The 144,179-nt window shown below is 39.8% G+C and overlaps 1 protein-coding gene across 2 annotated transcripts; it reads left to right on the top strand.

Moving 5' to 3' along the window:
• The first annotated feature begins 28,083 nt into the window (after positions 1-28,083).
• nmur3 (neuromedin U receptor 3) lies at positions 28,084-130,127 on the top strand. Of its 2 annotated transcripts, none has more exons than XM_039754938.1 (3): positions 28,084-28,356; positions 102,102-103,210; positions 129,151-130,127. In XM_039754938.1, the coding sequence occupies exons 2-3, from the start codon at positions 102,232-102,234 to the stop codon at positions 129,540-129,542; spliced, it is 1,371 nt and encodes a 456-aa protein (XP_039610872.1). In that variant the 5' UTR covers positions 28,084-28,356; positions 102,102-102,231; the 3' UTR covers positions 129,543-130,127. The 2 variants fall into 2 exon arrangements, with proteins under 2 accessions (XP_039610872.1, XP_039610873.1); XM_039754939.1 differs by lacking the exon at positions 28,084-28,356 and adding an exon at positions 97,789-97,872.
• Positions 130,128-144,179: the final 14,052 nt, after the last annotated feature.

Raw genomic sequence — 144,179 nt, 5'->3', positions numbered from 1 at the left:
GTGGTGGCACAGATCGTCGCCACAGAAAACTGGAAAAAACCTAAGGAGATTTCATTTCATTTTGTTTTTGTTTATATATATATATTATTGTATTTTAAATGTGACAACCCAGGGCGCGTTCCTAGTTTACCACACTAGTAAATTGTTTGGTTGTTTAATAATAAAACTAACAGCATTTCATTTGAGAACATGGTCCTTTTATTATTGTAATAACACCTTTTTTGATCATTTCAGAATGAGCTATAAAGATGAGTTCTATAAAGCTGGTTGGCCTGACAGCATTCAAAAGCCAGCTGAGCTACACAGGACTAAATGTATCAAAACATGGCAAGTAATTGTCTGCCAAAATTATCATGCTCTAAGCTGACAGTAGTTGAGTTGAGATAGTTTAGGTCAGCAGTGTATGTAACAGTAAAATGAGACCAACTGTTAATCATTTCGTAATGATGGCTCTACTTCAAAGCCATCACTCACAGCAGGATAAAAATGGATATACTGTATGTACAACTGCCACTATTTTATAAAAATCTTGAAGAATATTTTTAGAACAGCACAGAGCAAATTGAGTAGGAATCTGTCCACCAAACATGCGTCAGAATGGCTTTATTGACTCTAGAAATGGCCCAGGGTAAGCAGGTATCACTTTCGGATTTTAGTGTCCCGTAATTGATAAACCTGTTGTGACTCATTTTAAAGACAAATAAGAGGCTCAGCAGGTGAGCTGCTTATTACGAAAGCTATATGGCAGATGCATTATTGACCAGTTGGCTGTGAAGTTGTGTTGCTTCAATTCACTTTGGAAAAATGAGACTCTGGCAGACTGCGAGGACAAAAAAAATAGGTGATTCATTTGGAAGAAGATCCAGCCACTGGGTTTTAGAGTAAGTATTGAAAATGAATAAAAAATCTATTACTATTGTCTTAGAGGAAAGCAAAAAATTGGTGTGACCCGACATTTGATAGACATATGTGCGCCGATTAAAACGCGCTGTCAAAATCGCCCCGACAAAATCGCAAAAGTTTCATTAAATATGAATTACTAGTTTAAAGCATATATAATAATGTTTATTTTAGAAGTCAATATTATGAGAAGCGGCATGCCATCAGCACGGCATGCAGATAGTCCTTAAGATCACGCCCTGCATATGTAGGAAGAATTGCAGCAAGGGCGTCCCACTCTCTTGGCCTCTCTCGCGATTTTGTCGGCGCGCATTTGTCGAAAACCATTTAGCGGGTTTGGCGGTGCTCATTTGTCCGTCGCGGTTTTGTTGGGGCGCATATGTCTATCGCGCTTTTGTCGGTGAACCAAAACTGGTATTATCCAGTATGTACTGTGAGTAAATATTTTGTACATACTCTTTACCAAATAGCCATATATTTTAATTAAATTTTTAAATAAAAAGTAATATTTAAGGAGAAGCTGTACAAGATATTCTTCTGGGCACATTTGCGATTTGCCAGATCAGATAAAGCAGATGTCAAATTATCCAACTTCCAGTTGTTGGGCATGTCAGGCTTGCCAACTGTAGTTGCCAATCTCATCACCAGACCATATTAATTTAAACAACCAAAAATTGTTGTGCATGTCATGTGCCAACATTCCAGCGCTTTCTTGTGACAGTCAATAACATGTTGCTTGATGGAGCCGGTGTTGTACGAAGGGTAAAAGGTATTTTTTCATTCTGTTATGGTAAGTAAAGCACGAGACCTCAGTCAGATGACCACCTCCTCTGTTTCGTTACTCCACATCAATGCATCTATGCATTGTATAGTATTTCATTAGCTATCAGCTCTCCTTCACACAGAGCCTGCTCCTATAAATAAAAACATAATCATACCTGTTTGCTTTTGTCGAAGCGAGTCACGTGTGAGTCACTGTGCATGTGACATTACATGACTGGCTGCATGACAGCACACCACTGACTGCCTCTGAGTAACTAAGATCATGTAAATAAAGGCTACGACTGAAAATCGCTGTCAAAGTCTCATAATGTGAAATGATCGTAAGGCTTCTACATGCAGTTGTTCATCCCCTCACTGAAATAACAAAGCAGGAACTGACTGGAAGATGCTGGACTGGGGAGTTGAGGGCTTTGCGTCATAACTGATTGTACAAGAGTGCTTGGATATGATCCACACCCCCAATGAGTGTGAAGCTGCTACCTGTGACATCAGAAGCATCGATTTATTTGGACGGGTAGAATTTATGAGCCTCCAGAAAGATGACATATGTTAGAAACATGAGCACCCACTTTACTTGCATGAAGGCAGCCTGGGGAAAGAGGGGGCCGAGATCAAAGGAGATGTGCAGGTCTGTGCTGAATAGCAGCTGGACTGATGGTGGGTGGCTGAGTCTTGCCTAAACAGAACTGGTATGAACCGGGGCATCCCTGCACTATGACATTCCATTGATCCTAGACGACCATCAAGGAAGCCAGGACAACATCAGTTTAGGCCAACAAAGAGGCAAAATGTCTTTCTGCTGCTCCATTGATGAAAACCTGGTGGAGTTCAGATTTTGGCTTTATGTGTTATTTTCGATTATTTTATTTATGTTAATGTTATTTTTGTTAATTGTTTGCTTTATTCTTTGTTTTTGATTTTGTCTCTAAGCCTTTATTATGTGCCTTGTGTTTTGTGAGAGGTTCCCCAAGAGGTGGGACCACTTGCCCATCTCTACCAAGGACTGTCCTCAGGCCTATAACTATTCCCAAACTTCCTGGTGGCTCATTTGAATATGCTAGGGAGCTGGTGAGTGTTTGTCCTTATTATGATTACTGCATTTATGACCTTCTGCTCTGTTTTGTCATTGCCATTGGTTACCACATTGGGACTTTATTTGCTATCGGATTACCTAATCGATTCTAATCTATAAGTTAATTTTGCAGTTTCTGCACAATACATGCATCTTTGTTTTTTCATGTTTCTGCTACTGTATGCATCTAAGACCTCCCTTGGTAAGTTTATCTAATCTAATCTAATTTCATCTAATATGGACACAGTGTGTATTCTCTCAATGGTACCCTATGTCTCACACTGACATGTTGATAAACATCTTCACTTTCACTGTGGCTTTTCTTGGTGCTGAGCCATGTTCATCTCTTTCCTCTCTCTCTGGTAACCCTTTCCTGACGGGCAACTCATCCCAGTCAGTTATACTGTACGGTAAGAATAACAATAGTGGCATGGCTTGCAGTGGATAGTGGGTTTAAATCTCAGCCTCAGTATCTGCACATTCTCTTTCTGCTCAGATGTTCTTTTTTTCAATGGTCTCTAATTTTCTAGCCACATGTTTATCTGGTTAACTTTTCACCTTAAACTGACCCCATATGAGTGAATATATCTTGGATTGAATTGGATCCAGCCATGTGCCCAATGAATACAGGTCAAGTTCTGGGATCCTAATACTAAACTGGGTTTAAAATTAATTGACTAGATGGACTTGTATCCCTGCCAAGCCTACAGCATGTCTTACAAAACTAATACCTTGTTCCATTTAATTCCTTAGCAATTCAGCTTCAGTTTTTACTAAAGGCTTCAAAGGGATGCAAGATTATTAAGTACACTCATGTGCTTTAAACTGATGCCACATAACATGACTTCTAGTAGTTGGGGATGTCAAGCTTGACAACTAATATTGCTGATCTTGGCATCAGAGGGTATTAGATTAAATGAGTAAAAATCGCTGGGTAAAATTAAGATGACTCTGTGACGACCTTTCAGCATAGTTTCACATTTCCGAAGAATCACAAGCTTGCCTCTGTGACTACTAGGGGGCATTGCATCACCCCAAACACAACCTTCACAGATACAACTCCTGTTTCAATTAAAGGTACATTATCACACAATACCTTTAGCACAGGCTTCTTCCACAGTTGTACAATCCAGTATGATTTTTTTTTTCTTCTTCTCTTTTTCCTCCACTCCTCCCAGGTGAGCTTTGTCCTCTTCCTCCTGACTCCAACTTGCCTGGGTGAAACAGTGTGGCTCCTTTAATGGAAGACCCAGGAGTACTTCTGGTGCCAGGGCATTACCCACAGGAAGCACAAAATAGGGATCACAGATCCTTGCAGCAGCTGCTAACAGCGCCTACAAATTCCAACAGGGCTGCTCCACAGCAGAGCAGTTCCCAGCATGCCCTGGGATGCTGCCATCTAGAGTGACTGTAGCCATGTCCAGTTATCTACCCCTGTCCTTTTATTGTATTAGAATCCCAGCCAAGTGATGGTCCTTGGTGCATCACAGCCGGGATGCCAACACACTCTTTGTATTGTTGGCATCTTCTGCCAACTTCCTCGAAAGACAGGACTCCTTCTCTCTTTTCTTCATCCTGGCCAGGTACCCATCCCAGAAGAGACCCCAGCCAATAGGTGCTGTCCATCAAACCCCTTTTCTTGACAGCCAATAACATGCTGTCTGACAAAGCTGGTGCTGTACAAATGCTATACAAGTACACCAAGTTCTTTCTTTTTTCCATTCTGTTATGGTATATAAAATACACAACATCAGGAAAACAAGTCTTAGTTCTACGTTCCTTATTCCTTGTAGCAGCATTGTATGCCTTGTACATTTGTTTAAATACTCATTGGCTGTCAGCTTTCTCATATGAAGAGCTCATCCTCAGACTTAAGACAAATCAATATTTGATTTTGTTGAGACGAGTGAAGACTGGTTAGACTGAGTCGTTGGTCATGTCAGATTGCACACCTTGTGCTTATGGAAGTGTGATGTTACTGGCTCTGAGTCTCTAAGATTATGACAACAAATCCTTGGAAAAGTCATATAATATGACATGCCGTTTAATAAAGTGCGCCAATTCACAGAGTGCCCAAAGAATATTCATAATTAGACATTGACTAGAATTATTTGTCATTTGTTACATAGGAGCAGATTATTTGGAAAAGATTATTAAATTGGTCCAGACATCCTTCTTTTTATCCCAAGTGAGTCCAAATACCAAATGGCAGCGTGAAAGGCAGCATACAGTACATCATGGATGGGATACATTTGCCTAGGCGGGAGGCTTCACCAAGAAGTCCCTGTCCAAGGGTAAACTCTACAAGAGCAATAATCCCCCAGGTCACAAGTAGGTACCAACATTATTCCACTAAAACTTTTAGGGTTCCTGCAGAGGCTCATGGGAACTACAGTATTTGCAAGATCTCTGGGAACAGCGCTGACCCAGAAGTGCTTTCAGCTAGATCATCCATAGCAGGGCCTCCACTTCTTCTCTCAGGTGAGCCTGGAGATTAGAGAGGAGCAGAGGCAAGTGTTTGCTGTGTGAGGAGGTAGAGAAGGCTAGTGTACTGAGGAAGATGAAGGCTGTGAGGTGGGAAGAAGCACATCAGTCAGTTAGTTAAGAAGGCCCAGAAGAGTATAACCTTCATTTTTTGATGATCCTTTTGTGTTGTGTTATTCTCCTTTCAGCAGCCATACCACTTGCACTTCATAACAAGTCATCCACCTGAAGCTAAGCATGTTCAGGTTTGGCCAGTACTTGGATGGAAGACCATCTAGGTAAAAGCTTGGGTTGCTGCTGGTAGAGGTATTGATGAGGCAAGCAGGTGATGCTTACCCTGTGGTCAGTGTGTGGACCCCAATGCGCCATTACAGTGGTGGGGAAACCGTGTTGTAAGAATAATGCCGTTCTTCAGCTGAGATGTAAAACTGAGGTCCTGACTCTCTTATGGTTATTAAAGATCCATGGGTATCCTTCGTAAAGAGCAACAAGTATTCCGATGTCCAGGCTAAATTGCCCTTTATGACCTAGTCATTCTGGCCCCCTAATCTTCCCCTATCTCTTACCCTTTTATCACCTAATAGCTAATGTATGGTGAGTATACTGGCTCAAAATGGCTGCTGTTGCATCATCCAGGTGAATGCTGCACATTGGCGGCGGTTGAAGTGGCTCCCCACTAACTATGTAAAGTGCTTTGAGTCATCAGAACAGCGCTATTTAATCAGAAGGAATTATTATTATTAAGATTATGAATATTATTATTATTATTATCAACCCTTGCATATTTCACATTATGTAATTATTAAGTGCTCTTCTTAACTCCTAATTGGACTTGACTGATGTTTTTCTAGGTATGGGGTCTGCTCTTGAGAGTCTGCCCTTTGTAGAAAAAATTAATTAATTGTTGCACAGTATGAACACAGAGTAAATTATACATTGTTGTTTTCTTTTTTGTCATTTTTCACCTGTTTTATGAGCGCCCTTCACTCTTTTGTTATCCCATTGATATTTAAAAGGCAGCACCACTTACCACATCTCTTTAATTACCAAAGGCATGCAGCACGACAAAAAAGGCAATCTCAGTCTGTTTTTTAACTCTTAACTTTTTTTTTTACTTTTTAATTGCTAACTATCAGTTTGAAATAAATACACTTGCAAACAGTGGAAATGCAAACTACCTGTGATGAGATTTAACATAAGTTCCATACAGGAATAAAATAAAAACAAACACTACAAGAGAAAATTTCAAATACTGTATAACAGGCAGCTATATATGCATTTGATATTCTGCCATAAACCATATATTAATTTCCTTGACTTTTTTTCTGTTTTCACATAGTTATAGTACAAAGACAGCAGAAAAGTAATGAAAAGAAAAGAAAAGAATGCATCAAACCATTTCGGAGGCAGCCCATTGCCTTGGTTACACCTTAACAGACTCATTAAACTAATGAGTATGCCTCGTCATGAAGTGCTTGAGCCTCATTGCTTATTAAGAGAACATGCAATGATGCTTGTTTTATTGCAGTGATTCAGACTGAAAACATAAATGTGTTAAAACGTGTAACTTATTCTGAATACTGTTATAATACATTTTTCTTTAATATTTTATGTCACTGTCCTGAACAACACTGTTAAAGTCTCCATTCAAATGTGTATGCTAAGTTTGGCACACAGGGGCTCAGCATTTAGAATTGCCAACCAAGCATAGACTAGATAGCCAAAGACAACTGGAGGATTGTATAGTCAGCTTAAACACAGAACCGTATTTTTGTCCTTTGTCAGTACAGTCCTTGTTGGGATACTGGCATGTAAGCATTATGATATTTCTGTATTTTGTGGAGGAGGAGTTCAACCCCTACCTGCCCTTGTTTGGAGACAGAGAAAATGAAAGACCACCACCCAACTCTGCCAATTCGTGAAGCATTACCTGCATGTTCTATAAAACACTGAAGGGGCATGTTGGCCAAATATCAACTACTAGCCACATTTCTAGTCATATCTCATATATATTGGTGGCCTTATCACTACTGAGCTTTTTAATTAATCCAGTGACCTCAGCCACAGAGATAGACCCAGGCTTTTATTAATTTAGGAATGCTTATCAATGGAGTTTCAGGAATTCCTCAGACTGCTTCTTCCATCTCTCAGTGGTATGTTCTACTGAAGTCAAAGTTTCTCCATTCTTGTTGAGGACAGTTTGGGTGATGTCTTGCCTAGTGAAATGTTTTGCTGAAACCTCTTTGAGAAGTTCCAGTTCCTTTCCCTCCAGAGATGTCACTTTCCACCTTCTATCACCAAGACCAGGTATACTTGAGTACATTTAACTCTCACCTGTCAGCAGCGTTGCCTCTCCTTCACTGTGTACACAACAAGCTCAAATGGAGGCTCCACACAGCTATTTGTAGCACCAATCCACCATTCTAGCCTGACTCCAGGAATTTTCAAAGTGTATACTATGCTATAGAAAATAAATTGAAAATAAATGTAATAAAAAGAATGATTTACCATTTGTCCACTGCAGTTGAATATTAAAGAAGAAAAACAGAAGGATGTAACAGATGTGGTTGACACCCGTGACAGCTGATGAAAATTTCAGTTCTGTACTCATGTTTCATACCAGAGGAAATAAAAAAAAAAGTTACACTTTGCAGGGGGGCCCATGAGTTCAGAGTCTAAATCTCTTAAAATAAATGTACCCAAAACAGCTTAGCGGGACTTGTGTGAGTGACGCACTAGTTAAAACATGTGAAAGAAACACCTTTAAAGGTGCTATGGATTTTTTTATGGCTTCAGTTGAGGAAAGTTAATTGAGACACTCGAGATCACACTCTGACAATGTGCCTTAGTGGGATTTGCAGATTCCTTCTTAGCCATTGGACTTGGCAGACAAAACAAGTCTGAGCGACAGATTCTCGGAAACAGCATGACAAATGACCAGTGGGGTCACTGTGGTGCTGATCATGGGCCATGTGCAATAAACTCATTAACTAGTGTATGAGAAAACATGTGCTTTACTGAGATGGCAGCCTATTGTCTGGCACTATAAAACGTTACTCTAGAGCAGGAGTCACAAAGGCAGTTCAGCACCACAGACATCACAGCTTCTAATGCAGCAGGCTTAGTTGACAAGTGCAATATGGCTGTTTCAAATCCCAAACTGAGGTCCTGCATGGCCTTGCATGGTTTTTTAATCCCATTAAACAAGCTGGACATAATTGTTGTTATATTCATTTTCCACCCCAGCTTTTCCAATTACAAGCTCAAGGTGGACTGGATGGAGATTATTCCAGTATTGGAGCAACAATCTATGGAATCCTATTCCAAAAAAAATAAAAATTACATTATTTCACAATGATATTGCAATTGTAGCCCCCCTCAGCTATTACTGAGGGAGGTGAGCTGAGTTCAGTTTTTGTTTCTTTCAAATAATAAATCTAAATATGACCTTCTTGTTATACTGTTGTTCTCAGCACTATCTTTTAATGAACAAATCTTTGTTAATAATCTAATGAACTAATACTCCAGAAGGAGGAGGAGGAGGTTGGGAGAATGTAATTTATATAACATTACTATGAACCCTCATTGCTAAACCACATTTAATAATACTTTAGCCAATTGCTAAATAGCTATCCCCTTTTTACTTTCTCGTAAATGAAGTATATTGTTATCGTCCATAAATTTGACCTCGAGATTTTGATGAATCTCGATATTTTCTGAAGAGTCTGAAAATACCATTTTTGTAATTATGTCTCTGTGTGTGTGCGTGTGTGTAGGTGTGTGTAGCTATGTAAACATGATAACCTGAGTACACTTTCACTTAGGTCAACCAAATTTTGAATACAAGGTTAAGGACGGCTTCTTTCACCTGCATGGAGAGCTCCTTTAACCGCATGTTGTCTGTTCACAGCAAAATCTTCCACATGCAAGCACCACACCTCAAATCAACTCCAGGCCTTTTATCTGCTTAATTGATAAGACATAACGACGGACTTGAACACACCTGCCCATGAAATAGCCTTTGAGTCAATTGTCCAATTACTTTTGAGCCCCTGGAATGAAGAGATTGTGTTAAAACAACGCTTTAGTTGCCTCACATTTTTAAGCAGTCGTTTTGTTCAACCCACTGAATTAAAGCTGAAAGTCTGCACTTCAACTGCATCTGAGTTGTTTCATTTAAAATTCATTGTGGTAATGTACAGAACCAAAATTAGAAAAAAAGTTGTCTCTGTCCAAATATTTTTGGACCTAACTGTATTAGGTACAAAACGTAGATCTCTATCAACTTTTGATTTCTGCTAACCGGAAGCATTTTTTATTCATGCAGTTGCAGAGTCCGATGTATTCAACTTTACTTTTATAATAATTGTTCAATATATTATTAATTTGATTTGATTTGTTGTTGATGGTTCTTTAATATACATAATATAAAAACATAATCATTGTCTTGCGGTTTACTTCTCAAATATCCATCTCCATATCGGAGTATACGAGAAAGACTAGGGGAGACTGCTTTTTCTTCCGTGACTAAGCCAGTTATTATAAAAAAATATACACACACAAAAGCTCAATTGTTTAGTTTAAATTCATGAACTATTATTTACATATGTACTTCCCACATCACACAGCAAATCATAATTTCAGTAGATTTCAGTTCAACAAAACAATTTTAGTGTTTACAAAACAGTTCTTTCTCTGAAATGCATAAAGAGTTAAACCAGCAAGATCTTACTATTAAAACTAAACCAAAACTAATATGAAGAATAAAAAAACAAAGTCACATAAATGGTACCACATTTTAACACTGCAGGCCCGGTACTTGCTTGTGATTGTGGTGTTACTCTGTGACTAACTCCTTTACTCTAACAGAGCACACGAACATCGCTCATTCCCAGCAGAAGCAAGCCAACACTCGTGACTGTCGTGCCAAATATTAAGTCAGTTGTGAAGATCAGTCAGCTGCAACAACATCCAACAGCGATGAGAATCTCCAATGCCTGCCCACGTCTTCTTTGCTCAGCCTTTCATGGACGGCGCTCCACAGCTCAACGGTCTGGCGTCCCCGACACAGTCTGTCTAACCACCAGCACGTCCACGTATTTTCTCCCACCAGTCAGCTCCATGCTGGAATCAACTCTTTGTTAAATAAACTTCTAATTGAAGTTTACCATTGAAAATAACCAAGTTTTGATTGGCAACAGCTCAAATATAATGATCAAGTCGACAACCTTTCCAATCCTTCCGCCATTTCTTTTTTATGTCTTCCTTTATTTTCTCTCTGACATGTGCCTTACTTTACTACCATCCAAATCCATCTTATTCAAATGGCAGCCCGCAAGCAACATGAGTCCCAGAAGTGACCTCCAAGTGGCCGAGCCTGTGGTCCCACCAGAAATCCAGAGAAAAACTGAGAAAAACATTTTGTAGCCTTCAGAAATTCCTACATAAATTTCTACTTTAGCACAGGCCATGAATGCATCACACTGCATAGCCTAGCAACATTCAACCCACAATGCAGCATGTTGTGGTGTGTCTAGAAGTGGTGTTAGTAATCTACGATACAGTGATTTATTTTTTTTTGTGACAACTGCCGATCCTAATGTGATGTGGGAGACCTTCCGTGACAAGACCCTGAAGGTTGCTGAGGGTTGTGTTGGTGTTACCGGTGTTCCCAGAAGGAGGTGTTTCATCTCGCAGGGCATCCTGGATATCATTGAGAGTAGTCGCAGCGCACGGCTCAATGGCAACTCTGGTCTGTACCCGGAACTGAGAAGGATGGCTGCGAGGGCTCTGAGGGCAGATAAAGAGGCGCTTGTTAGAGGAATCTGTGAGCAAGTTACACACCATCTGTGGTCTAGCGACCCACGTCCTGCTTTCAGAGAAATTGAAGCATTATGCACATCTGAATCTGTTCCTCGGAGAGTCACAGTCAGGGCGGCTGATGGAATGGCCCTTACGGATGACACTACAGTTGTGACCCGCTGGGCTGGCTACTTTGAGCAGTTGTTGAAAGCTGATCCTCCGGCTAGGATGCTGGTTATCTCTGGGTCCACGGTTCTTGAGGCTGATCTTCCAATTAGCTGTGAACCACCCAGGTTCACTGAGATTGCACAGGTGGTGAACCAGCTGAGGAGGGAAAAGGCTGCAGGGATCTGTGGTATCCAGTGTGAACTTCTCCAGGCTGGTGGTAAGGCTGTCCTCCTGGCATTGCAAGCAATCTTTGCTTCCATTTGGTAGACTGACATCATCCCAACTGACTGGAAAATGGGACTTGTCGTCCCTATCTGGAAAGGGAAGGGTGATCGCCTGGATTGCAGCAACTACAGGGGGATAACACTGCTCTTAGTGCCGGGTAAGGTCCTTGCTATGGTCGTGCTCAATAGGATTAGTGATCACTTGCTCACCTACCATCAACCGGAACAGTCTGGTTTTATGCCTAAGAAGTCTACTATCGACCACATCCTGGCACTGAGGGTTCTCATGGAGCGCAAATGCGAATATCGGCAGAGTTTCTTTGCAGCCTTTGTCGATTTTCGCAAAGCGTTTGATTCAGTTGATCGAGCTGCCCTGTGGGACATCCTGAGGGTTCGCGGGATCCTCTTGAGGTTGCTGGATATCATGGCCGGCCTGTACACTGGCACTGTGAGTCAGCGGTGTGATCTTGCTCCTACTCTGTTCAGTGCTTGTATGGACTGGGTGTTGGGTAAGGTCAAGGAGTGTAGCGGCTGTGGGGCATCTGTTGGTGAAGAAAGATTCACAGATCTTGACAATGCTGTGATCTTCACGGAGTCAATGGAGGCTCTGATCAGAACACTTGAGAGACAGAGTGAGGAGTCTGGGCTTGCAAGGGTCCTGGATAAAAACCAAGATCCAGGCCTTTAATGACCTCTTGGGCACGGCCATCAGAAGTTTGTCTGTTTGAGGAGAGAGTGTTGACCTTCTTGAGAGGTTTACTTACCTTTGCAGTGACATTCATGTCTCTGGTGACTTTTCCTGTGAAGTCAGTAGACAGATTGGGAGAGCATGGGGGGTCATGAGGTTGCTGGAAAGGCGTGTGTGGCGCTCACGATATCTATGCAATTGGATGAAGGTCCAAGTCTTTAGAGTCCTGGTGCTTCCTGTCTTGCCATATGGTTGCAAGACATGGACGCAATCTGGTAAACTGAGACGAAGAATGGACTCCTTTGGTACTGTGTCTCTCCAGAAAATCCTTGGGTACCGTTGGTTTGACTTTGTGTCGACTGAGCAGTTGCTCATGGAGTCCCGAATGAGGCACATTACCTGCATTGTGAGGGAGCGTCAGTGGCCATGTGGCGAGTTTGCCCGAGGGTGATCCGGCTTGTAAGATTCTCATTTTTGGGGACCTGAGTGGCTGGACCAGACCAAGGGGTCGCCCACGTAACACCTGGAACACCGGAAGGCGGGACTGGACCACGTGTCTGCCTGGGGGGTTGCAAACCAGGATCCCGAGTTGTTTCACTGTGTAGTGGATGCGGGAATGCACTGTACCAGTGCATGCTCCCCAACTTGACTTGACTTGACTTGATGGTCCGCACAGACACATTGTACCGGCACCTCGGCCGTGACAGCTAGTCGTGGCATCGACTACATATTAAATGATTCAATAATCAATTGTGTGCTGAGTCTTAGTTGTATTCCAGTTTCATCAAGTGAGTGCAAATGCGGGTTTTTTGTAAATTAATCTAATTGTTACTCCAGTTAGAGTTTCATTATTGATAAGCACTGTCTCGTCATACGACTACTTGGCCCTCCACTCACATGCTTCGATCCTGCAGATTCATGGCTGTTACAAGGACAACAATCAGCCATTGACACTCAAAGCAAAGAATGAATTAGAAAGACTGAATTTGATGAAAACATGCAAAAAGTTTGGAATTTGTTTTTAAAACTCAATCATGTTAAGGACTGATTGCTATGTGGGACTACATAACAACTTTTTTGTACAATGTAAAGCTTGTTACTGCAGTGGGCTGGCGCCATGCCCGGGGTTTGTTTTGTGCCTTGCACCCTGTGTTCGCTGGGATTGGCTCCAGCAGACCCCCGTGACCCTGTAGTTAGGATATAGCGGGTTGGATAATGGATGGATGGATGGATAAAGCTTGCTATTAACTGTTAATATTCTGATTTTGGAAATTTTGTGTTTGCAATTTCAAACTATCAAGCACAGTATTACGCAGTACATTACACATACGCAGGTGGTGTAAAGGTAGGAGTGAAGAGGTCATGGGTTTGTGTCCCAGCTCCTCCCTGGGTAGAGTTTGTAAAGTGCTTTGAGTAGTGAGTAAAGTGTTATATCAATGTAATGAGATATTATACTTGACAATTTGTCAATTTCAAATTTTAAACGTTACATTTTTTTCTCCAAATAAACAAAACATGTCGTTCAAGGACTCTCTGCCCCTACATTCCTTCACAGTACCTCAAACTCAATCCAAACACAACTTATGTGTACTGTTTACAAAAAATACATTGCTAATCACACATGTGGTGATTTAAAACGACCCTGTGTTCCCTCATGTGTTGTATTCATGAGTTTTTGTCACTGTTATCCCTTGTTATGTGTTTGTGCATTGTGTGAAATGATCAGACTCAACACATTCAAAAAGGTTTTGGGCAGCCACCGTGTATCATCCTTGGCTGCAATGGGTTTTGAAAATCAGACTGAAGTGTCTTCAATGGAGTCCAAATGCAAATTGAATACAGGTTTTAAAAATGGCGGCTTTAAATGCCAAAACCAGAAGTGACATATTGGAACCGGATGTGACCTTCTTCTGACATCATAACTGGAAGTGACATTCTATTAGGCACCGGAACTGGAAGTGACGTCTTCAAGGATGAGTCAGACAGGTTTTCCCATTTCTGGTCTGTAGAGATAACAGAAGAATGTTTAGTGCACTGTGCCACCCTCTGGTCTGGCATGGAACTACCTTCACTTCACAGCTTCCTCCTACTTGCATGTAAGTGACAACTGATATCTTTGATAGTGTCGATAGTTCTTTTTTATTCTGTGTGAAGCCAGGGTGCGTACAGTCACCCTAACCCCCGACACAGACAGGCAGGACACGATTTTTCCACTCAGCACTCGGTTTATTTACAGTCCAGCACACGATGCTGACAGGGCAAAGCACAACCTAGTCCATTTGCTGCCAGTCCTTTTGTCATTAGATGCTAAACTTTTTGGTTTGAAAATATGGCCCAACTAAATTTGTAATTGAATAACCTTTGTAATATTTTTAGTTAGCCAATAAAAGGTGTCATTTTGCTTGGCTTTTCTCTAATTGAATAACCCTAATCCAACTAAATAAAATAATTTAATATAAATACCAATGTTTACTTTTAAGTTAAAACATTCTAAAAATAATTAAATAACAGTTTAACAACATTCATAATAAAATAATCCATTATCTATACTAATAAAAGGCAAAGCCCTCACTCACTGACTCACTCATCACTAATTCTCCAACTTCCCGTGTAGGTAGAAGGCTAGATATTTGAGATGCTTCTAAGAGGAACTCTTTTAAAATCCCTCTTCAAGGTCAAATTCCATACATGTACATCTTTGAAAACATTCCACAGTCTACCTTCATCGCCCGAAAAGGATCGCCAGTATAATCCCTTTCTAAAATAGGTATAGCCCATTAGTCCCTGGGTTGGCTTCTGCTTTGACTTGGGAACAACTGATGGCTTGCCGCTTATGGCTCATTCGTGTCCGGAGAGCCTACCATCGTTTCTTAGTTGAGTCTTTGGTTCAGTTTGCTACAATAGGCCTAGTAGAAGTGTTTGGTAGTGGAACGCGCAGCAACATTTTATTACTGGTTTAGCCATATCGCTGTCGAGTGGAAGAGATCACAGCACACTTTTTTAATATATTATATTGCAATATTTTGTGTGTCTGTGTGTTATCTTGCAAAAGTTACTGTAAAAAATCCGATGTATGTTAACATTATTTTTATTAAATTCACGTGCAAGTTTATACAGTCCGCACATACCAGTAACAGAGTTTGACGTAACCGGCCCCACTAGGCACCGCACACCCCTAAGGCTGCCTCTGGATGTATGCTATTTACCTGACACTAGATGACTAAACATATTTTCTTAATTCAGAAGTACTACTGACACATAGGCAGTATCCAGAATTCAGCGCACTTGACATCTGTGAGGATATCTGGAAAATTAAAAAAAAGTCAATGATCCTGATGCAAGAAAACGGGGACAACGGCATGCTCTGAATAACAACTATTCCTCCATATATTCCTGATTTCAAAGGCTGTGATAAAAGCACAAGCTGCAAGGTTGCATCAAAGAAGTGACTCTTGGCAGCTGACAGCATTTCCAGTCCATAAATCTTACTTATCCTTTTGAGGGTTGAGCCCTACAGTTCTCAGTGAAGGCCAATTTCTTTTTCACTGGTCTTAAACTCAGATTCTGTTTGTTGTCACAGCAAACTGATGAGCAAACAAACTGTTTTTTAACTGCGCTGTATCTTATGGTTGCTTATCTAAAGAAAGCTGTGGCAAATCTGCCAATGGAATTGACTATGCAATGACTAAATTCAATTTATTTTTTTACATGAAGATATCCACTGAGCCTGAGACGGCATTTAATGTATGTGTCAGTCTGATAGATCCTTGAGGGTTGAATTTATATGAAAGAATTTCCATATGATATTGTCATTATACTTTCTCTCTGTGTCTCTTTCAATTTCTTTCTTCAGTGAGGAGTATTCAGTTTTCTCATGATTGATAAACTTCCTTTCGACAGAGTGTGGCCCATCTCTATCATATTTGGACATTGTGTCAACATGCTTACTTTTAAAAATGTGATCACAACAAATAAAAAAGGTTTATTTTGATATTCCTTGATACAAGTCCTTCTTATATTAAAAGATTACAACAATCTAGACAAGAACAGGCCATTCAGCCCAACAAAGCTCGCCAGTCCTATCCACTTATTTCTTCCAAAAAAACATCAAGTCGAGTTTTGAAAGTTCCTAAAGTTTTACTGTCTACCACACTACTTGGTCACTTATTCCAACTGTCTATTGTTCTTTGTGTAAAGAAAAACTTCCTAATATTTGTGCAAAATTTACCTTTAACAAGTTTCCAACTGTGTCTATGTGTTCTTGATGAACTCATTTTAAAGTCACATTCTTGATCCACTGGACACATTCCCTTTGTAATTTGAAACACTTCAATCATGTCACCACTTAATCTTCTTTTACTTAAACTGTAAAGGCTCAGCTCTTTTAATCTTTCCTCATAATTCAACCCCTGTAGCCCTGGAATCAGCCTAGTTGCTCTTCTCTGGACCTTTTCTAGTGCTGCCATGTCCTTTTTGTGGCCTGGAGACCAAACCTTCACCCAGTACTCCAGATGAGGCCTCACCAGTGTGTTATAAAATTTGAACATAATCTCCTGTGACTTGTACTCCACACATCAAGGCGCTATATAACCTCACATTCTGTTAGCCTTCTTAATGGCTTCTGAACACTGTCAGGAGGTCGATAGCTTAGAGTCCACTATGACACCTAAATCCTTCTCATAAGGTGTACTCTCGATTTTCCGACCGCCCATTGTGTATTTAAACCTAATATTTTTACTTCCTATGTGTAATACTTTACATTTACTGACATTAAATTTCATCTGCCACAAATCTGCTCAAGCCTGTATGCTGTCCAAGTCCTTCTGTAATGATATAACAGATTCCAAATTATCTGCCAATCCACCTATCTTTGTTTCATCTGCAAACGTAACCAGCTTGTTACTTATATTCCTATCTAAATTATTTATATATATTAAAAATAGCAGAGGCCCTAGCACTGACCCCTGTGGAACACTACTTTTAACATCGGCCAATTCTGATGAGGTTCCTCGCACAATCACCCTCTGCTTCCTGTGTCTGAGCCAATTCTGAACCCAACTACACACAACACCCTGAACTCCCACTTCTTTTAGCTTGATGACCAACCCCTCATGTGGCACCTTATTATTATGTGTACGCATCTTTGCATAGTTTCAACTATGTGGGTAAAAGTGGGTGGGCAGTGGCTAGTGGGTAGATGTAGAAGGATGGCTTCTACATCTACCCACTTTCATTCCAGGACACCAACAAGGCCAGCTCTTCTCTCAACAGATTCCAGAAAGATGTTGTTAGAATAAATGGTTTTTCACTGGGTGGGCAGACAACCCTAAAGGCAGGCACCTCTGCCCACCTGTAGCCACACTCCTATCATATAAAGCATTAAACAAAAAAAATATATATATAATTAACAAGACACTATTGTGTGATGCACACTGGTAAAGCTACAGTAAGGAGACCAGGGTTTAAGCCCTGAGTGCCCCCTTTATGGAGTTTGAATGTTCTTCCTCTCTGCGTGTTGGTTGCCTCCCACAGCCCAAGGACAGGTAAGTGAAATGTTGAAGATAAATTGGCCCGTGTGTGAGCTTTCACCCTCTAATGGGCCAGGGATTGTTTCTTGCTTGTTCTCGATGCTTGGTGGGATAAGCTCCAGTGTCTCGTAACCCAGCACTGAATAAGTCCGTTAGGAAAATATATGGATGGAGTCATACTGCATTTGGCTAGGACATGCTTTGCGCCTTTTTCTGGTAGGCTTTGGCTTAGAAAAATTAACTGGAACCCATTTACAATTTATGAAAGGAAAATGGATTTCTAGATAAAGGTTATTATACTCAGAACTGTTGGTAGAAAAGATCTCATGTGCTTTATATAGTAGAATAGCACTTCAGGGGTTCTTAAAAAGAAATCTTCTGGATGATACTATACTAACTTGTGTGGTCATCCAAGGAAATAACAGGTCATGGCGAAAATAAATGTTGGGGCACTGTGGTAAAGGGAGGTCCGCGGCTGTTTAGAATTTTAAATAAGAAATCGCCGTACTCCCAGCTTTGTAGGACGGGGATTGGTAGCATGCTGAGAGCGGTTCCCAGTTGCAATGCGGGAGCGGGCGGCCCTACACTAATTGCACAGGTATGGGATTGTCTATGACCCTAATTGCTAATGCCATGTCCCCATTCTAAAATGGAAATGGAGGAACAAGAAAACTGAACGGAGGTTAAAAGACAGGAGAAGGAGAAAGAGAGAGGAAACAAACCGGTGAATAGAGTGTAAGCAGGTGGACGGGAGTGAAGCCCTAGGAGGAGTAAATGGCCATCGCTTAGGTGGGGACTGTGGGATGCTCCTGAGGAGTGACCATCATGCTCAGGGGTACTTTTGCCAGATGGAGCCTGGATTGGCAGCAGTGGAAGTACAGAGCGCCCACACCGGGTGGAGCCTGGATTGGCAGCAGTTCGGGTGGACCAGGGCTTGGGGTTACCCGCAGACACCTTGGGACACGAGCTGGACGAGAAGGGAGTCTACATTTGCTGATCAACATTTTTTCGGATCCAGGTGCAGATAGGATAAGCCAGAGAGACATCAAGTTAAAAGGAAGGCACCAGAGCTTGTTGGATTTTAAAATGAATTTCCTGCACTGTGTAGTTTTAACCTTGTTTTTAATTGATATTTCTATTTATTAATTTAACTCCCATAAGAACACTTTTTTTTTTATGGACTATTTATTGATAGCTTGGAGCACTGCATTTTTGGAACACTTTGATTTTGAGTTGCTTTTAATTAAAGCACTTGAGCACTTTGCACCTTCCCCTTGCTCCTTGTGGTGTCCTCATTTGTACAACTCTTCCCGGTCATGACTATCAACATTGTCGGGTTCAAGAGGCTCCTCAAATGAAAAGAGGGCGCATGGAGCCGTATCTACAACGTCACAGGCACCAATCTGGCCGACCACGTTTACATCCAAATAAAAATAAAATAAGCACATCAAAATTATAACAAATGACTGCTTCCTTAGATTTTGGGCAATGTGGTCCTATCAGGTAATAGTGGAGCACTGACTAGCCCACTGTTCGCTCATGAAGTGAAGCCTACTTCCGGATGCTTGTGCTTTATGGTGCAGGGATCAGAAGGGGCAGAGTCAGTTGCCTTCACTGGGCGGTTTTTCATTACTGTATGGAAAAAAAAGGACACATAGTTAGAGGCAGCACTTTTGGCCCATAGTGGAACTACATATCTGTGTTGAACTCTGAGGGGGACTCTCTGATGTCCATGCATGACCATTGCTATATAGTGAATACTGGATGTTCATCCACCTTTCCATCCATTATTGAATATGCTTATGGTCTTGCAGGCCGAAACCTGTTTTGGCAACTTTGGGTGCAAGGTAGAAACCAACAAAGGACACACTCACTTACACATCCGCATATGGCTCTTGTACAAAAATGAATATACTTAACTTATACGTCTGTGACAAGTGTAAGGAAAACCTGAGCTCCCAGAAAACTATACATTGTGTGAACTGCATACTGGCAGAATATGAATGATTTGAACTGAGGTTTCATGCTGCATCTCTCCAACGGATGCTCATACCATAAATATAAGGTAATTAACTTATGAAAATATTGCAGTCATGGCTGCAGGGTGATGGAATGGCAGGTGCTACTGCTTGAAGATTACAGGAAGGTTAATTGGATGAGGAGTCCAGTCATCATGTCTGTTTCAGCAGTCTCTTTCTTTTCCTGAATTCAGTTCAGTTTGAATGTGAGTATCAGCTAAGTTTTAAATTCAAGCATGAAAGAATCTCTCAGCAGTCCGGAAATGTCAGACACAGTGTTTGAGATGCATCAATGAAGGATTCTTTTTTTATTTTTAAAAAATGTCATACCTTACTTTTCTTTAGAGTGACTTATATGAAATTCTGTCTAAAGTTATCTAAGGTTGTAATTATATGCTATCTGAACGGATAATGCAAACAGTAGTAAAACATACCTAACCTTGTAAATAGCAGGACCTACTTCTACATTCAACACAAATACCAAGCAAGGGAGAAATAAATGAATAAGTAAATGCTGTGTACTCTCAGAATCCATTTTCTGATCAATAAAAAGAAACAAAGGTTTTATCAAACACATAACACATTATTTTTTACAGTGCTGTTGAAGGAGTAAATTCTTACAAACCACCGACCTATGCACTTTACCTTGCTTATGCAACAGCAAGATGTTCATAAGGAACAAAAAATGTATTTTAAAGCATCCTAAATCACAAAAACATTAGTTTTTAGATTGTAATATGTTAGTACCTACCCTGCGCAGTGGACCAGTCTCACATTGGCTGCACTCAGGTGTGTTATTCATGCTGTCTGCATGTTCTCCCCGTATTTACTCTTAATCTATGGTGAAACATTTTGGACAAAATTAAAGAAATAAAATGAGTAAATTGAAAAAGTACTGTGGAATATCACAATAATTAAGAAATACAAACATGAAAAATATATAATTAAATTTTCGTAATTCTTTATGTATTTTTAAAAATTACATCCGGAAAGAGGAAGGAGGAAAAGGAAACCTGGTGGTGGAATAAGGAAATACAGGAAAGTATACCGAGGAAGAGGATGGCAAAGAAGAAGTGGGATAGTCAGACAGATGCAGAAAGTAGACAAGAGTACAAATAGATAAGGCGCAAGGTGAAGAGAGAGCTGGCAAAGGCTAAAGAAAAGGCATATGATGAGTTGTATGAGTGGTTGGACTCTAAGGAGGAAGAAAAGGACCTGTACTGATTGGCTAGACAAAGGGACCAAGTTGGGAAAGATGTGCAGCAGGTTAGAGTGATAAAGGATGACGATGGAAACATACTCACAAGCGAGGAGAGTGTGTTGAGCAGATGGAAAGAGTACTTTGAGAGGCTGATGAATGAAGAGAACGAGGGAGAGAAGAGGTTGGATGATGTGGAGATAGTGAATTTCGGAAGTGTAATGGATTAGCAAGGAGGAAGTAAGGACAGCTTTGAAGAGGATGAAAAATGGAAAAGCCATTGGTCCAGATGACATACCTATGGAATCATGGAGGTGTTTAGTAGAGATGGCAGTGGAGTTATTAACCAGATTGTTTAATTGAATCTTGGAAAGTGAGAGGATGCCTGAGGAGTGGAAAAGAAGTGTACTGGTGCCGATATTTAAGAATAAGGGGGATGTGCAGGAGTGCAGTAACTACAGGGGAATAACATTAATGAGCCACAGCATGAAGTTATGGGAAAGAGTAGTGGAAGCTAAATTAAGAAGTGAGGTGATGATTAGTGAGCAGCAGTATGGTTTCATGCCAAGAAAGAGCACCACAGATGCAATGTTTTCTCTGAGGGTGTTGATAGAGAAGTTTACAGAAGGACAGAAGAAGTTGCATTGCGTCTTTGTGGACCTGGAGAAAGCATATGACAGGGTGCATCGAGAAGAGCTTTGGTATTGTATGAGGAAGTCGGGAGTGGCAGAGAAGTACGTAAGAGTTGTACAGGATATGTACGAGGGAAGTGTGACCGTGGTGAGGTCTGCGGTAGGAGTGACAGATGCATTCAAGTTGGAGGTGGGATTACATTAGGGATCGGCTCTGAGCCCTTTCTTATTTGCAATGGTGATGGACAGGCTGACTGACGAGATTAGACAAGAGTCCCTGGGGACTATGATGTTTGCTGATGACATTGTGATATGTAGCGATAGTAATGGATCAGGTTGAGGAGACCCTGAAGAGGTGGAGATATACTCTAGAGAGGAGAGGAATGAAGGTCATTAGGAACAAAACAGAATACATGTGTGTAAATGAGAGGGAGGTCAGTGGGATGGTGAGGATACAGGGAGTAGAGTTGGCGAAGGTGGATCAGTTTAAATACTTGGGATCAACAGTACAGAGTAATGGGGATCGTGGAAGAGAGGTGAAGAAGAGAGTGCAGGCAGGGTGGAATGGGTGGAGAAGAGTGTCAGGAGTAATTTGTGACAGACGGGTATCAGCAAGATTGAAAGGGAAGGTCTACAGGATGGTAGTGAGACCAGTTATGTTATATGGGTTGGAGACGGTGGCACTGACCAGAATTTAGGAGACAGAGCTGGAAGTGGCAGAGCTAAAGATGCTAAGATTTGCATTTGGGGTGATGAGGATGGACAGAATTAGAAATAAGTACATTAGAGGGTCAGCTCAAGTTGGATGGTTGGGAGACAAAGTCAGAGAGGCGAGATTGCGTTGGTTTGGACATCAACAACAACATTTATTTATATAGCACATTTTCATACAAACAGTAGCTCAAAGTGCTTTACATATTAAAGAATAGAAAAATAAAAGGCAGAGGGGACATGTGCAGAGGAGAGATGCTGGGTATATTGGGAGGATGCTAAGGATAGAGCTGCCAAGGGAGAGGAAAAGAGGAAGGCCTAAGTGAAGGTTTATAGATGTGGTGAGAGAGGACATGCAGGTGATGGGTTCAACAGAACAAGATGCAAAGGACAGATGATCCGCTGTGGCCCCCTTTACGGGAGCACCTGAGAGAAGAAGAAGATTTCTTCATTTCTTCAATTCAGTGATATTCATAGACGTGTAACATGAAATGAAAGCTGCCACTTTCATCTGTCAAAGGGAGTCATTTTTTGATTGGTGAATTGTTGGTGCAGTTCGCATCAGTACCAGTAGGCAGGTAGTGCAGTGTAGTGGTTAAGGCTTTGGAACTTTGAGGTTGTGGGTTCATATCCCACTACTGATATTCTGTGAACATGAGCAAGTCACTTTACTTGCTGTGCTCCAATTGGAAAACCAAAAGAAATGTAACCAATTATAAGTCTCCATCGATAAAGGTGTCAGCCGAACCAGTAAATGTATCCAGAGATCAGTCCATCAAGGCAATTACCTCTGATTGCCTCATAACTCCCCCTGGAGGTGGTGTGCCCACTGGAGGACAGCTCCATGTTGCTCATTTTGGGCTGAACCAAGCCAGACCCCAAGGTCCAGTCATCAGGCACCACCAACTCGTTCAAGGCCTGGCTCCCTATTTCCCTTTTCCATGTCATTGGTAACACTTTTCATAAACAGTTGAACTGGTCCTTTACCCAGGAGCAATCTGCTGTGAGTGACCCTACCAGGAGCAACTGTCCCTGACAACATACAGTAGCATCTACAAATATCAAGACACACAAACGCCTCCACCACAATGAGGTGGTGGTGATGCATGAAGGAGACATCAGCACAGATCCAGGACATACTGAATAGATTACATCTCTCATCTGGCCTGAGAATGCCCATTATCCCCCTGGAGGAGTTGGAGGAAAGAGTTAACAAGGCCAGACCTGGCTTTTGATTGTGAAACCTGCACCCATGGACCTCCAGGACTGGATTTGAATATCCCTGCTCTACACTCTAGTAACAAATGTTTCAGGTCAACTAATAAAATAAATACAACAGTTTGCTATAAGCTTTTTGAGCTATGTCAATTTCTATTTAAATTAAGTAGATCCAACACACTTTTCAATAAGCAAGGTGAGTTAGCTTTTCTTCTACTTTTAAAAATAAATGGCTCAAAAAAATTAAAGGAACACTTTGAAAACCCATCAGATCTCAATGGGAAAAAAATCCTGCTGGATATCTCTATTGATATGGACTGGGTAATGTGTTAGAAACGAAGGATACCACACTGTTTGACGGAAATGAAAATTATCAACCTACAGAGGGCTGAATTCAAAGACACCCCAAAAATCAAAGTGAAAAAATGATGCAGCAGGCGAGTCCATTTTGCCAAACTCAAAATCGTATGCATGCCTGACAATGTCGGGGTGGCGGGGGGGGTTCATGCTCCTAATGAGATGATGGATGGTGTCCTGGAGGATCTCTTCCCAAATCTGGACCAGGACATCACTGAGCTCCTGGACAGTCTGAGGTACAACCTGGCGGCATCGAATGGACCGAAGCATAATGTCCCAGAGGTGTTCTGTTGGATTGAGGTCAGGCAAGCATGGGGTCAGTCAATGGTATTAATTCCTTCAACCTCCAGGAACTGCCTGCATACTCTCGCCACATGAGGCCGGGCATTGTCGTGCACCCAGAGAAACCCAGGACCAACTGCACCAGCATAGGTCTGACAGTGGGTCCAAGGATTTCATCCTAATACCTAAAGGCAGTCAATGTATCATTGTCTAGCTTGTGTCCCCCCACGGATATGCCTCCCCAGACCATCACTGTCCCACCACCAAACCGGTCATACTGAACGATGTTACAGGCAGCATAACGTTCTCCACAGCTTCTCCAGACCCTTTCACATCTGCCACATGTGCTCAGGGTGAACCTGCTCTCATCTGTGAAAAGCACAGGGCACCAGTGCTGGGCCTGCCAATTCTGGTATTCTATGGCAAATGCCAATTGAGCTCTGTAGTGCCCAGCACTGAGCACATGGCCCACTAGAGGATGTTTGGCCCTCAGACCACCCTCATGAAGTCTGTTTCTGATTGTTTGGTCAGAGACATTCACACCAGTGCCCTGCTGGAGGTCATTTTGTAGGCTCTGGCAGTGCTCATTCTGTTCCTCCTTGCCCAAAGGACCAGATACCAGTTCTGCTGATGGGTTAAGGACCTTCTACAGCCCTGTCCAGCTCTCCTAGAGTAACTGCCTGTCTCCTGGAATCTCCTCCATGCATTTGAGACTGTGCTGGGAGACACAGTAAACCTTCTGGCAATGGCACACATTGATGTGCCATCCTGGAGGAGTTGGACTACCTGTGCCACTTCTGTAGGGTCCAGGTATCTCCTCATGCTACCAGTAGTGACACTGATTGTAGCCAAGTGAAAAAACAGATAAGGAGGGAAAAATGTCAGTGGCCTCCACGTGTTAAACCATTCATTCCTGTTTTGGGGGTCGTCTCATTGTTGCCCCTCTAGTGCACCTGTCATTAACTTCATGAACACCAAAGCAGCTCAAACTGATTAACAAGCCAGTCTGCTACTTAACTGACCAGATCAATAGCCCAGAAGTGTCACTGACTTGATGCTATACTCGGATTAAAAAGTGTTCCTTTAATTATTTTGGCCAGCATATTTGTACTTACCCTGTAATTAATAAAGAACAGTAAGTACTCAAGTTTTTAAATTGGCTTCACAAAAAGATAAAATGTATTTAAGTTTATGTTTATCCAAAAAAAAACGTATATTAAAGTATTACACATGTCTCTCTTCATTGTGAGGCAACAGTATTTGGAACACTTGATGTCATGTACAGTACTTAGTAAATATAAGTAGGAGTATATGTTTTTAACTTGACATGATTCTGTATATTTACTGTATGTTGTTCCAAATAGCTTTTTTCTCATTATGTTTTAGTATTGTGAAGTTACATTTTGACATGAATATAAAAAACATGACCTGTTATATCACAGGTTAAAGGCTGTTTCACTTTCTAAGTGATACTCATTCAAAGTAAGTGTTTCTACACTCCAGTCAGTGCTGTTCAGCAGTCAGGTAGCGTTCTGTAAACTTGTGCAGACAGTTTAAGTGAGCAAGAGCTCAGACATCCCACTTCAAATGAAGGTGGAGGGAAATCACATCACCTAACCAACTTGATTAAGTTACCACAACATATTTTTTTTATCAGTGAATTAATGCAATTGAGCTCAGGTTACTAATAATAGCAAGCTGAAATAATTACCAACATTATTTTGTCAGAACAACTTAATGAATGATGTGTTTAAATCACAGGAGGAGGATGTTGAGAGCATGTGCTGTCAATTCAGAAAACCTAACTAAATCATGGAAATGTGTTATTTGTACCTTGCAACCATACGTTTATTTAAGTGCTGGCTGTGCTACCTGTCTAAGATGGGTTAAAATCTATATAATCAATGTTGACCTCAGTGTTAACATTTGCAGTGCACTAACTATTGGAATGTATTTTGCAATGCATGTAGTAATAAAATGCATTGCATTTTCCATTCCAACAGATGGCACACCACAAATATTTGTAGTAATAAAGTGCATTACTACAAATGTTTGTCATGCGCCAATATGTTGAATTGCCAAATGCAATGTACTGTAGATACCTCTATTACAGTATAACTTATTTGGTATAGGAATTGTAAAAGAAGTGATAAAATTTGTGCTGCACCATCTGTTGGATTGACAAATGCAATGCAGACACCTCTATTATATGCCATTTGATATAGGAATCGTAAAAGAAGTGCTAATGTTTGTGATGTATTGGATTGATAAATTCAATGCAGACACCTCTATTATATGCTATTTGGTATAGGCATCGCAAAAGCAGTGCTAATGTTTGTGATGCACCATCTGCTGAAATGAAAAATGCAATGCATTTTATTATTACAAATAGTTGTGAGGTGCCATCTGTTGGAATGAAAGAGACATACCAACCTGACATATACACAGACACACAGACACTTGTCCTTTTATTAAGGTGGATTGGCTAAATGGTGAATGTGTGGTGAGTGTGTTCAGCCTATAAATCACCATCCCTTCCAGGGCAGGTTTCTACTAGATGTCATTAACCCCTCAGCTCTCAGTGACTCAGAAAAAGTCAAGATAGTCATGCAACTCAACTATCCAATTTTCAAGCCCACTTATCCCATGCAAGCAGGAGCCTATTCCAGCAAGCATCAGGAGCAAGGCAGTAACTTCACAATATACAGTAAACACACACATTTCTGAGCAAATTCTGCAATAACAATTCACACAACTTGCATGTTTTGGACTATGTGAAGTAACCAGAGCAAATCCACACACCACCTTCCATTTGAACATATCAACCCAAATTTTACTCTTACAACAGATCAGATTCAAACTTCATACATCTACTGTGGACAGGAGCTGGCAAACGAGAAGAATCTCTACATATATGAGTGTCATGGAGCATCTTGTACATTTCTACAGAGCAGATTCTCCTGCAGGTATTTTGAGGTGTCACATATGAAACATCTTTGTTCTTTTCCATCAGATTGCCTTGTCTTTTTTCATGTTGATTAACAAATTTTGACCTCTAAAAGATTATTTTTTGGTTAATAACCCATGATAATTATATGTAACTGGCAGCATTGCTTTTGTAACTATTTCAGAATTGATTGTTCATCGTCAAGAAGGAATGCCATTAATTCAATTGTTGCCTTTATGACATTCCCCGCTCGAATTTATTGGCTCCCTGATATTTTTAAATAAATCCCTTGCATAGCTTTATTTAACTTGACCTTCATTTTGCAAAATCCTCAACACAAAGACAAAAAATATAATCCGCAGGGCAGGGAAAATCTGACCGTATTTGTCAATAAGGACAACTTTTTCAAAAAGTATTCTTTGGACGGGCTTCATATATTACCGTATTCGCAGAGCAACATTCTGACAGACTGATAGATTTGGCACCTCGTCCGGGAATAGGATTGGCACTGACCTTGCGCCCAATACCTGACAGATTTACTTCCATTAAGTTGTGTTAAGAAATGAAACGGAAAAAGAAGATGCAAATAGCACTGAAGGTAGGGATGACGCTTCAAACGAGTGTGGTGCCTGCGGTTTTATTGGTTACTGAGCACAAATCGCAGAACCAATGAAAGGCGCTACATGAAGTTCATCAGATTGAAAGATTTCACTTATTCTTGGAGGAAAATACCACCTGTCCTTTTTGCTTTGCCTGTTTTAAGTAACATAACAAAATTACTGATTAAAGGTTAATATCGAAAATATATTTTAAAATGCATTCCACATCAGCCTCTCCTGCTTTTCAACGACATCAGTGCGACACCCACCATTTATTGCAAAGTGCTGAATTGTATTTAGATATTTATTAAATGTTGACGCGTTGTATTCAACATCGTCTGCACTCCATTTGTTGCTAATATCCGTTATATTTCGAAGAAATTGACCGTTTTTGCGAGCATATGAAAACAAGGGGGCTTTGCATGGGAGGGCGGGTTTCAAGTCTTGTGAAAACCAGAGGCGGTTGCCAGCCGTCACTTTCTCTTTGCACGCGTGTGCCATCTCCACGCTGGATTTGGGTTGCGGGAGTTGATTGGCGTCACAACGGTGTCACGAGCCGCGTGAAGTGAAAAGACGCACACAGAGCGGGAACGCGCTCACCTCACCCACCGGCGACGCGCTGCTTCTTAGAAATCCATCCACTCCTTGGAGCATCTCTGCTGAAAGTTTTGGGGTGAGTGGGACAGACGGATTTCCCGAGCATTTGCGGACTGGCGCTAGAGGTGGTCTGGGAGTTTGGCCACAGGTAAGGCGAACTGTACGTTTTCTGAGTTCGGTGATGATGAGAAACTAGCTGAAGCTCTGTCTCTGTACTTAAATGCCGCTATATCCACATATGACATATTCTTTACTGCAGTGCCAGCACTGATATATTATTTTTATCCTTTAATGTGTTAAAATGTTGTAGTTTTAATTCAATATTTGTTTTATCGTTGAACAAGGTCATACTTATTGCTGTTAAATATCATACTGGGGAAAGGCATTATTTTATTTATTGTTAAATTCTGATTTCAACTGTTTCCAAAGCTATGACATGAGGCTTAAAGGACATTTAGCCATACCAAAGAATACTCGAATGCCCTTTTGTTTGTGAATTTCTGTAAGCAAAGCTGCTTTGTTTTTTATTTATTTATTTATTTTTTTGCTAAATCAATCTGACAACAGTTAGGAAGGTTCACGTGTTTGCAGAGTCTTACAAATCCCGTCGTGAAAAAATGGTGAAAAGCAAAGTGCTAGATAGAAATGTACCCTTTCTGCAGCACTTTCTATGCAATTTCTGTCATAATACACCTTGTGAATAGGAACATACTATAAGTTTAGGGAGATTTTGCCAAGGAAGGAGAAATACGGCAGAACGGAGACGAGGCAAAGACATGGGGGAGAAAGGACAATGACATTGGAACAGAACTTTGGGTTTTCCGGGCGCAGACGCTTAAAAGCCAATAGGGTTGTGTTGGTTAGGGGAGTTTGGGAGTTAGGAGTTAGGGGGTGAGATGGGGGTGTGAGCAATAAGCAGAAAATGGGATGAGATGGGGTGTGAGCAATAAGAAGAAAATACCCCTTTCTCGGTAAACGATAGAAACGGGAAAACAATGACATCACGTAACAAGACCAAAAACCGAAGTATTTATTACACCTTTCATGTAAATCAGTCACTCTAGAATTATTAAGACCATTTTTATTAAACAAATAAATGAGATAGATCGTCAGTGTATCAATTATTCATTCAGTAGGTGAATTCATTAATCATGTCAGTGATGATCTTGGGAATCTATCTATCTATCTATCTATCTATCTATCTATCTATCTATCTATCTATCTATCTATCTATCTATCTATCTATCTATCTATCTATCTATCTATCTATTTGTCTGTCGATGAGTTCATTAATCATGCCACAAACGGCACTGCACTGACTGGTATAGCTCTCTATTATATGTTATCTTTCTCATCTACAATGGAACCCCTGAACTTTCTGCACACTTTCTTGTGTTATAGATTTAATTTTAGACGGGTAAATTTGCCATTGTTGCCCAATAATCTACACTGAATAAGCTATAATGACCAGCTGAAAACATACTTTCAGAAATGTTGGTAAGTTTATTAAAAAATCAATGCTTATATATTATATTATATTATATACATGAAATCTTTCAAATATATAATCAATAAGAGCCTTTGTTGTAGCAGCACAAACTGTGGTCAAGTATTTATCAAGTTTTTCACATTAATCAGTCACTCTAGAATTAATCTTGCCAGTATCTATCTATCTAATCATATAGCGCCTTTCATATCTATCTATCTATCTATCTATCTATCTATCTATCTATCTATCTATCTATCTATCTATCTATCTATCTATCTATCTATCTATCTATCTATCGACTAAGCATCTCACTGCATACTGTACTATATGTATAATTTGTATGTGACAAATACAATTTGATTTGATAATCCCTGACCTCCAAACCCCTGAAATAGAAAAGACATCCATCCATCCATCCATTATCCAACCCACTATATCCTAACTATAGGGTCACAGGGGTCTGCTGGAGCCAGTCCCAGCCAACACAGGGCACAAGGCAGGAAACAAATCCCAGGCAGGGCATCAGCCCACCACAGGGCACACACACACAAACCCACACACCAAGCACACACTAGAGACAATTTAGAATCGCCAATCCACCTAACCTGCATGTCTTTAGATTGTGGGATGAAACCCACGCGGACACAGGGAGAACATGCAAACTCCACACAGGGAGGACCCGGGAAGTGAACCCGGGTCTCCTAACTGTGTGTCAACAGTGCTATCACTGCACGTTTTATCTATCTATCTATCTATCTGAAGGTGGCAGTTTACCATACAATCTAATTGAGTCTGAGGACTTTTGCCACTTATATGAATAATAAATTTCAGTTTTTGATTTTTAATAAATTTGAAAACCTTTCTGAAAACATGCTTTTACTTTTTTTAATTATGGGATGTTGAGTGAGGATTGATGGTGACAAATAGCAAATGTATCTATTAAAAATTAAATTTACAGCAAAATTAAATGTACAGAAAGAGAAAAGGTCTGAATACTTTCTGAATGCAGTGTATCTATCTAATAATGTATGGGTCCAGCTGCATTACTAGAGTTGGATGAACCCTAGTGCATAAACAAAAACAAGAAAGAAAAGAAAATTGCCCCCAATGTGAAATTAAATGAAATCAAATTTAAAAGGGCCAAAATGAATGACATAAATCAAGCTACTTAAAAAGGTAATGGTATTTAAGTTTTATGGAGTTGTGAGAAAGATACTGCATCACTATTAACTTGTCATTCTGACGTCAAATACTCAAGCATGTTAATATTGAAAGTCTTATAAAACAACAATCATGCAGGCCCCCCAGCTCCATGGGCCTCAATGAAACTTCCCCACTTGCTCTGCTACTCATTCATTTCAGAATTCATTATATTTTTTATAAATTTAAATATTCTTTACCAGTAACGACTTATAGTTTTCAGACTCTTTCTCTGTACGTTTACCATTCATTTGCTCAGAGGTTGATGTGCTTGCTGCTTCCTGAGCAGCTCTTCTTTTCTCCACCCTAGCGGCCCGCTTCTTATCTTCTTTCATCAGCATCTTTTCGCGTTAAAACTGATTAAGTCAGTGTTTGTGTTGCAATTACTTAGTATGTTTTTCTTAATTTTTCACTTAAGCTGGCACTCAAGTCTTCAATTTGCCTCAAGAATGATTTAAGATATGAAGAGGTTGGGGAAGTGACAGAGCAGGTGGTAGGGATGAGAACGGCACTCGTACGCATGCGACACACGGCTGCCATGCTGGCCACTGCCGGGAGTTGATTCTAAAATAAAATACAATAAAAATAAAAAGAGGAATAACCTTGGAGGTCAATCGTCACCCCGACAGCGGATAGTATATGTCACATAGTATTTGTGTACCAAATTTCAGGTCACACGGTTTGCGAGCGACAGGTTATTTAAAATCCTGAACAGACAAACGGACAGCCACGGTAGCATATTATATATAAAGATCATTACTTTTAGGAATTTAAACAAAATATATGTCTGTTAACATGGACAAAATATTATATTCTTTAATTACTTAAAAAAATAATTTATTGTTTTTCTGCATACCATTAAAAAACGTTTTATTTATTATCTGTCAGCACACTTATTTATTAAAGAGCTGAATGTAAATGTATTTCTCACTGATTTGAAAGGCAGCTTAGCTACACACCCACAGCATCAGATTTGTCAGCACTTGAACTCCCAGATGGCAGAAAGCAACTGTTCAAGAGAATTTATTTCATTTGTACCAAGACAGCAGTTTCAAGGGCAATGTTTGTTTTCCCTTTGTGTTTGAAGTATTTAAGAGGAATGAAAACTAATGCTGAAATAAATGACTTTACTACAAATTGAAATTGGCAGCAATTTCATTTTCTGATTTTCTTAATAAAAAATAAGATCATAAGGTAAAACACCACAATTAGATAACATAAAGAAGAACTTTAAAATCATCAGTAAAAGAAAACTGTATCCAACTCTGAGGACATTTTCATCATGTACCCAACCTAGATCTGTCTTAGCCTCCTTAGCATTTTGTTTACCCCCAGAAAAATGAGACAAAGACTTGATTTTTTTTTTTAACAAGAAAAAATGTTATTATGTATAATATAAACATGTAAGTACTAAAACGTCAACATAAATTCTGTAGGAAAGGTGTATCTAATGTCCGCTGCTGTACTGATGCAGATTTAGCATGCGTCCTTTGTGTGACGTGGTTTGAAGCAGTCACAGCCTGATGTCACAGTTGGGACAGTAAAAGCCTGCTTCTTTGCACACTTTCCTTATTATTTTTTTTATGTTACTTCAGCATGAGAAGGTAGAAGGTCAGGGCATGATCTGCACAATCGATGCACCCATTGTGTTTTTGTGGGCAACCAGAGCGCAAGGCTTAGCGAATTCCACATTTCCCCTGACATGAACACTGACGGCTACTGCATCGTGAACAGTACTTAGGAGGATGACGTCTTTCTTGTCCGTCTCATTTTTCCTTTTTACCCACGAAACTACTTGCACCATGGTGAAGCTTCATAGGACTGAATTCACCAGGAACATCATGGCTGGTAAGTGGTACAGTGCCATATGTGTCAGTTTCACTATCTGTGTCAACATGTGATGACTAATTCACATTGTCATCACTGTCACTTAATTCAACTAATGGTTCGGTTTCAGTTTGTTCTATAACTGGCTTTACAGCTTCTCATTGACAGACCATTGTGTCTTTGTGAAAGGCTCTGCCCCACTCACTAATATTGCTGTGTTACCTTAGAGTGGCAAAACAGACAAATATTCACCACTTTTTGCAACATAATATTACAGTAGTTCATCTACTACATGGCAGCAGAATACTGTTGTAGATGCCACATGGGCTGGGCAGGCATCCAGGCCAGAAGAGGGGCTGAATCCTTACCCAGATAGGGGGTGGGCATCCTGGACGGGGAGGAAAAAGGCATCAGACCCGCAAAGAAGGGAGTGACGGTCTGCCCACTAAAAAGAGAAGATATCTCTGGGGGCTTTTTACTCCCCCAGCATGCTATATACCAGATATTAGTGCTCAGTGGAAAGCCAGCAGGGCACGTAGGGAGATGTAGTCCAGAAGAGCAGCCCTGCTGTGGTCACTGGGTGCCACAAGAGGGCGCTGCAGGCTGCAGAGAGACTAGCTCCCAGCTGTAATGGACTTCCGTATGATCTGGAAGTACTTCCATTGAGTGGTGGCCCTGGCACTGGAAGTACTTCCAGGTCATTAATAAAGGGATTGCACTCCCTTGGCCAGAGCTGGGAGGAAGAAGGTGAACACTCAACTGGAGGAGGGCAGTGATGTGGTGAGAGAAATTGTGGGGAAGAATTGAATTGTGGTGAGAGAAACCTGTGTTTTTGTTACTTGTTTGAGGAGTCTAGTTAATAAAGCAACCTTTGGGTTTGGGGCTCGCTGACACCCCGTTTTCTACACTGTCCAGTATTATTCAGGCTTAACACTGGTAAGCCGATAATTAAATGTCAACCTGAATCGGACTCAGGCTAACAGTAATTATGTAGAATTACAAGCTCAAGTTTAAATACTGAATAGTTTCAGCCATTTGTATCTTTAGGAAATGTGTTGAAGCATGGACCATGGTCAATGGCTTTGTGTATTCAATATAGTACACTGTCTGTTTTTAGAAGGTCCAAATCTAAAAAATATCTGATTTTTAACCTACCAAGACCAACAATGGAAAAACAACTTGGGCAGAATTGTTTGTTAATAGATCACCCATTGTTCATCTTCTTCTACTTGCACTTTAGATGCAATGATCTACAAAAGGACTAGTATGCAGCTGAATTCTTACTTTGCATAAATATTACTGAAAAATGAAGTTTCACCACAAGCTAAATCCATGCCATTGGCACATATAGTTTCATCTCATTGGCAGCCTTTTTCTCCATGAGGAAAAGTATTGGAAAATACAAAAGAACTTACATGGAAGAACTACGACAGGTGCTTCTCTATGTTATCCTTAGCTGGGGTGTGTGGCTGCCAGTGAGCCTGGTGACCAGCAGGAATGACCACAAGTAGTCACCAAAGAGTGTTGAGACACCAACTAGGTAACCTAGTTTAATGTATAAGGGAAAGAAAAGGTATTATGTATTTAGCATAATAAATAAAGTTGGCCAGAAATGGCCCAAGGTTGAAAATCTCCATCAGGAGCAAGGTAGCATTTATGCAAGAGCTCTGACCTCTTTGAAGTTCTTGTCAAAATGAGACGCCATATTCCAGGAGCTGTCAGCTTTTACGGGGTCTGACTAGAAGGAGCAGGGTCTGTTTTATGCATTTTTGGCATGATTAGTTGACCTTCCTGGACAGTTTGTTGGAACTGTGTGCAAAATAGAAGACACAATTAGGGTATGTATGCTCTGTCCTCTTTGAAGATCTCATCGGAATGAGACACCACATTCCGGGAGCCGTCAGCTTTTATGGCGCCCTACCGGAGGTGGAGGGGCCTGTTGACCTCCCTGGATGGCTTCTCAGAACTATGGGCACAATAGAAGACACAGTTTCGTGGTTGTGCCCCCTCTCATCCTGACTGGATATTGCTTACCATAACAGAGCCAGGAAGATGATCCCTTAGTATATGTGCATTAAAGCTTGAATCAGTACGTGAGGCAGATGAGAGTGCATGGAGCCACATGCAAGAAGCCATACAAGATAATGGTGCTGCAGAATGACCTTTAGGGTATAATGTTCCTTGTATTACAACCCTCACAACCTCACATTAGTGAGTTTTACACTTCAGAATTGCAAGATTGCATGCAGACATTTTTGTTAGAGGCAACGTTGCTAATCTGTACAGAAAATGAAAACTAGGCCCTTTTTCATCACTATTTAGGAGGAAGTACTAAACAGAAATCTGACTTTAAATGTCCCCACTACATGTCTTCCTGTGTAGTTCCTGATAGAAAAAGTTCAAATTGCTTCCAGCACCACATGTCTAGGAACAACAACAAATGGCCAGACATTGTTCATTTCTCTATGTACAGTAATCCCTCCTCGATCGCGGGGGTTGCGTTCCAGAACCCCCCGCGATAGACGAAAATCCGTGAAGTAGAAACCATATGTTTGTTTCGTTATTTTTATATATTTTAAGCCCTTATAAACTCTCCCACACTGTTAACATTATTAGAGCCCTCTAGACATGAAATAACACCCGTTAGTCAAAAGTTTAAACTGTCCTCCATGACAAGACAGAGATGACAGTTCTTTCTCACAATTAAAAGAATGCAAATAGATCTTCTTCTCTTCAGGAGCAGAGAATTTCAGGGGGAGAGAGAGAGCGCTCGCAAAGAAAAGCAAACAATCAAAAAATCAATACTTGTGCTTTTAAGTTTGCTGCGGCATTTTTTAGAGGAGCGTTAGTATCTTCTAAGCAAACAGCCTCTGTGCAAACAGCCCCTCCGTCAGGCGCAGAGAATGTCAGAGAGGGTGAGAGAGAGGCAGAGACAACCAAACAATCAAGCTCCGCGCGGGATGCATATCTTATAGCATTGAGGAGTTTTAGTTAATATGTAATACATGCTCTGATTGGGTAGCTTCTAAGCCATCCGCCAATAGCGTCCCTTGTATGAAATCAACAGGGCAAACAAACTGAGGAAGCGTGTAGCATAAATTAAAAGACCCATTGTCTGCAGAAATCCGCGAACCAGCGAAAAATCTGTGTATTATATATTTAGATGTGCTTATATTTAAAATCCGCGATAGAGTGAAACCGCGAAAGTCGAAGCGCGATATAGCGAGGGATTACTGTACTTTGCTAACTTGATTATTCTTTGTCAGAGTTTCAGGTTTAACAGGAGCCCATCATGTACTCTCTCACAGTGAACACAGTCAGAGTTACTAATGTTTGGAAAGTAGGAAATTCCATCCAAACTCATCAAAAATCAGACTGGAATCCATCTCTTGTCAGGTGTAACTGCTATATGCTACACCACAATGCCAATGTCACGATCATATGCTATCTGTATTCATCAATTGAAACTAATGTGCTTCTGTCATGACCTTCAAAGAAAGTAAATGCCACCCTAAAACAGCACCTTAAATAATTGTCATCTGGCATTTTTCCTTCAACCATGCAGATAGAAAGCCGATGTGACTAAGAAATGTCTCTGACTAAGGTTTGACTGGATGAGTTGTCCCCATTTGAAACTAACTTCAGAAGTGACAAAAACAAGACAATATATTGAATTTTCAATTCGATATGTAATAAAAACCAATATGCAAAAGTTAATATCACATTTTATTTTTCACAACTTCTTCTAAATGTTAAATAAAATACTCAAAGTTTCCAGTGTTCAAGAGTGTCTACATCCAAACTCCACCAGTGTTGCCTAGAGGGGATGAACATGGAAAAAAAAAATGAAGGATTGCAAAAGGACGAGTTTAGAACTGGATGGATTAATACTGCTACTGGCAAATGGTTTGGTTTTCCAATACATTATGGCATCTAAAGATAAAACATGCTACTGCATATGAAAAGGCCATCCAGGAACGTGCAGCGCATGACAGAAACTGACGAAACTGGTCCCTGCTAAGTAAAGTTCATAAAATGTTTGCTGTTCCTACTTAAATAGAGTCCAGAAAATACTCTTACTTTGTAAGCAGCCAAAAAATGCACTAATCAGTAATTCACATCACACCAGACATGAGACGTCCAGGTAACATGTAAGGGCCGGGTTATACTTCACGCTCAGAATGTGTACGCACACGCATCATGGCTGCCTCGCATTCCCAGCATTCATTTGACAGGTCCTCAGAAATTAATGTGATGCGCTCACAAGTTGCAGTTCCATTAAAAAGTCGGAGGGCGCAGTGTGATAAAGACGGAATGTGACGTCAGGGTCTCAGTTTATTATGTACATGTGACAGAAAGCTGCTTTGATGATCCTCCAGGATCGATGTGCCTGTTTGATGAATGGTGAAGCAAAATGCCGATATACGTACAAATGCATTTGTGGTGCTTTTATATTGAAGCGTCGCATATTCCCCAGTGTATTGACACTATAGATTTTAAAAGTCTCACATACCATCTTCTGTGCTGTCTTTTTTTTGCACCTTCACAACAGCATTAGAATGTACGGCAGCGTATTTGAGAAATTGAGACAAAAATTAAGGATGTGGTGAAAAGGTGTATTTTGTGATTAAAGTGAAAATTTCAGCTTTAATCTTGAAATGTCCACTTTAACCTCGTAGTTTATTTTATCATTAAAGTAGACCGCCTTAAATATCATCTTAAAACTGACCCAGTTGTTGTTACTTGCTACCTGACATGACAGCAGCAATCGCCCCACAGAACACATTACATTTCTGATATTCCAACTCTCTGCACATTTAGAATCCTTTGATTTTTACTTGATATCACTTTCATGATGAAATGCATTAAAGTATGTATGTTACATTTTACAGATAAGTCATTAACTTCGTTTAAATAATGAATGCTGTTAATAATTATACATATGGTGGTGACACGGTGGCAGAGCGGCAGCGCTGCGGTCTCGCAGAGAGTCACATCCCTGGTGCTCCCTGCCTGGACTTTGCATGTTTTTCTGGTAGGTTTCCACAGTGGGCTCTGGGTTTGAGGATTTTGTGATGCTAATACGATGCTAGCGTATGTGTGTGCTTGTATTTACCTTGCGATGAGCTGATGCCCCATCCAGGGATTGTTTTTGCCTTGCTGCGATGGGCCCATCTCTGGGTTGATGGATGTAATCATTAAACATCTCCTTCAGAGATATTGTGGCAAGGTGTCCTCGGAATTTAATGGATGTTTCAGGCAATTCACAACAGAGGGAAGCCAAACCTGTTCTCATCATGATGATATCTCGCACTGCCACCTGGTGGAATCTTACAGATTTACATAAAGTATGTGCACAAGTATGAACATTACAAAGCTAGCATTAGCGTTCGCTGGAGCATGCGTCACGTCGCATGTAGTACAAACATAACCTAAAGCACTTGACACGTTCGCTCTCAGCACTGAGGTTGTGCGATGGAAATGAGGTAAGACTTAGAGACATGCCCCCTGAGCGCGGCTGTTTACGCCCCTCATCTGTCGATTTCACGCACTTTCCACTACTGAAGTGTAACAAACAGGAATGAACACAAACTGTGTGTTTTTTCCCCCAGTGTTTGTGTATTAACTATACAATTAACAGAATCACCAGCTATTTTATTTTTATTGTGAGTTTATATTTTTTTTTTCCTAATGACCTTGATAAAGTCTGTCTTGAATGATTTCAAGTTACAGTGCTGTGTTGATTCATCTCGTTTAGTATTCTGTTTTGTTCTTGTGCACTTAATTGCCGTACTTTGTCCCTTGTCACATTAAAAATTTTGCAGTTTGCTGCCATTCAATGTTTAACTTCTCAAGTTGTGTGCGTCAATAATGAAACCTGCATGTATATACAGAGTTAAAAAAATGAAACTATTCTAAAAGATTACCAAATATCTATACGCAGTTTTTTCCATGTTTATCTTTAGTTATAAATTACCTTTCTAGCAAGCATTCATTCACATTTTTAAACACAGTGTGTTGCAGCATTTGGGATATGACATTGCTTCATAATTCATGAGCATTGCATGCCTTTCTGGATTAAATGTAAATGATTTTATTACAGGTTATGTTAATTGTTTGGTTTGTTTTGTAATTCTGTTTCAAGAATTGTTGATAACTTTTTCATAACTGTTTTTAACTTGAGCTGTCAAAAGCACTGTGTTGTATTTTACTCATCGTTTGCTGTACTTTAACCACTCTGTTTCACTGTTTTTTTAGACCACACAAACTGTACAAATAAATGCCACTCAACTGAAGCAATAGATTTTTTTATTTTCAGAAAAAAAACAATGAAAGGATTTATGTTGTTGCCTTTTCACTGGAGAACCATTAGAAATTATTTAAATAAAAAATGCCTAATATACATTTGTACATGTAGTATAATGTGTGATTTGTGAGGTAATAAATTAAGCGATCCTTGTATAAAATAGGCAAACAGAGAGATAGAGAGAGAGAGAGTGCACCATGTTTACTGACTGCCTGTCACCAATGTCAGCAAGGCATTCAATACATTCAAAGGAAACTCAAAAATAAGTAAGAGGAGATGGGAAACAAAAATGGCTGGAGAAACATGTTATTTTAGATATATTATAGATATTATTATTGTGAAAAAACATACCAGGTTTTGGACTCCATATAAAGATGTGCATAATATATAAAATGCTAACTTTTAATCTTTAAGGTGTTCACATCGAGGTATATTGAATTTCACATTTTGGTTCAAAATAATTGCTGTATCAGTTTAAGTCCTTATCACTCAGCCTTAATACAAAGCTGGCTTCCCTAGTCATTTTAGCACCTGCCAACTATCAGTCTTTTTACCTTAAAGTGATGAGCAAATACTCTTTTGTATTATTTTGGCCAATACTGTATAACATATCAATGTTTGCCGACTGGCCAACCAACCACAAGCATTACCTGGTAGGCAGCCTCCCATATAATCAGATTTTGATTCAGACCTAAGAATGTAATACTCTGATCTTCACCCTGTCAAATAATATCTTATATATATATATTTATATATATATATATATATATATATATATATATATATATACTAATAAAAGGCAAAGCCCTCACTCACTCACTCACTCACTCATCACTAATTCTCCAACTTCCCGTGTAGGTAGAAGGCTGAAATTTGGCAGACTCATTCCTTACAGCGTACTTACAAAAGTTAAGCAGGTTCCATTTAGAAATTCTACGAGTAACGGTCATAACCGTCAACAACGTCCGCCATGTTGAACTTTCTTATTCATGGCCCCATCTTCACGAAATTTGGTAGACGGCTTTGCTGCGCTAACCGAAACCAATGTACATACTTATTTTGGTGGTATGACGCCACTGTCAGCCGCCTTATTGAACTTTCCAACGTCACTAATTCTCCAACTTCCCGTGTAGGTAGAAGGCTGAAATTTGGTGCTTATTTTGGTGGTATGATGCCACTGTCGGCCGCCATATTGAACTTTTCAACAGTCTTTGCTACTTATGGGCCCATCTTCAAGAAATTTGGTAGGCGGGTTCCCAACGCTAACTAAATCCTTCTTACGTACATATATACGTCCAAAGCCTGCAGCTCGGTCACCGTGTGAGGCGGCATTGGGTCCCCGATCCGTTGTTGGCTGCCTGCCTATATAAGGCCGTCTGTTGCTCCAGTCTCTACATTCCCTTCCTTGCTTTGCCACGGGATTCACGTCTCCCTGCTGATAACTACAGCCTTTTTATTTAATCCACGGCTTCTCCGCTGTTTTATTGTTCATTTATTACGATTATAGTTATTGTGTAGGTATTTTAGACTTACTTTACATTTTTCAGGTACCCATTTCCTTTATCATTCCAACCGTACCCCCATTACCATGTCTATCGAGGTGATCACCACCGATCAAAGAACTGTCACTTACCGAGTGGTTTCCATGCCCGGAGATGGCACCTACCTTTTCCATTCTCTTTGTTACATATTGCACGGCCATATCAGGCTCACTCTTGATATCCGGAGGAACATTGTGTCTTATGTATTGAATGACTGGGACATGTTCAAGGTGTGGACTGATGATGGTACAGGAGATAATTATACTACACAGGAGCACTAGAAGAATGAAATGCTTAAGCCCTTTACCTATGCATCTGCATGTGAGTTGATGGCTGCCGGTGAATTGTTCGGTTGTCGCTTTCAAGTGTACCGAAATGGCCAAATATTTTACACCTTTTGACAACCGCCAATGCCTCTTAAACATCTTAGTTCGGAGGGCCGAACTCATAATGTGGTATACAAAGAGATCCTTAACAAATAATTATTATATTTTCCTTCAGTTTAAGGTTTAATTTTCTTCTTAATAAAAATTTTAAGGCAGTACTTCGCCTTAAAATATATATATTGTCACACATGTGCAACAAGCCCTGAGGTCAGTGATATTACACAAGATGAAAGGCTGATTGTATGTACTAATGCCTCTCTCTCTCCATCAACAGAATCAAAGAAAAAAAAACATAACACACATATAATTCCCCAAAATGGCTACTATACAACGAACCCAACTCTGAATTCAATCAGCAATGTCACTTCTGGCTTTCCCGAGATGACGTCACTTCCGGCTCCCACTTATGATGTCACTACTGACTCCCGCTCATTACGTCACTTCTGGCTCCGCTATAATGATGTCACTTCTGCCCCTCCATGATGACGTCACTTTCGTCCCTCAGTAATGATGTCACTTCCGTCTGATTACTTTGGATGTCACTTCCTGTCTTCCTGGTCCATTTTTGCTATTTTTTTCAATGTCTACAATGGACATTATACAGGGTCATTCCCCAATTCTTCTTGAAGTTTTCCCACTTCCTTTATTTTATTTATATATATATATATATATATATATATATATATATATATATATATATACAGGTAAAACTCCTTACAACGAATATCTTTACAACAAAATTTTCATTACAATGAAGTATTTTTACGGTCCTGACAGTTTCCCCATATGACGCGAGTCTATAGAAATCTTGTTACTACGAAGTACATTCAGCAGATACTTTCTTTACAATGAAGTGCCCAAAAGACCTTGAAATGCCTGAATGAATCATCCACAGAGCAGTTGTTCTGTGGCCGCAGCTCAGTTGTGCACAATGATCCCCCTAACAGAAACACTGCAATTTTTTTTCTTTCTTCGAACTTTCCTCGTACTGTTTTTTTTTTTTTTTGCCTTTTTTGTTTCCTGTGGTTTTCAGTGATACCTTTTGCTTATTGCTCGTCAACATTTGAAAAACATCCATTGGAATTTAACCTATTGTCACCCACCTATTGAAATGGCAGACACGAAAAAATTATAACAGTGCATATTAGAAAAAAAAATACATTTTTGCAGCTCTCAATTGTGGCAAAAAGAAAAAAGATGTTGCCAGTGAATTCAGAATTTCACCATAGACGCTGTCAACTTTCTTTAAAGGCCGAGCAAACAAAGAAGAAAAATCTTGGGTTGCAAACGTATGTGAACTACTGCATTTGAAGACGTCGAAAAGCGGTTTTTAATGCGGTTCAGTGATGCTCGTTCAAGAAACATTCAAGAAAATGTGAGGTTTGTAAACTCTCTTGGGACCTTACCCCAACTAGACAGCACGCCGAAGAGCATCCTGAAGTGCGAGATCCGCGTCTATGGAAGACTGTTTATCTGTTGCCTGGGCAACAGCAGACTCAAAGCTGTGCCACGTCTCTCAGCTATGCTGCGTCTCTCCGCCAAAACAAACAGAAAAGATGTTGACGGGTGATGCAGCCTGACTGCTGTGTCTGTGTATAGCAAAATGGCAGATCCCGCTACAATAAATAAGTGTGCCGTTCCTGTTTCAAGCTGAATAAAGCTAGTTTTGCTAAAGTACTGAGACTCAGCCTCATGTTTTGGGGTGCAAGACAGGGACTTATAGCGTAACTCCGATCTTTTATGATTTGCTTCTGTGTTGCTTCACTGCAATGCTATGAGTCTGTTATTACCCTGCCCCAGTAAAACAATCTTCCACAGACTCTGCAATCTTGATTCGGGACGCACTTCAGCGTATCGTTCCTGTTGGATGGGGAGTGGGGGTCTCAAAAGAGTTCAGAAACCTTTACAATATGAAGAAGAAAAGGATGATTCGGCTCCTGATTGATAACAGTGCTGCCCACAACATGCTTCTACATTTAGATAATGTTCACGTTGAATTCTTCCTATCCAATTGCACAGTAGTGCTTCAGCCAAAATTCTCGTCCGCATAACTTGTAGGCAGGAGGAGATTAAAATTAATGCAAAAGAAGCTATTGAAATGATTGCAAACACCTGGGTGCAAGTTAAAGAAAGTACTATAGTAACAAATGCAGAATCTCATTACAACAAAATTTTCGTTATAATAAAATATTTTTTAGGTCCCTGGGAGTTCATTGTAACGGAATTTTACCTGAATATATATATATGGAAGCGAAGGTCTGTGATACAGTTTCCATATTTACAGCTGGAGATTCACAAATGGAGTAAATGAATCACATATAAAGTAGTTTTTATTCCAAAAGTACTTTATGATATGTGATTCATTTTTTCCCTTTGTGGATCTCCAGCTGCAAAAAAATGATATATATATATATATATATATATATATAAGGCTCATTCCTTACAGGTTACTTACAAAAGTTAAGCAGGTTTCATTTCGAAATTCTACACGTAAAGGTCATAACTGAATCCTACTTACGTACAAATATACGTCCATAGCCTGCAGCTCGGTCGCTGTGTGAGGCGGCGTTATGTCCTCCCCCACCCCCACGCCTCCCACATAATTGGCTGCATGCCCATATAAGGCCGTCCATCGCTCCGGTCTCTTCATTCCCTTCCTTGCTTTGCCACAGTATTCATGTCTCCCTGCTGATAACTGCAGCCTTTTTATTTAATCCACAGCTTCTCCGCTGTTTTATTGTTCGTTTATTACAATTATAGTTATTGTGTAGGTATTTTAGACTTAGTTTACTGTTCATGTACCCATTTCCTTTACCGTTCTAACCATACCCCCATTAACATGTCTATCCAGGTGATCACCATCGATCAAAGAACTGTCACTTACCGAAACTCAAACCGATTATGACAGCAGCAATCCAAGCTGTGAGAAAACAGTAAAAAGGAGGCATGTTAGACGTCGTGGTACATTTTCTGATGCAGCTAGACAGAAACAACTTCATGACGCTGCCGCCAAATACTCGCAGAAAAATCCACAAGTTAATACACACGCTGTCGCTAAATACTCGCAGGCAAATCCACAAGTTCATAGAGACGCTGTCGCTAAATACTCACAGGCAAATCCACAAGCTCATAGACACGCTGCCGCTAAATACTCGCAGGCAGATCTACAAGTTCATAGAGACGCTGTCACTAAATACTCGCAGGCAATTCCACAAGTTCATAGACATGCTACCACTAAATATTCACAGGCAAATCCACAACTTAATAACGGGAATGCCTGTTAAAAATCTTAGATTCACGAGTACCGATTTGGGTAGTGAACACTTCGATGAATGAAAACTGTTTACAGGTAATCTTTACAATGGTTGACAAACACGGAATGTAACTTGAACACAACACATCCTCCATATATGAACCTGATTGAAAGAAATAATGATAATCAAATCCTTGATGACAGCAACACTCATAACAGTGACAAAACAATTACATTGACAATCATGTTACGTTATTTTTAAAATGTTTCCTTTTCTTTTTCATAACTTCTTTAACACACTACTTCTCTGCTGCGATGCACGGGTATTTTGCTAGTATATATACTGTATATATTGTAAGAAATAAACAAAGATAACATAAAGGTTTGGGGTTTTCCGGCCCTGTATACTGTAAATAAATGAGATAAATCGGTCAGTGCTTCCATTCAGTGTTACAGTTACAGTGTTATTATGGTAGACGGGGACATTTTATGAAGAGGGACCGGAAATACACAGGTGGAATGCTGGGAAGGAACTGAGGTGATGGATGGGTGTCCGTACGTCATCAGAAGTGGACCGGAAGGAAGGGAGGAATGCGGAAGTGGCAGTGCGTGGTTAGGGAGTCCGGGCGGATTCATGGCTTTGTTGCTTCTTTCTTTCTGCAGGAAAAAAGAGCAAGAGGTTAGTAACCCGTTTTCAACCCCGGCACGATGTTTTAAACTGTGCGTTGGGTCTTTACGCGGCTCCCTATGCGCACGTGCGTGACAATATATATAATGTTTGTATGAGGAAGAAAAGCTGAAAGGCCTTTTTTTTTAGCCTAGTCCATTATAAAAAGCTTAAAACACCAATAAAAGGCAACTAGCCCAGAGGGGACTGGGCGGTCTCGTGGTCTGGAACCCCTACAGATTTTATTTTTTTTCTCCAGTTTTTGGAGTTTTTTTGTTTTTTCTGTCCACCCTGGCCATCGGACCTTACTTATTCCATGTTAATTAATGTTGACTTATGTTTATTTTTTATTGTGTCTTCTATTTTTCTATTCATTTTGTAAAGCACTTTGAGCTACATTTTTTGTATGAATATGTGCTATATAAATAAATGTTGATTGATTGATTGATTGAACTAGGGTAACATAGGACGTTTCCCCAGAGCGTAAAGAAAGTTCAGTGAGTTTTCATCATCACCAGTTTTCAAAGTACAATACTGTCAGGGGAATGCCCATCCATATAATTTGAAAGACTTTTAATAAATCAGCATTAGTAGCACTTCTCTGGACTTTTATACTTTGACCATACCTTTAGCACACAGGGTACAAGAGAGCCTCAGCTGATGAGCCTGATGGTTGAGAGTAGAAGTGACCTCACATGGCGCTCCTTGGAACAACACAGTTGTCTCAGTCTGGTACTGAATTTACTCCTGTGTTTAGCTGAAACCTCACACGAGGGCAAGTGTCATTGTTAAGGATATTAAGTCGCTTCTTGAGTGACCTTTGTCTACCACGTCTTGGGAGACTCCTAAGATAGCACCAGCCTTTTTTTTTTTTTTTTATTTATTGATTTTATTATAATCAATACATAGTAATCAAGTTTTTACAAAAAAAAAAGAATTATGCTAAGAACAGATCGATCCCCACCCTTGAGAGAGAGAGCAAGCCAAATAGTGTAAAATTTAAGGCTTGTAAAAAAATACCTAAATCAACAAATTCTCTGTGCTTTATAAACTCATTTCAAAATATTACTGATTAGATCCTGCCATGTTTTGAAAAAAGTCTGCACAGATCCTCTAACTGAGTATTTGATTTTTCCAATTTTAAATAATATAACACATCAGTTTCCCACTGACTTAAAAGAGGAGAGTTTGGGTTCTTCCAGTTTATCAGAATAAGTCTGCGTGCCAACAGTGTAGTGAATGCAATCACAATTTGTTTGTCTTTCTCCACTTTAAGACCCTCTGGAAGAACCCCAAACACAGCTGTTAATGGGTTAGGAGGGATTGTGAGTCCAAGACTGTCTGAGAGGTAATTAAAATTATTTGTCCAGAATAATGTTAATTTGGTGCAGGCCCAGAACATGTGACCTAGTGAGGCTGGGGCTTGGTTGCAGCGTCGCAGGTTGGATCATGCCCTGGAAACATTTTGAGAGTTTTAGTCGAGACAGATGTGCTCGATATATAATTTTGAGTTGTATAATTGTATGCTTTGCATATGGAGCTTGAGTGAATTCTCTGCATTGCTACTTTCCACTCCTTTTCTGATATATTAATTGAGAGGTCATTTTCCCAGTGTCCTCTTGGATCTTTGAAAGGAAGGGATTGTAAAAGGATTTTATATATTGTAGAGATGGAGTCTAACTCCTTGAAATTGAGCAATAATTTTTCCAGCGTGGATGAGGGTGCAAGATGAGGAAAATCTGGAAGGTTCTGTTTAACAAAGTTCCTGATTTGAAGATAGTGAAAGAAATTTGTAGCTGGAATGTTAAATTTGGAATGTAATTGTTCATAGGATGCAAAGACGTTGTCTATATAAAGATCTCTAAGCAAGTTAATTCCAAATTTTTCCAGATATTAAAACTGCATATGTTTGTGAGGGTTGAAAGAGGTGGTTCTTTTGCAGGGTGCCACAGAAAGAAGCTTCTCCGTCTTAAAATGCTTTCTACATTGGTTCCAGATTCTAAGTGAGTGGAGCACAATTGGGTTATTAGTGTATTGCCGATAACGTGTGTTTATTGGAGCACAAGCAAGGAATACAAAGAAGTACTGCAGGATTTTACTTCTATTGCGGTCCATGCCTGTGTATGTTCTTCTATTTGTGTCCAGGTTCTTATCGACTGTATATTTGCGCCCAGTAATAAAACTGGAAGTTAGGTAGAGCCATGCCACCTTCTGCCTTTTGTCTTTGTAGGGTCGCTCTTTTGATGCGTGGATGTTTAGAATTCCAAATAAATGAGGTTATTGTTGAATCTAATTGCTTAAAGAACGATTTATTAATGTATATTGGTATGTTTTGAAATAAAAAGGAGCTTAGGAAGAATATTCATCTTAACAGTGTTAATTCTTCCAGCTAGTGTGAGATGAAGGGTTGACCATCTATGCAAGTCTTGTTTAATTTTTTCCATGCAGACGACGAAATTTTGTTGATAAAGAGCTTTATGTTTACTTGTGATGTTTACCCCGAGGTATTTAAACTGTTCTGCAATGATAAAAGGAAGGGTGTCTAATCTAATATTATATGCTTGCGAATTCACGGAAAGAGTACACTTTTATTCAGATTAATTCTGAGACCAGAGAGCTTTTGAAATTCTGTGAGTGCTGCTAAGACTGCAGGCACAGAATTTTCTGGGTCCGATATATACAGTACCATGTCATCTGCATATAATGAGATTTTCTGTTCCAGTCCTTCTCTGCTAATCCCCTTTATCTGATCAGTATTTCGACAATGTATTGCCAGTGGTTCAATGGCAATTGCAAACAGCAGTGGTGACAAAGGGCATCCTTGTCTTGTGCCACGTTCTAGTTTAAAGTAGTCTGAGCAAATGTTATTGATGCAAACTGAAGCTTCTGGGTTAGTATACAGTAATTTAATCCATGCACAAATGTTGGGCCAAACCCAAACTTCTCCAAAATAGTAAAAAGGTATTTCCATTCAATCATGTCGAATGCTTTTTCTGCATCCAATGATAATAATATTTCTGGGGTGTTTGATTTAGTTGGTGAGTATATTACATTAAACAGGCGTCGAAGATTTGAAGATAAGTGTCGGCCCCTAATAAATCCAGTTTGGTCTTGTGATATTACTGAGGGAGCACTTTCTCCATCCTTCTAGCTATGATTTTAGAGAGTATTTTAACGTCGTTATTCAGAAGTGAAATTGGTCTGTATGATGCACATTGTAATAAGTCCTTATTTTGTTTTGGAAAGACAGTGATTAGTGCTTGGCGAAAGGTTTGTGGAAGAGATTGGTTATCTCTGGCTTCTGTAAATGTTGCTAATAGGAGGGAGCTAGCTGAGCGGAGAATTTCTTGTAAAACTCTGCAGGGTAGCCGTCAGGGCCTGCTGCTTTTCCACCTTGGAGTGACTTTATAGCATCCAGTAATTCTGATAATGACAGAGGTTTATCGAGTTCCTCCACACTAAAAGCGTCAATTTGTGGTATCTGTAATTTATCCAGAAATGCATTAGATTGTATATTGTCTTCTTTAAACTCAGTAGTATATAGGGATTTATAGTAGTCTCTAAAAGTGTACATTATATTTTTGTGTTCGATGATTTTATCTCCATTCGTGTTAGTAATTACGAGATTGCGTTGCGTACATCTTGCTTGTGAATTTGTTGCGCTAAAAGCTTATTAGCTTTCTCTCCATGTTCATAATAATGATGTCTGGATTTGTAAATTAGTTGTTCGGTTTCTTTAGTTGTCAAGAGGTTTAATTCTGAATGTAGAGCCTGCCTCCTCTTATGTAGAGTCTCGCTTGGTAGTCTGGCATGTTCTTCATCTATTTTAGTAATTTACTTTTTATCTCTGCTACTTTCTTCGCTCGGATTTATTTCTGTGGGAAAGATATGAGATAATCTGTCCTCTTAAGAAGGCCTTAAGAGTTTCCCAGAGTATTCCTGCAGAGATCTCAGGGGATGTATTTGTCTCTAGAAAGAATTCGATTTGTTTGGATATAAATTCAGTACAATTCTCGTCAGCTAATAGAAGCGGATTGAGGCGCCATCTGCGGGGTGAGTGTATGGGGCTTAGTAATTTCAGCTCCAAGATCATCGGAGCATGGTCTGAAATAACAATAGCATCGTATTTACAAGATTTAATCTTAGGCAAGAAGTTATTATCTATAAAGAAGTAATCAATCCTTGAGTAGCAATGATGTACTGGTGAGTAGAAAGAATATGTTCTTGAATTTGGGTTTAAAAGCCTCCAGGGATCTGATAAGTTGTGATCAGTTATAAACTTTGTAATTATCTTTGCGGTGTTAGTTGCGTTCCCCTGTGGAGGAAGTCTTATCTAAAAGTGGATTTAGAACACAATTAAAGTCCCCAGCCATTATAAGTTTATGAGTGTTCAGATTGGGAATGGATGCAAATAAATTTTGTATAAATTCCTTATCATCAACATTAGGTGCATAAACATTTATCAAAATCATTTTACAGTTAGATAAGTCTCCCATGACCATCACATATCTCCCTTCAGGATCCAATACTACATCTGATGCTACAAATGGTACTGTTCTATGTATGAGAATTCCCACCCCTCTAGTTTTCTTTGTAAAACTAGAATGGAACATTTGGCCAGTCCAGTCTTTTGCAGCGGAACTGATCCTTACTTAGTAAGTGGGTTTCCTGTAAAAATACTATTTTAGCATTTAGACCTGTTAGGTGAGAAAGTACTTTCTTTCTCTTTAATTCGTGATTCAGGCCTTTAACATTCCAGCTTACGAAGTTAACTGTCCCATCATGGAGACACTGATTCTGAGTTTTTGATGTCATTTATAGTCTTAACTGGAAGTGAAATAGTTTAGGTCTTAATTTCCTATTCCCCAAGAGTTGTTGCCATGCAGCTTATTACTACGTTGATAGTTATAATTATAAAGATTGAGATGATAGATTAGATATAGATCAAGCCTGCTCTCTTTCTCTTCCCCTTAACCCCCACCCTCCCTTTTTGCCTCCCCAGGTGAGGCTAAAACCCACTTCATGCAGTCCCAGTCCTCTGACATACCCAGAGACAGAGCACGTCCAAAGCACATCAAGCCCCCATGCAGTGGCGCTTTAAGGTTAAAAGATAGAGATATCTGTTACCAATATAGTCTTTAAAAGAGGAAAAAGAAAAAAAAGAAAAAGAATTTTGCACTTAATATATACATATATATATACATATATACATATATATATATATATATATATATATATACACACACATACACACATATATACATACATACATACACATACACATACATATAATCTTCAGCAATTTTAGTGCATTAAGATGATATCCCCAGATAATAAACCCAGGTGATGGTGTTAAAGATGTGTCCAAAACAAGCATAACAAGTCTTAATGCAGTAATAGCAATAACAGTAAACCAAGGGTATGATATTGAACAGTCTCATTTAGGGTACACATGAAATAATTAGAAAAGAAAAAAGAGGAGGAAAACGTAATTAAGCACAATAAAACATAAACATTTAGCGCCCTAGTAATACTAAGTAATAATAAGTAATAAGTAAGTAATAATAATAATAATAAGTAAGTAATAATAAGAATATGAGAATATATGCTGATAAAAAAACCCGTATTTTAAAACAAATAGATCAGACAGTAGATTATTAATCCTAGCTTTATCATTTACCGCCATGACTCACAATTATGTATCAGAATAGTCCCGGGATCAGCTTTCTTAACTCATTTTTCAGCACCAGCCTTTTTATTCAGTTTATTTATTTGTTGGCATCACCTGCACTAATGCCGCTAAAATTACCTATGTACATCATAAACGGGAAATACATTCCCATAATACTGTGCTTTTGGATTGAAGGTCTGGCCTCTCCAGCTCATTCACTGGTCAATAGTCCTGTCTTCAGTTCAGAAGCACAGTATTATGGGAATGCATTTCATGTTTGATGATGTTTACTGATTTTTCCAGAAGAAACTATTAACAACATTGTAGCAAAAACAATGCATGCAATTTGAGTCATACTCATCATACAACTGGATAATAGGCATGTGGATTATGCAGATCGCACAAGAAACATGAGAATTTTTTTCTGCTCTCCATGGACATTTTACACATTGTCTACCATTGTGCAACATTTGTCACTGTTGGGTTCTTTTGCATCATAAACTTTTTTCCTCTCATTCTGAATGAATACATAGCATTGTCCTTTACTGCAAACTACACAGGGTAAGTAACATATAAAAATAATGTACTTTTTGCATGGAGTAATCCTTTAATATGCACCAGGAACCTTGATAATAGATATTTAAATAGTCAAGATCATCCTTAGCAATTTGTACAACAGCAACAAAATGCATTTTTTTCTTTAATGTTATCGTAATTAAAACTCATTCATGTCCAAAGTAAGCAGATGCAAAATGATCACTGTGAAAAGCAGAGTCTGTTGAGTTCCAGCAATGAAATCTGTTTGCCTCCTGTACCAAATCTCTGTAAACGTTAACAAAGTGTCTGTTTAATCAGTCTCTTAGAGTACCAGATAGCTCAAGGGTCCCTATGTCCTTAGCAGGTTAAACATTATTTGTTGGAACAGTACATGACAGGAAATCAGAGTAAATCCCATTCAGAGATTAGTGCTCCTTTCATCTGATTAGATTTCCTTTTATTAATTTTAAGCTAGAATTAGGACATTGAAAAAGTGTTTCTTGTTTTACCACGTAGATCACGCTTTTGTCTTTTTTTAGTGCACATATATGCTTCTCCGTGTTTGAAATAATCCAATCAAAGGTGCAGACGCACAGGACGTGCCCTCAATCTTTGCCTTCTACCAGTCCTTATTTGATGTGCTGAACCTTTCACGGCAGACACGATTTAAAGTCCCCTAATGATTATGTCCTCTTTGTGTATCTTCCCCTGACCAAGTGCTCTTGTTGACTTGGCATTTTTGAAGGGTCTCTATATGTTTGTGTGTCTGTTAACAAACAACAAGCAAACTGGCCTCCACACAGCCATCTTTACAAGGCACCAGGCCTCATCAGTTGAATGACAAATGTGTTTTGTCACACCATTTTAATGCCTTCATTGTTATTCTATTTACACAGTATTTTTTACTAAAATGCCTAATGATGTGTAATGGAAGAAAAATATTCATTTTACCCCTATTATAAACCTAAAACACTGATGTGTTTTTCTAAAATCAAGTTAGACTCCTTCAGTTTTACAGATTCATTTTGTGGCACTTGCTCCTCTCCTAGGTTTTTTGTATCATTGATTACCTCTGCAGACAAATCTGGATTAATCATTTTCAAAGTATCTTAAAAGGTAGGTCACAGTAAATCATTTTCTGCTTCATTCTGGGGAAAAAAAAAAACTTTATTAAAGGAAAAGGTTGGTGTTCAGCACAATGCATAGTATAGAATAGTAAAGTCTTATTTCACCTTAGCTTGCCTTGTGTAATACATTATAGCAGGGGTGTCGAGTTCTGGACACCCACCACCCTAACCTAAAGGCATCGTGGTTGCAGGTCTCCGTTCCAGCTAAATTCACAATCACTGAGTCATTTTTACCATTAATTTAATCTAGCGATTTAGTTACCTGACCTTGTTCCTTATTTTGTATTCAGAAAAGTGAAGCAGTGTGAAGTCTGCATACCGTATATACTCGTGGATAAGTTCTCCCACGGATAAGTTGGGACTTTTTATTTTTTAATGTCGGTTGTATAAGTCAAATGCGGAAAACTCACGCTATTGGTCCAAAGGATTATGATATGGTAACAACCACCTGAGAGAGTAACCATGGAGCACACTGCCTTTTTTTCCTATGTGAATGTGGCAATGCGCTGTATCAGCGTGTGCTCCTAACCTCTATCTCTATTGTGCCTATGTGACCACGCAATACCCAAACTATTATGAAGCAACGTTTGCGCTGTTTTGTGTTTTTGTATCTCACACCCTCATACACCTTTATCGTAAGAACATCTCTTATCCACGATGGAGCGTTCAATCAGAAGAAAATATAAAGCTGATTTTAAATTAAAAGTGGTTGAAGTGGCGAAAGAATTTGGTAACTGTGCTTCTTTTTCTTCTTCTTTTGGCTGCTCCTGTTAGGGGTTGCCACAGCGGATCGTCTTTTTCCATATCTTTCTGTCCTCTGCATCTTATTCTGTTACACCCATCACCTCTCTCACCACATCCATAAACCTTCACTTAGGCCTTCCTCTTTTCCTCTTCCCTGGTAGCTCTATACTTAGCATCTTTCTCCCAATATACCCAGCATCTCTCCTCTGTACATGTCCAAACCAACGCAATCTTGCCTCTCTGACTTTGTCTCCTAACCGTTCAACTTGAGCTGACCCTCTAATGTACTCATTTCTAATTCTATCCATCCTCGTCAGACCAAATGCAAATCTTAGCATCTTTAACTCTGCCACTTCTGCTTTCTGGTCAGTGCCACTGTCTCCAATCCATATAACATAGCTAAACCTTCCCTTACACTCTTGCTGATACCCGTATGTCACAAATTACTCCTGACACTCTTTTCCACCCATTCCACCCTGCCTGCACTCTCTTCTTCATCTCTCTTCCACAATCTCCATTACTCAGTACTGTTCATCCCATGTATTTAAATTCATCCACCTTCGCCAACCCTAGTTCCAGCATTCTCACCATTCCACTGACCTCCCTCTCATTTACACACATGTATTCTGTCTTGTTCCTACTGACCTTCATTCCTCTCCTTCTCTAGAGCATATCTCCACCTCTCCAGGGTCTCCTCAACCTGATCCATTATTATCGCTACAGATCACAATGTCATCAGCAAACGTCATAGTCCACGGGGACTCCTGTCTAATCTCGTCTGTCAACCTGCCCATCACCATTGCAAATAAGAATGGGCTCAGAGCCGATCGCTGATGTAATCCCACCTCCAACTTGAATGCATCCGTCACTCCTACCGCAGACCTCACCACTGTCAAACTTCCCGTGTGCATATCCTATACAACGCTTATGTACTTCTCTGCCACACCCGACTTCCTCATACAATACCACAACTCCTCTCGAGGCACCCTGTCATATGCTTTTTCCAGGTCCACAAAGAGATAATGCAACTCCTTCTGGCATTCTCTAAATTTTTCCATCAACATCCTCAGAGCAAATATAACCTAGCTTCCACTACTCTTTCCCATAACTTCATCCTGTGGCTCATCAATTTTATCCCCCTGTAGTTACTGCACTCCTGCACATCCCCCTTATTCTTAAATATCAACACCAGTACACTTCTTCTCCACTCCTCAGGCATCCTCTCACTTTCCAAGATTCCATTAAACAATCAAGTTAAAAACTCCACTGCCATCTCTCCTAAACATCTCCATGCTTCCATAGGTAGGTCATCTGGACCAACGGCCTTTCCATTTTTCATCCTCTTCATAGCTGTCCTTACATCCTCCTTGCTAATCCGTTGTACTTCCTGATTCACTATCTCCATATCTTCCAACCTCTTCTCTCTCTCGTTCTCTATATTCATCAGCCTCTCAAAGTACTCTTTCCATCTGCTCAACACACTCTCCTCACTTGTAAGTACGTTTCCATCTTTATCCTTTATCACCCTAACCACCTGCACATCTTTCCCAGCTCGGTCCCTCTGTCTAGCCATTTGGTCCTTTTCTCTCTCCTTAGTGTCCATCCTCTAATACAACTCATCATATGCCTTTTCTTTAGCCTTTGCCACCTCTCTCTTCACCTTGCACCTTATCTCCTTGTACTCTTGTCTACTTTCTGCATCTCTTTGATATCCTTGGTGCCACGGCCCACCTGCCAAGTTGTTTTGCCTGCCTAAAGTAAAGTCATCCCTGATGGAGGATTGCAGGAATCGTGGGAAAGAAGGGTCCTTTCATCGAATGCCTGGCCCAGCACTCTTTCAGCCATGAAATGGCCAAATGGGGTAGGCAGCTTGATGGATGCGGTCCCCAGGACTCTAAACAAATCCAAATCATATTATGTGATATTATCTACTGTTAAATTCTGCTACGTACTTCTAAAATTTTTATTTGTATACTGTATTAAGGATTTGTTCTGTTCTGTGTATTGTATTGTATTGCATTGACCCCCTTCTTTTTGACACCCGCTGCACGCCCAACCTACCTGGAAAGAGGTCTCTCTTTGAACTGCCTTTCCCAAGGTTTCTTCCATTTTTTGAGTTTTCTTTTGTCTTCTTAGAGAGTCAAGGCTGGGGGGCTGTCAAGAACCAGGCCCTGTTAAAGCCCATTGCGGCACTCCTTGTGTGATTTTGGGCTATACAAAAAATAAATTGTATTGTATCCCACTTCTTCTTCGCCATCCTCTTCCTCTGTATACTCTCCTGTATTTCCTCATTCCACCACCAGGTTTCCTTTTCCTCCTTCCTCTTTCCAGATGTTACGGCAAGCACCCTTCTTGCTGTTACCCTTGCCATATCTGCTGTAGTTTCCCAGTTGTCAGGTAACTCTTCACTGCCACCCAGTGCCTGTCTCACCTCCTCCCTAAACTTAACCTTACAGTCTTCCTTTTTCAACTTCCACCATTTGATCCTCGCCAACGTCATCCTACAGATCACCATCCTATGCTGTTTAACTACACTTTTACCTGCCACCACTTTGCAGTCTTCAATCTCCTTCAGATCAGCTCTTCTGCAAAGGATTTAATCTACATGTATGCATCTTCCTCCAGTCTTGTACGTAACCCTATGTTCCTCCCTCTTCTTAAAATACATATTCACAAGAGCCATATCCATCCTTTTGGAAAAATCCACTATCCTCTGGCCCTCTTCTTTCCTCTCCTTGACACCATACCTACCCATCACCTCCTCGTCTCCACTGTTCCCTTCACCAACATGCCCATTGAAATCCACTCCAATCACCAGTTTCTGTCCCTTGGGTACACTGTTCATCACTTAATCCAACTCACTCCAGAAATCTTCTTTCTCACCCATTGCACACCCAACATGCGGTGCTGCAACTAAATTCGATGCGTCTGAGAAAATGATGCGAGGTTGGAGGAAGCAAGAACATGTAACAAAAAAAATTAAGTGTCACATTTTTGAAAGGGTGTATAAGTTGGGGTCTGATTTTATGACCGATTTATCGGGTTTCAACATGTGATTATATATGGTATATAATAAATGAATTTTTTTTTTGCCATAGCTTTAAATGCTTACTTTTATTTTGTCATTTTTAATTAATTTTTTTTCCTGTCATGTTTGCTTTCTTAACTTTGTTCAAATGCTAACAATTAATGGCCACTGGAGAGGGCGGACTGCTAAAGGCTGTAGCTACTTCTGTTTTATTCCACTTGCATACCTGTTAGCAAATAAAAACTTAAATAACCCAAACATTAACAAAGAACAAAATAATAAGCAGCAAGATTAAAATAATGAATTCATCTCTGTATGATACACACAGATTATTTGCTTCATCTACTAATCATTAATCATCTTTAACATCTGGAGTAAGACAAGAAAGCACAGAAACAGGGACATTAAAGCTTTTTTATTTAATGGGGGAATCTACATTAAAGGAGAAATTCTTTGGGATGTTACAGCCATTGAGAAGCCCTAGGACTGAACCTGAGAAACCCTACATTATAGTACGGTCTCATTTTCGTACAGGACAGAATATTATTCTTAGAAGAACATTTTACAGCGCATAAGAATCAAGAAATGCTGTGTTGATGTGCACCATTGTTTCTTTTCATGTTCCACAACTTGGGTGATAGAAAAAACAGAAACAGATTAAAATTAGTGATAGGCAAAGTTAGTCCTGGAGGGCGGTGGTTGCTGCAAGTTTTTGGTCCAACATTTATTCTTCAAACGAAATCAATTCTTGCTGCTGAAGCTATTATGACAGTCTACAATAACACAATCCTGTGGATCAAGTGCTGATATTCTACCCTCTCATTAACAAGCAACAAAAAAAAATATAAGGCAAGTATACAAAGAGACACATTTAGTGTCACCTCCAACATGGAAGGACTTGGGGAGAGAATGTCCTCAGGGCATTATCTCCCCCAGGTCACTAGATGGCAGCCCCGCTGGGTTGCTTGCTATGGCACCTCAGATTGCCACAGGGTGTACTGGGAATTGGAGTTTGGTGGCTCAGCCATGTGGAGTTCCAAGAGTGCCTCCAGGGGGTGCTGTAGGGTCTCCTGAGTCCTATTCCATCAGGCTCCCACCTTACCTGGAAGTGCTTCCAAATCAGTTCTACGGGACACTGGAAGTACTTCCGGTGGATTACAAAAATGGAGCCAGCTACCATTGCTCTGGGGTCGGAGTTGGTAGGAAGGTGATGAAGCTGCTGGAGGAAAGAGGAGGCAGAGACAGACATGAAGAAAACAAGAGTTATGTGTATTTCTTTGCTGTATACTGTGCTTGTGTGCGAAACGATTTGGGAAGAGTTTCCCACAGCCAAGATAAAGCAGTGTGTGCTGCTGGACTTGTGTCTGCATCTGTTTGTGTCATGTATAGGGAGCTGGGGAGCCCCCTAAAGACCACAAGAGCTTATTTAATTTCGTGTCTTGTTTGTGTTTTCATTCTGCCATGTCAGGTCATTCCTATATCATATTTTTTTTCCTTTCCAAGGATGTCATGCAAATGATTTGTAACCTGAAGCGGATGAGAAGTTCTCAGTACTTTTCCGTTTCATACCAATTTAATTAATTCAGATACTTCACCTTTAATACATACAGGGGTCACTGGACACAAGTTAGATAGAGAAATATTGGTTCCTTTGGCACTTCTGTTGTTAATAAGGAACAATTTAAAAGAGTAAAATAAACAGTTAAGAGAGGAGAATCTTAACAAGCAATGCCACTACAATGAAGTAGAATAATGTTGCTTGAGCATTATGCGCTTCAGCAACAAGAATTTACTTCTCATTAAGGAAATGGGTTAGAGCAAAAACTGCAGTCACTAAGGCGGTCCATGACTGACCCTGCCTAACCCTGTTTATAGCTTAGATCTAAACTGTTATGAAGTCTGCTAGCTAAAGATACACTGAATTTTAGTGAGTCTGTTTTAAGCCATGCTGGGAAACGCATCTAATGAAGAATTTGATTCATTTGATGGCAGGGTGGTTAGCGCTGCTAAATTACAGATCTTGTCCTGGGTTTAAATCCCGTCTCCCCGTCAGTGCTGCCAGGATGGGCTTTCGCAACCCACAATCAGTTTGAAACTGTTATGATGTGTTACAATGCAGCAAGTGCATATTTGAAAGCACAAAATGTAGTTCATTTGTAACTGTCTGGCCCTACACTATTGCAGACTGCTGCATGCTGTGCCAATAGAATGAATTCTCAATAACAATTTACAATAGCTTTCATTCCATTCCTTAATGAACCTTTACAATCCTGTGCCTCGGATGAATAGTTTCAGCTACAGAGTAGATGCTGAAAAGAATAAATGATCTGTAACATAAAATGAGACATTTTATAATGCAGTACTGGTTAATGACATATTAAAGAACATTATTACATAAAATGTTATCAATATGTGAGCTATCATGTGATAGCAATCATAACTACTACAATGAACGATCTGTTAATATTATATAATGTATGTTACTGACTTATTAATGAAAATGATTGTAAACTGTTACCAAATTCTCATTTGACTAATATACAAATAAGCTCAGAGCCAGTGGCAGATTTAGATATGGGTGACATGGGCACCAAAATTTTCAGAATGGTGATTAAAGCCTGAGCCAATCAATCCATTAGGGGAGGCGTGTATGAAAGTTGGTGGTACACGCTCCATAAATTCTGCAGTATGTACACAGAGGAACTCCATTTATGTACCATTTGTGTTTTGGCATGAGCAGTTTATAAATATAAATATATATATATATATATATATAGGGTGGCACGGTGGCGCAGTGGTAGCGCTGCTGCCTCGCAGTTAGGGAACCTGGGTTCGCATCCCGGGTCTTCCCTACGTGGAGTTTGCATGTTCTTCCCGTGTCTGCGTGGGTTTCCTCTGGGCGCTCCAGTTTCCTCCCACAGTCCAAAGACATGCCGGTTAGGTGGATTGGCGATTCTAAATTGGCCCTAGTGTCTGCTTGGTGTGTTTGTGTGTGTCCTGCAGTGGGTTGGCACCCTGCCCAGGATTGGTTCCTGCCTTGTGCCCTGTGTTGGCTGGGATTGGCTCCAGCAGACCCCCGTGACCCTGTGTTCGGATTCAGCGGGTTGGAAAATGGATGGATGGATATACACAGTTATTTATATATATATATATATATATATATATATATATATATATATATATATATACACAGACATGCATACGTATAAATATATACATATATATACACATATATATATACACAGACACATACATATCTACATATATACTGTATATACAAATCTACATATATATATATTAGGGGTGGGACTCGATTAAAAAATTAATCCAATTAATTAGAGGCTGTGTAATAATTAATCTTGATTAATTGTATGTAATCGCACACTTAAATTTGCCCCAAATTGCAAATGTTTTTTTAAATTTAAAGGGTTTTAGTGGGCAACAGAATCAAATAATAGACATAGACATGAATATTGTAAACTCAAGCTGTTTTAATTTCTGAAAAAAAAAATGCTTTTAAACTGCATTTGAATTCAAAACAGAAACAAAAATATCATCCCATATCATAAAATTGAGCAGACTTAAAAATACAGTGGTAGTTTAAGTACTTTAAGTACATTTTAAGAATGGTATTAAATAATAATAACCAAAATTTCAACATAAAGTGCAGTTTTTCTTCTTAAAAAAATAAGTCAGAAACATAAAAGGTAATTTGACCAACTTAATCTTTAAACTCTGAGTAACATTAGCCAAAATTATTTTGTACATTAGGCTAAAACAGTGTGATCATTGAACATTTTGTAATTAGATGTAATTAGAATTACTAACGGTCACGGAAGTCCAATGATCCCCAATAAGAGCCACAAAGTCCGCTATCTGTAATGCATCTAATTTTGCTTGCTTTTCAGTGTGCACAAAACCATGCTTTTATCAAGGCTTCGCTCGGGTAGTCTTTTGAAATGAAATTTTCCTCCGATCAGTCGTAGGAACGCGCTTTATTCCAACTCAGGAATAAAGGAAATCATGCATTGACAAAAGTTCACCTTAGCTTGGAATTGAAAGTGTGATTAATGGGTTATTTTTTTAACGCGTTATGGAGTACATGCATCAAAGCTTCTCAGCTGTGCTTGTGCTAAGAAAAAGAAACATTTTAAAAATAATGTAACATGATTCTGCGTTAACCGCATATTTTTTCATACGTCTCAAACCAAGGAGATGCGAGGGTAAAAGGAATCGGGAAGCGTGCGTACATACTCAGTGCATCCCCTTTCGGGAATCGAACCTCGGATGTTGGCGCTAGAGGTGAAGCCTCTACAATTGCGCCACGGCGTGTGGCTTGTCTATTTGAGAGTATGTAGATCGGGGTATATATATATTCGCAGCGGAGAAGTAGTGTGTTAAAGAAGTTATGAAAAAGAAAAGGAAACATTTTAAAAATAACGTATCATGATTGTCAATATACAGTAATTGTTTTGTGAGTGTTACTGAGTGTTGCTGTCATTAAGGATTTGATTATCATTATTTCTTTCAATCAGGGTCGTATTTGTACGATGTGTTGTGTTCAAGTTACATTCCGTGCTTGTCAATCGTTGTAAAGATGACAGGTTTCATTCATCGATTTGTTTCTTACTGCATCAATAAACAGCTCGTCTTCCTCTTTATCTGAGATGTGACACACTGCATGCACGGGTTTTTTTTACACTGTCTTCCTTTAGCGGGACATTGACTTTTTCCACCGTGTGCTTTGTTTCCACAGTAGCTGCATTTATGAATATGCTTGTACGTATCAGACGCTTCATATTTTTTTGCTGCCTTCTCAATTGTGAATTTCCCCTTGGGATTAATAAAGTATCTATCTATCTATCTAATTTGGTTTTTGTTCAGCACTCTTTGGAACTGTTACTTTTTGTCTGTGCACTGCGTCAGTTCACATGAGCCGCTTGGTGTTCTTGCATCGAAGGTTCCCAGCTGTGCTGGTGCCATCTCGTGTGATGTCCACGGCTGTATGTAATGTTAGCTAAGACCCGGCACTTAAATGTTTCTCTCACAGTTTCGCTGAGTTTGTGTCAAACACCACCCTGACCATCTCATCTTCCTCTGCATAAGCACAGTCCTTCACCCGTGAATATTTAGCGGCAGTGTTTCTATTGGATTACCGCTGACGGACGGCCTTATATGGGCAGGCACTAAATTACAAACGCCAGCGGCAGCCTGTCTATGAACTTAATTTAAAGTTTAGGTTTACACCATGCTTTGTTTCCGAAGTAGCAGCACTCATGAATATGGTTGTATATGTCACTCGCTCGCTTCTTATTGTTTCGCTGCCTTCTCAATTATATAATGCATGTTTTCTTCAGCGCTTTTTTGAGCTCTTCCTGGTTTTCTACGCACTGCTGATAGTCAGTTCACGTGATTACGTGGGAGGCGTGATGATGTCACATGAAACTCCGCCCCCCACGGCCATCCAGCTGAACTCCATTACAGTATATGGAGAAAAATAGCTTCCAGTTATGACCATTACGCATAGAATTTCGAAATGAAACCTGACCAACTTTTGCAAGAAGCTGTAAGGAATGAGCCTGCCAAATTTCAGCCTTCCACCCACACGGGAAGTTAGAGAATTAGTGATGAGTCAGTGAGTCAGTCAGTGAGTGAGTGAGTCAGTGAGGGTTTTGCCTTTTATTAGTATATATATATATATATATATATATATATATACATATATATATATATATATAGTATATATATATATATATATATATACAGTATATATATATATATATATATATATATATATATATATTGTGGACACAGCCTGGACACAGACAGGCAGACATGTTGTTCATCACCACCACACATTTATTTACAACAATATTTACAATACTCAAGTGCACACACGAACCCCAACACAGTCCTGGCCACACAATGCCTTTCTTCGGGCTGCCTCCACTCTCTCTCCTCTTGCCTTGTCCTGCCTCCACCCGACTCCAGCCTCAAATGAAGGGAGACGGCCCCTTTTATATGATCCCGGATGAGCTCCAGGTGTTTCCTGGCATTCCCCCCTGGACACACCACAGTGTGGTGGAAATGCCGGCTGTTCTCCCGGAAGCTCTCCGGTGTCCTCTCTTCTTCCCCAGCACTTCCTGGTGTGGCGGAAGTGCTGAGGTTCAGGGTCCCCAAGGCATTGGGGCGCCCCCTGGCATGACCACGGGTGATCCCAGATGGGCGCATGCCCACTTCCGGTCCCTCATAGGCCTGGCCGGGTCGTCGCCCCTGGCATTCCTGACAATATATATATATATATATATATATATATATATATATATATATATATGTATCAAAAACTGTGAAACTGTGTCAAAATAAGACCTACACCTGAGATAATGTGTCAATAGTGCGAGTCCTGTACAACATCAAACACCATGCAATATATGCACTATCCAGTGTTTGTACAGCAACAAATGTAGTTTAAGTTTATCGGATACAACTTATATTTGAAAAGTCCAATATATCAACTGGATGGAACATTTTATAAGTAATCAGCCCGTGAGGAAGGTAACAGCACCCATGTATACTACGTACAGTGGTCTCTCCGACGATATGCTGTGCCTGTTTGAACTTCATTATAGGGAGTATACAGGTGGTGGAACAAAAACACATCACTTGAAGCAGGTTGTGGCACCCTTTACCTAACTGACTTGATACAGTCAAAGTAATGGCTACCATCAGAACTTTTTCATTTAGTGCAATTCAAAGATATTTTAAAGAAGCAAGTCTACATTTATCCTTTCATCTTCTTCAAATAATGACAACACCCCTGTAAATCTTTGACTGACAGGCTTTCCAAGTGGTAGTACTGCTTGATGGCTATTACCCTGCTTTGGCTTTGAAGGGACTTTTAGTAATCAGTACTCAGACTGACAAACATACGCCACATGCCCCTTATTTACCTAAAACTCTGTGGATAATCCCTGCCTGACTTTCTGAAATAATGATTGCTTAGGGCAGATACTGGCAGGTTACAAAAAAAGAGAATGGTGGAAATGTGACAGGCTACTTTAAAATCAGAATCGGGTCCTAAAATGATTTATTATTCTTATGTTCTTATGAGACACATTCCAATTACGTGTGCACTGTATAGCATAAAGGAGTTTTTAAATCACCCTCTGAAATCATTATTGGTGAAAACACATCAGTATCATTTTACTTGGATAAAAATTTACATTAACATATTCCAATTAGGTGTTCTATAAACCTTTCACAAGTGTCACTCTATCTGAAAAGAAAATGGGGCTACAATTGATAAGCAGGAGAGAAAAAAAAAGAAAATTAAAGGAAAAAGAATCACATTGTCTTTCAGATTATAGGCTTTGTAAGTCAGGGTTTGTCCGGGTAATTAATGTGGTGACCTGCCATAATTCTATCTATCTATCTATCTATCTATCTATCTATCTATCTATCTATCTATCTATCTATCTATCTATTATATAGTGCCTTTCACATCTATCTATCTATCTATCTATCTATCTATCTATCTATCTATCTATCTATCTATCTATCTATTATATAGTGCCTTTCACATCTATCTATCTATCTATCTATCTATCTATCTATCTATCTATCTATCTATCTATCTATCTATCTATCTATCTATCTATCTATCTATCTATGTATCGTTAGATGGTGTTGCTGTGCTACCTAACTATGAGTTTAGTTCTTTGAACTTCTAATGAAGATAAATGTAATTTTGGTCAATTTTCTGTCAAGGGCAAGGTAAGAAGCCATTTTGGGGTGCACTTTTAGGACCCTTAAAGACATGAAATGACTTGGAAAGTAAAACTATATGCACACATGCATTAAGCTTGTTCGATCCTGATGGTCAGTGCATATAGTTGAAATAAACTAATGGAGAAGTAATTGTTTTTCTCTTCAGCACAACAGATGGCCTTACATTATTGGAGGAACATAATGCTTTTCCTTTTCTAATGTTAGGCTTAAAGATTCTTCATGATTTACTCTTTATTTTATAGTTTTTAGTGCCTTTTTATGCCAGAGTCAATCAATCAGGTAAACATACACATAAAAATTAACATGCATGCATTTTCTGTTATTGGTTTGTGTATCCAGGTTCTCTCATCAAATAAATTAAAGTGCTCCCCTCTGGGCTATCAGAACTCTGCAGTTGTTCCTGAAAGCATGTAATATCCTGCAAGCTTGTTAGAATTCCATGGATGTTTCTAGGAACACATCTGCACAAAAAAATTAAGTGTATTTATATAAAACAGCTATGTTCTCAAACCATGGCAAAGCACTAAACTAAATTAAACATAAACAATTATAATACACCAAACACTAACAGTTCATCTACAAATATGCAATGACTATTAAAATTATTCACCCCTGTAAAGTTTTTATATTTTTTGTTACAAAAGACTAAATCATACTGAGTTTAATTTTATTTTTGTTACTAATCAACAGAAAAAAATCCCTTTAATGTTAAAACTGCAAATTAATCTAAATTAATGACAAATATAAAAGACAAATAATTGATCTCATACGTAAGTACTCACCTCCTTTAACACACCCATATCATCAAATGTGCAGTCAATTGAAAAGCACAAGTCAAACAATCAAGTGATTATTGAATACCCCTTGGAGTCGAGTGCAATCAATAAGTAAGGAATGGAAAGAGTTAAATGAGTCTTTTTCTTTTGATATCTATCTATCTATCTATCTATCTATCTATCTATCTATCTATCTATCTATCTATCTATCTATCTATCTATTATATATTGCCTCACATTTCTATCTATCTATCTATCTATCTATCTATCTATCTATCTATCTACTGTATATGTCTGTCTGTCTGTCTGTCTGTCTGTTCGTCTTTTACTAGCCTGTATATCTCCCTCTTCTCCGGTGTGTGCAGTACCTTTCATTGTGAGTTTTACTCACACAGAGTTTCACAATGCAGCTTACTTTGTTATATTTCTGCATAAATCAAACCCTATATTGTAAACAGAGAGGATTAAATGCAGACAGTGGAGTTAAAGTGAATAGCAGAGCAGATCTGGGTGAGGATAACAGAGATTCAGGGACAAAGCATCACAGGTTAATGTGTTTTTCTTGGGAAGATAAATGTGAGGACGCATACCTGTGTACAAAAGCTTCTGCCACTGTGCTTGCGGTTCTGAGTTCTTTTCTATCAGATAAGCGGAGACGGCAAGGTGGCTTTATGCATGTGTATGCACTTCATTTGGACTGAAAGATCTGTTGCCACGGGGAAAGTCAGATTAACCTGCTGTGCTCTTCTTGCATGTTGAACGGCCCACTGTTCCACATAAGTGGCAGTCTTTTTCTTTACACATCATAGCACTTTCATTATGCTGCACGAGAGGTGTCTAATTGCTGTAAACACTGCTATGACAATGATAAGGTTGGTGGCTATTAATTAACGGTTAATTACATATTGTTCTTCTAAAGTAATCAATAACCCGTACACTTGCTCTACCAAGAGGTTTCAGCAAAGCACTGTCCAAAATGGTCACCACCAGTGGTCAACAGTGTAGTTTGTATTAAATGTAATGATCTAAGATGCTTATTAACATTCCAAGATTTTTGCAGCTGAGCCCTTTAACATGAATGGTGGGGTAATTCCCTGCTGCCTCTTGGTGCCTGTAGTCTTATCCTTTTCAAGCATTTTACCAAGGATACGTTATCAGTCCATTTAACTGATTAGTATTTTGTTTTTCCTTAGCCTTATGAAATATTTAAAACCCGAAATCTTCAGTTATAGAAGAAGACTGCTTTGTGGCTATTGATTACCAGACCATCTTACATATTTTTAAATCCCAAATCCTCACCCACACCAACTGTACATTGCAGCTTCTCCTCATTGTGGTTTGAATTTGTGCTTCTTTCCTTCAGAAGCTATCATGAAGAAGATTTTATTTTCTTCACAGCCCAGGGCGTAACCAGGAATTAATTTTTGGAGGGGATGCGAATCAAAATTTCTTCTTTCATCAGTCAGTTTGCACTGTCATAGATTATATTTCAGGGAAGGTTCAAACCTAAAAACCACCCGGTAGCTATGTCTATTTGTCTGTATCTACAGCTAGTCATTTGCCACTTGTCTCCACAGATCCATTAACTGCACTGTTATTGTGCACAATTTTCCTCTGGCAGAACTGATTTTGAGACTCTTTAGGTCTGGTAGTCACTACAGGGCACAGTAATCCTAAGTGAAGTGTATCTAAGAGCATCTTTCTTATAATCTGAATGGTGTAGAGCAGGGGACAGCAACCTACAGCACGTGGAACGATTTTCAATGGCACTCTGATTGAACTGAAATATAGTAAAAAAATTATATTTTAATTACAGCACACGCGTCACCTACGGTTTGCGAATGTGACTCACATGTAGATGGAAATCATGTTTTCAGTGCAGGCCACGTTAAAAAAACCTCTTAATATATTTTAAACACATTGCATCAGTTTGCTCTCTGCGTCCCCACCTGCGTTTTGCGCATGCAACTCAAATGTAAAGGGAAACCATGTGTTCAGTGCAGGCCATGGTATGCTTAAACAAACCTCTTGTTATTATTAAGTAATGTACTGCCCTGACATGACTCATAAAAGACAAAAACTTGATGTTCACTCTCTTCAAGACTCTTTGGCAAATGAATATGGATTTGTACAACAGAAGGATAGTGCTGTGTGTGCGTTATGCTGTGAAAGTGTTGTGTGTCGTACATCAAGTGTACAAAGACATTATCAAACTAAACATCAGCCCATGTTTAAAAACTCTGATGAGAAAAGTGAAGCTATTGTGGTGGAAGGTCGAGACCCATGCCCAGCCGGGACGCAACTTTGACACTAGATCTCGAGGAGCAGCCATGGGATCCACGCTATGTCCCCCGGAACATTTGGCGGAAGTCCTCCGGGGTTGCATCGGGGCCACTATCCTGGAACACTGGAGCTCATACCTGTTAGGCTCCGTGACCACCACCAGGGGGAGCTGCAAGGCTTCCTAAGCCCGTGTGGACGGTAATGCAGCACACCCGGAAGTGCAGCCTAATTTAGGTTAATTGCCACCTGAAACACTTCTGGGTGGGCTATAAAGGGAGAATCTGGCCACTACTCATGGCGCCAGAGTCGGGAGGAGGAGGACAAAGCTGCCTGGGAGGAGTGGAGGAAGAGGAGTGATTTTTGCGGTGTTTTTGGGTTTTTCTGTTGTGTCTTTTTGGGGACAGTGTTGTGTCTGTGGGTACGAGGAAGGCGTATCCCACAGGCAATGAACAAAGTAATATTTTTGTTGATTTTCACCTGTGTTTCCAGTGTCAGTTTGTGTTGGGTCGGCGCAACCAAGCACTTCTGCCACAATTTAAAACGGGCTTTAAAGAACAAACTGCTTATTTTAGTCAAATACAGTGATCCCTCTCTATATCGCGCTTCGACTTTTGCGGCTTCACTCTATCGCGGATTTTAAATGTAAGCATATCTAAATATATATCACGGATTTTTCGCTGGTTTGCGGATTTCTGCTGACAATGGGTCTTTTAATTTATAGTACATACTTCCTCAGTTGGTTTGCCCAGTTGATTTCATACATGGACAATATTGGCGGATGGCTGAGAAGCTACCCAATCAGAGCACGTATTACATATTAAATAAAACTCCTCAATGATATACGATGTGCTTCCTGCACGGTGCTTTCGTATACTTGAAAGCCTGAACAGCACGTTTTGATTTCTGATTGTTTGCTTTTTCTCTCTGTCTCTAACTCTCTCTGACATTCTCTGCTCCTGATGGAGGGGATGTGAGCAGAGGGGCTGTTCGGACACTGGCCTAGAGGATACAGACGCTCCTCTAAAAAATGCTGAAAGACTACCTTTAAATTGCTCCCTTCCTTGCAGCTGCTTTCTCCGGCGGTGTTTCGCATACTTAAAAGCCCGAACACCCCTATTGATTTTTGATTGTTTGCTTTTCGCGCTCTGTCTCTCTCTCTGACATTCTCTGCTCCTGACGCACACTCCTTTGCAGAGTCAGATATGTTTGCATTGTTTTAATTGTGGGACGGAACTGTCATCTCTGTCTTGTCATGGAGCACAGTTTAAACTTTTGACTAAAGGCTGTTATTGTCATGTCTAGAGGGCTCTAATAATGTTACAAAACGTATTTAGAATGTTGTAAACAGGTTTTCTATGCTCTAACTGTGAAAATATTCAATTTATAAATAAAGAATCCTACTTCGCGGAAATTCATTTATCGCGGTAGAGTCTGAAAGGGATTAACCGCGATAAATGAGGGTTTACTGTAATTGAAACCATAAAATAAAGCCACCGAATGCAGTTATACAATTGGTTTGCATTAATCGATTAATAGCTCTGATTAATAATAAAGAATTATTATATACTCAGGTCTTGAAACCCGAAAAATCGATCATAAAATTATATCTTCTTACTTCCTCCACTCTCACACCTGTTTCTCAGACATGTCAAATTTTGTTGCAGCAGCACAGTGACCAATTCCTTTCGCCACTTCAACGACTTTTAATTTAAAACCAGCTTCATATTTTCTTCTTCGTAGATAAGGGATGCTCTTACGATAAAGGCATATGAGGGTGTGAGATACAAAAAACGCTAAACAGTGGAAACGTTGCTTCAGAATAGTTCGGGTATTACAATGTGGTCATGTAGGCACAATACATAGTAAAATAAGGCCGTGTGCTCAGTGGTTACTCACTCAGGTGGGTGTTAGCATATCATAATCTCTTGGACCAATAGCGTGAGTTTTCTGTATTGGACTTATATGACCGACATTATAAAATACCAGAAATTATACAGCAAAATCAAGCCCTACTTATCCGCAGGAGAACTTAAATGCGAGTATATGTGGTAATCGTATTAGAATTGTAGATAATTTTTTTCTTATTCAAACTATGTATTTTGTATTGAAAAAAATTGTAATTTATAATTTGTAATACAATTTTTAATAAATGTGTTGATAATTAAACTTTGACAAAACATTCTTTTTGCATTTGATCTTATGTATTTTAAAATATTGAATGACTAATAATATAAGATCCAGTTATAATGGGCTTCAAGAGTATGCCCTTTAAAACCAGACAAATTTTGATACTATATACAGTACTTTGTATAACAAAATTGGTAGAATGATGTCGGCACGCAGGATAACATTGTAACATACGTTCAGTGCGATATCGCTGAAAGGTTGCCAAACCCTGGTGTAGAGGATAGTGGTGCTGCTTCATAACTCTAAGGGTCATGAGTTCAATTCATGCAATTTTCCCTGTCCATATAGTTTGTACTTGCTGTTTGTGTTTTTTTTTTTGAGGAAGCTCATGCTTCATTTCCCTTCACAAAATATTCATATCAATTCTACTAATGACTTTGTCGCTACGTGTGAGTGTGCCATGCAATGGACTGGTGTCTGTGCCAGTGTTTGTGGCTGTTGTTTGCTGCGATAAGCTGTCATTACTCTATAATGGAAAAAGTGGGTTAAAGAAAATGAATGGATAGATATGTAAAAAGGACTCATAAGTGTAAAATGAAGCAATGGGCATCATTAGGAGAGTCTGTCATTATGGTTTCCACTGATCACAACTAATGAGCACGTTGGTGGGTCTGAGGCTGAAGTACTTGTAGCTTCTCAGTGTTAAGTGCTATTTGCCTGGGTGTCTGAAGAATATAATAAAGCAAGTAAACTTTGCTTAAAAATGGCCAATGAAGGAATATGAAAACAACACAAGCGAGTTAAGCATTTAACTCTACGGCAAAAGGACAACCATTTCTAAATGTCTTAGAAATGTAAAAATCACATGGTTGTGTCTTTCCGAATGCAGAATTTCCTTTGCAATGACTGACCGGTAGTAAGAGGCATGATTTCTGCCATTGTAAACACAAAGCCTGTGTTTTTCTAGTTTTTGTGTCTGAGAGGGGAGAAAAAAAGAAAGATTTTGTTGGAAGTAGGAGGCTGAAAGGAGGATGCCGGAATACAGATGCCTATTTAAAGAGAGGTAAGAAGGGAGGATAGAATTTTGCCAGAGGAAGAACAGTGTTTCGTTGGATGGAGGAGGATATCGTAAAATGGAGACTGTATTAGCGAGTAATTTGAGGTGGCAATGGCCAAAGGGTTAAGACTTGGAGAATGTGAACTATTCATTTGAGACTGGATTGTCAGTTTGAACAAAACAAATAAGTGAAAAGAAATGCACAATCGCCATTGTAAGCTGATGTCACATGATGTAACTTCAAGTCGTGGGGTATCTCAGATTTGTTGATTGTTACTGCTGTTCTTGTCACCAGACCATGTCAATTTGAATGACTGAAAATCATTGGGAATATTCAATTCCAGTCGTGCTTGCCCCTCTTTGTGACAGCCGGTAATGTGCTGTCTGATGAAGATGGCAGAAAAGTTAAAAGGTTTGGCAAGTTCAGCTGCAGTGTGCCCCTTTTTTTCTTTCTCCATTCTGTCGTGGTACATAAAACACAAGACATCACACGGACAAGCTTCTCTTTTGTTTGTGAGGTCCAAAATACCCATGCTCCTTATTCCTTGTTGCTGCAATTTATGAATTGTATTCAGAATGGGCACTCATTGACTCTTAGCTTTGTGCACACAGAGCCCATCCCTATGACTAAAACAATCCTCTTTTACTCTGTCATGAATTAGAAAAAGTGAGTCGCGGTGCATTACATGTTATGTGACTTCTAGTCATGGGGTATGTCAGATCTTCTGATTATAACTGCTATTCTTGTCACAAGACCATATCAGTTTAAGTGACTGAAAATCGCTGGGCATGTCTAATTTACCAGCTGAGTGCCAACCTTCCAGTGTTGTCGTGCTTTCCCATTTTTTGTGGCAGCCAATAATATGGTGCTTGAAGGAGGTGGTTCTGTACAAAGGGTTAACAGGGTTAACATCTCTAGCCTCTTTTTTTTCTTTCTCCATTCTGTATATAAATCAGAAGACTTTAGACTGACAAGCATCTATTCTGTTTGTGACGTCCAAATGTTCCTTATTCCTCATCACTGCGTTATATGAATGGTACTTCAGGATGAGCATTCATTGGCTGTCATCTCTGCGGTGAGCTGGCGCCCTGCCTGGGGTTTGTTTCCTGCCTTGCTCCCTGTGTTCGCTGGGATTGGCTCCAGGAGACCCCCGTGACCCTGTAGTTAGAATATAGCGGGTTGGATAATGGATGGATGGATGGCTGTCATCTTTCATGCATACAGTGTCCTCATCTACGACTAATGATAAAATCAAATCTGTTTGATTCTGTCAAAGCAAGTCATGGACTATTTGGAGTGAGTCGCAGTGCATGTCGTATTATATGGCCAGCTTCATACCACCAACTGCCTTCGACTTGATAAAATTATTTAAATGAAGGTATAACAAAATACATAAGAACAAAATCAAAGTGTTGGGGACCATCCCCATTTAGTAAAAGTTGACTGTTTGTAGTTTGGTCTTTACAGTCTTGAGTCCAAAACAGAACTGATCAAAACAAAAATGGCGGACATTTATACAATGAAACAGCAGGAAGTCATGTAATTAGCAGGTGGCATTCTGGGAACCGGAAGTGACATCATCTGGAGGTAGGACTTTGAGGGGTGGAACCGGAAGTGACATCATTAGCCAGAAATGATCATCATTGGGGTGATTCTTCAATTATTCTGCAGAGAAATGAGGTGAGAGAGTTAAAGTACAGCACCAACCCCTGGTCTGGCGAGCAATTACAATTATTTGAGCCTGTAAACTGTCTCCCAAAGGCCATCACTGAAAATTGCTGTAAACATCATGTAATGTGACATGGTCTTTCTCCATTCCTTTAATCAAGGCACTACATAAAATTAAAACATTGATTCATTTTAAAAAGTCACCTGCATTATACAGAAGTTTACATTCTAATCTAGGGAGCATGAAAAAGGCTATTTTAATGAGTTCTGTGTCAGTACATGCTGTTGGCTTGACTTGAGTGTCATTTTTTATTCGTACGGACAATAATAAAAAATAAAGCATTTTTCTTAGGAATTGAAATGACTAAAAAAAGAATTTCATGAGACAACTGAAATCTGTCAATGCCCCCGACATTGCCCAGTGGCTTGTTATAAATGCATTCTCGGTCCTCATAGTGCTCTGATGTTAAAGTAAATATTTGAAATAAAAAGATGAGGCACACTGGCAACTTGCCCGCTAAAAAGAAAATAATTGAAGGCCCTCGAGCCTGCCCTTCAACTCGAGTGTTAAAGGACACCTAAATGTGAAAGAATGTTTCATTGCAAAAAGCTGACTTTAAATTCCTGTCTTTTAGAATTCTATTCATTTGAGCTCAACCAGCTGCAGTATTTGTATAGTGTCTTGCATAAAGAAGCCTTTCACAACACTCATTATACACTTAACTCTCTTTGTCCTTACAGTATTAAACTGTACATAGCACTTTTCAAGGCACACATAATAAGAAGTGCTAGTAGCTCTTTTGTATTTTAGAGAAATCAATCAATGCACAGTCACATGTAATTCCTCCAGGTCTGCTTTTCATTGGTTATCTGCAGAAAGTGATGGATTAATAAATGAATCTCTAAATCAGTGGTTCACATTGTGGTTCTCATCTTAATCGCCATCATATATTGACTTTAGAAAGCCCTTTATCCTGGAATGTATGTTAAGTATTATTCTCTGAGCTCCTTATGAAAGACACTACATAAAATAAGACACAGGTTACTGATGTTTTGAGAATCTATTCTTGCTGATGTCCTACCCTGTACTCATTGATGGTGTGCAGATGCTGCACCTCCAGAGCTATAATTGGAAACAGAAATGTCTTATGTTATTCAGAAAATACAATTGTGTGAAACAATTGATGCTAATTCATGGATTTATGACTCTTTGGCATATTTTTGACATCACTTGGGTCCTATATGAAGTGCTATATAAAGGAGGTACACGTGAAAAGAAACATGGATGTGTTGTGGTTTTTTTTCATTTATCCTTAGTGTAAATGGACCAATCATGATGTCATATTCTTAAGCTTGTGCAGGATTGCTGGGGGCTCTGAGCCTATTAAAGATAAGGCAAGAACCAGATTTTGGACCTCAACACATTATACTAATTGTGAATTTCCCCTTGGGATTAATAAAGCATCTATCTATCTATCTATCTATCTATCTATCTATCTATCTATCTATCTATCTATCTATCTATCTATCTATCTATCTATCTATCTATCTATCTATCTATCTATCTAATATAGAATAGCCACGTAATATACTGTGAATACAAGAGAACAAGCACAAAAAAGGTTTGGGGATCCACCCCAAATATTGAGGTGAAAAAAGAGTAATCACAAAGGACTGTGACCAAAATGGGACTGAAACAAGAGGGTAGAGGTTGGGTTTTTATAGGGAGTGAAAAGGGAGAGGTGGGTCCAAGAGGGAAGCGGCAGCAGTGAGGTCAGTAATAAGGCATGGTCTGGAGAGGAATGAAGAAGCTGGTTAAAGCTTAGCTCGCCTTGCATTCTGGTGATCTGGAGATGAAAGAGAGAATGCATTAGCGCACAACATCAACCCTTGACTCACATTTTTATGTCCAGTTGAGCCCATTGACTGCCTCCCAAGTGCACGTGTGTGACAATACCTAATTCTAGCAGCCATATTACATGTACGTCAGGACAGCTAATGTATCTGAAGCTTAGCAGGTATGGGCCTGGTCAGTACATGGATGAGACACCAATCTGGAAATATTGGGTTGCTGGTGGAGGAGGTTTTGGTGAGTCTATCAGGAGATGGTTGCCCTGGGGTCTGTGTGTGGATCCCAAAACCCCAGTGCAGTGACGGGAACACATTTCTGTGAAAAATAGAGCCATCCTTTGGTTGAAATGTAAAACTAAGGTCTTAACTCTGTGTTGCCATAAAAGGTCTCTGAGCATCTTTTGAAAAGAAAATGGTGTTTATCAATGCACTGGCTAAATTGCCCACCACAGCCTTGTCATCTCATCTAATCATCTCCTGTACCTTATTAGCTAAATATCTCTCTCACCACTTACCACCTTGGTGGGCAAAGTGATGCAAGAATGGCTGCAATCACATCATCCAAGTGGATACTATCTGTGTAAATTGTTTTGAGTAGGTTAGAAAAGATCTATATAAATGTAATTAATTATTATTATTATCACATAGGTGTTTGAGATGCAGGACCAGAATTCAAGAAATTGAGGGAAAATTGACAATGAAAGGTGGAGATATGCAGAATACATACAGAGAGATAAGGAGTAAGATTTAAAGCCAAGGCATTAGAGCTATAAGGCAGTAGCACAACCACAATGCCAGCACCTATCAATCAGATGGTTTTTATTTTAAATAGGCATCATGTACCATAATGGTGCCCTAATAATAATAAAATACTATAATGTAAAACATGTGTAAATCTACCACAAGAAAACATCAGGAGGACCTCAGAAGTCCTCCATCATTGTTTCGCTGCCAAAAAATCCATCATGAACAGTCTGAATAATTTTCGCCCAGTGTCACTCACATCTGTCATCATGAAGTGCTTTGAGAAACTGGTGCGGAGTCATGTCATCGCCTGTCTGCCAGCAAACCTGGACTCATTTCAATTTGCTTACAAAGCAAAGAGATCCACAGAGGACATTGTAGCCACAGCCCTTCATGCTGCCCTGACCCACCTGGAGCAGCAGGGTAGTTACGCCAGACTGCTCTTTGTGGACTTAAGCTTGGTGTTTAACATCATTCTTCCACAATGACTGGTGTACAAACTGTCAGATCTGGCACTTCCATCACTCACCTGCAGTTGGATACTGGACTTCCTGTTTGGTCGCTATCAGAGCGCCAGGCTGGGTCCCCACACCTCCACTGCTCTCAGCCTCAACACCAGGAGGCCGCAGGGTTGTGTGGTCAGCCCGCTCCTCTACACCCTCTACACATATGACTGTGTCCCCACTCACCATAGCAACAAGACCATAAAGTTCGCGGATGACACAATGGTGGTCGGACTCATCTCGGGCAAGGAGGGTGAGCTGGCATACAGGGAAAAGGTGAAACGACTGTCAGAGTGGTGCACAGTCAATAACCTGCTCCTCAACACCACAAAAACAAAGGAGTTTGTCACTGGCTTTAGAAAAAACAAAACCGACATCCAGCCCCTCATCATCGGCGGGGCCTGTGTGGAGAAGGTCCCGGTGTTCAGATTTCTGGGCATTGAGCTGGAGGATGACATGACCTGGAGTGCCAACACCAAGGAGCTGCTGAAGAAGGCACAGCAGAGACTGTATTTTTTGAGAATCCTCAGAAAGAATCATCTCCCTAACAATCTGCTCCTTGCCTTTTATCACTGTTCCATCAAGAGTGTGCTCACATACGGACTGTGTGTGGTACGGCATCTGCACTTCCTCAGAAACAAAAGCGCTCCACAGAGTCGTCAGGACAGCGGAGAGAACAATTGGTTGTACCCTCCCCACTCTGAAACAAATCTACACCTCCCGATGCCACAAAAAAGCAATAGACATTTCACAGGATTCATCACATCCCGCTCATTGCCTCTTTCAGCTTTTGCCATCGGGCTAGAGATACAGAGCAATGAAATCCAGGAACAACCCGCCTTAAAAACAGCTTTTATCCAAAAGAAATCATGGCCCTGAACTCAGAATAAAACTGCTCCATATCATTCTCCCAATGTGCAATATAGACCTTAAGTCAACCAGTGCAATTTGTACACTTAGCCAGTGCAATTTGTATATATAACAAAAGCAATTTGTATATTTTGTAAAGTACTTTTATCACTATTCGGTTTGTTATTATTTTCTCTCTTCTTGTCTTTTTAACTTGTATGCACCTTCAATTTTGTTGCTCCTTTGTATAAGTGACAATGGCAATAAAGATCTATCTATCTATCTATCTATCTATCTATCTATCTATCTATCTATCTATCTATCTATCTATCTATCTATCTAAGAACAGATCATATTAATGTAAGATTTATTCTAGTCATAGTTAAGGATAAACCTAAGACCACAAGGTTAAATGTTTTCAATTTAGAATAAGTCTATCCTCTATACATTGAGAAAAGCCAAGCAAAATGACACCTTTTATTGGCTAACTAAAAAACAAAACTGACATCCAGCCCCTCATCATCGGCGGGGCCTGTGTGGAGAAGGTCCACAAGGTTTATATATATTGATATACATTGATAAATTTCAACACTCATTATCAACATAAGCTTCTCATCACACAGATATCCAAAAGTTACCCCTGAAAGATTTAAGGTAAAAAAAGATAATTGATGTCTGTTAGTCTGGAAAATTATAGGAAGGCCAGCTTTGAGGAACCAGAGTTTAACTGAACCAAATAAGTGAAAGAATACTGAAATGGAGGAAATAATGAAGAAGATTAGCTGCCATTTTTATTCTTCACTGCATGAGAAAGTATTAGTTTGATCAAGAGATAATAAGGAAGCCCAGAATTATGTCCATAATTCTGAAGGAATATTCTTACATTGTGCAAGAGCCATTTGTAAGTTAGTTAAATTATGTAAAATTGATATTAATGTTTACGTAGTTTTGTTAAAATGTTTACATGTTGCAACCATTGAAAGCAGACCGGAGTATGCTGGAGAAAAAATGGGGTACCAGCTGTGTCACTCCTTTTAATAAACAAAATTAAAAAGTATAGCCACCCAGGCAGACAACCAAACAATAAATTGACTTCAGACAACCTTAAACAGTTTTGGGATGATTAGTCAGAGTTCTGTCCTCCTTGATTGTTGGGACTGCCCGGTTTTATTGTGTCTGTACCGGAAGCGGTGGGCTTTCTCAGACATTGTGGGTAGAGCTGGGCCTCCTTCTTGGGCAGCTTTTTGATTCTGTGGGTAAAAGAGAAGATACAGTTAGCATCAGTGTTCTCTCTCATCCCAGAGAGGCATTGTTTACTTCCTCACAGCCTAGAAGATGGTGAAAATGAAGGTAGAAAATGGAAGGTTCTATTCTAACCTTGTGAATAGAATGTTCTAATTTATTTTTTGTCATTCTTAGTATAGAATATGTTCTGCCTTGTAGTTGGGAAGCCATGGAGGGAAAGCAGTTTCAAACCGTACTGAAGCCTGTGTAAGAATAAGAATAGAAAATAAGTGAAGTTTAACACGAGAAAGCTAAGACTGTAATGAAACAGAGAACTAAACTTTTTACTTTTTTCTGGCTTTTACTCTGAATGTGTAATAAGTTTTTTCCTGAATTTTTGTCATCTATTCTTTTCTTAAACAAACAAACTTTGTTAAACTGTGATTTTTCTGTTTTTGCTACAAGTTTGATTCATACTGTATCTTCTCTTGCCAACTCAATAGATGTTCAATTTTGGGAACCTGGAAAAGAAGTAGCTGTTCTTGATTCTGCCATCAGAAAACCAATTGCTACAAGGAAGAGACCATTAATCAGTAAAAAAACTGATACTTGTCCTATATGTATCTTCAAGACTTGCAGCATTATCTATCTATCTATCTATCTATCTATCTATCTATCTATCTATCTATCTATCTATCTATCTATCTATCTATCTATCATATAGTGACTTTCATATCTATCTATCTATCTATCTATCTATCTATCTATCTATCTATCTATCTATCTATCTATCTATCTATCTATCTATCTATCTATCTATCTATCTATCTATCTAATATAGAATAGCCACTTAATATACTGTGAATACAAGAGAACAAGGACAGAAAAGGTTTGGGGATCCACCCCAAATATTGAGGTGAAAAAAAAGTAATTACAAAGGACTGTGTCCAAAACGGGACTGAAACAAGAGGGTAGAGGTTGGGTTTTTATAGGGAGTGGAAAGGGAGAGGTGGGTCCAAGAGGGAAGCGGCAGCAGTGAGGTCAGTAAGAAGGCATGGTCTGGAGAGGAATGAAGAAGCTGTTTAAATCTTAGCTCGCCTTGCCTTCTGGTGATCTGGAGAGGAAAGAGAGAATGCATTAGCGCACAACATCAACCCTTGACTCACCTTTTTATGTCCAGTTGAGCCCATTGACTGCCTCCCAAGTGCACGTGTGTGACAATACCTAATTCTAGCAGCCATATTACATGTACTTCAGGACAGCTAATGTATCTGAAGCTGAGTATGTATGGGCCTGGTCAGTACGTGGATGAGACACCAATATGGAAATATTGGATTGCTGGTGGAGGAGGTTTTGGTGAGTCTATCAGGAGATGGTTGCCCTGGGGTCTGTGTGTGGATCCCAAAACCCCAGTGCAGTGACGGGAACACATTTCTGTGAAAAATAGAGCCATCCTTTGGTTGAAATGTAAAACTAAGGTCTTAACCCTGTGTTGTCATAAAAGGTCTCTGAGCATCTTTCGAAAAGAAAATGGTGTTTATCAATGCGCTGGCTAAATTGCCCACCACAGCCTTGTCATCTCATCTAATCATCTCCTGCACCTTAGTAGCTAAATATCTCTCTCACCACTTACCACCTAATAGCTAATGTTTGGTGGGCAAAGTGATGCAAGAATGGCTGCAATCACATCATCCAGTCCATCTATCTATCTATCTATCTATCTATCTATCTATCTATCTATCTATCTATCTATCTATCTATCTATCTATCTATCTATCTATCTATCTATCTATCTGTCTGTCATATAGGGTCTTTTCTATCTCTCAGTCTATCATACAGGGTCTGATGTATTCATCTTTTTCTGATATATTGCTTTATCTATTTGCCCACCTGGACTGGCTGCAGCCTATCACAGGGTGTTGTCTGTTGCTGACTGACCTGCTCATCCAGCTGCAGGGGTCCGTCTGTCTTTTTCTCCTGTCGCCGCCCCAGCGGACTCTTCACAGTCTATCTGTTATATAGTACCTTTCCACATGGTCTATCTGTCTCATTCTGTATGGTGCCGTTTGTTATCTGTCCATCATTGTTATGAACTTAGAGTCCAAAGCACTTAAGTCCCAAAAGTTCCAAAAGCACCTCCAATTTTGTCCTTTGGAGGTGGTGTCACCAACAAAATCGTAGACACCAAAAGGTCATAGGAACTTTATACAATAAAATATTTATTCTTCACAAAGTACTACTCCAGTTATACAGAAGCTCCAATGAGCACAAAGCCAAAATTGAGTTGCCCGAAACACAAGGCAAAACAAACCAAACAAGTGCCAGTACAGTGATCCAGAAAGATAGTTAAACACAAAGCAGGAAGGTGAAAATCCCAATAATTCACAAAGAAAGCGAGAGGTTGATAAAGCACGTTGCTGCTCCCACAATACGACAAACCACCTGGATTGGGACCTGAGTACAGACGTGCAACAGGTGACATCTCAGCACCAAACTGGAAGAGTGTGAGGTTTTTTTTTTAGGGTGGCTGGAGTGCCGCCAACCCCCAACCTTTCCCTGTAAGTTGGAGGACCTGCTTGCACAGCTGGATACAGGTTAATTCACAGAAAGCACAGAAAATGGCACAAGAACTCACCAGACTCCCAGAGCTTGTTCACAATGAACAGCCAGGAACTGTGGGCGAGTCTCTGGATTCATAGATCGGAGGGCAGTTCCTGGTGGTGATAAGCAGGCAGCCCTGCCTCTTGGGGACCACCCACAAAACGCATGGGACATCACTAAGGCATAGTACACAAAGCACATAATAAACAAAAGAAACATTAACTAAAATAAATAATTCAATAATTAACAAAAAGTTCATAAAACACGGATTTGAAATTTGGCAATCTAAAACATGGCACATTTGGTTTCTGAATATAAGAGGGGTGATGAATTTTGCACATGGGTTCTCTGTTCACCCCTCATGCTGCATGACAAATGAACATATTCCACACACAAAAAAGAGGCCTACAGGCCCTAGGTCTTGATTTCAACTCAAAGGAGGTTTGGAGGATCTGTAGGCTGGTGACAGATTGGCTTTGCTGGAATGTTTTGGATGCCTTCCTCCACAAACAAGACAACACCATTCATGACTAGCAGTTAATGAGTCACCGCTGCGGTATCCCCCATATCCTGTGTCTTGAAGGACGGCTGCCTTTGAGGAAGACAGTCCCACTATATTCAGATTGTGTGCACTTGGACAACATACAGTGGGATAAATATGATTATGAAATTGGCCTTCTTAGTATTCAAGTGGAACCTAAAAAACGTCATCTGAAGTCTGTGTTTTTCACCTCCATTAGCAAGGCTTTCGTTAACTGATGTTCACAATGAATAACAACAACATAAACTGTAAAGTGTGGCCCATGAAATCTTTATAACTTTATATAGTCATCATTTTCAGGTCTATAAGGTTTAGTTCACTTTCAGTTGAAGTATTTTTCTTGTACTTACAGACACAGAATAAGACTCAAGAAGTGAAAAGAACGCTTTCTAGCACCAAAACAGGTGGGAATCTGGAATGAAGTCTGTTAAGAACAAAAGAAATAGAGGCTTGGATCAATCATCTGTTAACTGTGATATTGTAATCAAAATCATTCATCTTTTTAACCTTTATGGAATGAAATTTAGAGGTCAATAACTCTTTAAGCAAAGGTGGAGGTCTAGAGGTAATATCAACCCAAGCTACTTCCTTCTTCAAATAATTTACTCTCTGCGGCTTCCATTCAAAGATATGTTACTTTCTGTCTCTTCTTTACTTTTCATCCATTGTTGGACGTTCTTAATCTAGTTCAGTGTGACAGTACACATTTTTGAAGATGTGGGAGGAATTCCAGAGTGCCCAGAGAAGGACACGGACACATGGAAACTCCACAAAGACGTCACCTGGGCTGGGATTTGAACTCAAGATTTTAAGAGCTATGGAAATGGCATTTATATGAGGTCTTTCATTCAGTGGCAGGTGGTCTGAGATTGAATATATCCTCTAAGGAAAGCAAAGTGGAGGTCTAGAGACAATATCAACCCATGCACAGCGACAACCACACCATGCTGCTCGCCTATAAGCCATCTACCATTTATAGGACCTCTGCCCCCAAACACTGTAAACACACAACATTTCACTGTGTTGCCATTTGCGGTGACTATGTAGCTATCTGAGGAAACAAAACTTGCAACTTTCAAGTTTCAAGTCCGACTTACCAGGTGCACCTAAAGATGGCGTCATCTAGCTTCACCTGACCTCTAGTGAACTGACTGCCTTGAGTTTAATCTGCCCAAGCAGGTGAAGCAGTAAGGACTTTTGGTTGCCATAGTCAGGGCTCATGCTATGTGCCAGCTGGGAGTTGTCAAGACAAGCTGTCTGGTTTTTCTGCTCCCTTCTCTCCCTGTTCAGCCCTTCTATGAGACAGCTCCTTCAGCATTTGCTTCTGTCTGCATGAGGCCAGCAGAGTGCTTTAAATACAAAACGTGTCTCTGTGCGTTATCCCTGACGCAGGCTAAGGTGTCTGCCATCTGTTACCTGCATGTAACTAGACCTGCATATCCAGAGATGTGCATCCAGCTGCATGCGTATTGGCAGGCGGGCTAATGATTCAACGATGGAACACATCACTTTACATGACACTCATTCAACTTAGTATTATCGTCATGCTGAAACTCACAAGAGTTATTCTAATGCAGATTAAGTCATTTTCACGTGGCAGGTGGACACATCTCACTGCTGTCCATTCATTAGCCTGTGCCAGCTGTTCATTTGCTTATTCTCATTTCTCAGAAGAGTGCTGGTTTAGGTAATGAGGCAGCTTACCAGTCAGACTGAGGATGCCATGGGCAAAAGTCGTTGATGGCCATTAAGGCAACAGAAGCAGTGGCAAGCTGATGAATATGTTTGAGATCAGAGGTTGTAACAGCTGACCCCTTACCCAGACCGGCAACTACACAACCAAGACCTGTGGCCTGGCTAAACTGAGGAATCTAAAGACAATACCAAGCTGTACCCCTTACAAGCAGTCTTTTTCCCCCAAGTCCCACAAGTCAGTGTTTAAAATTAAGTGCAGATATATTGAAATGTGAAAACTAATATAAATACATATATACAAGGACAGACAAACACTCAATTATATATATAGTGCATCCGGAAAGTATTCACAGTGCATCACTTTTTCCACATTTTATTATGTTACAGCCTTATTTCAAAATTGATTAAATTCATTTTTTCCTCAGAATTCTACACACAACGTGAAAAAAGTTTACTTGAGGTTTTTGCAAATTTATTACAAATAAAAAAACTGAGAAATCACATGTACATAAGTATTCACAGCCTTTGCCATGAAGCTCAAAATTGAGCTCAGGTGCAACCTGTTTCCCCTGATCATCCTTGAGATGTTTCTGCAGCTTAATTGGAGTCCACCTGTGGTAAATTCAGTTTATTGGACATGATTTGGAAAGGCACACTCCTGTCTATATAAGGTCCCACAGTTGACAGTTCTTGTCAGAGCACAAACCAAGCATGAAGTCAAAGGAATTGTCTGTAGACCTCCGAGTCTCCTGGAATATAGATGACGTTATACAAAAACCCGTTGACAGAGAAGATACTGTCGTTCATTTTATAACAAAGGTTTAGGAAACAACCGTCGCAGTATAACTAAAATAGCAAGAAGCGAAACCAATGTCAATGGTCGAGAGAATACCTCCCTGTAGCAGGCTATGGAAAAGACTCCCAGGCACATACATGGCCGAAGTGAAAGGTCACGCAGTCAGGCTAGATATCGGGCGGTGACGTGACACCAATGGGATCATGGAAGAGGAGCAGGGAACGCGGTAGTCTGAAGAAGGAATGGAACTTGAGAAAAGCAGCATGGGGGTGTACATAGAAATATATAGATAGATGCCGCATTCGCTGTGTTGCCCAGTCGACACGATAAGTCAGCGCGTCCACCCTATTGTGAGTGGCAAAAGTGCCATTTAAACTAATACAGGTAGACGTGGAAACTCGGTTTTCTGATGAAAAAACGATAACGTTTAAAACAGTATCGTTTACATACAACAGATTTTGGCTAATTGTTTAAATGCAATTATTTATGTCCATTTATACATTAAAAATGGCAATTATTAAATAATAATAATAATTATTATTCTTATTATTAAATAATTCCTCCCATATAAATAACATTTCTCAGACTGCCTTCTTCCATCTCCAAAACATTTCTAGACGTCCTGTTCTTACACAACACAGTACTGAAGTATTGGTTAATGCCTGAGTCACCTCACGTATAGATTACTGTAATGCTATTCTATCTGGCATCCCACAAAAACTTATCCATCGCTTACAACTTCTTCAAAATTCTGCTGCCAGGACAATAACCTGCTGTTCTAAATCCACTGAACATATTACACCTACTCTCTCTCAACTTCACTGGCTCCCTGTTAACTACAGAATACAATACTAAATACCGCTCTGAACATTTAAAGCTCTCCACAACCTCACTGATCTCCTCCTGACTTGCACTCCTCTCGCTCACTCAGATCCTCATCTGCAGCTCTACCTTCTGTACCACACATCAAACTGTGCTATGCGAGCTCGAGCGTCTCTCCTAATGCTCCTGAACTCGGGAATTCTCTTCCCTCTCATATACGTCAGCTTGATTCAATAGCACATTTTAAAACTGCCCTCAAAACTTATCTTTTCAAACTGGCATACCAAATTGTGAATTTTGCACTGTTACTGCCAATTATCTGTTTATTTGCTAATTATTGCTTTTTGATTTATTGTTACCTTGTTTAAATTTTACTAATGTTGTTGAATTTAATTGTAAGGTGACCTTTAATGCTAAGATTATAAAACAGGATTTTCTAATCATCAAATATAACCAAAACAAATGTTCAACCTTACCTATGAAATGTAATCCCCTGGGATCTGATTTGGAGCATGCAGCGGTTTGTACAATCCCAAGCAGCACATTATTTATTACTTCACTCCACAGCAGTGCCACTCGCAATTTGTTGGCGATGTTGACGTATGATGCTGCTGGTCATGAGGCATCTAGTAATTCTATGTCTATGGGGGTGTATGGGAGACCGCAGGCAGTGTGGGGAAGGGTTTGGAAGAGGATGAATAGGATTCTAGAAATGCCGTGTGGGCTGCGTGTGGGCGGGACCGGGTTTGAAGAGGAAGCAGGACGAACCAGAAGAGAAATATATATAAGAGATACTGGTAAATATAGTTTTGCTCCTTCCCGAAATAATTCCAAAATGATCTCACCATGTGAGTCCTCGGAAATGGTGGAACGAAATCCAAACCCCAGGGTTTCTCTGCACTGGCTGACATAATGATGTCCCGGACAGTAAAAAAAGCAAATGGTAAAGTTGCGAAATGAACGTAAACGATTTGTAAAATGAATGCGAAAATGGCTCCTTTCTCATCTCGATCTCCTCTCTCCTTTCTCTCCTCTCTAGCTCCTCGTTTCATACTTTCCTCCTCTCGTTTAAATAAAAATATCCCGGATGTAATTGTTTTGGTAACAGGAAATGCCAGTATAGGGGTCGCTACCTCCCTGCTTTATCCTTCCCCGTTTGTTTCCCGGGGTCAACATTTACATAAACGCACAACAGAGTAAACGGGACGCAAAAAAAGACGCAACTCAGCACAAAACATACATTAAATATCTACAATTATGTTGACCCGCTACAAGGTGATGAAGAAAGTGTCAGTTGTGAACCCCGAGATAGACTCACATTAAAATGAAAACAATGCACAAAACTGCACCACTTATTTTGCAAAACTCTCGGTATCAAGGGAGACTGAATCATCACCATGTTCAATAGTGGAGTTGTGGCATTGGGATGCTGAGTTGTGACTCAGACCAAAACACAATGAATACATTCCCCTGCCATTACTTTATGGTTTTCCTTTCTGACTTCAAAAACTCTCCTACTGATGTGCACCAAAGACTACCGAGCACTAGTCTGAGACACCTCATACCTTCTTATTTCAAATCATCTTTCTTTTTGTGGGTCCATATCTCTATGAATCCTTTTTAGTTTGTCCATAAGGTTTTGCAATAGTTAACTTTTGCCTGAGAGTTCTTGAATTTAACATTGACGACATCTGTACTTACTTTAGTTATTGTGATGTCAAAGTTAAAGTGTTAATGCATGCGGTTAATGCAACCAGTGATTTCCCCTTAATGGCATTTAGCCCATGCATTGTTCCACACCTCTTGCTATCAAGATTAGTCCATTAATGATCGTTGAGAATGACTACATTTATTACTATAACTGCTTTTGATTTAAACTCTCTGAGATGGTTCAAAGGACAAATATGTTTTTATTTGCAAAGTGAGTGCTTGGTGAATGTCAATATTACAGAAATAAAATGTCTTTGGTGTATCGAACACACCACTGTTAACAACAAACGTTTAATCTTTAAAACACAGAATTACAATCCACAAAGTATAACTAGAACCATGTCTGTGAACAAAACCAAATCTCAAAAATGACCTACCGCTATTGAAAAATAGAATATATCAGAATTACATATTGTGTCCCGTAATTACAATTTATACTTGACAAGTTTTCACATTCTGAGCTGCTAAGACACTGTTTGTCATAGAAGACTACTGGACATCACTAAGCAAACCAAACTTGTGATTATTCACGTGAACTTTTCAGGATTAATCATGATTTTATAACACAATTTATCAGACTAACCTTTATCTGTCAGACTAAAGCAGACTCCTCTCTACTGATGATCTACTGTACAATGTTATCGTCAGTCTAGGTCAGCATTATATTTGAGTGGTAGATTCTGCCCAGGATTTATCTCCATTGAAAAAACTAATGAAAAAACACAACCCTCACAGCACTGCCAGCTTTGTCCAGCCTCGTGGAGCAGACAGATAATTGCATCTTCCACTCCAATCTTTGTCAAACTACAGTGGGTCAGAGTGGTCTTTCTCAGGAGGACTCCTATAGTTGAGGACCAGCCTCTCAAAGGACTTCATGATGTGAGACGAAGCTCTACTGGTCAGTTGTCATTAGCTCATTAGCTGATGAGGCACCTCTCGTCTTTTGAACAGGAACAATGCAGGATGTTCTCCATAGCAGCGGAACTTTTAAATGAGTTTCTCAGTGCTTAACTCTACGTTGTTAATCATCTCAAAAGTTGTTCTATTGTGGCTCTAAATACCAAATATGACTGAATTTTGAATAAGCACTGCAGATATCAAAAAGCACAACCTGTTTGCAGAGAAGACTGACAGACGTCACAATACAATGCATTGAAAGTGCCTTTTGTAATTGAGGCATCTTACTGGGAGTGAAGAAGAGGATTTGTTTAGTGTTATTATGCCAAGCTTGTAACAGTTATTAGTGAGACGACAGCAATTTCCATTTCCAAGACAGATCAAAAAACATCACTGAGACTGATTAATGCAGCCGACACATTAGACAATTAGTTTTGCATTGCAGTGATGCTAATCACTGAACAATCACTTTATAGACTTTCACAGCTCCCTAGGATTAAGACTGCATCATCAAAGCTAGGCGGATTACTTCTCTCACCCAAGAGACAAAATAAAATATCATTCTCAAACCCTCTTAATGTAATTCTGAGTCACGGCTCGGGAGTTCAGAGCCTATCCTAGCAGCATTGAACACAAAGCAGGAATAGTCCTGGTGTTATGGATATTGGAGTTTTTTCATTTACCTCTTCATTTATTATGCAAGGGAATTTATTAGTAAAGAGAGTGCAGGCAGGGTGGAATGGGTGGAGAAGAGTGTCAAGAGTGATTTGTGACAGACGGGTATCAGCAAGAGTGAAAGGGAAGGTCTACAGGATGGTGATGAGACTACCTATGTTATATGGGTTGGAGACAGTGGCACTGACCAGCAAGCAGGAGACAGAGCTGGAGGTGGCAGGGTTAAAGATGCTAAGATTTGCATTTGAAGTGACGAGGATGGATAGGATTAGAAATGAAGACATTAGAGGGTCAGCTCAGGTTAGATGGTTGGGAGACAAAGTCAGAGAGGTGAGATTGAGTTGGTTTGGACATGTGCAGAGGAGAGATGCTGAGTATATTGAGGAAAGGATGCTAAGGATAGAGCTGCCAGGGAAGAGGAAAAGAGGAGAAGGTTTATGGATGTGGCGAGAGAGGACATGCAGGTGATGGGTGTGACAGAGCAAGATGACGAGGACAGGAAGATATGGAAAAAGATGATCTGCTGTGGCAACCTCTAATGGGAGCAGCTGAAAGAAGAAGAAGAAGACGGTATCATGCACAAAAATTCTGGTGTGCTACATCCCTAATGAACGGGGGTGCAGAGGGGGCAAAGAGGGCACATCCACATTTGACTGCACTCCTTTTTTGTATACAAGCATTTTTTTTCCAGAAAGTGGTTTGTTTAGCAATTTTACTAAGAAAATGTGTGTTTGAGACATTATGAACAAACATGTGACTTGGTGCATGAATTAAATGAGGTGAAGAACCTGAGATTTCCTCATGGACCTTTTGTGATATTGTTTGCTATTGTCCTGTGTTGGTCACCCTAGACACCCATTCAACCTGAAATTTTGTGATCTTCATTCTCATTTTTTTCTCGGCCATCACTACATACCACTTGGGTAGGCAACAAAAAAAATTATATAAATTTTGGTTGCAGAATTCTTTTAAATGAAAGAATATATTTGTGTTTGTACCTTAGGGAAGGTTTAATTACAGCAGGTTTAACCCTTTCCTTCTAAGATAATTACTACATGTTTACAGTGAAGATGATTGTGGAGTAGTACTTGACTATTGGGTGGATGAGAAGCAGGAGATGAGTTGAGGGTGCAGATGTGCTTTGGTCGATGATTGGACCAGTCACTCCACCCAGTTGTTAGGGTTGAAGAGCCATTTAGGGAGGTCCAAAAAGTATTCTGTGATAAAGAGAAATGAGGCAGATTTACATGAAAAAGGATCAGAAGAAGAAACATTGTCAAACGTTATGCCAAGTCTGTTAACTAAAAATCTAAATGAATCGTTTGTTAAGCCTAAAAGAACTTCTGATAAAACAAAGTCAAAGGGACTTTGGACATTAAACAAAATGCATTTGCTACAATAAGACTTTTACCCACATATTCAGATGACACCACATTCGGCTCTATATCATTCAGTTTTACAAATAGCCCAGTGATGTCTTTGAATGCCAAAGTATAATCTGGTTTTACAGAAAGTTTTTTCCTGTTACGACAGTTTGTGTTCATTTCAACACGCATACAGTGTTCTCATGTTTAACAGAGGTCTCTTTAGAAGAATATTCAGGCATAGAAAGTTTATTCATCATACCCACAGGCGTGTTGTCTGTCTGACCAGGTTGACAAGCATACCATTATTCTTTGGACTTTATATCACCGCTCCACTCTACAAAAATGATTTCTAGAAGTACAAAACTAAGATTCATCCTACATGCAGCATGTATTAATTTGCATTTGTGAGATCTCATCTACTTTGAACTTGACTTGTGTTGTTCTTTGCAGTGAGAGCCTTATCACAACTCCTGCTCTAGCGATTCCAGCAGTTTACATATCAGTGAAGAAGACAAAACATGAAGAAGCAAACTGATTGGTTAAATGGGGGTAACGGTTTTAGAGCTGACATATTTTATGTGCTTTGTGTACTGAGAGAAGACATGGACAAGCTCCTGGATCTGCTCCATGAACCATTCTTGAACGTTTCCATCTGCTGTCATCCCATATGGCACTCATTACACATTCATACAAAAATCTATTTCACCAGAGGTGTAAGGCCACAACACTACCCTGCTGTCGGTAATAATAATAATAATAATAATGATCATGATGCACGGTGGCGCAGTGGTAGCGCTGCTGCCTCGCAGTTAGGAGACCCGGGTTCGCTTCCCGGGTCCTCCCTGTGTGGAGTTTGCATGTTCTCCCGTGTCTCGTGGGTTTCCTCCGGCACTCGGTTTCCTCCCACAATCCAAAGACGTGCAGGTTAGGTGGATTGGCGATTCTACATTGGCCCTAGGGTGTGCTTGGTGTGTGGGTGTGTTTGTGTGTGTCCTGCGGTGGGTTGGCACCCTGCCCAGGATTGGTTCCTGCCTTGTGCCCTGCGTTGGCTGGGATTGGCTCCAGCAGCTCCCCGTGACCCTATTCGGATTCAGCGGGTTAGAAAATGGATGGATGGATGATCATGATGATGAAGATAATGGTAATGATTAGGCTCTGCCCCCACCCTTCACCCTGAATTGGATTAGGTGGGTTTGAATATTATTCTTTATAGTGATGATGATGATATCTAGCTCAATAAATCATATTTCAGGGCCTCCAGCTGCCTGTTTATAACTGTAGGCATGTTATCATGACGACCTCAGGTCTACTTATCTTTATAATGTAAAAGTACCATATGCAAGTACAAACCATAATGTTGACACTATCTCTGTTGGCTCGGGGATGAGTTATCCAAACGGTAAAAAAAACTTGTCTTTTGGACTTTGTTAAGTGCAATATGAGATCCCTTAAGATATAAACATGAGTCAGGTTCAAAGTATTATTTGTTACCAAGTGTAGAAAGCAGCACAAGGGCCTTACGGCTAAGCTTTAATTTCTGCTCTGCGTATTTTTCACGTTTCCTTTGTGCTCTGTACCCCTGTTCAAATTATATTGGTTGACGCCTTTTTGAGCGTGTGTGAGTGTGTGTGTTTATGTGTGAGGAAGTGACCTCAGTTTTAGACTGGTGACCCGTCCAAAGTCATTTTGTGCCTTGAATCTGATGTTCCAAATGACTGCAAACCTGTAATGAAACATCAGAATCAGAAAAGATTTGAAAGCAACAAGTAACAGCAAATTTTTATTTGGTCTGTTTCTCTCAGTAGCAGACAAGTAACCTGCAACAATAACTAAAAATAGCATACAGGCTCTTTAAATTCTAGCTAAAAATAATAAGGAACTGACATGGAAAGCACTTTGATCATCAGTCAGTGATTTAATGGAGTATAATAAGTCGATCAGCAGATTGAGGCAGTAGTTTGAGAGAACTGTAATTGACAAGTGGCCTCAACATTGTAAACACTCGTCACTAAAGATATCATGGGAATAAAGGCAAGAACAGAAGCAGGGGAATCCATGGCTCTGTCCTTACAAGTGCTTGGTAACTTTGATTGGTGTGTTAAGCAGCAGTAAACCAATTCAACATGGTGGAGCTGACAGACTGAGATGCATGATGTAATAAAATACAATTGTTTATTAATAATGACTGTGATGCAGTAGCACTTTTAAATTAAAATCCAGTAGGGCAAAGCATCCCCAGATGTTGAGAAAAAAATTAGCTTTCGTCAGTAATTTAACTTATTTTTGAAACCTTTATAACAACGGCAGCATGGTGGCGCAGTGGTAGCAGTACTACCTCACAGTAGGGAGACCTGGGTTCGCTTCCTGGGTCCACCCTGCGTGGAGTTTGCATGTTCTCCCTGTGTCTGCGTAGGTTTCCTCCCACAGTCCAAACACATGCAGGTTAGGTGCATTGGCGATCCTAAATTGTCCCGTGGGTGTGCATGTGTCCTGTGGTGGGCTGTCGCCCTGCCCGGGTTTTTCCTGCCTTGTGCCCTGTGCTGGCTAGGATTGCCTCCAGCTGACCCCTGTGACCCTGTGATGGAAAATGACTGACTGACTGACCTTTATAACAACCCTCAACTTTGTTGTGTAAAAATAATACTCCACCTAAAAATAATAGTTTTTTAATGTTACTTACAGTTTTGCTTGAAAGTTTGTGAACCCTTTAGAATTTTCTATATTTCTGCATAAATATGACCTAAAACATTATCAGATTTTCACTCAAGTTCTAAAAGTAGATAAAGAGAAACCAGTTAAACAAATGAGACAAGAATACTATACTTGGTCATTTATTTATTGAGGAAAATTATCAAATATTACATATTTGTGAGTGGCAAAAGTATTTGAACCTCTAGGATGATCAGTTAGTTTGAAGGTGAAATTCAAGTGAGGTGTTTTCAATCAATGGGATGACAATCAGGTGTGAGTGGGCACCCTGTGTTATTTAAAGAACAGGATCTATCAAAGTCTGCTCTTCACAACACATGTTTGTGGAAGTGTATCATGGCAGGAACAAAGGAGATTTCTGAGGACCTCAGAAAAAGAGTTGTTGATGCTCATCAGGCTGGAAAAGGTTACAAAACCATCTCTGAAGAGTTTGGACTCCACCAATCCACAGTCAGACAGATTGTGTACAAATGGAGAAAATTCAAGACCATTGTTACCCTCCCCAGGAGTGGTCGACCAACAAAGATCACTCCAAGAGCAAGGTGTGTGATAGTCGGCGAGGTCACAAAGGACCCCAGGGTAACTTCTAAGCAACTGACGGCCTCTCTCACATTGGCTAATGTTCATGTTCATGAGTCCACCATCAGGAGAACACTGAACAACAATGGTGTGCATGGCAGGGTTGCAAGGAGAAAGCCACTGCTCTCCAAAAACATTGCTGCTCGTCTGCAGTTTGCTAAAGATCACGTGGACAAACCAGAAGGCTATTGGAAGAATGTTTTGTGGACAGATGAGACCAAAATAGAACTCTTTGGTTTAAATGAAAAGTGTTTTGTTTGGAGAAAGGAAAACACTGCATTCCAGCATAAGAACCTTACTGTATCCCATCTGTGAAACATGGTGGTGGTAGTATCATGGTTTGGGCCTGTTTTGCTGCATCTGGGCCAGGATGGTTTGCCTTCATTGATGGAACAATGAATTCTGAAGTATATCAGAGAATTCTAAAGGAAAATGTCAGAACATCTGTCCATGAACTGAATCTCAAGAGAAGGTGGGTCATGCAGCAAGACAGCAACCCTAAGCACACAAGTCGTTATACCAAAGAATGGTTAAAGAAGAATAAAGTTAATGTTTTGTAATGGCCAAGTCAAAGTCCTGACCTTAATCTGATCGAAATGTTGTGGAAGGACCTGAAGTGAGCAGTTCATGTGATGAAACCCACCAGCTGTTCTGTACGGAGGAATGGGCTAAAATTCCTCCAAGCCGGTGTGCAGGAATGATCAAAAGTTACCGGAAACGTTTAGTTGCAGTTATTGCTGTAAAGAGGGGGTCACACCAGATACTGAAAGCAAAGGTTCACATACTTTTGCCACTCGCAAATATGTAATATTCGATCATTTTCCTTAATAAATAAATGACCATGTATAATATTTTTGTCTCATTTGTTTAACTGGTTTCTCTTTATCTACTTTTAGGACTTGAGTGAAAATCTGATGATGTTTTAGGTCATATTTATGCAGAAATATAGAAAATTCTAAAGGGTTCACAAATTTTCAAGCACAACTGTACATCATGCAGCTTCTTAATCTCATGATGATGATGAACAGAAGGACAACTGGAGTCCCAAAGAAAAGTCTGTGTAATAACCGGCCCACTCCGTTTAATGCTATTGTCCAGAAAACAGGCTTTTTATGTTATATGCGTCCTTAGCCAACTAAGCTCTTGGAATAAAGGGCTCATCTGAGCAGGTCAGTCTCGGGGTGTTTCGGCATGCGGAGGCGTCTCGTTGAAGGTGTCTTGGCTTTATAGCCTCCCAGTCTAAAAGGTTGTAGCCTCTAGGATGCTGTGGGTGGAGTTCAGTTGTCCTCATGTGGCAGAGATAAAAAGAGTCAACAACCGCTTCCCCTGCTGTCCCGGGGTGGTATTGCACACCTTAGTAGAACCCAGAAGGTGATCATCAGATGTCCATTTGCGACACATTTTCAATGAAACTGAACATAACAAAATGCACTCAGTAGTGACCAGTAGTGACCAGTAGTGGAACATGAGTAACGCAAGATTTATTTCATGGATGTTTTGATTTTGTTGCTGTTGTTCAACATTGATCACCACTGGGTCTAGTCCCATTACAAACTTTGTTGTGTCCTTTTTCCATGAAAACATGAGATTAAATTTGTTTTCTTTTCCGTCACTATAAGCTGCATTTGTTAAGTAACATATCAAAACATCAGATCTTGGATAAAGTATTCCTGTAAGCATTTCCAATCATATACTCCATGTAATTTTTTATCCTGATTTTGAGGGACTGTCCTAGGCACTTAGAGGTCAGGCTAATATTTTGATCTCTGTGTCACAGGGACATTGGCTCAAGGTCAGATAGGCAGATTATACTTTATTTGTCCCCAAGGGGAAGTTAAAATTTTACAGAAGCTCCAAAAAAAAGAATATGATGTAAACAATCAACAACTCCCTTAAGTGCACATAAAACTTGTCTTAAATAACAAAGGAGCTGCCACTGTCCATAGCAGGCTAATACATGGCAGTAAAATGATGTCAGACCTGCTTGGATTGTGACACAGGTTTATATTTAAAGACATTAATATATGGATAGAGCAGGGTTCACAAAAGGAACAGGCCCAATAAGGCCTTGACTTCTTCATTGAAGTCTCCAGCATTAGGAATGATTCATCAAAAAGACGTTGGTGCAGAGTGAATCATGTCTGTTGCTGAGTCGGCCAAGATGATGTAACTTACTTTCCCAGGCAGTGACAGGGACAGTGACAGGACGAATTCAGTCCGCAATTCAATACCTGGATCACCCATTTAGTTTTAATTATATTGTGCTGCCCCCTTTTTTCATCACTGCACATTCACAAAAATCTCCAGGCTTCCTCCTGCTTTATCCACTCAGTCTGATGAAATACGTCCAGCATTAAAATATTGTCTGAAATACGAGGTGACAAGCCAGTTCTCTGCAGTGCTCAAATATCACAGTACCATATCTTACTCTGAGATATAACAGTTGAAACAACTTATATAAAAACAATTGAACAAGTCTCATTTCATGAAGTCAGCTCAGTTCTGAATCCATTCCACCTTACTTTAGCTCTTGCTCAGGATCTTTGCCTCTTCCATCTCCAGATGAGCTTGTAACTTTTATCCTTATTCTGGATATTTATACCCTTTTGCCCAATTTCATTTCTGAACAAGCAGCTATTCTGACAGGGTGTAACGGAGCTCTTTAGGTGGTGGTGATCACAGTGTTGCCAAGTAAATATGGGAATTTTTAATACTTTACATCCCACTTTACATTTTTTAGACTTTTTTATATGTTGTTATAGACATATGCAGCCATCTAATCTTTTATGCTCATTTCTCAAGTTTGCAGCTTGTCTGAGAGTTAGTTGAGGTGGGCTGGTGCACAGATCTGCATTGATAGCAGCATCTCTTCAGTTTATTTTAAAAATTCATTCAAAAATGTATAGCAGCAAACCAAAGACCAAATCTTAATTAATAACATCCTTATATATAATTTGATACTATCCGTATGTATGGTGTTCGCAGCAATACCTCGAGCAGCCACAAGAGCAGCGGCCGCGGGAAGGATGCATAGGAAATGAAGTCACATGACTAACGCAGAACATAGACTTGCTAATGCGACCACACTTATACAACGAGTACAACAAATGGATGAGCAGCGTATGGCTACAAATGCTACTAACGCTGAAAGAAATCATGCAAATCGGACACAAAGGACAGATGAAGAACATGCACTACAGAATGCCTACTAACGCTGACAGACATTGTGCCAGCCGTGCACAAGCGACTGAAGAAGCTCGAGCAGCCGCAAATGCGGCACGGGTTGAAAGAAATCGAGCAGCCCATGCCTTGAGGCGGCCGAAAAGGTCTATTTCAACCACAAACCACAGTACCATGATAACAAGATCATTTCGAGGACTTAACAAAACAAATAATCATTTGCAGAGAAAGTATGGATTTCACAAACGTTGAATTTGTAGCCCGATTCCATCGGGCTCCCGGTCGCTATAGTATTTAAGTCTGCATTGTTTATTTTTTGTATAATATTTATTCATTATTATTTTTATTTCATTTTTTCTTTCTTGCAACTATTTCTTTGACATTTTATAAAGCACTTTGACCTACATCCTTTGTGCGAAACTGTACTACAGAAATGAATGTTGTTGAGTACAAGATGGTGGCAGCTAGGTTGAACAAAATAGCAGCCGTGTATTTAAACAAAATAACGAAGTAATACAATAATAACAAAAATCTTCTTCTTTCGGCTGCTTCCATTAGGGGTTGCCGCAGCGGATCATCTTCTTCCATATCTTCCTGTCCTCTACATTTTATTCTATTACACCCATCACCTGCATGTCCTCTCTCACCACATCCATAAATCTTCTCTTAGGCCTTCCTCTTTTCCTCTTTCCTGGCAGCTCTATCCTTAACATCCTTTTCTCAATATACCATCTCTCCTCTGCACATGTCCAAACCAACACAATCTTGCTTCTCTGACTTTGTCTCCCAACCGTCCAACCTGAGCTGATCCTCTAATGTCCTTGTTTCTAATCCTGTCCATCCTTGTCACACTCAATGAAAATCTTACCATCTTTAACTCTGCCACCTCCAGCTCTGCCTCCTGTTTTTTGGTCAGTGCCACCGTCGCCAATCCATATAACATAGCTAATCACATTAAACCCATAATTCTAAATACATTTTAAAAAGAGAGCCTCTGTAAGGGCTGCTGCAGAGCATTATAATGGTAGACCATTATAATGTTTAGGTTAATGATGCTGCTCTCATGTTGTACTTTTTGCACTTGATATTACACTTTTTTACATAATACTGTTGTTCCTTTTGATTTTCTATATTCTGTATGTCTTCTCATTTATTTATTTTTGATTTGTTATGTTGTTACAGAGAAAATAATTGAAATAATGCTTACAAAGGTATTATAGCCAGATCCAAAATGAGGCATTGTAAGTCCCCACTGTTACATGGGAGCTGAGATTTAGAAGATGTTAGGAAAGGGATCAAATAACTTAGGAAGAATGGTGTTTAGTGCAAGCCTGTTACTGCATGCCATTCATCCAAATAGTGAGTATGAATAAATAAATTAATAAAATATTGTTAGCAATACTCCCTGGTATACCTGTAAACTTTACGCCAGTGGTTCTCAAGCTCAGTCCTAGCCTAATTCAGCAGGCTGTTATCTTACTAGGCTTGATACATTTTTATTAGATTGTACCAAGCATTTACATATATTCATGGGGATAATTTAGTGTTTTTTAGCATTATTTTGAAGATTTTCACCATGATCATGATTTTCATTCTACCTTTCCAAGGTATTTAATCCATTATTTGCTAATGATCATGTTAGCTGGTCTCTTGCTAAAGTAGCTCCAGCCTTTCAGAAATCGGTGTCATGCGCCGTGTTATGTGCTGTGGCCATTGTTAATTGTCAATATTAGGTTACAATTAAGAGAGAAACCTACACAGGGCAAGGCAAATGAATAGAAAAGCAACAAAACAGAGTTGAACGGTCAAAGTCACAGCAAAAGTACAAGTATATCTAAATGTCTTTGAAATGTAAAAGTCACACTGCTGTGCCTTTCTGAATGCAGAATAAAAGAAAAGAAAAGAAAACAAATCAATAAGGGTTTTTAATTAGTACAAAACCCGGCAGCCACATCAGGTTACCAAGACTGAGTTTGAGGACCACTGCTTTATGTGCTGAGGGTCATTTGCGGTTCCTGTGGAAAAAAAAAAGTCAGTTTAACCTTGCAATGGTGCCAGCATGAGATTGCTGATTAAGAACATGGCACAGAAGGAAACTGAATAGGATAAATGGCTGTCACCCAGAAGGACAAACAGAGGCAGACCTACCAATTTGTCTTTTAAAATCTTCCTGCATCTTCTTAGACAAGTAGGGGGTCTTGTTTCAGACATGATTTGGGCTGCAAGCATTGTCCACTGTCGTTTATTCATGGGTGAGCTTCAGAATGGGTACAAAAAGTTCACCAGTTTAGGTCAGCCATAAATAAATATTAGAAAGTTGTTGACAAGACATCTGATAGGATGAAGGCTAATATAAAACACAAACAGATATTTTCAGTCTGGTGACTTGTCAGACATTTGCAGGTACGCCCTCTCGTATCGATAGTCTGATTAGCTCAGGGTGTAAAATGCCCTCCTAGTTTATTAATCCTAGTCATGTCAGGATGGATTAAACAGCACTTGATCATACATTTTGAAAGAAATTTTGAGAGCTTTTTGAAGGAAAATGGCAAAGAAGAATTACTTGTTAATGACAAATAGATGAGAGAAGCAAAACTGGGCTAAGGGACCTTTACTGGCCTGTCGTAAAACAGAATAAATTTAACTAGCCAACCCGCGGCGTACTATACGCCGCATAATCAGGCCGGTTTTTTAATGATTTTTAAGCACAGGGAGAAAATTAACATTTGAAAAATCGTAATGTAATAAATCAGCAAGAAAAGCAACATTATAACAATGCACGGAATGAATCAACACAGTAAAACAGTTTGCTATGGTGCATGCGGTCGTGCGTCGTAGCCGAAAACTCGGTTTTAAAGACTGCTTACTTCATTGTGTTTTAACCTCAGTTGTAAAGGATTGTTTTAAGGATCCCATGGGATACCCCTCGCAAACCATTTAACACGCTGCATATGGCGATTCACCTCCGCGAGAAACATGCCTCTATGAACAGTCAAGGTGGCTCGGAGGTGCCAGGAGTTGGTGGGTGTGGCTCCTTCTGTGTGCGCCATAGGTGTCTTACTTGTCGGCGGCTCAGTGAGTCCATGCCCCTTCCGGCTTGCTTTCCATGGTTGTCTTGCCTTAGTGAATTATATATATAGATGATAAGAACCAGAAAATAAACACAGTCAACGGTAAGCCAACGATGAAGGAAAAAGTCAAACCAGTCTATTAATCGAAAGCCTACAGCCAAAGCTAAAATTCAATACATCCGAAAGACAATAATTAAAAGTTGTAGTTTGTGTGCAAATCAGGGGTTTATCCATGAAATACTGTGAAACTGCACGTGATGTCTTATATGTGTTTGCAGGGAATTGTTAGAAGAAATGACCATGGAAACACCAAATGCTTAGCTCTGAAATAGCAGTGTCCAGAACTGAACAAAGTTCGTGTCATGGCATGATGGTAAATATTTTCTCCTTTTTCAAATCATGAAAACTAATGTTATGTTTGGAGTGCTTGAGACTCAAAAACCCAAAAGAGATGTATACTTTTCCTATTTAAATTCAAGAGAGTCCACAAGTAAGTAATAATTAAAACATTGATCATAAGAGGGATGAAAAGTTATATCAAAATTGCCAGGGAAACTATCAGACTTTGGAACCATTAGACCAAAAGAAAAGTTCTTAATGAAATAGAATGAAGACAGGGTACCAAAGCATAACACTAGGCAAAACTTGGAATAAGAAATTAAGTTCAGTAGGCCTTTACCCTAAACTTGAAACTCAGAAACACTCATGCAAAATTTGGTAATCTGCAACCTTAAAAAAACCCAGAGGTATGCAATGGTGAACTTTGGCTGTTGGCCTAATGACATATCAGGTTATAACTACCAGTCATCCTGCAGTCACAACCACCCTAGCAATTAACAACAAAATGGTGGTGCCTGATAATTAACAAAATGGCAGTCTGGAATATACATATAAAATATTAATATAGGAATCTGGAACAAACTACCAAGACATGCAAATGGAGTTGAAACTTTGAAAACCTTTAAGAAGTCTTCAGATAAGATGTTGGGACAAATTAGCTGTTGGTTAAACAAATGTGCTTGATGAACTGAATGGTCTCCTATCATTTATCATATGTCTTATGTTCTTTTTATATAAGTTAAAATGAAACTGAAAGTGAAAACTACTAACAAATGTTATATTTCCCAAATGTTAAAACCCCTGCTAAACATTAAAGGGGGAAATTAAAGCAGAAAAAAAGTTAACCAGATAATGACAGTTTTACACATAAACACACAAGGTCTATCCAGTCCTATAATGCACTGCAATAAAACATATTGTTTGGTGTATGGCTGAATCTTTGTATATAATACGCTACAGTGGCTTTCTATTTGTCTGTCTAGAATTTTTAATCACCTGTCACTCGCAAACTGTTTGAACTACTGACCTGAAATTTGGTACACATATACTACGTGACGTCTACTATCCGCTTTTGAGGTAATGATTGACCTCCAAGGTTATTCCTTTTTTTTAATTTTATTACAGAATCAACTCTCAGCAGCGGCCATGTGGCGCATGCGTACGAGCACCATTCTCATCCCTACCACCTTCGCCGTCACTTCCCCTACCTCTTCATATCTTAAATCATTCTTGATGCAGATTTAAGACTTGCCAGCTTAAGTGAAAAATTAAGGAAAACATACTAAGTATTTGCAACACAAACACTGACTTAATCAGTTTTAACGTGAACAGATGCCGACAGAAGAAGAGAAGAAGTGGGCCGCTAAGGTGGAGAAAAGAAGAGCTGCTCAAGAAGCAGCGAGCACATTAAAATCTGAGCAGACGAATGCTAAACGTACAGAGAAAGAGGATGAAAAACTAGAAATGCTCAAGCCAAGTGTATTCACTGCGTGTTATCATGCAGTACGCCATTACTGGTATTTAAATAATTGTAAGAGGAAAAGGTCCACGCAATGAAAACACATAATCAGGTAGGCTGCAGCCGTTACCAAAAAGATGAAAACCAAGCACCAAGGAAAAAGGAGAGAATTGAAAAAAAAAAACTAAATAAACTTCACAACTTCTTTTTAGTTGCTTTATACTAAACTACCAAGAACACAAGGAGTGTTTTGATTTTTATCCATCAAGGCTTGGCATCAGGGTAAAATGTCAGCATTTACAGTATACACAACAGCCACCATGTCATCGGTGGCAACTGTGGAGTCACAAGGTTTCAAACATTAATTTTAGAGTAACCTGAAGGTCAAAATTTATAATAAAAACAAATTTGTCTTAAATCAACAATAAGGTAGAAAAATGGAATATGTATCAAATGAGACATTTACATTTTACATTTATTTGCTTGGCGGACTTACAATAGAGGTAAACATAATCAAGAAACATTAAGCCTGTTTGTTCAGCGAGTGTAGTAAGAGAGAGAGAGAGACACCTCAGCACCACACTGGAACAGTGTGATGTTTTTAACAGTGGCTGGAGTGCCAATCCTGACACCAATCCCTAAGTTCTCCCTGTAAGTTGGAGGACCTGCTAGCAGGGCTGGATGCAGATTAACGTCATACCGAGGACTCAGCAATCACAGGTTAAGGGCCTTGCTCAGGGGCCCAATGGAGTAGAGTCACTTCTGCCGTTTATGGGATTTGAACAGGCAACCTTCGGATTGCCACTTCAGATCCCTAGCCTTAGGGCCACCACTCTGCCCAAGTGTAGTAAGACAGGAAACAAAAGTTGAAAAGATGTAATAACTAATAATTTACAATCATAGATTACAATAAATAACAAAATTAAACTATAACAACAAACTAACCCACAATATAAAATATTTTTTTTTTTCTCTTTTCAATTCGACAGATATTCACAGAACAGAGGGGTCTTCAGTCACTTTTTAAGTATATTGAGGTAGTCAGCAGTTTGGATGGAGGTTGGTAGCTCATTCCACCAGCTAGGAACTGCAAAGGAAAAGAGTCTGGATTGAAACTTGATGCCACTCAGAGGGGACATCACCAGACGCTGTTCACTGGCAGACCTGAGTGGGTGAGAAGGAGCATAACACCTCACTAGTGTCTCCATATACACAGGTGCTGACCCATTGACTACTCTGTAGGCAAGCATTGAACTTAATGTGTGCTGCTACAGAGAGGAGTGACATGTACCAGTCTTGGCTGGTTAAATACAAGGCAGGCCACTGCAGTTCCAGTAGTCCAGACAAGACCAAAGCCTGGACCAGAAGATATGCAGCATACGCTGTCAGATAAGGTCTGATCTTGTGGATGTTGTACCGGGCTAAGCTACATGAACGAGAAACAGCAGAAATTTGCTCAGAAAAAGATAGCTGCTCATCAATCACCACCCCAAGGTTGTGTACTGACCGTGCAGGTGTAAGTGACAATGAGCCAAGCTGTACAGAGATGGGGAGATGATGAGACTGGCTGGCTGGGATCACAAGGAGCTCTGCTTTTGCCAGGATGAGTTGTAGATGACGGTCCTTCATTCATATTGAGATATCAGTAAGATAAGCAGAGACTCCAGCTGATACTTGTTGTTCTCCAGAAGGAATGACAGGTAAAGCTGTTTATCGTTGGCATGGCACTGATAAGAGAACTGTGGACTTGGCCTGGACACAGACAGGCGGACATGTTGTTTCTCAACCACCACACGTTTATTTACAATATTTACAATTGTTAAATTGGTCACACAGACCCAGTTCAGTGCGCAATACACCCCAACACACTCAGTCCTGGCCACAATGCCTCTCTTCGGGCCGCCTCCACACCTCCTCTGTGCTTCGTCCTGCCTCCTCCCGACTTCAGCGCTGAATGAATGGAGACGGCCCCTTTTATACAGTCCCCGGATGAGCACCAGGTGTTCCCGGCATTCCTCGCTTGGCCACGCCCCAGCGTGGCGGAAGTGCCGGCTGTCCTCCCGGCAGCTCCCTGGGTGTCTCCCAAAGTCTTCCCCCCAGCACTTCCTGGTGTGGGGGAAGTGCTGGGGCAACAGGTCCCCAAGGCATTGGGGCGCCTCCTGGCGGTGACCACGGGCCCCTACAGGGTGGGACTTCCATGCCCTCAACCCGTGGCCCCCAGAACAACCAGGAAGGCGGCCCTCACGTGATCCAGGGTGGGCTTTGACCCTCTTCCGGTCCCTCACGGCATCCAGGCCGGGTCGTTGCCCCTATCATCCCTGACAGAACCCATTGGGATTGAATGATGGAGAGCAGTAAGGTGGTGTACAGCGAAAAAAGTAGGGGGCCCAGCACTGATCCTATAACACATATCAGTAAATATCCATGGGAGGTCCTGTGATACTTTTTAAATTTCTTTGGCCTCACTAGTATGCCTGTAACATTCCAATATCAGATTTCAGTGCACCCACAAGGCAGCAAACCTGGAGGCTTAGCATCCACCTTAATTCATAGCTTCCTGCATCCGTAGAATTGTACAGCACTTACACAGGGGAATGCTGGTCACAATGGTGCAAAGACATGCTAGCCCAAAAAATAAGCCTTACAGGAAATGATTGTCATGCAGTACAAATATACCATCTGCTCCCTAAAATACAATCATCTTCCCTCTCACTGCCGCCTTGGGTATGGCATCTTCAATCTTTTACTTTTTTTTTTTCATTTTTCATGTTTACAGCACTAACTCACTTGGAATTTTTTTACAGGCAAAAACTGAACTTGAAAAATCATCACAGTGAAATTTGTGCTGATGTCTATACCAATCTGGAAGTCAGTAACATCAGTAATTTGTCCAAACTGGAGGCATCCACTTACTGTGGTTCTTCTCCGCCTGAGATGTTCTGCCAACTCGGACAGAAGCGTCTTGTAGTGCACTCAGTCCCACTTGATGCCTCTTGTTGCTATTTTATTTTTACCAGTGCAGCTGATATGGATACAATGGCTCAAACTACTTTGGGAGACATGTTTCTGAATTGTTCAGAGTTTCTGAGCATGTCCTGCAATAGCACACTTCTCAATAAAACTCTCAATGCTACAGATTCCCAGGAATTATTTTTTATTGAGGAGCTTCTTTTCAAAATTCTAGGCCCCAAAAGATCCTCCTTCTTCTTACCCATTTCTTTGATCTACCTTGTCATCTTTGTGACAGGAGTGTCAGGAAACCTTCTCACCTGTGCTGTTATAGGAAAACATCAAAAAATGAGAACTCCAACGAATTTGTATTTGTTCAGTTTGGCCGTGTCTGACCTTCTGGTGCTACTTTTCGGAATGCCCTTAGAGATCTATGAGATGTGGCAAAATTACCCATTCCCCTTTGGAGAAGGAGGCTGCTATTTTAAAACCTTTCTCTTTGAGACAGTCTGCTTTGCCTCAGTTCTGAATGTCACTGCCCTCAGCGTGGAGAGATACATTGCAGTGGTCCATCCTCTGAAGACCAAGTATGTAATGACCAACACTCATGCCAGAAAAGTCATCTCTACGGTCTGGATTATAGCTTTGATCTGTGCTATTCCCAACACCTCTCTTCATGGAATTTATTATGTGTACCTTCCTTCATTCAAGAAGATCGAGGATTCGGCTGTGTGCAGCCTATTAAAGCCAAGGTGGATCTACAACCTGGTGATTCAAGTCACAACAGTCTTTTTCTACTTCATTCCCATGACCATAATAAGTGTCCTGTACCTGATGATAAGTTGTCGTCTTAACAGAGAGAGAAAATTTCCTGTGGGAAAACTTGGAAAGAACTGCAGCTCTAAAACCAGCTGGAAAATCCATTTGGAGACTGGCAGAAGACGGCAAATCAACAAGATGCTATGTAAGTACACTCTTATCGTGCTATGTGTGGGCATTTTAGAGCAAGTGAACACATGCAAAATGGCATGACGATGCAACTGTTAACCCCTTGTCATTCGGGGTCATTTTTGCTAAATCGCTTGTAATTCGACCTCTCCAAATTAGAATCATTGCTGTTATTGAACTATCTGGAGTATAAACACATGTTTGGTCTCTTTGTAAAGGTAACATTCTCTAGTTTCACCCTTAGTAGTCAGATTCACTGTAGGTGTGACTGATCAAAAGTTATGCACATTAGAACTCACAAAAAAAACGAATTTTTTTGTTCTCGCCTAAGTTTTTTTATGAAAATAAAGGAAAATAAAGCTGCAGTAGGTAGGTGGGGACAGAAACACACTATGTAGCAACAGAATAACTTGTAAAAATGACATTTTTTACACCAGTTTTTATGTGGGCATGCCCAGGGGCTTTTTAGAGGGACCATTATCCACATTTTGGAACGTATGGAAAAAGTGTAATAACTTTTGAATGCTTCAACCCACATATATCAATAAGGGCTCTACTGAAAGCTTACACCTAAAGGAATCTATATCTACACACAGGGTCATTCTATTAGTTATGGAAATTCATGTTCCATAATAAAAACAATAAAAAATACACATTTCTATGTAAAAATAGTCAATACAAGTTATGGGCCAAAAATATATTTATATTTTTATTTTTACTTTTTTTTATAAAATGCACACAAACTATATATATTTCTTTTACAAACTGTTACAACACAGCTCAGCGTTTTTCCATGTGCCACTTGATGGCAGCAATCACTAGCAAGCAGAAAGCACAAGGGCGTGGCACGTCGCTCTCTCCCATTATACGGCCTGTGTGCCGGTTGAATACTTTTGCAACGCGTACATGCATCTATTATTTAATCGAGCGTTTATTTACGTTTAAACTTCTACTTTTATTCATATTTAAACTGCGAAAAACTTGGCGAAATCACAATAAACAACCACGCACCAACTCTGCAGACTGGCACAAATGCCACCTTCACGCAGCTCCGATCGTTGTGTTTACAAGTTAGTATAGCAAGTTACATATCAAAATGCTCGTCTGCTCATTGGCTGTAAGTTTTGAGTGTCAGTCAAAGTGTCCAATCAAACTGGTAGATTCTACCAGAGTTCAGAGCTATATGTCACCCTGCAAGCTTTCTGTGACACTGGTTGGCTATACGAGGTGCCAGTCAACCCCAGACCCGTCGTAATTGGCCAACTTAGGTGTCTTTCGAAAGCTAACACTTCCGTGTTTCATGCGGTAGCATGGTTATCGCCGACAGAAACAAATTACGTCTAATATGAGCAATATAAGTGAAAAAAAATTACTTAGGTGGTCTCAAGTTATGAAACGTTTTCTGGAGTTTTTGTCCCTTTGAGAATATATCGTGTGTTTTGGACCTAAATCGTTTTACTGGATTATATTCGCTGGAGCCTTACGGACACAATGGGATCAATACTGCTTGGAAATATTGATGTTTGACTTGCAGGGGGTCTTCAAAGGTAGGCACAGTCAACTCTTAAAAGTATGTACTTCTCTGTAAAAAAGGCTTTAGTGTCAGTGCTGTGGTTGTTGTGTGTCAAAATGGTTTATATCATCGTAAAGACGAGACTTTGAAGTTTCATTTGATGGGTAGGGTGTCGAGATGCATGGCAGATGGGCATGCACACATTACTGTAACGTTTTTGAACCGCTGTTATGTCCCGGGACCGGTACGTGTGCGCGAAGACCTAGGTCTTCTCACAGACTGAATGAACTTCCTCATGTGTGTTTGGTAATCTCCAGATATTCTGATGTTCTTCCTCAACCTAAACAATTGAAGGTTAACTTGATTACCAACTCTGAATTGGCTCAAAAGTAGGGATTGTGATTGTGCCCTGTACCAGTATCTTACGAAGAACTGATTCCTACCTTGCTTGTGTTCCGGCAGGGAATAGATAATGGCTATTTGATATCCTGGACTGCTTAAAGTGGATTCAGAAGTGAATTTTAATGTCCAATGCATTACTCTTAATGTTTTTTTAAGAGGTGTTTTGTGCTAAATTCATATTTTTCAGGTGTACTTTTCAGATTTTGCTTTGAGATTTTGGGTACAATAAATTCAGATGGTGACTTTCTTTTTTTCCAGTTCTTTTCTTCACTTTTTCACAATGACCTCCATCACTCAAGAAGGTACAGAAACTGAAAGCGCTAATGGCTTTAAAAGTTCAATGGAGATTGAATTAATTAAGTACATATACTTAAAACAAAAAACTCCATATAAGAACAATTACCAGTATGCTAAAAAAGAAGTACCGACCACTAGGCGGTAGCAAGGTAGCAATACAACCTTTTGCAGAACCCTGTACCACCTAAATGGGTCCAGGATAAGCTTTGAAGTCCAGAAGGTTTCTAGGCTGATATGACAACTTCTGGTCTTTCAGGGGTAACTCCACTCAAGTGCTTTTCACGCACCTAAACCTGGTTCCCCTAATAAACGATTCACTCACATCATGAATATAAAATTCTATAAAAGTCTCCACTTGGGCCTGCCTGTCAAAGGTCTGGCAGTCATCAAGTACAGTATTGTATTTTGCAAGGCTTTTCTTATTTTTCATGGTGGTAGAGAGTGGCAATGGCTATATGTTGGTCAGACATGCAAGTGAGAGTTTCACTGTAGTCAGTACAAATGGCAATGTGGCTACTTTATAAGCATTTATGCCTCCATTCCTTTATATAAAAAGGGAGATCCAAGTAACCATGGGCCAGTAAGCTTAATGTGCCTCACAGTTATTAAGGAATTGGTCCAGTGTCACATGGAAAAAAACAGGAGTGTTAGTGAACAGTTAACCTGAGTTCAGATGAGGGTGGTCGTGTTTTACTAATATTTTGGAATTCTGTGAGGAAGCAACAACAGCATACAATTAGAGATGTGCATTTCATATTATTTATCTTGATTATCAAAATGTTATTTTGGAGAATCTAGAGCTTTTTATATTATTTATCTTGATTTTCAGAATGCTTTTGAGAAGGTTCTACATGAAAGGTGTGTATTTAATTCATTTGGTGTGTAGATGGGTCACAACTGGCCAAAATACAAGAAGCAAAGGGTTATGGTGTGAGAAACCTTATCAGAATTTAGTTAATCTTCAAAGTGATGCCTCTCAAGGGCAGATGAAATTTAATGAAAGAAAATGTAAGGTATTACACATAGAAAGTACAAAGGTTAGATGAATACAGAATTGGAGGTCTGAGATTTTAAAGTAACCCTTTTGATGAGGACCTAGGAGCCATAGTGGAGTCATCACTACCTAAATCAAAACAGCGTACAGAAGCCATTAAGAAGATTAATGGAATGTTTGGTTAAATAGCATAATGTGTAAAGTCAAAGGGCGTTAGGGTTAAGCTTTTTAAGGCACTAGTGAGGAGTCACCTGAGGAACTGTGTACAGTTTTGGTCTCCAAGCTACAAAAAGACAGAACTGTGAGAAAAAGTCTGATATCTAAACTGGAATATACGATTTATTAGTAAAGACTAAAGGAGATTAATATTTTCAGTTTTTATCAAAATGGAAGTTAAGAGGTGACATGATTGAAGTTTTTAAAATTATTCAAGGAATTGTTAAGGTGAATCCAGCTCTGTAAAATGAGTTTAGCAGGAACACGGGGGCACAGTTGGGAACTTGCTAAGTGTAAATTTCACACAGAGAACCAAAGACACATGGAAAAATTACCAAGTAGTGTGGTGGAGAGAAGAACTTTGGAGATCTTTAAAACTTGACTTGATTTTATTTTGGAGAATGTAGAGCTTTTGAGCTGTTTGGGCTGAATGGCACGTTCTCATCATATTTCTTTCTAATATTCATTCAACAATTTACTAAAACCATCTAGCTCAGCTGATTTTCTGAAACTGCTTTTCCTGGTAAGCATTGCGGTAACAACAGGCCAAGGAGGTCAGACCTCCTTCTCCCCAGATGCAAATGCCAGTTCTTCCTGTGGAATTCCCAGGCAAGACAAGACAAGAGATATCATTCCTTTAGTGTATCCTGAGTCTGCTACAGGATCTCCACCCAATAGGACATGCCTGGAGCATCTCTAGGGTGAGCTGCTTGGGGGCCATCCTTATGTCATACCCAAACCACCTCAACTGGCTCCTCTTGATCTGGAGGAGCAGCGACTCTACACTGAGGCTCTTCCAAATCGCTGACTTCTCACCTTATCAAGGAATGTCAGCCTAGTCACCCTGTGAAGAAACCTAATTTCTGCTGCTTCTACTTGGAATCTCATTCTTTTGTTCAGTAAATACTGCTCATGACTATTGGTGAGGACAAGGATGTAGAGAAAGAGAAAACCTCATGGCCCACCTTCAACAGAGGCAGAGAGGCCTATTGAACAATGTAATCCCCTACAGGCACAAAACAAGCTGTAATATTCGCAACTTAATATGAGAATGTAATATCAGTAAGTTGGAAAATGTACACATGGTTAATATTGAGATGTGTTCAGTGACTGAGTTAACCGATATGAAAGTTGAAGAATTTCACATTTTTTACCTATTTTATCCAAGAGTCAGTTACTACATTTTTGTTTATTCAATATTTTTGTAATAATGAGTTATATTCAAACATAACAGTGATAATAAAATGCAATTACATGTGTTAGTAGACTGCATTAAATACATGCCTTTGAACAGTTAAAAGTGCAGCCTAAATAATCTGCTTCTTTAGGTGAAGTTGGTGGCTCGATAGGTTTGCTACACTTTAGATTCCAATTCAAGTGATGTAAAACTGGCATCATTGACGTGCATTAGTGGTGGAGTTTCTGCAATTAACTGTTGTTCAGTGTTCTTAAATGTAACATTTTTGAAGATTTATCCAATAGAACACTACGCAATAATTAGCAAAGGAAACATAACTATTGTTGTGATGTGAGATTTCGCATATAACTTGATGAATATTTTGTATGTCTTTATTTGTAACATAGGCAAAGCAATGTAATATTAGTGTTACGTTATTGATAATACCAGCAATGGTTTGATGGTTTAAGAACCCCTTACCCCCCACCAGGACTTAGTCTCTTTGAATTTTACGACAGAGTTGGGAGGAAGTGCCTTAAACCAGTTTAGCTAATGTTTCTCTGAAGTCTCTCAAACAACAGGAAAGCCAGGCTGTCCCACTGCCAAACTTTACCTTAACATATGATTTTAGGGGATGGCAGGTGTTAAGATGTTATATTCCCCCATTTATCTGAAGTATGGCTGTTTGGAACTAGCTTGTATCAGAAGCCTTTAAGTACCACGACGTCCTGTTGGCTCTAGGGTTTGGACAGAACATCTATATATTTGCTTGCTTTACTCACTCTCTCCCTCTTACCAAATTGATCCATGAACTTAACACTAGAATTACCAGAGCCTACGAAAAAACTCATAGATCCGTCCCACCTTAAATCGCTTCTTAAAACCGTTTTCACCTCTCCGCCAGTCACTTTTGTCCTGTAAATGTGCCGATAAAAACAAACTGGAAGCAGCCGGCTATTCCATCCCTCCACCGACTTAGAATGTGCACAAACTTCTCTCAGCTCATGCCTTGATTGATTATCTGGGAGTGAAGTGGAGTTTTAGAGTGGAAATAATAGATCATTATTTGGAATACACGTGATTCACGTGTGTTCCGTTTGTACGGTAATCCGCAAAACTGGAACGCCTGGAGGAAACCCACGCAGACACAGGAAGAACATGCAAACTCCACGCAAGGAACCCAGGTCTCCTTACTGCGAGGCAGCAGCGCTACCACCGTGCCTCCGTGCCGCCCCCTATTAATATTAGTAAAATATTAACCCTTCAACCTCTGGAACTGGCTATAGTCGGTTCCCAGTGCAATTTGCCAACACACCAGAGCTGATCAGTGAGTGCCGTACGTTCGTTGAGCAGCCAGCTCATTCCTGTTTCATGGTGTTATGGGCCAGGTTGACTGCAGCTGCTATACTCCACCATTGATAGTCATGACTGGGATGAGCCAAGCAAACTGGACGCAAAAACTAACAAGAGGTGTTATTTTCAACAGTCAATGGTTCATAAACCCAATATGTAAAACAGTGCAGTGCTCTTCATAAATAAATGCTTAGAATAACCCAATAAAATCTAGTACAAATGTGGGGATAAAATTACAAAAAGTGGACCCTTAAAAGCCAAATGTAAAACTATGGAGACTTCGGGTTCTCTCCTACCAGTCACCAGTCAGCCCAGGGCATCTGACTGCTTCCATCACTTCAGCTTACCCAACGGGTGTTGCAAGCCGTGGAGGCACAGCTAGTCAATCTCCCCATCAACCTCCAGAGGCACTCTGCCATGCTAACCTGCACACATCTAACTCTCCAGGGTCCAAGTGCACTGCTTAAAAAAAAAAACTTATGCTTCCACAGACTTCATAATACATGGGTTGTCTCTTCCTTCAGAAATTTTTGACAAAGTCTGCTTCTTTAGATGAAGTTGGTTGTTACCCTGTTATTCTAGCATTTAGTTATTTGAAAGCAGCAATTGAGCAAAATGTGATAGAGTCCATTTCTTGACTTCAATAGTGACCTGCTGCATTTACAAAAAATACAACTGCTACAGGCTTAGGGAATCCATTCCCGGATGGGTTTATCCATTTATGGGAATTCAGGAATCCCGCATGTCATTCCTGGGAATCCCAGGCTCCTGGGCATGACACAGTGCATGGGCATTTCACATGTAACGGTTTTAGAATGGCCGACACTTATTTTTAATAAAACTACTGCAATATATTGACACCAATAAAAGACTAACCTTATCTACAAGCAGTTCATGCTTTCATTATAAGTACATGTATCTAGTGTGGTAAAAAACGTTGACAACAAAGTTTAAAGAGTTGGGGAATTGCCCCGTATATTGCTTTGTTGCAATAAGATGGTCAAAGTAAATGAAATTCAATCAAATATTCGACAGTCAATGATAGTGTAATTGTGGCTTTTATACATGAGACAAAATGGCTGCCGGAAATGATCAAATAGGAAGTAACTTTATCAAAGGAGGACCGGAAGTGACATCATCTCCATGAGCCGGAAGTGGCGTCATCAGGAAGGGACCGGACGTGATGTCGTCATCAGGCACCGGAAGTGACGTCATCAAGGAGGGACCAGAAAGTGGTGTCATCTCCAGGAGCCGGAAGTGATATTGCAGATGAGGAAGTGGTTGATGTCTGAGTCTCGGAGTTATTGTTTATTGTATGAATAGTTGTATTATTTTTCTTCTTTGGTTCTATAAGGTCAGAGAGAGAGGCATTAGTACCCTGAAACAAACCCTCATCCGTTATTAGATTGCTCACCTTAGAAATTGTTGACTGCCTCCGAAGCGCTCGTGTGTGACACTAGTTAGTTGCAGTAATAAGAGTGTACAAAGCACAACGTGTCCAGCGTACCGCTTAGAAAGCACACTCTGCCTCCAATGAAGTAGGTGGCACAGTCATCAGATACTGATACACTTGTTCTAAACAACGTCCGCGCTTGCCGTTGCTCTGAAACACCGCCATTTCAGCTTTTACTGATGCATTCTGTGATGGCAAGTTTCTTGGCACAGATAATGCGGATGCAACAGATTGACACATTGCAATTTCAAGTTGCTGTTCAAAACTGTTATCTGACAGACATCAATAAATTCTGCCCCATCCCATCATTCGTGAGCTGCAGAGTGCAGACTCCTCCTAGTCCACTGTGTTCAGTCTTAGTGGAAGCCGGGAGACTGACTGCTGCTGGTCTGTTGTTGACTGAATTAACTGGCAACACACTACACCGTGGGCCAAAAAAAGTGCCACTTAATTATTTTCAGCTATAACTCTGTTATTTCTTGATCGAGTTTTACACTTTTACATGCTATATATGCGAGCTTGGCCATTCCTGGTTTTCCGGGAATTACAGCAGAAATGTTCCCAGGAATGAAAAATGTCCGGGAATGGATTCCCTATACAGGCTGTGTGTGTTACCAGCCTCAGGAATAGGGTACCCTGGCCAGGTACAAACCACTGTTGCCACAATGATATGGTGGCATAAGCATAAAAGAAGCAGGCAGCAGTCATGAGTCTCAGACTATACTTCTATGTTCTTTATTCTCATTTACCCAGATATATATAAATGCTTCAATCTCTGCTTAGGTCAATATGATGATCAGTTAAACAATTGTACATGCCAATTTCCTCTGTGGAACAATAGTATAAACACATTTACTTTGGTTCATCAATAGTTTTGTTGTCAGCTATCAAGAAGTACCTGATTAGAAACCAATGTCCCCAGAACACACTAATTTTCAAAGGAAGAAGGCAGTTCTTATTCACCATATTGTATGTGGATGAGATACTAATCAAAGCAGGTGACTCTATTGCAAGACAGGTAAATATTTACGTCCTGTAGATAGCCATCAACAATAACCTGTACCAGAATTTTCCAGGAAATTTGCCTTTCCTATAAAACACTGATTTCTAGCCCATTACACTAAGCAACACGCAGAAATGCCATTGTCTTTATCCTCTTTAAACCAAGTAGAATATAAGGAGTTACAGTTGTCTCTAAAAGTGTGCATTATATTTTTCTGGTCAATGATTTTGTCTCTGTCTGTGTTGCTAATTACTGGGATTGCATTGTGAACTTCCTGCTTATGGATTTGTTGAGCTAAGATCTTATTAGCCATCTCTCCTTGTTCATAGTAATGATGTCATGATTTAAAAATGAGTTGTTCTGTTTCTTTAGTTGTCAAGAGGTTGAGTTCTTTATGCAGAGCCTGTCTTTTCCTTTGAAATGCCTCATTTGGACACCTGGCATGTTCTTGATCTATTCTGATAACTTTACTGATTAGCTCTGATGCCTTCCTGGTTTCCAATTTATTTTGTGGGAAAAATATGAAATAATCTCTCCTCTTAAGAAAGCCTCCAGAGTTTCCCAGAGTATTCCTGCAGAGACCTCTGAGGATGTATTTGTCTCTAAAGAAATCGATTTGGGTTAAGATGCCAGCTGCGAGATGAGTATATGGGGCATAATGATTTGAGCTCCATGATCAAAGGGGCGTGGTTGGAGATAACAATGGCATCATACTTGCAAGATTTAATTGTAGGCAAGAAATTGTTATATATAAGAAATAATCAATTCTTGAGTAGCAGTGATGTACTGGTGAGAAGAAAGAATATGCTTTTGAGTTTGGGTTTAGAAATCCCCAGGGGTCTGATATGTTGTGGTCAATTACCTGTTAGGTAAGAGAATAATTTCTTTCTCTTTAATTCTACAAACTGTGTAATTGTTTTTGCAGTGTTAGATGTCATGGCCTCTGTGGCAGGAGATCTATCCAGGTCTGGATTTAAAACACATTTAAAGTCACCAGCAATTAAAATTTTATGAATATTCACTTTAGGAAAAGATGCAAATACATTTTGGATGAAGCCCTGTGGGACATGGCCGGCCGTTCATCCCGGCCAATACCCCCAGGCCGCCAGATGGAACCCTCCTTGCAGCATAGAGGTGCCCCGAATGCCAGCAGGGAATTATGGACAATGGACTTTTAATGCACAGCCCTGCTGGATACCATGCGGCCCGCCAGGAGTCACTGCAGGGAGGCCCAGAGACTATTTGCCTTACGCCCAGGAAGTACGTCATAGTCACGTGGACAAAGGGAACAATGTGCTTCCTGGGTGAAGAAAAGAAAGATTTTTATCTGACCCGGAAGTGTTCCAGGTCACATGGACAGAGAGGGTGAAACGCTTCCGGGTCGAGGAGTATAAAGAACTGTGGGAAATCCCAGATGGATGAGCTGATTTGGGAGGCAGGGTGGCTAAGTGTCTGGGAGAGGAGGATTGTGATTTTGGAGTATTGTTTATTGAGAATTATGGAGAGGTGTGTGCTTTGTGCACTTTATTATTATAATAAATATCATTATTGGACTTTTACCTGGTGTCTGACGTGTGGTCTGAGGGTACAAGGGTGCAAGGAAACTCTAATCTGTCACACCCCTATTATCCACATTGGGTGCGTAGATATTTATCAAAATCACTTTACAATTAAATAAATTAATCATGATGATCACATATCTCCGTTCAGAATCAGATGCTACATCTGATACTACAAATGAAATTATTCTATGTATAAGAATTCACACACCTTTAGTTTTCTTTGTATTGCTGGAGTGGAATATTTTGCCTGTCCAATCTCTGCGCAACCTAAACTGAGCCTGTGCCACCACCACCTACTCAAAGCATCATGATGCACCAACATTGATGGACTGAAAGCCTGAAGTCTACGTGACCATCATCATCAGGTCCTTCCATGAAAACCCTAAATACAAAGAGGACTGTTTGACTTATGTTAGGTAGATTGCCCAGAGGGTACTGGGCGGTCTCTTGGTCTGGAATCCCTACAGATTTTATTTTTTTCTCCAGCATTTGGAATTTTTTTTTGTTTTTTTCTGTCCACCCTGGCCATCGGACCTTACTTATTCTATGTTAATTAATGTTGACTTATGTTTATTTTTTATCGTGTCTTCTATTTTTCTATTCATTTTGTAAAGCACTTTGAGCTACATTTTTTTGTATGAATATGTGCTATATAAATAAATGTTGATTGATTGATTGATTGATTGATTGATCCTTGCTTAATAAGTGGATCTCTTCTAAAAATATTATTTTAGCGTTTAGACCTGTTAGGTAAGAGAATAATTTCTTTCTCTTTAATTCTTGATTGACACCTTTAACATTCCAGCTTACAAAGTTAACTATTTGGTCATGGAGACATTGTTTCTGAACTTTTGTTGACATTTTGTAGTCTTAATATAAGATAGTACATTACTACATAAGAAAACTTTGACCTTAACTTCCAGCTTTTCCAGGAGTTATTGCCATGATGCCTATTGATACGTTGGCACTTACATTTGTAAGGATTAAAAGTATAGATTAGAAATAGCTTGCTCCCCCCTCAAGTCCCCACCCCCATACACATACATATGAATATACTGTATATATATATATATATATATATATATATATATATATATATATATATATATATATATATAAATACACTCATATAATTGTAATTAAAGCATAAGCAAAAAAATAAACGGCAGAGGACATGGGATGTATAATTATGGCATGATTCTCATTGTAAGTGGTTCAAACAGCAGGGAAGATGTAATTTTCTTTGAAACACTGATTTCTAGCCCATTACATGTATTTCTGCTCACACACCACTTCACCATTTTCTGCTTGTTATGAATTTGCATTTCAGATTTCTCTGAGTCAAAGTGTGTAGTTCATGGGGCGTAGGAGGTCTCTGTTTCACATTCTACTCAAGAATACACAAATCAACTTTAACTTTCTGTGGTTGTGTTTTGATTGAAGTTATGAACTTTGTTTCGGCAAATAGCTAAAACACTCTTGCTGCAATAAGCAAAACAGTACAGTTTATTCATAAGAATAACAGAAGATGGATATAGGCAAGCATATACAGACACAAGACAATAAAGAAGAAACTTAAAGCATAAATTTATGTTAGCCTAGTTGATCTTCTGTTCTTTAGAAAAAGGTACAACACTTATGAATTCTGTTTCCTTAGTTGTTATCTACATAATTATATCAAGAAATGTTATTCATTTAAGACAGACTTTTCAATGTTCTTGTGAAAATTGTGGTCTTTCATCCAGTAAGATAGATCTTAGCTAGTTATAAACTTTCTGGTCCCTGCACTTTGATGGCAGTATTCATTTGTTCATAGATTGCCTGCATTTGCTTACTCTGCCCCCTACACATGGCTCTTCTTTGCATGGGACAGATGTTGGACTGAATTTTCCTACTGAATTTAGAAATAACTTTAAACAGCTATATATTTATCTTTAATATAGGTTTTCACCTTCAGCTAAGAAAACACAAAGAAAAAGAAATATATATGTTAATGCATTTGCCAGCCTAACCCTAACTACTAAGTTACAGACAATAGTTTTCAGAATTAAATTATATGTGCTTATGGGCTGTTCCTGTTGTCTCTGGAGTGATTCTTTGTCCCAATTCCTTCATTGATCACTGGAGAGCTTCTCTGGCACATGCAGGACAAGGCTCAGTGTATTTTGTCTTTCTTTGTCCAGATGCTTCGCTGTCTCTCTCTTAACTTCTTGCACATTGTGGCTATAAGCTGTACTGTAATTTGCGATCTTTAAGGTGTTACACTGGAAAAATTAATATGAACTTGGTTAATTAATTATCAGTTTTGCATTTAGCAAGGCTCTTACTCTATTGAACTTACCTTTCTCTGTAGGAGTAGGCAGATCTCCAGCCATTAGATGTATATCAAAGTAACTGGGGAACACTCATTTTAAGAAACAGAATAATACAATTTATTGATAAACACAAGGGTTAAAGAAATATTGTAGTTGCATATATATGTTGACATATAAGACAGGATTCAGATAGAATAAATATAAAAAACATAGAATATTAGAACAATCTATATGAGAACAGGCCATTCAGCCCAACAAAGCTTGCCAATCCTATTCACTTAATTCTTCCAAATAACATCAAGTTGAGTTTTGAAGGTCCCGAAATTTCTACTGTCTAAAGCACGGCTTGGTAGCTTATTCCTGGTGTATATGGTTTTCTGTGTAAAGAACAATTTTCTTTTGTTTGTGCGAAATTTACCCTTAACAAGTTTCCAACTGTGTCCCGTGTTCTTGATTAATACATTTTAAATTAACAGTCTCATTCCACTGTCCTATTTCATTTAATGATTTTATGCACTTCAATCATATCCTCTCTTAATCTTCTTTTGCTCAAATTGCTCTTTTAATCTTTCCTCATAATTCACCCCCTTTGGTCCTGGAATCTGCCTAGTTGCTCTTCTCTGGACTTTTTCTAGTGCTGTTGTGTCTTTTTTGATGCCAGAAGACCAAACCTGTACTCAGTACTCCAGATGAGGTCTCACCAGTGCGTTAAAAGCTTGAGCAGAACCTCCTTGGACTTGTACTCCACAAATCAGGGAGCTATATAACCTCACATTCTGTTTAGCTTTCTTAATGGCTTCTAAGGACGGTCTGGCAGTTGATAGTGTTGAGTCCACTATGACTCTTAAATCCTTCTCATAAGGTTTCAATTTCCAGACCTCCCATTGTGTATTCAAACCTATCATGTTTACTTCTTACATGTAATACTTTATATTAACTCTCATTAAACTTAATCTGCCACAAATCTGGCCAAGCCTGCATGCTGTCCAAGTCCCTCTGTAATGATTTATTGAATTCCAGAGTATCTGCCAATCCACCTAGCTTGGTATCATCTGTAAAGTTAACCAGCTTGTTACTTATAGTCCTATCCAAATCATGAGTAATGGCAACAGCCCTTGCACTGAGCCCTCTGGAGCACCACTCTAAACATCAGACAATTCTGATAGGGCTCCTCACACCACCACCCTCTAGTTTCCTGCGTCTGAGCCAATTTTGCATAAAACTAAAACTAAAGATTTGTAGTGGACTTAAACTGAGACAAAAGATGACTCCAGTCTTTCTACAATAAAGGCCAAGTTGTGGAGAACATGTTCTTGGGGACTGTTTTCTGGGGCAGACAGAGGCTTTTCTTCTAGGCACACTTAAAGATACAGTATTTAATGTATTACAAGGATCAATGACTCTTTTCTCCACATGAGTTATTGAAAGTGTTGGGACCTTCTCTTTCACTCTAACATAATGCAATAACACTGGCATTATACAAGAAGCAGCAATAGAGAGTGATGTGACTCATTTCTAAAATCAAACAATTTCATCTCTCTGTAGTAGATTCCCTCTAATCCTCCAGAATATGACATAAAGGGCTCTTTGCACCCTGCCAGCACTTCTTCCCACTTTCTTTCTGTCTGATAAACAGTGTGGGTCTATCAAGAGCTACTCAATATATTAAATGAGTGTTTACCCACAATCACTGAGGCACATCAGTTTAGGCTTCTGCACATCCACACTACTATTTTTTCATTTAAAAACTGCTATTTTTTAAACAAAACCAGTTTTGTTCTACACTAGCATTTTCACATTATTTACAACCTGAAATGGTCTTTCTTTTTAGTGCTCTGAAAAGACATAGAAAAACATAAGAACTAGAGGTGTTATAAAAACTCAATCTATAATTTCCTAACAATGCTTCTGATAACAAAACAATGAAACACCTTCATTCATGAAGTGGACACACCTCCCTACAGAACACGGGATGGAGCATGGTCAGACGTAGGCAAGGTTAAACCCCACAAAAAAGATTAGACGTTAGATGTGTATTTATGTATTGAATTTGCTGATAATGATATTTGTTATTTTTTTCAATATTGTGTAATGATGATTCCTGTTTATTCATCACTGTCACTTACTATACTAGAATGCAGTGGTAGATACATTCAAAAGGCGACCCTACAATGACCTAAATCAGAAGGCGGTATGGCTCTACCTAATTTTCAAAACATACAAGCTATAAAAACCTGGACACTGATACAAATAGATGAACACACACTAGCTTGGTCTGAAATAGAAACTGAAATCCTGCAGTACTTCTTTATATTCCTTGCTTTGTACCCCACTAAACACAAGGTATCACCAATATACTAACAACCCAATTGTCCTCCATTCATTTAGAATATGGAACCAATTTAGGAAGCACTTCTAGGTGGCACCTCTACATGACAATCACCTTTTTCCACTCTTTTGAACTTACAGTTTTTAATGTTTGGAAAATGAATGGGATTAAATAATTTCAAGATCTGTATATAAATAACGTCTTTGCATCCTATGAACAATTACACTCCAAATATAGTCTTCCATCAACACAATTTTTCTACTATCTCCAACTTAGAAACTTTGCTAAACAAAATCTTCCCAATTTTCCTCACCTGCCACCTATTTCCTATTTCAGAAGAGATATTGATCAGTCTTGGGGACTCAGACAGCATTTTTATAATATATAAAAACATTTTAAAGTTCCTTCCTTTTAAAGATCCCAGAGCACAGTGGGAAAAGGAATCCCTTACTCAACATTTCAGAAAAGGAGTGGAAGGCAGCCATGCACAGAATTCACTCGAGTTAACTTAAAATCTTTTATTGAGGACATCTGTGTCACTTAAAATTGTCCAAAATGTTTCCAAGGAAAGATTCAACCTGTGAACATTGCAATCGAGCTCCATCCTCACTGGGCCACATATTTTGGGCCTGCACCATTTTGGACGAAAATTTGTGAATGCCTTCCAGACAGCCTCAGGGTTACAATCCCTCCTAATCCACTAACAGCTGTGTTTGGTGGACTCCCAGATGGGCTTAAAGTGGAGAAGGACACACAAACTGTCTTCACTATTGGCACGTAGACGTATCTTGCTTAAACTGAAAGAATCCTAACTCACCACTTTTAAGTCAGTGACTAACTGATATTATATATTTTCTGAAATTGGAAAAAATCTAATTCTCACTTAGAGGATCTGTTCAAAACTATTTAAAAATCTGGCAGGACCTAAACAATAATAGTTTAGAATAAGCATTTATATTGGTAGAAAAGACTCCTTTCTCTCTTTACTACTCTCAGTTGTTTTCGCCTTCTTCTCGTCCTCATGGGGATTTGAATTTAGTTTTTATGCTAACAGTCTGCTTCTACCACACCCCAGTCTGTGTGCCATCTTGCATGAATCTCAGTCACAGCAGTTCACCTCTCCTGGTTCTTGAAACCAAAGCTGATAAATGACTTGATGTTCATGTCTGTAAAAGTAAAGCAAGAAAGCAACTTAACTTACAGTATGTAAAAATTTCTGAAAGATGGTCCAGTGACATTTTATGCTGAAGTGACTACATGTGTACTCAGTATTTCTGGTACACTAGAAAAAAACCTTACTATTTATACCTACTATAATATAAAGATATAATATTATAATTAATCAACAAAGCAACACAAGTTTCCTTTGTTTATCACATTCGGATGCAGCCAACAATTTTAGCTTGGAAATTCAGCACAAATGTTCAGCCTCTGTTGGGTACTTTAAAAAAATATATATTTTTTTGAAATTTGAACTACAATTAGCCACAGGTCCTCCACATCCAACAACAAGTAACAATAGTACATGGACCCTTTCATCACCTGAGCTGCAGTGGCAGTGCCATACTGACACTTCATTACGCGAGCAGTGGTACAAGAATACAGTCAGACTTCTTTGTTTGAGCACATACACCGTCAGATCTAAACACTAGCATGGAGAGTCACTAGCATACTGAACATTCTATAGCTGTAGGTGGAAGCTGCCACCGCACTTTTTGTGGCATTACACATGTACTTTGTCAGCATGCCCATGTTGATCAAACACAGGAAGCTCTACTGTCTACTTGTAACTTTACACTGTAGGAAGATAAGTAAATAAATCAAGGTAAATAACATTCGATATGGCTTTTAAATAAGTAACATATAAATGTTTATTTTTTATATAAAGACCATCACAAAACATAATCACAAACAGAACTTTGCACAATACCTGAGTTCAACTGTGTTACAGCACATCTTTATTTGAAAACAGCAGTGTCAGAATGGGGGGAGTGTGAACGTGACTAAAAAAAATGCTAACCTTTACAAGTACCATACATTTACACTGGCTGTTACAGACTCAAATCAAATGTATGTTTATATTGTATAATAGTAACAATAAGAGCAGTTCAATACTCAAAAAGTTAATTCTGGCAAGCGGCCACGATCAAACCCACAACCTCTTGATTATGAGTTAACAGTTCTCCGCCCAAGCAAGTGTCAATGTTGTACCCTAACCTGATTTCTTTTTCTTCAGTTATATGCTGAATAAAAGCACACAGTTTTTGTTATATGTTTATCTTTTGTGATAGTGTTTATTTGATATTTTGAATTCAGTCTTTACACATTATACACTTCATGTCAAAACTTTTTTGTTAGTACTAAAACATGAAAATAGTTTGTGCTTTAGGTATGTGTTCAACATTTTTTGCATTTCTCGCATTTCCTGTCATCCTATACTTACATTGATCATTGTAGACACTGAACACACATGGAATGCATGTGTTCCAAATATATATATATATTATTTACCGTATTCAACTCCAGACAGCTCACACACAAATAAAGAGCCTTGAGGTGGCAGAACTTTTTGCCCGAGTTGAGGTCCGTCAGTAGGGAGGATGGGACAGCGGTCTGCTTGTTGCCAGTGTTAATCGACACATTTACAAAACAAAAGACGCTGATGGAGTGGAGCAAAAGAATTTAAGGTGGGCTGGGATTACGAGTTTTTTCATAGGCTTCAGGGATTCTACTGTTAAAGCATTTTTTATGTACACTACTAATACATGTAATTAATTAGAGTCTATGATCACTGTGGGCAGCACAGTGGCGCAGTGGTTGTGCTGCTGCCTTGTAGTAAGGAGATCGGGATTTGTGTCCCAAAACCTTCATGTATGGAGTTTGCAGCTTCTTCCCTTGTCTGTGTTAAATGAAATAGTGATGCTACATGTATGTGTTTGGTGTGTGAGTGTTTGCCGTGCAATGGACTGGTGCCCTGTCTGAGATTTGTTTCTGCTTTGCACCCTATTCTAGCTGGGATAGGCTAAAGACCCCCAAAGGACCCTGGCCTGGATTAAGCAATGTTAGAATTGCTTAATTTCAATAACAGAATACCAGTTTCTTATTGTTACTTAGAATATGGTATAGTCTTTTACACTCCTGTAATATGTAGCCTTTAGGACGTAGCGTAAATTGATGTGCCTCACTGATAATATGAAATAGAACTTTCTTAGCTATATCTGTATACAGAAAGTGTTGAAGCAGGCAGGCACAGGAACCCTCTGCCCCAAAGAAGGCACTCGGAGTCTCAGGACAAGCAGCAGAATCAAGTTTTATTTCGTGATGCACACGTGGTCCCAGTTCAGATGAATTAAGCACCCAAGGTTGGGCAAACGATATTTTTATTACAGCTCTTATCACAGTACCCATTACTCATCTTCATTTGACTCCCAATCATCTTGTAACTTTGGCCATACCTCCACCAATATTTCCAGCCTAATGAGAGGCCTGCTCATCACGCCCACTTGGCAGGCCTTCACTAGGAAACCAACTAAGCTCCTGCCACCATTACCCAATGCCTATCACCTGACCCTATCTCCATCATCTCACTGAAACTTTCCAACATTACTCTTTACTCTGTCCAGGTATCTGAGACCTGTTTATCGATCGCATTCCCTCCTGTACGTTAGAATCAGGCGGACCCTCACGTAAGATACTGGGCCACTCAAACGAATAGTTTCTTGTTGCACAAACATCCCTCAAGGCTAAAGGTCTAGGAAGCTGCATCTCTAAGACAATGGCGCTGTTTCTTATAAAACACACTTTCCATGTATTATCATCACCTCATGTTAGCAAGCAGGAAGGAAGAGGCCTAGCTGCTGAAAGTGAAAGTAAGTGGGCTATGAGACAAGACACACAAATAACTAGACAGGGCTTGGTGCTTTTCTGGAAAACCGTCTGGAGGTCGGCTGGACATGAATCATAGAGCTATATCTCCTCCTACATGCCCTTTCAAACAGCCGACTGGCTAGGTATATCCTGTGAATAGCCCAAGCAGTATTTGCAATCAGCTGGGGGCTGTCAAGAGGCAGTCAAGAGGCAGGGCCTGTTAAAGCCCATTGCGGCACTCCTTCTGTGATTTTGGGCTATACAAAAATAAATTGTATTGTATTGTATTATATTTACACAACAATCGCTACACGAGTTGCCGTGATAATGTTGGATGAAAAAATCAAACAGCAAATCATCATCAAATTTCTCATGAATTTTCTTTTTATCCGTAAAGCAGCTTTTGACTGACAAAGACATTCCTGTCCTCGATCAACCTCCCTATTCACCCAATTTAGCTCCCTGTGATTTTTACTTATTTGAAAAAATCAAAAGTGACCTGAAGGGAACACATTCTTCTTCAATGGATAAAGTGACTCTGCTTTCAACAAAAAAGATAACACTGGTATATCTTTCATTTCCTGGGAACATTTGAGTACTGGGGTGTTTTCTGAACAAAGATTTTTAGTGAAGCAGTATTTAGTTGCATGAAATTAAATCAAATGTGAAAAACTGGCTGTGCAAAAATTTGGGTCCCCTTGTAATTTTGCTGATTTGAATGCTTGTAACTGCTCAATACTGATTACTTGCAACACCAAATTGGTTGGATTAGCTTGTTAATCCTTGAAGTTCATAGACAGGTGTGTCCAATCATGAGCAAAGGTATTTAAGGTGGTCAATTGCAAGTTGTGCTTCCCTTTGACTCTCCTCTGACGAGTGACAGACAGCATGGGATCATCAAAGCAACTCTCAAAAGATCTGAAAACAAAGATTGTTTAGTCTCATGATTTAGGGGAAGGCTACAAAAAGCCATCTCAGAGGTTTAAACTGTCAGTTTCAACTGTAAGGAATGGAATCAGGAAATGGAAGGCCACAGGCACAGTTGCTATTAAACCCAGCATGTCTGGCCGGTCAAGAAAAATACAGGAGCGGCATAGGATTGTGAGAATGGATACAGACAACCCACAGATCACCTCCAAAGACCTGCAAGAACATCTTGCTGCAGATGGTGTATCTGTACATCGTTCTACAATTCAGTGCAATTTGCGCAAAGAACATCTGTATGGCAGGGTGATGAGAAAGAAGCTCTTTCTGCAGTCACGCCACAAACAGATCCAAAAACAGTATGCAAATGCTCATTTAGATAAGCCAGATTCATTTTGGAACAAAGTGCTTTGGACTGATGAGACAAAAATGGAGTTATTTGGTCATAACAAAAAGCACTTTTCATGGCGGAAGAAGAACACCGCATTCCAAGAAAAACACCTGCTACCTACTGTCAAATTTGGTGGAGGTTCCATCATGCTGTGGGGCTGTGTAGCTAGTTCAGGGACTGGGGCCCTTGTTGAAGTCAAGGGTCATATCAACAAATTCTTCAGGATAATGTTCAAGCATCAGTCAAAAAGTTGAAGTTAAACAGGGTTTGGATATTCCAACAAGACAATGACCCAAAACACAGTTTGAAATCTACAAAGGCATTCATGCAGAGGAAGAAGTACAATGTTCTGGGATGGCCGTCACAGTCCCCTGACTTGAATATCATTGAAAATCTATGGGATGATTTGAAGCAAGCTGTCCATGCTCGGCAGCCATGAAATTTAACTGAACTGGAGAGATTATGTATGGAGGAACAGTCAAAAATACCATCCATCCAGAATCCAGACACTCAACAAAGGCTATAGGAGGCGTCTCGAGGCTGTTATATTTGCGAAAGGACTCTAACTAAGTGCTGATGTAATATCTCTGTTGGGGTGCCCAAATTTATGCACCTGTCTAATTTTGTTATGATGCATATTGCATATTTTCTGTTAATCCAATAAACTTAATGTCACTGCTGAAATACTACTGTCTCCATAAGGCATGTCATATATTAAAAGAAAGTTGCTACTTTGAAAGCTCAGCCAATGATAAACAAAAATCCAAAGAATTAAGAGGGGTTCACAAACTTTTTCATATGACTGTAAAATCTCAGTAGCTGCAATTCTTAAAACAATGGCCTGCTTAGCTCTCTCAAAATACATAATGTCCTTGACTGAAGTGTTAAATTTAGCAGCAAGATATTGGTGGTCTGTAGCTGCAAGGAGAAAAATAATAAAATAATATATAAAAGCACAGGCTTTTTTGTGATTAAACCCTTACTATACTAGTGTGCATTAGAATAGAATACAATACAATACAAAACATTTTATTTTTGTATAGCCCAAAATCACACAAGAAGTGCCGCAATGGGCTTTAACAGGCCCTGCCTCTTGACAGCCCCCCAGCCTTGACTCTAAGAAGACAAAAAAAAACCTTGTAGAGAAAAAAAATGGAAGAAACCTCGGGAAAGGCAGTTCAAAGAGAGACCCCTTTCCAGGTAGGCTGGGTGTGCAGTGGGTGTCAAAAAGAAGGGGGTCAATACAATACACAGAACAGAACAAATCCTCAATACAGTATAAAAATAAAAATTTTAGAATAAAAATAAAAATGTTAGAAATACATGGCAGAATTTAACAATAGATGATATCACATAATATGATTTGGATTTGTTTAGAGTCCTGGAGACCTCATCCATCAAGCTGCTTCCCTCAATTGGCCATTCCATGGCCGAAACAGCGCTGAGCCAGCCAATCCGATGAAAGGACCCGTCTTTCCCACAATTCCTGCGATCCTCCATCAGGGATGACTTTACCTTAGGCAGGCAAAACAACTTGGCAGGTGCGCCATGGCACCAAGTGCCACATTTGAGTACCAAGAAGAGAAACAGAATAGGTGAGGGTTAGTATCCAATTATAACTATAAGAATACACTGCTTATTTTCATACATGCTTATGATTTTCTTTGAATATCCTGTATGTAGATCATCAACTTTAAGAATATATTTTTCAATAGAGTTAATGAAGCCAGTTAAGAAATAGTCCTATCATGGACTGGCATGAACGGTCAGATATGTTTGTAAATAGGAGATGGCATACAGTTTTCTGACCATGTTTAACGTGCCAAAAGTACGACTGTATGACCAAACTTAGTGAAATGAAACAAGATAAATAAGCCTTAAACAGAATCTTCTTGACAGTAGAAGTTTTCTTTTCTTTAATATCAGTTTTTTCTTTATTTTTGTGTGCCTGTTTTGCTTTGAAATTTCATTACACCTTTCAAAAATGAAGATATTTGGTCTGTGGAATTATTTAAACACGCATCACACTATTGCCAGAACTGTCCTATGAAGCAAACTTAAAGCTGCAGAGCATTGATAACTTGGTTTAAATGCAGCAAGAAGCAGGTTGGAAAATGATATGACATACAGTATTATCACTGTTATTTTTGAAAATGACTCACTGTTACTAAAAAATCAAACGTTTTAATGATTTGATTAGAAAATAAAAAATGCAGCTAACCAAGTCTTGAAATGCCCCTGAATGTTGCGCCATGCCTACATTTCCTTAATTATTTCTTCTTTGCAGAACAGTTCCTTGATTTACATTCACCAGTTTTTGCATCACAACCTACAATTTTATGTGCCTTTTTAACAGCCTCTGTAAACTGCTGAATGATAAGACTGTGTAATGGTCTGCTCTCTTGTCTCGTAAATCCTTTTTATTTTAGGGTTGCCTCTTGTAGGTCAGCATTGCCTGACTTGCATTCATAATTAAAATGAATGCTTGTAGCGCTTTTCACCCAGTTTTGAAGACTGTTTACATCTCTTGAAATGTATATTATATCTTTCCAATTTTACTGTCATCTGCAGATTTCAACAGTTTACTAACTAAATCTGGATTTTCTGGATTTATGTCTTTAATACAGATTAAAAAGAGTAACAGTCCAAAGAGAGACCTCTAAAGTGCATTCCCCATTCTCTTTACTGTTTGTCCCTATTTGATTATCTTCATTTGCTTTGTGTATTGTGAAGGATTTTTCATTTTTTAGTCAGGGCACTTTATAATTCTAAAAGCATACATGAAAATGCTTTATATTTTAGTAGGAAACTGGCATTGCTATCATCTATAACAATAAAAGCAATGGCAGAAATAATGCAATTGTATGAATTGACTTCATTTAGAGAAGGTAAACTATTAAATCACAAACCAAATCCTAATCAAATTATCTCAATACACAGTAATCACAGGAGAAGGAAACGAAAAACTGATGCAGGTTTCCTATCCAGATTAGGCATCATCTCAAATAAATAGAAAGTACTGCAATGAACTAATCAACTACTTTAGTGCCAATTAAATGCTGAGTGGTGCCTTTGCAGTCTTCCCTGAAATTCATTATTTTCATATCAGTCCTGGTGTACTTATTTCAGAGTGTTTCCATGGTGACTACCTGGTAGAACGCAGCTTTTTAAGGTGTGCTCCCTATTAAAACCATACTAAATGAATCGATGCATTTCGCTTAAAACTTCCACATTTTCTGATCTTTAATTTAATAACCAAAATAATTAAATGGGAATGAACAGCGAAGAGTGGCCTCTGGAAAAAATCTTTTGATCATAATATATTTCAGCCATCTCTCATTTTAGCAATGTGTGCTTCAGTCATTAATTCAGCACATATTTCATGCTGACCTCTTTCAAGGCCAGTGGCTGTCATCAAAGGGGTGCTGCTAAAAGTTATAGCCACACTGATTAAGCATCAATTAATATGTAGTGACACATGTAACCACAAAAGAGTGTTATAAAGATAGATAGTGTGATATATGGCCGGCCGTTCATCCCAGCCAATACCCCCACGCTGCCAGGTGGAGCCCTCCCTGCAGCAGGGACGTGCCCCGAAGGCCAGTAGGGCATCATGGACATTAGTCCATGGTCTTTATTCACAGCCCTGCTGGATAACATGGGGGCCGCTAGGAGACGCTGCAGGGAGGAACAGCGATTATTTGCCTTATGCCCCGGAAGTACGTCCGAGTCACATGGACAAGGGGAATGACGTGCTTCCTGGGTAAAGAAAAAGGACTTTGTATCTGACCCTAGTTCCTAGTCATGTGGACAGAGAGAGCGAAACACTTCCGGGTCGAGGACTATAAAAGAGACTACAAAACACCAGAGCGTCGAGCTGAGCTGGATGGAAGGGTGGCAACACTTCTGGGAGTGGAGGATTGTATTATTATTGTTTATTGGTGAATTTAATGAGTATTGTGGAGAGGTGGGTGCTTTGTGCACTGTGGATTAATAAAAAGTCGTATTGTTGGACTTTTACCTGGTGTCTGGCGTCTTGGACAAGGGTTCAAGGGAGCGATAGTGCCCCCAATCTGCCACAATCGATAGATAGATAGATATGAAAGGCACTATATAACAGATGGATAGGCACAATAGATAGATAGATAGATCAACCGGAAAGAAGAACATTATAACATTATAATAAAATACAGCACTGCAAAAATACACAAGCACTTCTTGCTTGGATAATAAGAGAGCTGCTGTCATCAAATAACAGGCTCATAGGTGGCAGTATGATGTAGTTAGACTTGCCCAGTTGTGCCACAGGTTTACCTTTAAAGTCGTTAACATTTGGATAGAGCAGGTCCAGCTTGTTGTGTCCACAGATGGGACATGCTAATAAAAGTCTATTCCTCCCAGAGTTCTCCTGGTTGTAGTCACCAGCATTTCAGGATCAGACACAGTGAATCACATACAGTACTATCCAACGAAATGCTGTGCTTGTTCCTGTATTGTGACCCGGGCCTTAAGAAACAAAACATGAAGATGATGATAATGAGTATTGAGTAAGGAAAATGTTGTGTCTTTCCATTCACTTAAACAACTTTACTGCATGCTAAAAGATTAAAGATGCAGAGATGGGGTCTAATCACAAAAATAGTGTTTCACTTTTCACTGAACTTTGTTCTGTTGTTGGTTTTTGGCAATAGCTTGTGTGGCATCTGGCTGGGGCTGGAGCCCGGCCGGGATGCCCAGGAGGACCGGAGGAGGGCTTGTGCCTCCTCCAGACTGCGAGGGGGCGTCCGCCCTGGTTATGTTGGGGGCCTCGGGTAAAGGGCTTGGAAGCCCAGCCCTGTAGGGACCCGTGGCCACCGCCAGGCGGCGCCCCGGTACCTGGATATCCCTGGAGCCCAGCACTTCCGCCACACCAGGAAGTGCTGGGGGGAAGACGACAGGGGACACCCGTACGGCCTCCGGGTGCACAGCCGGCACTTCCGCCACACTGGGGCGTGGCTACGGTGGAGTGCCGGGAAGCAGCTGGAGCCCATCCGGGTTCCTATTTATGGGGCCGCCTCCCTTCAGTCGATGGTGGAAGTCGGGTGGAAGAGGACGGGCTGGAGAGAGGACGGGAGGCGGCCAAGAGAGAGGCACAAAGACTGTGAGGCCTGGACATTGGGGGAACGGTGCAAGAGGCACTGGGGTTTGTTTGCACGAGTTTTGATATTGTAAATATTGTAAATAAATAGTGTGTGGTGAACTTAAGATGTCCGTCTGTGTGTGTCCGGGTTCAAGTCCACACTTGAAAGCAGATTAATTGCTCAAGTTTATGCCTATGTCTGTTTATGCATTTCAGTGTGTTCTGTAATGAACACTACAAGGTATTTTATTCAGAACAGGCAACTTAGCCGAGTACTTTCCACTCACGCATCCATCATGCCGTCCATTAGTTGACCACTCATAATCCAATTCAGGCTTTGCAGTGTGAGAACGAAGCTTGTACAGAAGTTTGTACAGATATTATCAAGGACAAGTATTAGTTTTTCCTTGAAGGGCCGCAAAGTATCACTGTGGTTAGAGTTGCTGCCTTAAAGATTTAGAGATCTTGATTCAGTACTCAATCCAGAAGGTGCGTAGTTTTTCAATGAGAGTTTCTTTCCAAGCCTGAAAGACATGTATGTTGGATTCATTGGCCCTATGGGTGTGTCTGAGTGTGTATGTGACTGCGACCAGGAAACATCTGGTACTGAATCCAGTGATGGTTTCCACCTCTTCATGATCCTGAACTGGATAGCTGGTTTAGAAAATGGACGCCTTACTCCAATAGTCTTTCCCTGCAACTCCTCAATGTAAAAGCCAGTCAGACTCAACAAAATTGATCTCTTGAGTGTATGAGTTCATAGATTTCTATCCAAGTGATATGGACCAGTAATTAGTAATGCTGCCTCACAGCTCCGGTAAGGTCACCATCTACTGTATATTGAGTTTGCATGTTTTCTATTGTTGGTATAAGTTTGCTCCAGTTGTCCCCATATTCCTAAAATGTGTGTTGGAATAATAGGTGACTCAACGTACTGTATAAATCATTGCCCGATTGTTTCACTTGTTTTCATCCTCAAGTTATCAGTGTCTCCCATCTTACAAACCAATTGATGCTCCCCTTTTACTTTGTCATTGGCAGGTGTCGTCGTGGTGGTTTTTGCCATCTGCTGGGCTCCATTCCACATCGATCGCCTACTCTGGAGCTTCATCACAAGTTGGACAGACTTCATGCATGCTGTTTTCCAGTATGTCCACGTGCTCTCAGGGGTCTTCTTTTATCTTAGTTCAGCAGTCAACCCCATCATCTACAATCTGCTTTCCACCCGCTTTCGGGAGAGGTTTAAGGAGTTGATGTGTAGAAAGAGCAATGCCAGCACCTCGCACAACAGCTCCCCTGCATTTTCCAGAATCTTGAAGAGCCCATCCTTGGATGACCATATGAAAGGCAGAGAGGAGCGGCCCAAGTGTCTACATCCATCGGTGATATCTCATCTAAGCTGGGATCATGAGGATGAGACCACTGATATGTAGACTCACATTTGCAAAGGCAGAAAAGTATAGGCGAGGCACCTCCATTGCCTATACCTTGTTAAACATAAGAAGAATCAACCTTGAGGAACATCAGCGTGAAGAAATTAAATGTGAATATTAACCAGCTAACGTCAAACTGCCCGCTAACATGAACAGAGTGTCCTGTGTCTAAGACCTGTGAACGTGGACTTTCTCAGGCAAAAATGAGCAGCTTTTTTATGACAAAATGTCAGTAATAGATGGTGTTCATTGGAAATTTAAAGGACACGATACAGTGGACTCAGAAAGTATTAGTCTCCTTCACTAAACAATTCATAATGACAAAGTGAAAACACGTTTTCAGAAAGGTCTGGAGATTTCTTAAAAATTTAAAACTGAAATGTTTAATCCATCTAAGTATTCAGACCCTTTATTCAGTATTTTGTAGAAGCCCCTTTGAGAGCAATTACAGCTTTGCGTCTTATTGAGTAAGTTTCTACAGGTTTTGCACGCTTGGATTTGGGCAGTTCATCCTATTTTTCCTGGCAGATCCTCTCAAGTTTCATTTAATCGGATGGGAAGCATCTGTAACCTTCAGGTCTCTCCACAGATGTTCTATGGAGTTTAAGTCTGGGCTTTGGCAGGGCCACTCAAGGACAGTCAGAGAATTGTCCTGAAGCCACTGCAGCCTTGTCTTTGCTGTATGCTTCAGGTGAACCATCACCCCAATGTGAGGCCTGTGACGATGTGGGTTCTGGCTCCACGCTCCCATTGCTGTTGGAAGCACTTGAACCCCACACCGTCGATAATGTTACCGAGTGAGCTAGTCAGTGGAGGCAAATAATTCCAGCAAGGGGAAGGTAAAAAGTGCAAAAGTGCTTTTATTAAAAAACAGTCCATCAAAACAAAATTGTTCATAAAGTGCAGTCCATTCAAAAGTTCATTAAATAATTAATCCATAAAATGAAAAAACGTGGAGGTTAAAACAATACAAAAAACAATCCTTTAAAACCAGAAGTTAAAATCTTCTCTAGGAAGCAGTCTTAAAAACAACAACAAATCCGGTGCATCGTTTATTAGCGTTTCTGTTAGCATCTCACCTGCTTATCCTGTTTGGGCTTAGCAGCAGGCAAGACGCTCTCTGCAGCTGCCCTCCTACAACTCACGCGAGACTGGAGACCTCCCGATCCCTGGCTTCGGTCTGGCACTCATCCCAGTCCCCGAGACTTGATGTCCACCAATGACCAGGACGCACACATTGGGGACTCCACCACCAAGCCTCCCGACTTCCGCTGCCTTTCCGCGGCCTTCTGCGGCTCGTCGCTTTCCTCTAGGCACTCCCGCTACCTGGTCACTCAGCGGGAGCAACATCAACTCGAACGTCTGGGTGTTGGCCTAACACCCAACTTCCCTACAGCTGCCCTCGATCGCGCGCTCAACACACGCACACACCGCCTGCTTCCTCGCTCCCTGTAACCTCCGTCCTCTTTTCCTTTTTCTTTTTTTCTCCGATCAATTCCCTTTCTTTTTCCCTTTTCATCCTCTCTCCATTTTTTCTCTCTGATCGTTTCTTTCACCCCTTCAACCAACTTGCGCTTTTTTATATCGTGAGGGGCCATCACAGCTGTAGCATTAGCCACGGGAGCAATCACGAATGTGGGCAGTTCCTCACCTGTGCACACGGTGAGAAACGCCCACATCGACGACTGCCCCGCGGCTCTCTACAACATCGCCCCACGAAGCTGCCTCGGGTGCGGTGATTATTTATTTAAAATGAATGGCCTTTTCTCAACGAGCTGTGGACCCATAACCCACATCGTCACATTTGGTGGCAGCGGTGGGATATCCCCAGCGGTGGGATGAGCTAGCAGTGGAGGCCAGAAGAGGAAACAGAGCAGCAAGTGGGATTGGTAACTGACTTTGTGGAACCCACGTACCCAAGCCGGAGGAAGACATTTTTAAGAGACTGAGCTTTTTAAGGACATTTATTTATTGCTGTCGTTTTTAATTGTCTTTTAAAGTTCTTATTCTTTTAATGTCCTGTTTTTATGAAGGGGGCTTGGGTTTGTTTTGGTGTGGGGTTTCGATTTAGTGCTTTTATTGGTTTTAGTGCAGTGTAGAGTGACCGAGCTGTGGACCTGAGCTCCAGTTGCATTGGGTTGGCAGTGGTGTGGAGCCTTCCCATGCAACTGGAGTTTTATGGGGGGTGGAATGTGGTGTTATGGGTCCACAGCTCGTTGAGAAAAGGCCATTCATTTTAAATAAATAATCACCGCACCCGAGGCGGCTTCGTGAGGGGGGCATTGTTGTAGCAAGCCGCGGGGCAGTCGGCGATGTGGGCGTTTCTCACGTAGTGGACAGGTGAGGAACTGCCCACATTCGTGATTGTTCCCGTGGCTAATGCTACAGCTGTGATGGCCCCTCACGTTTTAAAAGAAGCGCGAGTCGGTTGTGGAGGTGTAAAAAAAAAAAAAGGAGATGAGGAAAGAGGACGGAGGTTACAGGGAGCGAGGAAGCAGGCGGTGCGTGAGTGTGGTGAGCGCGCGATCGAGCGCTCGTGGGCAGCTGCGAGGAAGCTGGGTGTTAGGCCGACACCCAGGCGTTCGAGTTGATGTTGCTCCTGCTGAGTGACCAGGTAGCGGGAGTGCCTAGAGGAAAGCGACGAGCCGCGGAAAGGCAGCGGAAGTCGGGAGGCTTGGTGGTGGAGTCCCCAATGTGTGTGTCCTGGTCATTGGTGGACATCAAGTCTCGGGGACTGGGATGAGTGCCAGACCGAAGCCAGGGATCGGGAGGTCTCCAGTCTCGCGTGTGTTGTAGGAGGGCAGCTGCAGAGAGCGTCTTGCCTGCTGCTAAGCCCAAACGGGATAAGCAGGTGAGACGCTAACAGAAACGCTACTAGAAATGATGAGCTGGATTTGTTGTTGTTTTAAAGACTGCTTCCTAGAGAAGATTTTAACCTCTCGTTTTAAAGGATTGTTTTTTCTTATTGTTGTTTTAACCTCCACGTTCTTTTATGGATTATTTGATGAAGAAAGAACTGCACTATTTATGAACACTGTTTATTTTGTTGACTGTTTTTAAATAAAAGCACTGTTGCACCTTTTGTATACCTTCCTCTTGCTCAGTAATTTGCCTCCATTGACTAGCTCACTCGGTTTCATTATCGACGGTGTTGGGTTCAAGTGCTTCCAACAGCAATGGGAGTGTGGAGCCAGAACCCACATCGTCACAAGGCCCCATGCCCTCTGGAGCAGGTTTTCGTTCAGAACCACTCAGTATTTGGCTGCACTTATCCTTCCCCCAATTCTGACCTGTCCCTGCCAATGAGAAGCACCCCCTTAGTGTGATGCAGCCACCACAATGCTTTACCATTTAGGTGGTGTGGGGCAGGTGATGAGCAGTGCATGGTCTTCATTAGATATAATGCTTTGAGTTCTGCCCATACTGTTCAATTTGTGTCTCATCATCTCAGAGATTCTTTTCCCTCGTGCTCTAAGAGTCCTTTAAATGCTGTTTGGCAAATGCCAAGTGGGCGAAGCACCTGATTGATGGAGAGCTGCTGAGGCAGTAGTCCTTTTGACAGGTTCTCCAGTCTCAGCAGAAAACTTTTGAAGCTCTGTAAGAGTCACCATTGTGTTCTTGGTTATCTCCTTGATGAAGACCTCTTTTGACTGGTTACTCAGTTTGGCCAAACAATAAACTCAAAGAAGAGTTCTGGTAGTTTCAATTTTTTTTCCGTTTCAAAATTACTGTGGCCACTGTGATCCTGGGAACAATGAAACTTTAGAAATGGTTTTAATCCTCTTGCCTTGATCTATGCCTCATCACAAGTGTATCATGAAGATCTACAGAGAGTTCCTTGGACTTCATACCTTAGCTTTGCCCCGACATGCAATGTGAAATGTGAGACCTTCTATACACGGGGGTGTGTGCCTTTCTAAATGACGTCCAATCAAATCAGTTTGACAAAGATGAACTCCAATCAAATTCTAGACACACCTCAATGAGAATTAAAGCAAACAGGATGTACCCGACCACAATTTGGAGAGGCACAGCAAAGGCTCTGAATACTTATATGAATGAGAGATCTGTTTTAGATTTTTAATAAATCTGCAAACCATTCTGAAAACATGCTTTCACTTTGCCATTATGGATCGTTGAGTGTCAATTTATGGGCAAAAATGGCAAATTTATCCAAGTAAGGTAAAACACAATAAAGTGTGCAGAAAGCGAATGCGTCTGAATACTTTCTGAGTCGACTGTAGCTCTTCTGAATATCCAGTTTCTCCATTCTGATTGTTGCCAGTGTCATTTTTTATTACTTTTATTTTTCATTTTGCAAAAGGACCAGCTATGTGTGATTTAGCCAGCATTGGAGTAATAAACCTTCCCAGGCCCCTTGTGATGATTTATGTTTTTCTTTTCTTAAAATCTTTTGTTACTCCAGCAGCCTTACCTTTTTGTATGTTACTACCCAAGGACTGTGGAAACCACATGAACCATTTATATTTCCTCTGCTCTGCATTGTTCTGACGTTTTCAAATATGTACAGTGAGTAGCCTAGCAACAAATTAAATGTGCTTGTCTAAAATAAAAGGAGGTGTAGTCTTGTTGTGTCAACTTTTAAAATTTTTGAATATTATGAAAATAATTCACGTGTGTAGGTATATGAGTCCTGTATATACTGTATATAAGAGTGAATAAAAAGAAAATATTTAAAACACATCTAAAAAAGGTTGCATTTTTACTTTCTGAATAACGCCAATTCCAATCTTTCTCTCACTTTTGCGGACACTTTTGAATCCAGCATGTGTCTGTATTTTAACTGAAAGAGTGAAAATTTGTATTACACAGCACAGTTTATTGAGGTTGTCACCCTCCACAAGGCAATCTCTGCCACTTCTTCAAAAGTTTTGAGTGACACATTCACCCAGTAGGGGAATCTTGGGTATCTCTTTAACTTCTAATACTAGAACAGTGTAAAGCACCTCCATCAAGAAATTAAACACTATCACACACGTGCGAATAGGAGGTAGCTGAAGGGCTTAATGAATACTGTTAACAAGTCCACCCTGGGGGTGACAGGGTGCACATATTCTTTTTCTAAGTCTCCGTCAGAACTTTCACCAGGAAATCCCGCCAGTAGCCAGTGCCTCAGCTTAGAACACGTCACTTCCGGTCCCGGGCCCGAGGACGACATCACTTGCCCCAGACTTTCTATAAAGCCTCTCTCCCCTCCTCTGGATTTCAGTCCTGCTTTGGACTCAGTCTTGTAAACTACTCTGGTCTTACAATACTTTACTTTTGCAGCCAGGAACATATTATACGGGTGGTTTCCCCAAACCTTTATCATGTCTGGAGTCTCATTTTGTCACACCACAAGCATCTAACATCTGCAAACCAGTAAGTAAACTGATATTAAAGCCACTAACAGTACCATTTTTATGTGGTGAGCCATAGCATGGGACACAGTTTTGCCAGCTTGCATGTATGCAGTAAGAGAATCTCCTCAGGCTTCTACCTTTCCTCAGTTCTGGCACCTGGTGCCTTGTTTATAAAACTTTGTGTGATTTTGAGCATGAAAATATGTGTACAGGAAAAAAAACATGAAAATGTGTACAGCAAAAAAAATCAGATTTACATATAGATTTATATTCATTAAAACTGGTGTATGTATATTTATATGCAAGTTTCCCTTCATAAATCACAATCAACTTGTAAATGGGTGTTTGTGAAACCTTGCCGGGTTCCTCCCTGAAACAACCATATATGGACTATGCTAATCAACTTCATACATATGCAATCACAATGCTGTAGCCCTTCATTAGTGCAGCCACATGATGCATCCAGTAGTGTGAGACAGACGATCTTGTCTCTAAATTAGAGGCACTCAATGATCCTTTATTTGGTGGCCAAATCTTAGGTGTCAGCAATAAGTGCAAATATGTTGAATGGCAACATGGTACTGCTGCTGTAAATGCCACAAGCTTCAGCCACACCATGACTGAAATCAAAAAGTTCAGATCTCTAGTGACAAAGAGGAGAAGGTCCTCACTGCAAACAAGGATTAAATTACATGGATGGGTATGAAACACTAACTCTGACCTTGTTTGTCCACTCCTCCCTGAACTCCGTTCCGGCCCATTAAGCTCCATCTCCTCCCCTTCCCACGTCCCTAAGCAAGGGCTACTTTGGTGGAGAGTGAGTGGGGGAGGAAAAACACATCTACGCTCTCTGATTTTGGCCAGCGAATGGCATCTGTAATTGGAGATGCCTTTTGATGCGTCATTATGCCAAAGAAGGCTTGATGATATCAATCTTATCTTGCAAGTTAACAAAATATGACTACTTATGGTTAACAAAAGCAACTGCATTCTTGCTAGGTGCCTTTATTGCAATATGAGTGCATTAAAGTGTATCAATTACATTAGGAAAACATACACTGGTGCAAATTATATGTACACTCACAGGCCACTTTAGTAGGTATGCCTATTGATCTGCTTGTTAACACAAATATCTAATTAGCCAATTCATGGCAACAACTCAATACATTTAGGCCTGTAGACACTGTCAAGACAACTTGCTGAAGTTCAAATCAAGCATTAGAATGGGGAAGAAAGATGATTTAGTGACTGTGAATGTGGCATGGTTGTTGATGTCAGACAGGCTGCTCTGAAGATTTCAGAAACTGCTGATGTACTGGGAGTTTCACTCACAACCATCTCTAGGGTTTGCAGAGAATGATCTGAAAAAGGGAAAATATCCAGTGATCGCAGTTCTCTGGGTGAAAATGTCTAGATTCCAGAGAAGAATGGCCAGACTGGTTTGAGCTGATAGAAAGACAGTAGTAACTCAAATAAGCACTTGTTACAACTGGCATATGCAGAAGAGCATCTCTGAACACACAACACATTGAGCCTTGAAGCAAATGGGATACAGCAGCAGGAGACCACACAGAGTCCCACTCCTGTCAACTGAGAACAGGGACCTGAGGCTACAATTTGCATGGGTTCACAAAAATAGACAATAGAAGACTGGAAAACCGTTGCCTTTTCTGATGAGTCTCGATTTCTGCTGCACATTTTGATGGTAGGGTCAGAATTTGGTGTCAACAACATAAAAGTATGGATCCATCCTATCTTGTATCAACAGTGCTGGTGGTGAAATGGCATGGGGGATATTTTCTTGGGCCACTTTGTATCATTTGAGCATCATTTAAATGCCACAGCCTACCTGAGTATTGTTGCTGACCATGTCCGTCCCTTTATGACCGCAGTGTACCCATCTTCTAATGGCTACTTCCAGCAGGATAACACACCATGTCACAAAACTCATATCATCTCAAACTAGTTTCTTGAACATGACAGTGAGTTCACCATACTCAAATAGCCTCCACACTCACCAAATCTCAGTCCAATAGACCACTTTTGGGATGTGGTGGAATGGGAGATTCGCATCATGGATGTGCAGCCAACAAATCTGCAGCAACTGTGTGATGCTCTCATGTCTATGTGGAGCAAAATCCCTGAGGAATGTTTCCAGCACCTTTTTGAATCTATGCGATGAAGAATTACAGCAGTTCTGAAGGCAAAAGGGAGTGCAACCCGGTACTACCAAGGTGTACCTAATACAATAGCCGGTGAGTGTACTGTATGTGCACCCACACCATTCAAAAACTGGATGTAGCACTCCGTTGGTCAGTTAAAGGCTTCCAGCACAGCAGACATGAAGCTTGGCTGAGATACTCCTGTCCTGTCGATCAGTTCCCTGAGCACAGGTACTCTAAGCTGATGGAAGAAAAACAAAAAAGTTGTTCAGTGCAGATACACAGAATTGTTTCTTTTACAAGGGGTCTAAAATACAATTTGTGCATCATATTAATCACATTTAAGCTTTATTACATTTGTTACATCAACACACATTATAATAAAAGCTCGGTAATTTGAATTATGTATGCAAGTCATCATCTGATTTGGCTGCATTTCCCTGCTTGATCAAGGATGTCAACATTTCCAAATTTCTTGTTGCGTGTGTATGGGTCAGAGTTACCATAAATATATGCATGTTCACCCATCAAGTTTTCTTTTATAAATCTCGACATTTGTGTCAGAGGTTGCGTCTGCATATTCTGAGCCTCTTTCTGTGTGTAGGCAATCTTTATAAATAAGGCCACCTCATTTGCAGGGAGATCATTAACAGAGTAAAACTTTACAAAAGCTGTGTAAATACAAGACCTGTCAGACATTGCAGCTGCTTTTACACAGAGGTTGCCTTATCCACAGTATTTGTCTACCTGGGCAAACCAAGAAAAGTGCTTTCCCCTTTGGTTACAAAAAATGTAAAAGAATCAGACATGGTATCTTTTCAGGGCTTCCCCCTAGTCCTTTGAAGAAAATTTTATAAGAAATGAGATGCCAAAATTTCAAGTATTGTGATTTGACCACTGAATCAGGAAGACTTATTAGTACAGGGTGGGACCCATTTCAAGTTCAGAACTGTCCTGCCAAAGATAAAATTATTTTTTTCTTGTTAGAAGTGTATCTAAACAATTCAATGGTGTAACTTATTTTGTAATCAGAGGCCTCTCTGAATAGTTTAAAATTACTTAATGCCATTTCCCCTGCCACTTTAGGAATAATTGTGTGGTCGTTCCAATCCCAGTCTTTCCTTTAATGCAACAAGAGTGACGTCATCGACACGACCATTTAATGGTCACCACAGTTTATTTGAGATTGATTTAAATAACGTTTTTGTTACTCCATTTTTGTCACTCTTGGCAATGGAAACTAGCTCTGTAATTTGGTTTTGATGTCCAGTATTGACCATTGTCTGTTATTGACCAAGTCCTTTTGTGAGGGTCACTCATGGTGATCTGAGATAGTATGTTTGACAGGGTTGGGCTAATATACTAGATCAGTGGTTCTCAACCTGTGGGGCAGGCCACCCTAGGGGGGCGTGAAGTAACAAAAAGGGGGGTGCGAAGATTTGAAAAAAAGAAAACAAGAATTAAAAATATGAAAAAAATCATCTGTTGAAACCAAAACAAATTAACTTAAACTACATTCTGATACTAGAACAATAAATATAGAGTTAAATAAATGTTGATAAAAGTTAAGTAGGTATAATAAAATATGCATCTACATTTCAAAAAAATGTTAGGGGGGCGCTATTAAAACTGTTATGAAAACTCGGGTCACAAATACTTAAAGGTTGAGAAACGCTGCACTAGATATTATAACATGGTGAGTAACATGCAGTGTGGTCAAAACCAGAAGTCAGAGAGAAAGTCTACGAAGCCAAATCGCTAAGTATGACGTTGTGTGCCATCTGGAGCAGGTTTTTTTCAAGGACCTTTTTGTTTTTCGGCGCATTCATCCTTCTCTCAGTTCTGACCAGTTTCCCTGTCCCTGTCACTGAGAATCCATAGTATGATGCTCCACCAACATGCTTCACCTTAGGACCGTATTAGGCAGGTGATGGGCAGTGCCTGGTCTTTGCCAGACACAATGCTTGGACGTTGGCCCAAAGAGTTCATGTTTTTATCTCATCAGACCAGAGTATCAGTTTCCTCATGCTTTCAGGATCCTTTCAATGTTGTTTGGCAAACTTCAAGCAGGCTGACATATGCCTTTTACTCAAAAGTAGCTTCTGAGATGGTTAACCTTCCATCAGACTATTCCATCTCAGCACAGAACTTCTGTTAGAGTGACCATTAGGTTTTTGGTCTCTTTCCTGACTAAGGTCCTTCTTGCTTAGTTACTTCCATTTCATAATTACTGAGGCAACAGTACCCTTGGGAAAACTCAAAGCTTTGAAATGGTTTTATCAGTTTGCCATGATCTTTGCCTCACCACAAGTGTATCATGGAGGTCTACAGAGAGTTTCTTGGACTTCATGGCTTGGGGCTTGTCCTGACATGCAGTCTGAATTGTAGGACCTTCTATACACAGGTGTGTGTCTTTCTAAACAATATCCTATCAATTCAGTTTGCCACTGATGGACTCCAATCAAGTTACATCTCAAGAAGAATTAAAGCAAATTGGGTGCACCTGAGCACAATTTGAAGTGCCACAGCAAAGGGTCTGAATACTTACATAGAGAAAGATGGCCTTTCAATACATTTGTAAACCTTTCTGAAAACATATTTTCACTTAGTCATGGGCCACACTGGCAAATACATCCATTAAAAATTAAATCTACAATACAAGAAAGGGTGTAGAAAGTAAAGAGGCCTGAATACTTTATGAATCCATTGTGTAATTCTTCAAAAGATGAGATATGGCTGTCCGCAGCTATACAGTAAGACATTCTGTTCATGAAGGGCCCTTATTGATTAACTGGCCAATGATTAAGTGTACTTTATGGGATGAAGTGAAACTTTTAGATTGTTAATATGTCCGGAAGATTGAATTCCAACATCTGTTTGAGACAGATTCACACAGCTTTCATTATTTAAGAGATTTCAGGTTCTCCAACTCCTACTGACCTTGAATTTTTATTCTATTTATTGAGCAGATGCTTCTCATTACAAGTAGTCTTTATAAAGAACACCTTGTGTGCTGGTTTTTTGCCCTTGGTTTATCGTTTTGAAGAAAGTACATTGGAATCTTAGTTTTATATGGTTTTAGCTGATATAAAACATAGCAAATGATATGACCTGTGTAATAAATCATTAAAAGACTAAATTTTTTAGTTAGTATGCGTCTGTTTTGAAAAACATTAATGAATACAGCCTTTTTGTGATGATCACTATGAATGTCATTAAAAAAGGTAAATGATTTATTCACTCAATGCCTGCCAAACATTCGTGTATCACAGTTGAAGTTGTTCATTACATCAAAGGACTCACATTCAGTGAATTAAGGTCTTTACTGAAGGACATTTCAGCTACACCCAAAAATGGAGGCTCCCATTACAACATGTCAAGTGCACTAACAGCAAATATAGTTTACCACTTGTATTAATGTGAAGTTTGTGAGACTTACCAGGTACGTTTATTGGGTTCATCTACTACTAACCTTGAAGATTAACACACACACCCACAGACACCGGGATCCTATCCAGGCAAAGTCTTGAGTGGTGCCAATTACCAGTCACTCTGCAATATTCTACATAGGATTCTCTTCACAGGGACTAACTACCACCAGCACTGACATACTGTACATGGAGTTGTCCTTGTGACACACATAAAAGCACACCTCTTTTGTTATGTGCCATTTAATAACCAAATTATGTCTTGCTTTTACCATAGTTGTTCTAATTATTGAGGAGCAAACCTGATAGTCTTGATAAACCCCGTCGGCAAAAAAGTGGCAATGTTGCCCACACTTGGTGCTCTCTTATTATTTTAATTACTCTAGATAAAATACAAATTATAGAAAATATTAAAGCTGTGTTTTATTTATTAATATATAATAATACAAAATATAAGAAAATATAATAGATAATAAAACAGCAAAGTCTGGATATAAACAATCTTAGAAAAGTTTACTGAACAATCAGAAATGCCAAGGGATGGATGTTGTCCTGGGCGAGCTTGTAGTTTAGTGATCAGTGGTATTCACTGGTTACTTTTTCTGCCATCCAAATCAGATGGTCTAATGTCTCTTGATCTCTAACAGCACTTACTATGTTGCGTTTCTGTCATTTTCTTCTGTTTTCGTCACTTCACTGAAAAAAATAATGTGATGATTCACACTTAATATTTTCAATCTGAACCAATATAATTCTTTTTAGTTTATTGATCCCACAATTTTTAAGTTGAGGCAAATCATTTAGAGTGATTGGGTGCAATTCACTTGTCTTTTTTTACTGAAGTAAATCTATTTTTTAAGTTGTTCTACTTTTTTTGCAGTTGGAAAGCCATCAAACTGGAAAGTTCAACCGAAAGAATATACAAACGGCCCCTCAAACACAGCACATGAACAATTTAAAATATTAAGTTAAATTGAAATAGGATGTTTACGTTTATTCCCTCCACCATAACTTAATTTGGTACAAACAAATTTTTTTACTTTGATTGAGATCTGAAACCAAATATTTCAAGCTGCAACACTAAATGACTAATCTTAAGTTGCTTGAAAGAGAAAATTTACGTTGAATGGACAACATCAATATTTATGGTAAATGACATGTGACATTGCACACATTTGATTGGCTATCTTGTCTTGATGATGAATGACTCCGATCGTATTTGATCTTTCAATTACCTCTGCACTCCTTCCTTTCTCAAGCTGTAAACTAATTCTGTAATTCCAGGACCTACAGCGTCCATTCCATTCGCAGGTTACAAATTAATTAAAAAAGGTTCTGTGGCATCTGCACTGATTTGCCATTCTCAGGTCATAAACTACTCAGAAAAGAAACATAATGGAACATAATGCATACATTATTAATTCAAGAATGGCTTGTAATTAAAGTTCAGTAAGTTCAGTTCATTCTGGTTGAGCAAAATAATTTTAACTTAATATAAAGAGTCTGCAGTTCAAAAATGGAAGATTTTCCAAACCAGGAAAGCACTGCAGCTTTGGGGTGACATAAGGACACATTGGAGACTCAAAACTTTAGAGTTGCAGATTCTGATCTGAACAAGGGCAATTCCTCCCACAGACTGTAATATGATTTTAAACCTTCATTTCATACTTTTTTTTTTCTTCTTTTAGTACAGAACAGTTTTACTGCCACTAAGTTTTACTCAATGTTGTTAACAGAAATTGTTTAATCTGTGGCAGTTGGCTATTTATTATTCCTCATGAAGGTTTAGCAGCCCTAGATGTCAATCTACAGATAGAGATATTAAAGAGATGCTACCATGGGGTGCTCAGTCAGGACACAAGATGATTGCTTGTTACATTCAGCTTTTCTCCATTGACAATCCATGGGTCATCAGTTAGTGCACCAGCATCCATAAGGTATAAAAGGAAAGTGGGAAAGTGGATTGAAGATGTAAAAGAAAAAAACAGAAAAGGAAAGGAAGGATGGAGGAAAAATCAAATGAAAATCAATAAGTGTGAAGGAAAAAGAGAAAAATAGGATAAAGGCAGAGCCAGTGTGGCTTGACAGTTGGGAAAAAAGTGTTGTGCGGAGCAGTGGCTCTCAACGGTTAGAGTTGTTTGTCATGATCATTCAGGGAGGAATGACAGTGGAAAAATAGAGCAGAGCTTGCAGAGATGGTGGTGAGGAAACAAGCTAGTAAAGATTGACAACGCTTGCGAGAAGGCATCTCCTGCTGTTGAGCAGACCTTAAAGGGGAAAAACAGAGGAGATGTAGACATAGAAGGATGTACTGAGGCTAGAAATTATTTTATGGACTGATTCTGACTGTGTTTATTCTTGATTTTAACCTGATTTTTGGAATAATTATTTATTTGAGATCTTAACCTCCAAGAACAATGTTTTTATCGGATTATTTATGTATTGGGGACTGTACTGCAGTTTATTTATTAATTAGACACTATTGATGAATAAAATGCAATGATCACAATTTGCTCCTACATTTGTTATTATGTATCCTTATTCACCCTAGTCCATCTCTGTTCATGAGTATCAATGACCGGAATTCAAGGAGGTAATGCTAGCTGTGTGCAAAATGGACATGGAAGCAAAGTGAGAAGGCCGAAGAGCCCACAATAAAAAAAAGTCTCCTACCTATAGTGATAATGATTGTCATTCATGGTTATAATAGCGTACACTAGGCATCTAGTAGTCAGTCATCACCTCTTTCACAAAGTCTCCTCTCACATACTGTCTTTGTAATGGTGATCTATTCAGACTCTGCCCCTTTTGTCTCCTGGGTGATAAGATTTCAAAGTGTAGAAGGAGGACAACTGGGGCACAGATTGGAACTCATCTGGACTTGGCATATTGTCTTTTTCAAATTTTAGAGAATAGACAGACATATTAGACCTCTGGTGGGAAACTGAACCCCCTTTGAGTTCATGAAAGAGATAACTGGTTATTGCTTTTATGACAATATGTATAATGTGGCATGTACAGTTTAATGGCCAGTCCAGCCACCATCTGTTAGATAGATAGATAGATAGATAGATAGATAGATAGATAGATAGTACTTTATTTGTCCCCAACATAACAGAAACTGATGAAAAATATAAATATAATAAAGCTACTAGGTGGGAGTAAGATAGATCAGATTGTGGTCAGAAATTCCCAGTTGTCCCACAGGTTTACTTTTAAGTGCATTTAATGTTTAAATAAGGTGGGTCCAGCATGTGTCCATGAATAGAACACGATACATTCTAATGGAAGTTTGTCAGTTTTCCTTCACCTGATTGAACTCACCACCAGTTCAGGGTTGGAACGATTCATCATTAATATGTGGGTAATGGAGAGAATCATTTCTGGTGCCTGTTTTTTCCCTGTTTGCAGAAGGAGGAATATAAATATTTATCAGGATGATGTAAATTATCTTGCTAGGCCATAACAATCATTTTTAATTCAATGTATGGATAACACATTTAGTTTTAATTGTAATGTGATCATTTTACAGCATTGCTCAGTCACAAAAATGTCAAATGTTTTCTGCAATGGAGGCAAAACCATAGCAAGCAAGGGTGTGAAGCCTTCTAAATGCTCCACAAGCCAAGCCAGAAAAGCCATCTTTTGCCTACCTGGAAAAGTCCTCACTTAAATGGGCTTAAT

The sequence above is a fragment of the Polypterus senegalus genome, chromosome 6 (assembly GCF_016835505.1).
Source record: "Polypterus senegalus isolate Bchr_013 chromosome 6, ASM1683550v1, whole genome shotgun sequence".
In the NCBI taxonomy this organism is placed as follows: Eukaryota; Metazoa; Chordata; class Cladistia; order Polypteriformes; family Polypteridae; genus Polypterus; species Polypterus senegalus.
Note: the sequence above shows the minus strand (reverse complement) of the source record. Positions and strands in the feature narration are given on the sequence as shown.

Bases quoted from the DNA above. Each gene is read 5' to 3' on its own strand.
- nmur3 (XM_039754938.1), top strand. From the start codon at position 102,232: ATGTTCTGCCAACTCGGACAGAAGCGTCTTGTAGTGCACTCAGTCCCA. The intron at 103,211-129,150 runs GTAAGTACACTC...TGTCATTGGCAG, and splicing joins GCAAATCAACAAGATGCTAT to GTGTCGTCGTGGTGGTTTTT.